The following is a 144,179-nucleotide window of genomic DNA, read 5'->3' on the forward strand; positions in this document are numbered from 1 at the left end:
TCCATCTAAGGAGATATTTTCAAAAAAATATAATAAAAATATAAGCAAAAAAATTATGTTCGGTTTTGTGTATACTGGCAATAATGTTTTCGAGGGAATTTTTGGAGTAGCACAGCACGATTGAAGAGGGAATAACAAGATTAGCTGAATCAAGGAACTGGAAATTGGAGTAAAATATTGCATTTATTGGCTTAAATCTAGGGTGTAAATTGTCTGCCAAATATAAATTAGCTTCTGTAAGCAAGATGTTATACGGAAATATATAAGCAAAGAGAAAAACTGTTGTCTTAAGTTTGGAAGTGACATGCTCTATAGCCATGAGCATTTATTTCTTAAGAAAAAGATAAGCAACAAAAGAAAATCTGTGTGGGCAAGTGGGTAGAGTGACGGACTAGTAATTCTTATACTGTTTTGACACCAGATCGAATCCCATCCGGTCCTGTTCAATTTTTTTTCTTTACAAAACATTGTAGAAAGTGTATAATTTTTGTGTTAATAAGAAACGAAATAATATAATAATGAAAAAACTTTTTGTTTTTCTGATGACGTATTTATTCAGAATTAGCTTACTATTTATTACTAATAGCGATTGTTTTTAGTTTATGGTATGGTATGCTTAACCGTTCCCTCTCCGTTTTTACACAGCTTCAACTCACTGCGAGTGTCTGTGGGTCAGGAACAGGAAAAACCAAACCAGAGCAACCTACAGCTTTACACACAGCGTAAGGAACACAGTCACAGCGATAGCTCGTTGTCATTAAGAAAAAAAACTGTTCTAGTGTTTCTGTGTGTGTGTTTCTTTTTAAAGTATTGACTCTCTCTCTCTCCTTTTGTTTCATATCCACAAGTGCAACAAATGCAAGTCTGTGTGAAAAAAATCAAGAGTGCTTTCTTTAAACAAAACTAAATTTTACAGCTCTCTTTGTGAGGAACGCGAATGCTTCCAAAAGATGCCATGAATATTAACTATAATCGTACCGAATTATACAGTAGCGTGAAAAACTGATAATAAAATGATGTAACATGCATAAGCTTTTTTTCTAGAGTAACCACACATTAAACATAACAAATTAAATTTTTGGGATTACAAATTATCACATTACGTGTCGGTGTAGGCCTATTCGTTTTCACATTCGAGCGACGAAAGAAGAACGTGTGGTGATAGTTATAAAAACCGAATACCAGATTTCAATAAATTCAAGTTACATGGCTCCTACATATTGAAAAAAAATGATTTTTCGATGTCTGTCCATCTATTTGTCTCTCGGTTCGTCACGCTTTTACACGCACTCAAATAGAGGCCATACTGTTCAACGTATCTGCACCGAATTCTAGACATAACGTTTTAATAACATAATATCTTTCGAATTTTATGTCCTTCGACACCTAAAAGTAAGGGTAATTTACTGAAGGATTAAAATTTAAAATAATTCAATTTTCTCAAATAAAAAAAGCTGTGACGATTTTATTTACTTTTGATAAATATATATTTTATTAACAAATCTCCACCACATATGAATAATTTTTCTGAAAAAGTATATATGGTGTAATTCACTGTATGGTATGCGTTCTTTTTGCACAATTTTCTCAACCACATTTCATAAATAAACGTATCATTAATTACCTAACAATATGACAACTCGTTCGAAGGAGTAGCTTAATCTTAGGGTGAGCTTTCCCCCGATGGTTTTCCCATTAACGCCTCAGGCAATTTTGTTCATATTTCGTAAAGAAATATTTCATTAATAAACTAACGTAGAGCATAAATAGTTTATTCCGATAACATACAGAAGAAGTGGTTTTCTCAAGGGTTGATTTTTTTGGACAATTGTCTCAGTAATAACTGAGACAAATTTGTTCTAATTCCAGTAAAAATATTTTCTGTAATAATCTTACAATATGGTATAACTCGCTTGTTCCGAAAAAAACCAAAAGAGATAGTTTACTTTGACAGTGAAATTTTTCCCGACGATTTGCTTAAAAATTACTCGATATACTGTCAAAATTACAGATAGAAGAGTTTACCTTTGGGGGTAAGCTTTTCCCGATGACCTTCCTAAAAACAACTCATGTTTGTTGTTCATATTTTATAAATACGTGTTACATAAATAACCTAGCTATATGGTATAATTCCCTCATCCGGAAAATCTAGAAATGGTATATTACTTTTGACAGTAAGTTTTACCCTGCGATTTTCTCAAGAACGACTCAGGCGATTGTGTTCGTATTTCATAAATAAATGTTTTATGAAAACACTAACAATATAGCATAGCTTGTTTGTACTGAAAAGATCCACAAGGGATAATTTATTCTTGGGGGTGACTTTTTGCATAATTTTCTCAGAAATTACTCAGACGCTTTTGCTTATAGTTCACATACAATTATATCTTTTATAATTCTAATATATGGATCAAGTTATTTCTAACGGAAATATGACCAATGAGTACTTTACTTTTAGGCCTGAAGTTTCTTCTAGCAAAGTTTTCCAAAACATTATTTTATTCGCAATTTCCCAAATAAATGTTTCAATAACAGTTGCAGCCTAACATAAGTCAGTGTAAAAAATTCGAGCGAGAAAGTACAGTGCGTTTACTCCGTACCCTTTCTTAAATATATTTTTAAATGTTACACCTAATCACAATTTTCCGAACAAAATCGAAACTTCTTTTTAAATGTGCCTTGTTGTGGTCAAATGGTTCAAGTGCATTTGTTCTGGATTAGATTTCCAGTGAGAGCTAGTGTATCTTCATCTAAGAGATGTGACATGTCGGTGCAAAGAAGAAAGTGTTTAAATAAGCCTAACCAAGCTAATCAACAAAAGAAATAATACAATGTTACGAAATTATCTTAGAAACGTTGTTAATATTAGGTAGGTTCGACTGGAATGTCCAAACAATTGTCAATTCCAAAGGTCTTTGTTTTCGTCCGGCGGGAGCTCATGTGGTTCGGATTTCACGTTAATCAGTAGGTCCACGTCTCATATAGCCTCGCTGGTGAAAGGGACGATAAACTCAAAATCACAGCACACATCTTTGTTTTCGCCTTTGTTTTAGCTCATAAATGTCTCTGTTCATAAGCTCCTTAGTGGTTAGCGTACGCGCCTTTGGCGTGGAAGACCCGGCTTCGATTCCCGGCGAGAGCTCACGTGGTTCGGAGTCCACGTTAATCAGTAGGCTGACGTCTCATATAACTTCATTGCTGAACGAGACGTTAAACTCAAACTCAATGTCTTTGTTCATAAATGTCTTTGTGTATGGTTTTGCATATACGTGGCATGGACATTAAATTTTGATTTCTACGCCATATGTATCTAATTACATACACACCTATAGAACGAACACAACAAACTTGGAATATCTACATTGTTTGCGTATGGAAAATAATCACGCTCTACTGTACAGGACAGCCGTGTGTAAGGAATTCCATACACATGGCAATCAACGTATTAAGAAATGTAAAATAATACGAATTATTATTATTATTATTATTATTATTATTATTATTATTATTAATAATAATAATAATAATAATAATAATAATAATAATAATAATAATAAACAGAAAACGATACGATCACTTACATAATTTATAAATATAATTTAACATTTAATAAGCATATAACTGCAATGGAATTAAGTTGTTTCTCTCTCTCCTTGAACGCTACAGCCCTTATTGTTCTAAGGCGTAGAAGAGAACTTGTGGCACCCACGATTTGGGGCGGTGTGTGGTCACCACTTGGTATCCCTTTGTTGTTAGTCCTAGCTTTCTAGACGGATGCAGTTATTACCGGTAGAATATACAAGCAAATAGACTTTTGTATTACTATTAAAGTAAATAATTACACTCATTCCTTCAATGTGATACTTGTGGTTGCTTAACCGTATACAGACGGCTGATCCATGGAAAAATCGTTAATAATAATAATAATAATAATAATAATAATAATAATAATAATAATAATAATAATAATAATAATAAATAACAGGAACTCGACAAATATTCTTGCAAATAATAGGAAAAAGTTTGCGTCACACTGTTCACTTTGCTGGACACACCAGTGTGGCGCGTTATACCGATTGTGGCACACTGGAATATAGGGTATGTTTTATTTTCCAACTATTCCAACTGCTTCAATTGAAATGGATCTATAATAATAAGCGAATGAATTTAGTCTTCTTACCCTTCAATTTAGAAATAAGGTTCGCGAGAATTTCATAAAAGAATAATATACTCAGAATTGCATATAGTAGTTTGTTTTATTCGAAATTACATACTTCCTGCAACTGTTTTTTGATTGAAATGATTTGAAATGAAATTTTTAAGTTTTACGTCCCACGATTATGCCGGATAGGCTAAAGGAGACAGTGATGATAAGAAATGAATGAAATGTTGGAATGAAAAAAGTGGAATAAAACGGGAGAACCTCGAGAAAACCCACGCACACAGTGTTTGTCCAGCAGAAGGTTCACTTGGCGCGAGCATAGATCGAACCAAGGACTCCATGCACCAAAGGTGAACGCTCTACCACTGAAACACCGTGGTCTCTAAAATTACTTATGGAACTACCGAGAACTATGCTGTAATATTTGAATGTGCTCCAAGTTTACAATAATTAGTTTAGTTAAATTCATTATTAACAATTAAATAATTGCATTCATTATTAACAGGTAAATGCTGCTGATGCAAAGACTTAAATCTAGCGATACCGCGAGCGTAACGAGCGGGAAAAAAATTAGCATCGGTCTGAAGCCTATAATATAATAAATTAATGATTATATTTTAGTATTAAACAGAGGGATTTGGAAGATGAAAATATTGGTTTTAGTTCCATATGCAATAATTCTATGTGCATCGAAAGTTTTTTTTTTTTTGACTCGTTTTTCTTATAAGGGGGCGCGGTGGCTCAGTGGTAGAGGGTTCACCTCCGATGCTTGGGGTCCCTGGTTCGATCCCAGTTCGCGCCGTGTGAACTTTGTGGTGGACAAACACCGTGCTCGTGGGTTTTCTCGGAGTACTCCCGTTTCCTCCCACTTTCTTCATTCCACCATTTCACTCATTTCTCATTATCACCGTCTCCTTTAGCCTAACCGGCATAATCGTGGGACGTTAAAGTTTCATTTCATTTCATTTCGTATTTCTTATAACTAATACTACCAATAACATCTACTTTGTGGTGTACATCATCGCACAGCAGTGGCGTAGGGAAGGGGGGCCCAGAGGGGCCGGGCCCTCCCAAATAGGTCCGACAATGTACTTTGATGTTTGTAATTTTTTATGTATTTTTATGTTTATATATTTTTGTTTGTAATGTTTCTATATGTACCTATAACAGCACTTTTCCCCCACCCAAACACACATCCTGGCTACGCTACTGTCGCAGAGCAACGATGTTTATCAGACACTATGCATCGAAGAAAGACTTTTATAATGGAAAAGAATTCTGAAGTCACCACCATTTTCTGAACAAGACACAGCATGGTGGACTCACTCACTCTCCTCCTCGTTAGTGGTAGCACAGGAACAATACAAGACTCATAAGTTCGTAACAATTCGCATGCCATTCATATACTTTTACCGCACACAGTCCTATTCTTTACCACATGCTTTGAAACCAGAAACCGGTTCCGGTTCTCCTTCCCAACAACGGGAGAGGGAGTGGGAAAACAAATTACTTTGAAATGTATGTTGTTTCAGAAATCCGCATGTGTTTTTGATCAACACTCGACCGTGTTGGTGGAAAGATTTCAAGATTGCAACGCTTAGCTTTTTACTCCTAAGACATTTTGAAAAACTTTTCAAAAACGCCACAGAGTGCGCGGTCAGTCCGCGATGGCATTGCCCTCTTTAGAGAGCGCCACAAAGTTCGTGTTCCTGGAAAAACTTTAAACAGAGAGATTTTAAAGAGCCCCCTGAGCTGGGGGCCCTGGGCTCCATTGGCTCCGCCCTTAATCCGCTAATGCCTATAGATTATAAATTAAAGGGGACGGGCCGGGTCCGTTCTAAAAATTCCGGCCCGTGCAGACCTCTAGCTCCTGTGTATATGCTATCTGAAAATACAGTAGAGTTTCGCTTATCCGACATAAAACAGGCAGGCAGGACGCCGGATAATATGGATGTGTTAAGGAAAGATCTATAAAAAGTCAAACTATGATATAATTTTACACATTACGCATCTAATTATCATCTTTGCAAGAAACAAATATAATGCATTGACTCAGTGACGTATCCAGCGTAAGGTCCTGGAAGCTGTCCCTTACCAAACCTCAAGCACTTTTTAATAAACTTACTTTTTCCCTTTTGAGGTTTTTTTATTTTTTTTATGTCAGATTACTTTGAGTCAGTGTCCAAACTGTGGACAATGCGTTGGTGTTATAATTCTAACAAGTAACACTTCCCAAGTGTAACACTCCGATTTTGATAAAATTTGGCAGGTAATTACTATACATAAAATAAACAAATAAGTGCTTTTTTATTTTATTTTATTTTATTTTATTTTATTTATTTATTTATTTATTTTGCTGAAAAAAGGTTTTACGGGGCAAAAGCCCTCACCCAAAATTTGACAGTTGACGCTCGAAAGGCAAAAACAAGTGGACCAAAGTCAACGAAATTGTGAACAGATATTGCGGACATAAAATTAGGGAATACGTGTTTTGTATTTTCCTGGAAAAAACGGTTAGGTGGGGCACAGATCCCTCCAAACCTTTGATCATGAAATATCAAAAGTGCTAATAACAGTATGTCAGAAGTGCCTAAATTTACATGAAGAATTGGAACAAAACTTTGTGTTAGGACAATAAGCAAAAAATAAACAAATTCGGCTTTTTTATTTACTGCGAAAAAACGGTTTTAGAGGACAAAAGGTCCCCCCCATGAATTTTGAAATTTGACGCAAGAAAGGCAAGAAAAAATGTACCGAACTGAATAAAATTGTTCACAAATGTTGTAGAGGTAAGATGAGGAAATACGTGCTTCGTATTTTCCTGAAAAGAGAAAAAAACCTTTTGAGTGGACCGAGGCGTTGAGTGTCGGAAGGATTGGACAGAAGCGAATGAAATTGTCTGTAGATATTGGATATGAAAAATAAAGCCTCTCGTGTTTCACAAGTGTCTCCATCAGATTTCTTCAAATTTGGCAGATCAACAACAAGCACAAACAGTATAGCGTATTTTGTAGTATTTCACGAGGCAACTTTAACCCTTACAATGTTTTTCCGCATAAACAAAAACACGTGCCGATTAATTTCCTGTTTGCTGTTGATGTGCCAAAATTGATAGGGACATCTTTAAAACACGAAAGTCCTTATTTTACATACAGTCTATACAATATCTACACACAATTTCCTTTTCTTCGATCCACTCCTTCCTGCATTTTTACGGTAATATTAACTTTTTTTTGGAGGGGCTCTAGGCCCCAACACTGTTTTTTCATACAAATTAAAATGCATTTCATTTATTGTTTTGCAAATTGTCCCTATACGAAGTTTCGTTGCAATTCTCCATACTCTTTAGGAACTTCTGACGTATACATACTTATTTGCACTTTGATATTTCCTAATCAACAGCTTAGAAGGTCCGAGCCCCACTCAATCGCTTTTTTCCAGGAAAATACGAAACACAATTACCTCAATTTACGTCTAGAATATCTGTGCACGATTTCAAAATTTTGGGTGGGGAATTCTGCCCCCTAAAACCAATTTTTCGCAGAAAATAAATCCTTTTTTTTTTTTTTTTTTTTTTTGTTTTGCGTATTGTCCCTACACAAAGTGTCGTTCCAATTCTTCATGTCCTTTAAGCACTTCTGACATACTGTTATTAGCACTTTTGATATTTCACGATCAAAGTTTTGGAGGGGTCTGTGTCCCACCGAAACGTTTATCTTTTTTTCAGGAAAGTACGGAACCCATATTCCCTCATTTTTCGTCTACAATATCTGTGCACAATTTCATTCATTTCGGTTCACTTCTTCTTGCCTTTCGGGCGTCAACTTTTATCATTTTGGATGGGGGATTTTGTCCCCTAAAACAGGCATTCGCTTAGTTTTTGCATATTGTCCATACACAAAGTGTCATCGGAATTCTCCGTCCTTTACACACATCAGACATATTGTTACTAGCACTTTTGATATTTCATGATCAAAGGTTTGGAGGGGTCTGCGTCCCACCTAACCGTTTTTTCCAGGAAAATACAAAACACGTAATCCTTCATTTTACGTCTGCCATATCTGTGAACAATTTCGTACACTTTGGTCCACTTGTTTTTGTCTTTCGGGCGTCAACTTTCAAAATTTTGGGTGAGTGCTTTTGCCTCCGTAAAACAGTTTTTCCGCAGAAAATAAAAAAACATGTATTCGTTTATTTTATGTGTAGTATCTGTCTGTCAAATTTTATCAAAATCGGAGTGTTACACTTGGGAAGTGTTACTTGTAAGAATATACCGTAATGCCATTGATACCAGGTGGAATTAAAGAACACTTTTAAATGGGATTACAATTTCGTTTCCGTTCTGTTTATAACATTACTGTATTAGAACGATACACTCATTGCCATTTGCTATTTTTGTTATGTGATATATGTAGCAAACAGTTTTCCTTACATGTCTCTAGAAAATATTTTTTGATTTCGTGAGGGTTAGAATTAAGTTTGACCGGTTCATAAATGACAAGTAAGAAACGTTTAAGAGAAATACAGAACTGTTGCATTATTATTATTATTATTATTATTATTATTATTATTATTATTATTATTATTATTATTATTATTATTATTATTGATATTTTTGAAACATTAGAATTACGTGCTTACGAGGATTCGTGTCGGGTCCCCTCCAAAAAGAAAAGTTGGATACGTGCCTGCACTGAATGATAGACGTATGAGTCATGGTATAGACGGGGGTGCTAGGCAATCGAAGCATCAAAAACAGACTAAGACCACAACTTGCAGTTCTTCTTGCCGATTGATGCTGCTTTTTACCTGCTATGATATGTTGGATAATAATGTGAAATAAACGAAGGTCAAGACCATGGCGTATTGGTGTTTCATGCACCTAAACCTGTAAAATATTTGTGCCGAAAACATCTTTCACTCACTAGCTAAATTTGAGGGTATGATCGCTCATCTTGCCTTATAAAGTATAGTCTTATAAAGAATATATATAGCATAATAAAAATCTTAAGACCAAATTCAATGATTTTCTATAATTTTCTTTTTTAATAACGGGAAACTTGTTTATGTCATCACGATAAATCACGTTTGATACTAAGATGTCTGTTTCTGACTATATATATTTTTCATACTTTATTGGAGACAATTTTTTTCAAGAAAAGAGGATGATAAAGGAAGCTATACAACACCATAAACTGAAAGCAATCGGTATTACTAATAGTACACTAATTCTAAATAAGTACGTCATCAGAGGGAACAAAAAGTTATTTCCTAATTGTATTGTTTCAGTTTTATTAACATAAAAATTATACACTTTCTACAATGTTTTGTAAAGAAAAAAAATTGAACAGGACCGGATGGGATTCGATCTGGTGTCAAAACAGTATAAGAATTACTAGTCCGTTACTCTACCCACTTGACCACACAGATTTTCTTTTGTTGCCTATCTTTTTCTTAAGAAATAAATGCTCATGGCTATAGAGCATGTCACTTCCAAACTTAAGACAACAGTTTTTCTCTTTGTTTATATATTTCCGTATAACATCTTGATTACAGAAGCTAATTTATATTTGGCAGACAATTTATACCCTAGATTTAAGCCAATAAATGCAATATTTTACTCCAATTTCCAGTTCCTTGTTTCAATTCTGCCCATACAAATTCTGTTATTCCCTGTGCAATCGCGCTCTGCTCTGCAAAAAATCCCTCGAAAACATTATTGCCAGTATACACAAAACCGAACATAATTTTGTTTTTTGCTTATATTTTTATTATTTTATTACATTTTTTGGAAATATCTCCTTAGATGGATTGCTTTCTATTATCTCCACTTACTAATAACTAAATTTTACCCATAAACATATGGAAAATGAAATAATTGCGAAAAATCGTGAGTTACAGTATACGCGCAATATTTTTTGCGCATGGGAGTACATATTTTACATTTTTTAAATAACATTTATTTTTTAACAAAATTTTAAAAATTTTGGCCGTTGGTGGCACCTAAAGATATTGACCAGTCGACTTGCAATTTTTTACACGTTATATGGATCCCATTTCGCAAAAAGAAGTATCATTAAGGGTAAGTTGATTTTTAAAAAATGGAAATTCGATGCACCCTAATCTACAATTACTTGCAGACTACGGCTTCTAGCCCCTCCCATGGAACAGAGACGGGATCGGAACAGCAGCGCCACCGCCACCCAAGCAACCTTATAAATTGGATGGACAAAGGCAATTCTGTACCAATTTTCTGGTGTCCCTCCTATTGTTTGCTTCGGAACATTAGGAGTAACCTAATCCTTTGGCCTATAATTTGCTTCGGGACTACGCCTATCCTTTCGCCTGGCTTAACCCGCTTCGGGGCTCTGACTGGCAATCCTAACTTCAGCCGCTTAGCCTGCTTCAAGGCTTTGTTGGCCATCTAACCTACGCACTGCTTGCTCGGAGCTTTGGGCCCCTAATACCACTCTGCCTAGCCTGCTTCCGGGCTCTGTAGAGATCCTGTCTGCGACCACAAGGTCAAAGATCACCTAAAACTAACCTTTGATATTAGAGAGATTAACTTGGAAAGTATTTTGTAAAAATACTTTTATAGAGAAATTTTATAATAAAATTGGTAGTGGGAGATCGATTCCAGACACTCTTCTTTATTAGCGTTCTACCTACACCTATATAAGACAAAGTTTCAGAATACAATTATCAATTATTATAAAATCAAGATATTTTAGAAGAGTTATATAAGTAGATCTAATAAACTACAAAAGGTCTCTATTGTAAAGAAATTCTTTTCATATTTTTCTTTTCCAAAATCTATATTATAGGAGCTCAATATTGTTCAAACGATTATTAAATATACAAAATAGATGTTAATAATACAACAAAAATTACACTAATAAAGAAGAGGGAACATTATTTAAAATACTAATTATCTCAAAAAGAAATTATACGAAAGAAACAAATAAACCAATCAAAGTATTATCTAACTAGAAAAATAAAAATTTACCAAATAGTATAAAATAGAGGTATCGTCAAATGATAAAAATATACTCCACCACTTTTTATTATAGAGAAAATCGTTCTCCAGATTTCTTTACCTTCATTGTAAATACATACCGAACTAAACAAAAGAATTTCATTAATATATAAAGTAGAGATTTAAAGTGTAATATGAAGAAGGGTACTAAAATCAGATACAATACTTTTCAAGGTACAAAATATGCATATAAAATTTGTATAGAAGAGATAAAAATAAGGATAAACATGTAATAAAAATAAATACACTATTAAGTAAGACGAAACACTATTTAAGTTGTTTATAGTACCAGACAGAACTAAGAAATGCAGTGGAACAGACAGAACTAAGAAATGCAGTGGAACAGACAGAACTAATAAATTAAGCATAAAGAGTTATATAACTTTATGTAGTATGTTATTATATACTTATTTAATTTACGTAATGCAATATGTAATTATGTAATTTATATCAATAACAAAAAGCACAGAATAAACAAAAATTATAGCAATTAATTATTGGCATTATCTTATTAGAGAAAAAAATATCAAATAATTATTAATACCATGCACATTGGAAATTGAAATATAAAAATTACACTGACAAATATACATTATTTTAGATAAAAAAAATCATCGAGAAATTGCATACGAAAAAGAATATTATTTAGAACTAGCGATAAAGTATTATGTAATTAGGAAAAGATAATATCATCAAATGTGAAGTAACGCTGTTGTTAAAACAAAAACGTAATAAAGTAGTAAGTGCAGATATTGTGTAAAATATCGTTTTTAATAAATTCAGTTTTTACAGAATCTTTAATTCTTTAATGCTCCTTAATATTGACTTTGTGCTGAACAAACGAATTATATATATATAGACATACATACAGACAGATAGATAGATAGATTAGAGCAGCCCTGCTACGGCGAGCAGATAGTGGAAACTCTCGTCGCGAACGCTCACAAGCATTCTACGTGCAAATACCGTTGTTCGTACTTCGTGCATCTTCGGGTTTCGTTCTTCGAGGAGCCGAAGTGTTGTCAACCTTGGCGGTAATCACTAGCTTACCAAATAAAAAAAAGTATGTATGGTAACTGATTGCCATTTAGTGTAAAGTGTTTTTTACAATGTGGTAACCGTTAACTATAGACACAAACTTATAACAGCAATCAAATGATAAACTATGTACGTTCCTTTTCTTCTTTTTCTTTCCTTTTGTTAAAGAAGGATGTGGTGGAACCAAACCATCGCTTACATTTATAAAAATTTGCTAGTTTGCCCAATGGAAAACCAGTTTTCAATATATATATATATATATATATATATATATATATATATATATATATATATATATATATATATATATATATATATATATATATATATTACCAAGTTCTTAATCCGAGTGTGGGTTTGTTATATTATGTTGTTTCGATTTTTAGGAAAAGAGATAATCTGTTGATACGAAAAAATACTGTAGCACTTGTTTGTAATTATCTAAGTATTATCTCAAGAAAATTAGCTTATGCATGTATGTGTGTACGAATAGACTTAGCAAGGGGTTGGTTGTGGAGATTAGAAGCCACTATTACACTATCAATAGGAAGAATAGTATTTCTTACTCCATTTTTAAAGTTACTTTGATCGCAAAGAATCAAACAAAATATTAAAAGAGCCAAAGAGATTTTCCATTTTTAAGAGTGACCATTAGTGACTACCATTAGAGAGTGTGTGTGTGTGTTCTTTTTAACAAGGAGTGTCTTTTTAATAATGAAAAATATATTATCCCTGGCTGGTTGATTGCCGGTGGCTTGTTAAAACTGAAAAAGAATGTTAAAAGTGAAGAATCATATCAACGACTGAAGCTACACGCTTGTCTTTCTTCGGTAGTTACTGATTGATTTTGAAAGTCGCAATGTTGTAGGCCTACTGTAACAGCGTGAACTCGGAAGGAAACGTTCCAACTAAATGATACGAACAATTATTCCCAATGTCTTGAACATGAAACGTGGGTTGCACGGATAACGCTTAAAGTGGGCTGGACTGCACTGGAATTTCCATCCGGCAAATTAGTGTTTGGTCGGAACTCATTTCTTCTGTGTAATTGTCTCTTAACAACATTTGAACATTTCTTTTAGATAACTCACTCACTCTATGGCCTATGGAACCCGAAGGTTCAATACCGCGTTTACAAAATATTTCCACTAACTTTTGTCCTTAGCCAACTGGATCTAGTTTCTACTCTGTACTCTTATTTCTGCAAGATTCATCTTAATATTGTCTTCCCATCTACGCCTAGGTCTTCCTAGTGGTCTTCTTCCAATCGGGTTTTCAGTTAAAATTATGAAAGCGTTTCTAATTTCTTCCATTCTGGCTACATGGCCTGCCCGCCTGAGCCTTCTACACTTAATGACCCTAACAATGTTAGGTTAGGTTAGGTGAGCGGTTTAAACTATGCAATTCCTCGTTATGAATTTCCTCCAATCCCCATTTTCATCCCTCTTTGGTCCGAATAATAATAATAATAATAATAATAATAATAATAATAATAATAATAATAATACGCATTATTATTATTATTATTATTATTAGTAGTAGTAGTAGTAGTAGTAGTAGTAGTAGTAGTAGTAGTAGTAGTAGTAACAAAAGTAAAGATTAAGTACATGACGAAACAGCTTTACTAGTGTATAGTAGACAGCGACTAGTGTCACTTATGCTGAGTCTACTATCATCCGTGCTTCCAGTTTTGGCACCTGCATACATAATCCCCTGTGTACGTTAGTTATCTAGTCCCTGTGTACATCTGCTTATAGAGACCAGTATCGAGCACAGTCGTTGTAAAGAGTTAAAAGCGGTAAGATGGCGAAACGACGCTGCCCTACACCTACACTTAAGTTCAACAAGCAGTGGGAGGAGGATTATCTCTTTGTCGAAGAAGACGGTGTAGCCAAATGTTTAGTGTGCTTTAATACATTACATGTATTTAAAAAGTTCAACCTTCAAGGTCATTACAATACTTATCACGTGGAGCAATACGGGGAACTTAAGGGACATCTTCGCAAAGAAGAATTGAAGAAGTTGAAAGAGAATAAGGCCGCATCGGATAAGGAAGACGGGGAGAGAACGTGTGAAGCCTCTGTGCGAGTGAGTTACAAAATTGCGTTGCATATTGCGAGATTGTTGCGCCCTTTCACAGACGGGCACCTAATAAAGGAGTGTATAGTAATATCAGCAGAAGACTTTTGTCCTTCTCGAATACAGCAGTTCGAATCGGTTCCACTTTCCTGACAGACTATTACGCGACGCATAGAACATCTTGCAGATGATGTTTTGAGCCAGCTATCGGAACTTTCGAAAACGTTTATTGCATTTTCTCTGGCGCTCGACGAAAGTATGGATGTTACAGATACTGCGCAGCTTGCTATCTTTATTCGTGGTGTACATAGTGATCTGGAGATTCGAGAGGAACTGTTACACATAGTACTTATGAAGAGCACCACAACGGACGCTGACATTCTTGCGTGTGTTGAAGAAAGTGTCGAAAATACAGGCCTTGCGTGGAATGCACTGTAGCGACCGATGGGGCACCTGCTGTGGTTAGGAAGCAAGCAGGGTTCGTGGCGCGACTAAAACAAAAACTGCAAGAGCTTGGGGTGTGGCATGATATCAGGGAAATTCATTGTATGCTGCATCAGGAACAGTTTTGTGCAAAGAGTGTAACGAGGAACGATGTCATGGACGTTGTAGTTCGTACCACCAAATACCTCAGAAAACATTGACTGAGACATCGCCAATTTAAATCCTTCCTCGAAGACCTAAACAGTGCATACGGAGACATACCTTATTATACTGAGGTGCGCTGGCTGAGCCGTGGGAACTTGTTAAACCAGTTCTTTCAGTTACTAAACGACATTGATATGTTTCTCGATATGATCGATCATTCCGTGCCAGAACTGAAAGACGACCAATTGAGATGCAACCTTGCGTTTTTGGCAGTCATAACTACTCATCTCAATGCTCTTAGCCCTTCATTGCAGGGTCAACATCTGCTAATCACAAATATGTGCGATCGCGTCGAAGCGTTCAAAATGAAGCTATCCCTTTGGGCGCAGCAATTTGAAAACAAGATTTTGGTTCACTTTCCCAGCTTAGGCACCTTAAAAGAATTCGGTAAACTTCTTGACTTGATTCATTACCGCAGTTTGCTGCTTAGCCTTAAGGACGAGTTTGAAACCAGATTTCAGGACATAACATGTTTGGAGATGAGCTTCAGGGTATTTGCCACCCCATTCTCTACAAACATTGAAGATGCTCCTTCTGATGTTCAGTTGGAACTTATAGACATAGTGTGCAACAGGGAATTTAAAGAGAAATTCCATCAGAAAAACAATTTACAAGAGTTCTATAGGAATTTCCCTCGATGTCGATTTCCGCGACTGCATAGAAATGCTGCCAATATTATGTCAATGTTTGGTTCGACGTATGTGTGTGAGCAATTATTTTCAAAAATGCGACTGACGAAATCAAACCAAAGAAGTTCGTTGTCCAACCATCACCTGGAATGTTTGTTACGTCTAAGCTGTGTGCAAACAATATCACCTCGTATGGAGACACTTACGAAGAAATTGTGCGGTACATCTGCCTCAGAGAACAAGGCTTGAAGCAAAAAACTTGTCAGTTACTAGTGTTTATGGTGTATTTTCTTTTTTCTGTGTTTCTAACTTTATACATATTCGGCCTCTTTGTGCGTTTTCGTGTTCTGTTGGTTTGAATTTTGATTTTCTACTGTCAGACATTTGTCTCTTGTGGTGTTAAGATACTTGAGTACGCTTCGGCAAATGTGATTGCATTTTTCGAACTATTGGGAATGTGCAAGAAGTGTTTTTCTTTTGGGACCTTTGTCTACGATCTTGGATTTCTGTGTTAAGTTATAAAAGCTATTACAATGTTTATATTTTGTAGCTACGGAAATCTAATAAGTGTAGATTATTTGGATGATTTATAATTGAATAATATATTTTCGAATAAAATCTACTCAAATAATCTGATTTTCGAATTGTTCCTCATCTTTGTTTCTTTGCCTACATTAGCATCCAGTGGCAATTTACGGCAGAACTCAAGCAGGTATTATGCATATTTCGAACACGATCTTATTATTATTATTATTATTATTATTATTATTATTATTATTATTATTATTATTATTATTATTATTATTATTATTATTATTATTATTATTTTCAACCTTCCGTCGTTCTGCTATCAATCTAGCAACGAAAGGCGTTTACAACTTAGCAAACGTGAAGCGAGTGACAAGTTACAGACCGAGTGCTAATGTAGTACAACGTCACGAATTGTGTAAGCAAACTAAAAAGGTCTGAAACAATTCGTTTCCGATTTTTACGTCTGTAAGCTGACATGTTTAATATTAGTTTATTTCTTTCTTTCTTTCTTGTTCATTTGTTGGGTACTTCAACGCTAACTGTAACCTCTATCATGCGTCTTCCTCGACCAAAAAACGTACCAATTTTATTTCCTGCAGTGTTTTCGCGTCATTGCTTTCGAATATGGGGAGGGGGACATTACACCTGCACATTTCACGCTTGCGTCTGCTCAATGCTTCAACATCGTGCGAATTTCTGACCAGGCTTGGCCGTAGGTTTTTTGCCATCATGTGTGGTTGGCAACACTTATGGGATGCAGTGGAAGGGGCGAAGCTACCAGCACCTGTGCTCACCTGTTCTTGTCTCCGCTCGTGCTCGCTCACGCTTCGGCTCCGGGAGCCAATTCATGGACAGGCCTGGATTAGAGGGTCGTTATATTATAAAGCAAATGCAATGATAAATAAAGGCATGCATTATTTACGAGATTAAATATATCAATAAAAATTGAACGCAAGAGTAATAATTAAAACTAATTAATCACAATGAATTATGTAATCAAAATATATTATATTGTGAAATATTGTAAAAAAATCATATATTTATCAGTCATCTTTATTTTAACAAAATATATATTCTCAAACATTTTTATTGTAGTGTCGTGGGGCATTTAACGAAAGAATCTTAAAAATATCTAAAACACAAGTTCAATCTATAATATTAATCATTTTATTCGTCAGTAAAAGAGCGTCATTTCGGTTGTTAAGTGTGTTAAAAAGAAATTGTATAGACGAGATAAAAATATTATTTAATAATAAAATAAGACATTTGCCTAGAAAAACAAGGATATTAAGTATTATAAAATAATATTTTGTAAGACAAAGTCTTCATATTAAATTAGTAAGTGTGTTTATTACAGAAGAATCTTCATCTATGTTCTCATTTTGAAAAAATCTAAGCATATATTCCATTCAAGAAAAAAAAAATTTAAATTATACGATTTATAATGTATCAGCTAAAATTTTGAAATTGTACACTTAAAATATAACATAAAGAAATGCTTTGATAAATAAAATACAAATCAAAGGATATTAAGAATGCAAATCTATTCAAATGTATTAAACTTACTGTGTAAAAAGACCTTCTTTGTTATCTACACAATGTTTATTGTCAGCAAAAACACTATTGAACAAATACATTTTAAAATTAGACAAAATAGAGTTACTACATATAAATGAACTAACAACGAAACGAGTTGTTATTGAAATTATTAAATATATGAATAAGAAATTTTAGAGAAGATACGAAACTAATATTTTATCGTAAAAATTTCTCTAGGGAAAAATAAACTTATCAAATACTAAGAAATAAATCTGAGTAAAAGGAAGTGCAGGTAAGTATTGAAACAATAACTGTCTCCATTGTAAAAAAGTCATTCTGAATATTTTCTATCTTTGAGAAATGCTTTATTCTAAGCACATATTACATTGAACAATTTTTTAAAAATATGCAAAATAAAGTTCAATGATTAATAGGAAAATTACAGAGCTAAAAAGCAATATTTTAAATTATTACATAAATAAGGAATGGTGTAGAAGAAATAATAATAATTAATTGAATGGTGTTATGCATTAATTGACCAAGCGCCATTTTTCGATTATCGAGATTTTTCTATCAGTAAGTAGGAAGCAATCGAAATCATGTTAAGAAATAGTTTGAAGCGCTACTACTTGTTCAAATGTTCAGGAAAAGCTATTCCACAAAGCGCCAACTACTGGATCGTAATGGGAACATGGTTTATTTCCTTTAATATCTCAGAACCATGTATGGTCAATTGATGCATGACATCGTCCATTTCTAAAGAATTACGTATCTAGAAAAAAATCATTAACACAAAGTAAACTGTACTAGAGGAAACAGGATGTGCTAAACTAGTAAGTCTCTATTAGAGAAACATTCTTTGTATTACCGTTTTCGAAAATCGTTATCTTCAGCATTCACTTCATTGAAAAAAGGGTGGTAAGTTACGTAAATTAATTGCTAAAAATGCATAAAATTGCACTGAAAAACAAAACGTGAATATAATTTAAGAGATTTACTGTATCAGCAAGAAATCGTATAGCAGAGATAACATTAATTAATCATAAATAATGGCTTAACTTGAAAAAGACAAAATTATCTAATATTATACTATAAATATCTAGTAACAGAAATTGTATCTACTAGACTAGTACGTTTCTCTAATATGGAAACAATTTTTATGTTCCTTTTCTTAGAAATTGCACGCATATTGTAAGCAACTGCATACAATGAACCCTAAAAACATAATACGGTACTTCGAAGTATGATATAAAATATACGCTGTTGAATAAAAGCAAATATCTTTTAAGAAATTAAGTCTATCAATAAGAAATAATATACATAACTAGTGATAAAGAATTATGCAATTAGACAAACAGAATTATCAAATATAGCGAAATAAAGGTATTTGAAAGAGTTATTGAAGTACATTAATAAACTAGTAAAGGTCTCTATTGTAAAGAAAGAGCTTTATATGTTTTTCTTTCCTAAAATGTGTATTATAAGAGCATGTTGCATTTACCAATGAATTTTTCATATATAGAATGGATGTTCAAAACAAAAATAAGTGCACTAATAAAGAAGAGAAAACACTATTTAAATTATTTATTTTCTCAAAAAGAAATAATATGATAGAAACAATGAAATTAATCAAAGTATTATTTAACTAGAAACATACAAATTTATCAAATGATATAAAATAAAGTTATTGTCAAGGGAAGGAAATGTTCTTCAGCAATTTCTATTGTAGAGAAAATCGTTCTTGAGATATCTTTATCTTCATTGTAACTACATACTGGAATAAACAAAAGAATTTTTAAAATATATAAAGTAGTGATTCAAAATGTAATATGAAGAAGTGTACTAAAATAAGAGAAAATATTATTTTAGATACTAAGTATACCTATAAAAATATGTATAGATGAGATAAAATAAGAATAAAGATGTAATAAAATAAATACACTAAGTAAAAGAGTAAGAATTGGTATGAGAATAGACAAAACTCAGAAATTAAGCATAAACAAGTATGTAACTTTATGTAATATATCATTATGTAATTATGTATTTGATGTAATGAAATATGTAATTATGTAATTTATATAAATAACAAATTCTTAAATCAATAAGTATTTATATAAATAACAGTAATTCTTATACTGTTTTGACACCAGATCGAATCCCATCCGATCCCATCCAATTTTTTCTTTACAAAACATTGTAAAAAGTGTATAATTTTTATGTTAATAAGAACTTAAACAATATAATAAGGAAATAACTTTTTGTTTCCTCTGATGACGTATTTATTTAGAATTAGTGTACTATTAGTAATAGCGAATGCTTTCAGTTTATGCTGTTGTATAGCTTCTTTTCTCATCCTCTTTTCTTGAAAACAAAAGACAAATCTGTCTCCAATAAAGTATGAAAAATATATATAGACAGAAACAGACATCTTAGTATCAAACGTGATTTAACGTGATGAAATAAACAAGTTTCCCGTTATTAAAAAAAGAAAACTATAGAAAATTATTGAATTTGGTCTTCTTTAGGTTTTCAGCATGCTATATATATTCCTTATAAGACTACACTTTATAAGGCAAGATCTGCGATCATACCCACATTTTTAGCTAGTGAGTGAAAGATGTTTTCGGCACAAATATTTTACAGGTTTAGGTGCATGAAACACCAATAGGCCATGGTCTCGACCTTCGTTTATTTCACATTATTATCCGACATATCATAGCAGGTAAAAAGCAGCATCAATCGGCAAGAAGAACTGCAAGTTGTGGTCTTAGTCTGTTTTTGATGCTTCGATTGCCTAGCACCCCCGTCTATACCATGACTCATACGTCTATCATTCAGTGCAGGCACGTATCCAACTTTTCTTTTTGGAGGGGGCCTACACGAATCCTTGTAAGCACGTAATTCTAATGTTTCAAAAATATCAATAATAATAATAATAATAATAATAATAATAATAATAATAATAATAATAATAATAATAATAATAATAATAATAATAATAATGCAACAGTTCTGTATTTCTCTTAAACGTTTCTTACTTGTCATTTATGAACCGCTCAAACTTAATTCTAACTCTCACGAAATCAAAAAATATTTTCTAGAAACATGTAAGGAAAACTGTCTGCTACGTATATCACATAAAAAAATAGCAAATGGCAATGAGTGTATCGTTCTAATACAGTAATGTTATAAACAGAACGGAAACGAAATTGTAATCCCATTTAAAAGTGTTCTTTAATTCCACCTGGTATCAATGGCATTACGGTATATTCTTACAAGTAACACTTCCCAAGTGCAACACTCCGATTTTGATAAAATTCGACAGGTAGATACTACACATAAAATAAACTAGCACATGTTTTTATTTTCTGTGAAAAAACGGTTTTAGGGGGCAAAAGCCCCACCCAAAATTTTGAAAGTTGACGCCCGAAAGGAAAAAACAAGTAGACCAAAGTGAACGAAATTGTGCACAGATATGGCAGACGTAAAATGAAGGAATACGTGTTTTGTATTTTCCTGGAAAAAACGGTTAGGTGGGGCACAGACCCCTCCAAACCTTTGATCATGAAACATCAAAAGTACTAGTAACAATATGTCAGATGTGTGTAAAGGACATAAAGAATTGCAACGACACTTTGTGTATGAACAATACGCAAAAAATAAACGAACGCGGTTTTTTATTTTCTGCTGAAAAACGGATCTAGGGGGCAAAAACCACTACTCAAAATTTTAAAAGTTGACGCCTGAAAGGCAAGAGGAAGTGAACTGAAATGAATGAAATTGTGCACAGATATTGTAGACATAAAATGAGGGAATATGGGTTTCGTATTTTCCTTAAAAAAAAAAAAAAAAAAAAAAAAAAGCCGTTGAGTGGGGCACGGACCTTCTAAGCTGGTGATTACGAAATATCAAAAGTACAAATAAGTATACGTCAGAAGTTCCTAAAGAGTATGGAGAATTGCAACGTATAGGAACAATTTGCAAAATAATAAATGAAATGTGTTTTAATTTGTACTGAAAAACAGTGTTGGGGCCTAGAGCCCCTCCGAAAAAAAGTAAATATTACCGTAAAAGTGCAGGAAGGAGTGGACCGAAGCAAATAAAATTGTGTGTAGATATTGTATAGACTGTATGTAAAATAAGGAGTTTCGTGTTTTTAAGATGTCCATATCAATTTTGGCACATCAACACCAAACAGGAAATTAATCGGCACGTGTTTTTGTTTATGCGGGAAAACATTGTAAGGGTTAAAGTTGCCTCGTGAAATACTATAAAATACCCTATACTGTTTGTGCTTGTTGTTGATCTGCCAAATTGGAAGAAATCTGATGGAGACACTTGTGAAACACGAGAGGCTTAATTTTCATATCTAATATCTACAGACAATTTCATTCGCTTCGGTCCACTCCTTCTGACACTCAACGCCTTGGTCCACTCAACAGTTTTTTTTTTCTTTTCAGGAAAATACGAAACATATATTCCCTCATCTTACCTCTACAATATTTGAGAACAATTTCATTCACTTCGGTCCATTTCTTCTTGCCTTTTGGGCGTCAAATTTCAAAATTCTGGGTGGGACCTTTTACTCCCTAAAATCGTTTTCTCGCAGGAAATAAAAAAACCGTATTTGTTTATTTTTTGCTTATTGTCCTAACACAAAGTTTTGTTCCAATTCTTCATGTAAATTTAGGCACTTCTGACATACTGTTATTGGCACTTTTGGTATTTCATGATCAAAGGTTTGGAGGAGTCCGTACCCCACCTAACCGTTTTTTTTCCAGGAAAATGCGTAACCCGAATTCCCTCATTTTTCGTCTACAATATCTATGCACAATTTCATTCACTTCGTTTCCCTTTTTCTTGCCTTTCAGGTGTCAACTTTCAAAGTTTCCTGTTGGGACTTTTGCCCCCTAGAACCGTTTTTCCGCAGAAAATAAACAAAAACCGTATTTGTTTATTTATTTTATTTTTATTTATTTATTTATTTATTTATTTATTTTTGCGTATTGTTCATACACAAAGTGTCGTTGCAATTCTTCATGTCCTTTACACACATCTGACATATTGTTACTAGCAATTTTGATATTTCATGATCAAAGGTTTGGAGGGGTCTGCGCCCTAACTAACCGTTTTTTACAAGAAAATACAAAACACGTATTCCCTAATTTTACGTCTGCAATATCTGTGCACAATTTCGTTCACTTTGGTTCACTTGTTTTTGCCTTTCGGGCGTCAACTTTCAAAATTTTGGATGGGGGCTTTTGCCCCCTAAAGCCGTTTTTTCGCAAAAAATAAAAATAAACTTATTTGTTTATTTTATGTGTAGTATCTACCTGCCAAATTTTATGAAAATCCGAGTGTTACACTTGGAAAGTGTTACTTGTTAGATAGAGATGCAAAAAAGCCGGCTTTTTTGAATCGATGTTTTTTTTTTACATAAAAAGCCGGCTTTTTTGGGAAAAAAACGAGAATTTTGGAAATTTTGGCTTTTTTCATTTTCATGATTTTTCTATCTAAATAGCTTTCTTATAGTACATTCTATACTTAGATAAGAATTCCATGACCTAAATGCCATATTTCGCTGTAAAATTCACCATCAAGATGGATGGAGCACATGTTTTACGAATTAAAGCTAACATGAAGAATGTAGTATTTGAGGGCAATTTTAGAGGCTATTTAACTTTATTTTAACTTTTGAGTTATCGATATTTTTTCTTCTCGATATCATTTCAGTTTGTCGTCTGTTTCATTTCTAAGAGCTTAGTACTCTAGCTTCTAACGCAGAAGTTAAACTTACGGTTTTCTATATATCCGTCAAAGCGTACGTTTTTCAATATATCCGTCTAACCGTACTTCCACATTTCTGTTATACTGTAGCTGTGCAACGATTTAGCAATAATTTTCCGGATACAACCTTGAATACTAATTTATACAAATAATCAGTAGCGGATTTAGAAACGTACTTTGGGACGGGTTTCTCTGATTGTTTCATTTTCTAAAATCTCCTAATTTTATTTGGGAGGAGCTTGAAATTTATGAGTACAGGCATAACTAATACTGTATTTCGTTTCGTTTATATATTTAGCGATAATCTTCTGGATACAACCTTGAAGATCATTTTATACTGAGAATCAGTGGCGGATTTAGAAAAGTATTTTGAGAGGGTTTTTTTCTTACTAATGTTTAGTTTTTCTAAACATTCGTAGTTTTTATTTGACGGCAGCTTAAAGTTTATGAGTAAAGGCATAACTAATAGATATTTCGTTTGTTTTAGACATTCCGTAATTTTGGGGAACAGGCTTCAATCCGAAAGACCGCCCCCCCCCTAACCCTCGCAAAACCGTCACTGCTGGTAATTAGTAATAATAACGATTTAAAAACAATAAGAAATGAAGTCAGCCAACTCACAGTACACGCACTATTTCTACTTCACAGATGGAATGAAAAAATACTTTGTCAGAATGGTCGAATGCTGGGTTGAATTCCGGACTTCTCGATAGAAGCGCAAAAGCTCCAGTCAATCATGTTTGTTGTGCAGTTGTATTTATCTTAACTTAAATATATTCCGTAGGTTTTTTTTTTTTTTTTTTTTTTTTTTGTGGTTGTGAGGTGGGAAGAGTTCCATAATGATATGAAGGGTGTGAGCCAAGAACATGGTAACTAAAAAATTTTCAATTGCCGAGTTATGGGGCGTTTACACTTAGTCGATTTGCGTTCGATTCAGTTGAATTGGCGTCACTTTCAACTTAATCGACCGTGTAAACGGGACTTCAACTTAATCGCTTGTTGATTGAAGGCGACTAATCGACTGGCAACTGAATTGAAAGACGTTCTATTTTCTGTGGTTGAAATAATTGAACACATCCATCGATCTGATTCGGCCTAGTTGCTTCGATTTAGTGGCAAATGCAGCGAGTCGATTTAGTCGTGCGACTAAATCGACCAAGTGTAAACGCCTCATTACGCAGCATCAGATAGGCAGCAACGCATACCGCTTCGTTTAATCCCTCATGTATAGACTTATGTGAAAAATCAGCTTTCCGACTTTCAAAATGGATTGTGCAGCAGAAAATTTCTAATTTCTTAAAATAGTAAAATTATGGGTTACCATGTTCTTATCTAACACCCTTCATGTTCAATCCCTCTTGTTAAAAATACAGAAAACTTGAGGACTGAATAAACCGTGATGGTGCTTATATAAAACTGTAGACTTTCAAGAATATACAAAACCAAAAGCTCTAAGTGTGCAGCCTGTAAGTGTATCATATAAATCTAAGTATTTTTCTTATGTTTTATTTTAATTTTATTTTGTTCCAAAAAGAGGGTATGGAATATTTTGAAGTAAAAATACTACATAGAATTTTGCTACTTATTTGAGTATTTTTTTAAAAGAAGTATTTACTTTTAGGGTTGGCTGGTTTACACCAGCTGTTTTTCTTCTTTTTTAAAATAAACAACTGGTTTAAACCGAAAAAAAATAAAAGGTACGAAAAATGCAAATCGTGTGAACTTCATGGTGACGTTTCCATACATCAAACCATCTGCATTAGTTTTATTTCCTTTTCACCTTTTAATCAAGGTGTCCCATGTTGAATTCTCGGTCGAACCACAACCCTTCTTTCATGCGTAAACAAAGTAGCGGTTCGGATGTCACTTTAAGCGAAAGTCTTCTCCTTGATAACCTCGGTATTACGTAAGGATGTTAAGCCTGAACATACGAAACGAAACTAAATTGTATTTTTCTGCATGCCTGAATGTCTGTTGTTTTATAAAGAAGCCAAGATTGCTTAAATATACTGATATAAATTGAAAAAATTTATCGATTGCCTACGTAGCTTCCAACATTAGCTTGGATTGTACTTTCAATGATATGTACGCACTAAATTTGTAATTTAATACCTTAGTTTTAGCGTACTGATTATGATACGTTGACCTTTAAATTTTACATGCAAAGCAAGAACAGGATTTTTTCCGTTATTGTTTTACATTTAGAGTAATGACGGGATTTTCCCGATGGCTAGGGCGGGAGTTTCTCAATTTAAGAAATTTACTGACCGGACTTCTTTAAGCTTATGTGACCTCTTCCAGCATAACCCCGTTGTTGCATAATAACACCAAAGCGAAACAAACTTATTTCTGTCAATATGTAATATAAATACATAAAGCAAAATATCTAAACCCAAAAAAACCTGGTTTAAACCAAAAAAGCCTAGTTTAAACCAGGGGCGTCATTTCAGACTTCGCTTGGGGGGGGGGGCAAGAGCACTTCCGACATACAATTTTCACGTTTTGCAGTAGTATATTAGTAGACAATCGATTAAAGTATATTTATTCCTCAAACTCTTGGGGGGCAATTGCCCCCTCCTGCCCCCCCTAAATGACGCCCCTGGTTTAAACTCCCCCCAAAAAACGGTTTTTTGGCATTTTCAAAAACAACCATGGCTCTTGCCAACCCTGCTTACTTTGGTATAGAGGAGGTTTAAAAAAAAAATCTTATTATATACGTTGGTTAATCCTTTGGAATTCATAATGTAAACATGTTGAGAAGTAAAACTGTTTGAAATATCTTTTCGAAATTCATGGTTTATTTTCGAGGTTTTATATTATTATCGGCATCAACCACTAATTAAATGACTTTTTGTGTTGTAGAGAAGCGAAACAAAATCTGGTTTATCAATTTAAAGCAGAATTTTCAAAAAAAGCCCAAAATTTCCCAAGCAAAAAAGCGAAGCAGAAAAAACCGAGTTTTTTTTTTTTTCAAAAAAGCCGGTTTTTTTTCGAGCCCTTGCATCTCTAGTTAGAATTATAACAACAACGCATTGCCCACAGTTTGGACACGGACTCAAAGTAATCTGATATAAAAGAACCTCAAAAGGAAAAAAGTTAGGTTTACTAACAAGTGCTTGAGGTTTAGAAAGGCACAGCTTGCATGACCTCACGCTGGATACGTCCCTGATTCAATGCATTATATTTGTTTCTTGTAAAACATGATTATTAGATGCGTAATATGTAAAATTATATCATAGTTTGACTTTTAATAGATCTTTCCTTAATACATCCATATTATCCGGCGTTCTGCCTGCCGGATGTTTTATTTCGGATAAGCGAAACTCTACTGTATTTTCAAAGATAGCATATACACAGGAGCTAGAGGTCTGCACGGGCCGGAATTTTTAGAACGGACCCGTCCCGGCCCCTTTAATTTATAATCTATAGGCATTAGTAAATTAAAGGCGGAGCCAGTGGAGCCCAAGCTCAAGGGACCCTTTAAAATCCCTCTGTTTAATACTAAAATATAATCATTAATTTATTATATTATAGGCTTCAGACCGATGCTAATTTTTTTCCCGCTCGTTACGCTCGTGGTATCCCTAGATTTAAGTCTTTCCATTCTGCAGCATCTAACTGTTAATAATGAATGCAATTATTTAATTGTTAATAATGAATTTAACTAAACTAATTATTGTAAACTTGGAGCACATTCAAATATTACAGCATAGTTCTCGGTAGTTCCATAAGCCTATGAGGCTGTGGAAGGCAGCAAAGAAAATTTATGCACTGGAACTATTCTTAACATAGGGCTCCCTTAAAATAGTCGGCTCTAGGTCCCCAAAAGCCTTAATCCGCCCCTGTCTATAAGCAATATTTCACGAAAAGCTGGTATTTTTTAACATAACAAATGTGTTCGTCATCAAGATTTCATAAAGTAGTCCCTTTCTCCTTTAAGTAATTTCAGAGGCCACGGTGTTTCAGTGGTAGAGCGTTCACCTCTGGTGCATGGTGTCCTTGGTTCGGTCTACGGTCGCGCCAAGTGAACCTTCTGCTGGACAAACACTGTGTGCGTAGGTTTTCTCGAGGTTCTCCCGTTTTATCCCACTTTCTTCATTCGACCATCTCATTCATTTCTCATCATCACTGTCTCCATTAACCTAGCCGGCATATACGTGGAACGTAAAACTTAAAGATTTCATTTCAAATAATTTCAATCAAAAAACAGTTGCAGGAAGTATGTATTTTCAAATAAAACAAACTACTATATACAATTCTGAGTATATTATTCTTTTATGAAATTCTCGCGAACCTTATTTCAAAATCGAAGGGTAAGAAGATTAAATTCATTCTCTTATAGATCCATTTCAATTGAAGCAGTTGGAATAGTTGGAAAAAAAAACATACCCTATATTCCAGTGTGCCACAATCGGTATAACGCGGCGCACTGGTGTGTCCAGGAAAGTGAACAGTGTGACGCAAACTTTTTCCTATTATTTGCAATAATATTTGTCGAGTTTCTGTTATTATTATTATTATTATTATTATTATTATTATTATTATTATTATTATTATTATTATTATTATTATTATCAACGATTCTTCCATGGATCAGCTGTCTGTATACGGTTAAGCAACCACAAGTATCATATTGACGGAATGAAAAATGAAAATGAAATTTTTGAGTTTTACGTCCCACGCTTATGCCGGTTAGGATAAAGGAGACGGTGATGATGAGAGATGAATGAAATGGTGGAATGAAGAAAGTGGGAGGAAACGGGAGAACCCCGAGCAAACCCACGCACACGGTGTTTTTCCACCACAAAGTTTACTTGGCGGGAGCAGGGTTTTCTTTTCGGAACAAACGAGTTATACTTATTGTAAGATTACTACAGATAATATTTTTACTGAAATTAGAACAAATTTGTCTCAGTTATTACTGAGAAAATTGTCCCGAAAAAATTCAACCCTTTAGAAAACCACTTCTTCTGTATGTTATCGGAATAAACGATTTATGCTGGATGTTAGTTTATTAATGAAACATTTCTTTACGAGATATGAACAAGATTGCCTGAGGCGTTAATGGTAAAACCATCGGGGCAAAGCTCACCCTAAGAGTAAACTACTCCTTCGAACGAGTTGTCATATTGTTAGGTTATTAATGATACGTTTATTTATGAAATGTGGTTGAGAAAATTGTGCAAAAAGAACACATACCATAAAGTAAATTACAACATATATATGTTTTTTCAGAAAAATTATTCATATACGGTGGAGATTTGTTAATAAAATATATATTTATAAAAGGTAAATAAAATCGTCACAGCTTTCTTTCTTGAGAAAATTGAATTATTTTAAATTTTAATCCTTCAGTAAATTACACTTACTTTTAAGTGTCGAAGGATATAAAATTCGAAAGATAGTATCTTATTAAAACGTTATGTCTAGAATTCGGTCCGGATACGTAGAACAGTATGGCATCTATTTGAGTGCATGCAAAAGCGTGACGAATCGAGAAACGAATAGATGGACAGACATCGAAAAATCATCTTTTTCGATATGTAGGAGCCATTGAAATCATTGAAATCTGGTATTCGGTTTTTATAGCTATCACCACACTTTCTTCTTTCGTCGCTCGAATGTGAAAACGAACAGGCCTACACCGACGTGTAATATGATAATTTGTAATCCCCAAAATTTAATTTGTTATGTTTAACGTGTTGTCAGCTAGAAAAAAAGCTTATGCATGTTACATCATTTTATTGTTAGTTTTTCACGCTACTATACTGTATAATTCGGAAGAACGATACGATTACAGTTAATAATATTTTCGTCGCATTTATTGGAAGCATTCGTGTTCCTCACAAATAGAGCTGCAAAATTTAGTTTTGTTTAAAGAAAGCATTCTTTACTTCTTACACAGACCTATGATTACAAATTGCACTTGTAGATATAAAAGAAGAGGAGAGAGAGACAGAGACAGACAGACAGAGACAGACAGACAGACAGTCAATACTTTAAAAAGAAACACATACACAGAAACACTAGAACAGTATACAACAGTAATTTAACATCAGCTTTTGTTTCCTTCATGACAACGAGCTATCGCTGTGACTGTGGACTGTGTTCGTCATGCTGTGTGTAAGGCTGCAGGTCGCGCATGTTTTTTTTCTGTTCCTGAATCACAGACACACTCGCAGTGAGTTGAAGTTACTTCTGCTCTGTAAAACGGAGAGGGAATAATTTAAGCATACCATACCATAAACTGAAAACAATAGCTATTAGTAATAGTAAAATAACTCAGAATAAATACGTCATCAGAAAAAACAAAAAAATATTTCATTATTATATTGTTTCGGTTCTTATTAACATTAAAAAATATACACTTTCTACAATGTTTTGTAAAGAAAAAATTGGATGAGATCGGATGGGATTCGATCTGGTGTCAAAACAGTATAAAAATTACCAACCCCCCAAGCTAACCACTTGACCAGACAGACTACCTTCTGGTGCCTGTCTTTTTCTTAACAAATACATGCTTATGGCTATAGAGCATGTCACTTCCAAACTTAAGAGAACAGTTTTCTCTTTGTTTCTATATTTCCGTACATCATCTTGGTTACAGGAACTAATTTATATTTGGCAGACAATTTACACCCTAGATTTAAGCCAATAAATGCAATATTTTACTCCACTTTCCAGTTCCTTGTTTCAACTCTGCCCATACAAATTCTGTTATTCCCTGTGCAATCGCGCTCTGCTCTGCAAAAAATCCCTCGAAAACATTATTGCCAGTATACACAAAACCGATCATAATTTTGTTTTTTGCTAATACTTTTATTATTTTATTATATTTTTTGGAAATATCTCCGTAGATGGATTCCTTTCTGTTATCTCCACTTACTAATAATTGAATTTTACCCATAAACATAAGGAAAATGGAATAATTGCGAAAGATTTTGATTTACAGTATACACGCTTTTTTTTGCACATGAGGGTACATTCGAAACTGGAAATATAGAAAAACACACTGATAAATAAAAGCATAGATTATTTGAGATACAAAGTCCATCAAGAAATAGAATAGAAAAAATATTGATTATAATTAGTGATAAAGAATGGTGTAAGTATAAAAAGATAATATTATCAAATGTTCTGAACTAATACTATTCCTGAAAAGAAAGACATAATAAACTAGTACTGTACATATTGTGTAAAATATCGCATTCAATATTTTCAGTTTTTAGAAAAAAATATTGCTTTAATGCGCACTCCATAATCAACAGGTGAATTATATATTACAGCTTCATTATATAATCAAACAAATGCACTCATAAATTAAAGCATACATTATTTAAGTGATTGAATTATTTAACTGGTTGAAGTAATGAATTTTTCATATATAGAATGGATGTTCAAAACAAAAATAAGTGCACTAATAAAGAAGAGAAAACACTATTTAAATTATTTATTTTCTCAAAAAGAAATAATATGATAGAAACAATGAAATTAATCTAAGTATTATCTAACTAGAAACATACAAATTTATCAAATGATATAAAATAAAGTTATTGTCAAGGGAAGGAAATGTTCTTCAGCAATTTCTATTGTAGAGAAAATCGTTCTTGAGATATCTTTATCTTCCTTGTAACTACATACTGGAATAAACAAAAGAATTTTTAAAATATATAAAGTAGTGATTCAAAATGTAATATGAAGAAGTGTACTAAAATAAGAGAAAATATTATTTTAGATACTAAGTATACCTATAAAATATGTATAGATGAGGTAAAATAAGAATAAAGATGTAATAAAATAAATACACTAAGTAAAAGAGTATTTAAGTTATTTATTGTACCAAGAAGAATTGGTATGAGAATAGACAAAACTCAGAAATTAAGCATAAACAAGTATGTAACTTATGTTATATATCATTATGTAATTATGCAATTGATGTAATGAAATATGTAATTATGTAATTTATATAAATAACAAAGGGCACTGAAGAAATAAAAATTATAGCGATGAATTATAAAAATTATCCAAGTATAGAAAGAAAAATATCTAATAAATATGAGCATGTACATTCGAAACTGGAAATATAGAAAAACACTGATAAATAAAAGCATAGATTATTTGAGATACAAAGTCCATCAAGAAATAGAATAGAAAAAAATGATAAAGAATTGTGTAAAATATTTCTTTTTATTTTTTAAAAAGTATTTATCCCAAAGATATACTGCATTGAAAAAATGAATTTTAAAAATATTTAAAACAGAGGTTCAATATATGATATTAAACATTGCATTGGTCAGTAAAAACACGGCATTTCAATTCTTACGTATGTAAAAAATAGGTATAGACGACATAAAAATATTAATAAGTGATGAGAAAATGTTATTTCACTAGAAAAAACAAGGTTATTCACTATTAAAAATAATATTTTGTATTTGAAACTATATATATTAAATTAGTAAGCGTCTCTTTAGAGAAAGATCATAATTTTTATTCTTTTTTGAAAAATCTAAGCATACATTCCAGTGAAGAAAGAAATTTAAAATTATATAATTTATAATATATAATTTAAATTATATCAATTGTACACACAAAATATAACACACAGAAGAGATTTGATAAATAAAATACAGAAGTAAGGATATTAAAGTGTAAGCATATTGAAATACATAAAAAATTATATGTATCTCTTGTGTAAAAAGACATTCGTCATATTTTGTTTTTACACATTTTTAATTGTCAGCTCACACTGCATTGACCCAATACATTTTAAAATTATATAAAAAAGAGGTTCAAAAGATAAATGATTACACTAATAAATAAGCGAATTGTTATTGAAACTACTAAGTATATGAATAAGTAATTTTGTAGAAGAGACGAATATAATATTTAATAAAATCTTCTCTAGGGTAAATAAACTTACAGAACATTAAGAAATAAGTCTGTTGTAAAAGAAAGTGGTTATAAGGAACAAAAAAGTAATTGTCTTAATTGTACGATAATTATTCTTAAAATTTTCTATAGTTTAGAAATGCTGTTTTGAAAGCACACCCTGCATAGAAGAAATTATATTTAAACGGTATATTATAAAGTTCAAAGACTAATATAAAGAGTGCAATGATAATTATTATGACTATTAAATGAATAGGCAATTGTATAGAAGACATAATAGTAATTATTGTAAAGAATTGTGTAACTAGGCAAAATAGAAACATTAATATAAAATTAATGTGTAGTAGAAGAAACTCGATCTGTTAAGCTAGTGTTTCTGTTAGAAAACATTGTTTATATTACCGTCTTAGAAAATCTTTATTTTAAACATACCATGCATAGAGAAATTAGTGGCAAATTAAGTAACATATATGTTATTAATATACAAAATTGCACTGAGAAAAAATTAAACGCTATTTAAGGAATTGATTATCTCTGCATTAAATGGTATGACGGAGATAATAATAATCATAAGGAATTGCTTACCTTGAAGAAGATAAAATTATCTAATCATAGAAAAGAAAGCTGTAGTAAAAGAAATTGTATGCATAAGTTTAGTACGAGCCTCTATTCCGGAGACTATTTTATGCTGCCTTTCTTGAAAATTGCACGCGTCAGCAAGTGCACACAATAAATGCAGAAAACAAAGCAGAGCTTCAAAATATCATGTAAAGATACGCTGTTCATAAAAGCAAACATTTCTTATATATTAAATACATCAATGGGAAATTATAGCCAATAGTAATTAATGATAAAGAATGGTGCAATTAGACAAACATACAATTATCAATTATTGTAAAATCAAGATATTTTAGAAGAGTTATATAAGTAGAAATAATAAACTACAAAATATCTCTATTGTAAAAAAAGTTCTTTTCATATTTTTCTTTTCTAAAATCTATATTGCAACAGCTCAACATTGTTCAAATGAATTTTAAATATACTAATTAGATGTAAATAATAAAACAAAAAGAATTGCACTACTAAAGAAGAGGGAACACTATTTGAATTATTAATTACCTCAAAAGGAAATTCTATGGAAGAAACAAAGAAATCAAACAAAGTGTTATCTAAGTAGAGAAATACAAATTTATCAAATAATATAAAATAGAAGTATTGACAAATGAAGAAAATGTTCTCCCCCACTTTTTATTGTAGATAAAAAAGTTTTCCAGATTTCTTTATCTTCATTGTAAATACATACCGAACTAAACAAAAAAATCATTAATATATAAAGTAGAGATTGAAAATGTAATATGAAGAATGGTACTAAAATAAGATACAATACTTTTTAAGGTACAAAGTACGCATATGAATAATGTATAGAAGAGATAAAAAAGAGTAAAGATATAATATAAAATAAATACACTATTAAGTAAAACGAAGCAGTATTTAAGTTATTTATAGTACCAACAAACAGTGTATGCAGTGGAACAGACAGAACTAATAAATTAAGCATAAAAAATTATATAACTTTATATAGTATGTTATTTTCCAGTTATTTAATTTACGTAATGCAATATGTAATTATGTAATTTATATCAATAGCAAAAAACATAGAAGAAACAAAAATTATAGCAATTAATTATTTTCATTACCTAAGTAAAGAAGGAAAAATATCTAATAAATATTAATACCATGTGTATTGGAAACTGCAAGTATAAAATTACACTGATAATTATACATTATTTTATATAAAAAATTAATCATGAAACTGTATAGTTAAAAGAATATTAATTTAGAATTAGTGATGAAGTATTATGTAATTACGAAAAGATAATATCATCGGATGTTGTGAAGTAACGTTATTGTTAAAACAAAGAAGTAATAAAATAATAAGTGCACATATTGTGTAAAGTATCGGTTTTAATAAATTCAGTTTTACAAAATCTATATTTCTTTAATGCTCCATAAAGCTTTCCTTGTGCTGAACAAATTATATATATAGAAGGAGAAAGAGAGAGAGAGAGAGGAAGACAGAGAAAGGGATAGATTAGAGGGTCGTTGTATTGTAAAAAAAAGCACTGATAAATAAGGGCATGCATTAATTTACGAGACTAAATATATCAACAAAAATTGAACGTAAGGGTAATAATTGAAACTAATTAATAACAATGAACTATGTATTCAAAATATATTGTGAAATATTGTAAAAAATCATATATTTATCAGTCATCTTTATTTTGACAAAATGTTTTTCTCAAAAAATTTTGTTGTTGTGTCGTGGAGCATTTAACAAAAGATTTTTAAAGATATCTAAAACACAAGTTCAATATATAATATTAATCATTTTATTGGTGAATAGAAGAGCGTCATTCAAATTCTTAAGTATGTTAATAAGAAATTGTATAGACGAAGATAAAAATATTTATATATAATAATAATAAGACATTTAGTAAAAAAACAAAGATATGCAGTATTATAAAATAATATTTTGTAAGACAAAGTGGATATATTAAATTAGTGTCTTTATTACAAGTAAATCATAATCTGTTTCCATTTAGAAAGAATCTAAGCATATATTGCATTCAAGAAATAAATTTCAAAATTATATAATTTATATAATTAAAATTTTGAAATTGTACACTTAAAATATAAAGAAACGGTTTGATAATTAAAACACAAAATTAAGGATATTTAGAATATAAATCTATTAAAGTATATTTAAACTTATATGTGTCTATTGTGTAAAAGACATTCCTTATATTTTGTTATCTACAAAATTTTTATTGTCAACACACACCTCATTAAACAAATACATTTTAAAATTAGACATAAAGAGTTACTAATTATAAATGAACTCACTAGCAAAGAAACTAGTTGTTATTGAAATTTTTATATATATGAATAAGAAATTTTAGAGAATATACGAAACTAATATTTTATCATAAAAATTTCTCTAGGGAAAAATAAAGTTATCAAATATTAAGAAATAAATCTGTTGTAAAAGAAAGTGCATGGAAGTATTAAAACAGTAACTATCTCCATTGTAAAAAGTCATTCTGAATATTTTCCTTCTTTGAGAAATGCTTATTCTAACCACATACTACATTGAATATTTTTTAAAAAAATATGCAAAACAAAGTTCAATGATTAGTATGAAAATGGGAGTGGTAAAAAATAAATATTTTAAACTATTACATCAATAAGGAATGGTGTAGAAGAAATAATAATAATTAATATCTCAGAACTGTGTATTGCCGCTAGGTCAGTTGATGCATAACACCGTCCATTTCTAAAAAATATTTATCTAGAAAAAATATAATCATTAACACAAAATAAACTGTACTAAAAGAAACTGAATGTGCTAAACTGATAAGATTTTCTATTAGAAAAACGTTCTTTGTATTACCGTTTTTGAAAATTTTATTTTTCGCATACACTACATTGAAAAATTAGTTGTAAGTTACGTAAGTTAATTCTTAAGAATACTTAAAATTACACTGAAAAACCAAAAGTGAATATCATTTAAGATATTTACTATATCAGCAAGAAATCGTATAGCAGAGATAATACTTATTAATCATAAATAATGTCTTAACTTGAAAAAGATAAAATTATCTATTATGAAATAAAGATCTAGTAACAGAAATTTTATCTATTAGACTAGTATGTGTCCATTATGGAAACTGTTCTTGTGTTTCGTTTCCTAGAAATTTCAAGTATATTGTAAGCAACTGCATACAAGGAACCCTAAAACCATAAAACCGTACTTTGAAATATGATATAAAGTGTACACTGTTGAATAAAAGCAAATATCTTGAAAAAAAAAGCAAGAAAGAAATTAAGTCTATCAATAAAAAATAATATAATTAATAACTAGTGATAAGGAATTATACAATTAGAGGGACAGAATTATCAAATATAGTGAAATAAAGTTATATAAAACAGTTATTTAGGTAAATGTAATAAACTAGTAAAGGTCTCCATTGTAAAGAAAGTTCTTCGCATGCTTTTATTTCCAAAAATCTATATTGTAAGAGTACAATGCATTTATAAAACGAATTTTTAATGTATAAAATAGATGAGCAAATTACAATAAAAATAAGTGCACTATTAAAGACGAGGAAACATTATTTAAATTATTTATTTTCTCAAAAAGAAATTGTATGGTAGAAACAATGAAATTAATGAAAGTATTATCAAACTAGAAAAATACAAAATTATCAAACAATATAAAATAAAGGTATTGTCAAGGAAAGGAAATGTTCTCCAGAAATTCTGTTGTAAAAATTCGTTCCTCAGATATCTTGATCCTAATTGTAAATGCATACTGAAATAAACAAAATAATTTTTGAAATATATAAGGCAGTGATTCAAAACGTAATATGAAGAAGTATACTAAAATAAAAGAAAATATTGTTTATGATACTAAGTAAAGCTATAAAAATTTGTATAGAACAGAAAAATATGAATGAAGATGTAATTAAAATAGGTACATTAATAAGTACTTTAATAAACACATAAGTGTTTATACATAATTACATATGTAAATACATAAAAATGATAAATACATAATTATATAAGTAAAAATAAATACTTTAATAAAAAATAAATACATTAAATAAATACATTTTTAAGTATTAAATGACTAAGAAATTGTGTGGAACGAACACTAGTAATTAATTTTAAAGAATTATGTTATTGAAAAAAGAATCGTTAATATAAAGTAAATCTATGTTTGAAGAAACTGGATGTGCTAAACTAGTAAGTTCTTCTATTAGGAATACATCCCTTATTTTAAAGTTGTAGATAATATAATTGCTAATATTAAACAAATTTGCTCTGACAAGCAAAAACTAAATATTATATGAGATATCGACAATATCAGCAAAAATTGTATGGATGAGATAATTATTCCTCATGAAGAATTTCTTAACTTGAAAGGATAAAATGATCAAATCTAATAAAGCGTAGTATAAAATGTTAAAAAAACTGTATGTATTAAACTTGTTAATGTCTCTATTATGCGTACCATTTTTCATTATATTCACTTACTTAGAAGTTGCACGTGCAACTGCAGTTGCGTACAATAAATACTCAAAACAAAAAGAAAAGCTTAAAAATGTAATATAAAAAGTGCAGTGTTGAATAAAAGCAAGTATTTTTAAGATGTTTAGTCTATTAATAAAAATATATATTATTGATAATTACTGATAAAGAATTGTACAATTAGACAGAAATAAAATTCTTAAATATATTAAAAGAAACCTATTTTAAAAGAATTATGTAGATAGGTTTAATAAGCTAGTAAATGTGTCTATTGTAAAGAAAGTGCCTTTCATAGTTTCTTCTCTAAGATCTATACTGAAAGAGCTGACTGCATTGGTCAAATGAATTTTAGAAATATATAATTGAGTTTCAAGACGGAACAAAAGAAGCGCACTAATAGATAAGAGGGAAAACTGTTTAAGTTATTTATGATCTCAAGAAAAAATCGCATGGAAGAACAGAAAAGAAATTAATCAAAGTATTATCAAACTGGAAAAATACAAAATTATCAAATAATGTGAAATAAAGGTATTATCAAACGAAAGAAATGTTCTCCAGCAATGTTTCTATAGTAGAAGAAAATCGTTCTTCAGATTTCCTTATCTTTATTCTAAATACATACTGTATTAAATAAAAGATTAGAAAATGTAAAATAGAGATTGAAAATGTAATATGAAAAAATAATAAGATCGGAAATATTATTTAATATACAAAGTATACCTAGAAAAATTTATACACAAGAGGTAAAATAAGAATAGAGATGTAATAAAGAGAAATACATTAAGAAGTAAGAGAAAGCAGTATTTAAGTTACTCGTTTTACAAACAAGAAACTGTATGGAACAAACAAACCTAAGAAATTAAGCAAAAGTAAGTATTTAACATTCGGTAATATGTAACTATTTAATTAGGCAATATATGTAATGCAATGTGTAGTTATGTATTTTTTATCAACATCAAAGATTACCAAAAAATAAAAGTTATAGCAATCATAACAAATATGTAAGTAGGGAAAGAAAATATCAAATGAATCCTGAGAGCACATAAAGTGTGAAATAGAAATATTAAAACTTAGCGGATAAAAAGAATACATTACTTTAGATACAATGCACACGAAGAAATTGTTTAGAAGAAAGAATATTAATTAGAATTAGTGATAAAGATTTATGTAATGAGTAAAACATAATATTATCAAATGTTGAGAACTAAAGCTATTGCTAAGAAGGAAGACGTAATAAACTGGTAAGTTTGTATATTGTACAAAATATTGTTCTTAATAATTTCAATTTTTAGAAATTATCATTGCTTTAATGTCTACCTTGTAATGAACAAATGAATTATATATATAATAGAGCATCACTATATAAAACAAATGCGCTGATAAATAAAGGCGTACATTATTTAAGATATTAAATAATATCAACAAAAACGTACGTAAGGTAACAAACAAAACTAATTAATAACAAAGAATTATGCAACTAGAATTATATTAAATTGACAAATATTGTAAAATAATTTACGTATTATATTACTAAGCCTCTTTATTGTGAAAAAACGTTCTTTATAGTTTTCTGTTTAATAATCCTTATTGTAAGGACATAGTGGATTGAAAAAATAAATTTGAGAAATATCTAAAACATATATTCAATATATAATATTAATCATTGTATTGGTCAGTAAAAGCACACGTCACTTCGATTGCTAAGTATGCCAATAGGAAATGATATAGACGTGATAAAAATGTTAATAAATAATGATAAAAGTAATTTAACTAGAAAAATGATTAAGTATTATAACATAATATTTTGTATGAGAAAGTATATACAGGGTGGCCCATAAGTCCTTTACCACCCCTTGTAAAATCCGTGTTCGTGGAAAATAGTGAATAACAACCATGTAGTAATATAGTAGGCCGAGGGGGAAGTCGGATTGTGATGGTGACGAAGATGGCGGGCATCTTGAAATCCGCCATCTTGAATTCAAGTCAAGATTTTTAAATAGGAACATGGTCATGCGGCACATCATTTTAGGCTATACAATTGTGAAATTGGTTTGTTGATATCTTAACGTGTTCAAAAGTAACAGGCATTTCAAATTGCTAATTTTACCGTACTGTTTCTGTTGTTGCAGGTGAATAATTAAGGCCGCTAACGACAGCAGAGAGGAATGAGTTGATCAGGGCATGGGGAGGAAGGAGTGCAAGGGCTGTAACAGCTGAATTCAATGCAAGGCACCCACATCGACATCCTGTGTCCCATGTTACTGTCACCCAACTCTTCCAGAAGTTCATGGATACTGGTTCCATAGCAGATAAACCCAGGTGTGGAAGAACCACGACCGAAACAGATGAAGCCACATCAGTAGCAGTGCTGGCACCATTTGCTACATCACCAAACAGCAGTACCCGTCGTCTGTCCATGTACTGTGGTGTCAGCAGTACATCCATCAGACGTATCTTACAGAAAAGTAAGTGGCATCGGTACAAATTGCAACTTCAACATCATCTATCCGAAGAAAACCCTGATCGTCGTGTGAAATTTTGCGACTGGGCCCTTGCACAGTTGCAATTGGATCACACATTCCACAAACAAATTTTATTTTCCGATTAGGCCAATTTTTGTCACTGGGGAAGTAAATGAGCAAAACTGCCGCTATTGGTCCGCAACAAATCGTTAGCTTGATGACCCTTGAAAAATGTTATGTACAGGCAAATTAATGGTGTGGTGTGGTCTATGGGGCACCAAAGTAATTAGTCTATTCATCATCATTCCTGGTACCCTCACTGCTTAGCGGTATTTGGATACGTAGCGGGATCTCATCCTCCCTTCCATATTGTTCGAGGACGGCACATTTCCACTCTTTTTACAGCAGGATTGTGCCCCTCCGCATTACGGATTACAGGTCCGTACCTATCTGGATGAACAATTTCCTAGACTTTGCCTCGGGCGCCGTGGTCCTATTGAATGGCCAGCACGATCACCAGATCTCACGCCCTTGGATTTTTATCTGCGGGGTCATCTAACGCAAAGGTATATGCCGAAAAGATCCGGGATCTTGAATACCTGGAATAACGCATATTTTCAGCCTGTGTCAATATTTCACCAGAAACTCTTTTGAGGGTCATGGCTAATTGGGTTGCACGACTTACCTTGTGCATAACTCGAGATGGAGGCCACGTAGAGCACGTGCTCCGCCACGTGTGACAGGTAAAATTAGCAATTTGAAATGCCTGTAACTTTTGAACACAGTAAGATATCAACAAACCGATTTCACCATTGTGTTTGCCTATAAATTCTAGCCTAAAATGATGTGCCGTGTGACCATATTCCCATTTAGAAATCTTGACGTTAATTCAAGATGGGGCTTTCAAGATGGCTGTCATCTTGGTCACCATCACAATCCGACTTCCCCTCGGCCTACTATGTTACTAAATGGTTGTTGTTCACTATTTTCCACGAACACGGATTTTCCAAGGGGTGGTATAGGACTTATGGCCAACCCTGTATATATAATTAATAAGTGTCGCTACTAAAGAAAAATCATAATTTATATTCTCTTTTTGAAAAAATCTTAATATACCTTGCATTTAAGGAATAAATTTCAAAATTATGTAATTTATAATAAATAATTTAAAATTAGAAAAATTGTACAATCAAAATATAACAAAAACAAGTTCTTTAAAAATATAATGCATAACCTAGGATAATAAAACTATAAGGATATTAAAAATTCAAAATATATTTTTGTTATTGTGTAAAAATACATTTTTCATACTAAGTTTTTTCACAATTTTAATTTTCAGCACACATTGCATTATACAAATATATTTTAAAGTTATATAAAAAGAATTTCTAAATATATATTAATGCACCAATAAAGAAACGAATTGTTATTCAAATTATTAAATATGTGAGTAAGAAATTTTATAGAATAGAGGAAAATAATATTTAATCATAAAATTTCTCTAGGAGAAATAGAACTTTGAATTATTAGAAAATAAATCTGTTGTAAAGAAAGTGGATATAAGTATAAAACAGCAACTGTCTCTATTGAGCAAAACCTTATGTCAATATTTTCTATCTTTCAGAAATGCTTTACTCTAATCACACACTCCATTGAACAAGTTTTTCTTCTTAAAATATGTAAACTAAAATGTAAAATGAATTTTAAAAAGAAAAATAAGAAATAAAAGAAATATTTATAAGATATTAAATAAATAAAATTGTTATACAAAAATAACAGTAGTTAATTGTAAACAATCATAAAAGTAGAAAAATAGAATCGTTAGTATAAAATAATATTTTACTAGAGGAAACTGAATGCGCTACATTAGTAAGTGCTTCTATTTAAAAAACATTCATTATATTACCGTTTTAGAAAATCTTTATTTTAAGCATACACTGCATTGAAAAATGGTTGGTAAATTACGTTAAATAATTGTCAATATTATGCAAAATTACACTGAAAAACAAAAAGTAAACATTATTGAAGATATTGACTACATCAGCAAGAAATTGTATAGGAAAGATAATAATAATTCATCATAATGAAATGCTTTACTTGAAAAAGATAATTATCTAATATTATAAAATAGAACTGTAGTATAACAAATTGTATCTTTATACTAGTACGTGCCTGTATTTTGGAAATTATTTTTATGATCCCTTTCTTAGAAAGTGCACGTATATTGTAAGTAACTGCATAAAATAAATCCTGAAAACACAAAACAATGTTTCAAAATCTGATATGAAAAGTATACTGTTGAATAAAAGTAAATATTATTTAAATAATTAAGTATATAAGTAAGAAATAATATTAGCGATAATAATGATAAGTTATGCAACTAAACAAAGAAATAATTGTCAAATATTATGAAATAAATTATTTTGAAAGAGTTATGTAAGTAGATGTGATAAGATAGTAACTGTCTCTATTGTAAAATAGTGCTCTTCATATTTTTCTTTTCTAAAATTTATATTATAATGCGTTGGTCAGTTGAATTTTTAATATATAAAATTGACGTTCAAGATAGAATCAAAGAAGAGCATTAGTAAACAAGAGGAAACACTATTTATGTTTTTATTGTCTTATGAAGAAATTGTATGGAAGAAACTAACAAGAAATGATCAAAATATTTTCTAACTAGTAAAATATAAAATTATCAAATAATAAAGGACAATGGTATTGTCAAACAAAGTAAATGTTTCCCAGCAGTGTTTCTATTGTAGAAGAAATCCTTTTTCAGATTTCCTTAACCTTATTGTTACTACGTAGTGCACTAAGAATTTTAGAAATATATAAAGTAAAGATTCAAACTATAATATGAAGAAGTGTAACAAAATAAGAAACGATATTATTTAAGATACAAAGTATATCTAAAAATTTGCAAACAAAAGGTAAACATAAGAATAAAGTTAAAAATAAATACACTAGTAAGTAAGAGAAAACAGTATTTAAATTATTTATCGTATCAACAGAAAGCTATGTAATAAACAAAACTAAGGGATTAAGCCTAAAGAATAATGCTACTTTATGTAATATGTTATTATGTAATTATGTAATTTATGTAGTGCTGTATGTAGTTATGTTATTTGTATAAAAACAAAAGGTACCTGGGAAATTAAAATAATAATTAACGATAAATAATTGCTTCACTTGGAAAAGATAAAATTATCAAATATTATAAAATAAAGCATTGTAAAAGAAATTGTATATATTAAACTAGTTCGTGTCTCTATTATGGAAACAATTTTTCTTAACGTTCCCTTTCTTAGAAATTGTACGTGTATTGTAAGCAACTATATATATTTAATCCTGTAAACATAAAACAGACTTTCAAGATGTGATAAAAAGACTTTTGATTAAAAATAAATATTAATTAAGATATAAATTTATCTATAAATATTAATGACAATTAATGATAAAGAATTATGCAATTAGACAAAGACAAAATTATCAAATATACTAAAAGAAAGATACTTTTAAAGACATGTAAATAGATGTAATAAACTAGTAAATGTCTCTATTTTAAAGAAAGTGCTTTTCATATTTTCTTTTCTAAAATCTATATTTTAAGAGCAAAGTGAATTATTCAATGGAATTTTAAATATATAAAACAAGTGCTGAAGATAAAATGAAAAGAAGTGCACTAATAAATAAGAAGAAGTACTGTTTAAATTATTTATTATCTCAAGAAAATATTGTATGGAAGAAATTAGTAAAAGTATTATCTAACTAGAAAAATATAAAATTACCAAATAATATAAAAAGCTATTGCCAAAGCAACTAAATGTTCTCCAGCAGTGTTTCTATTGTAAAGATAATCATTCTTCAGATTTCCTCGTCTTCATTGTAACTGGACTAAACAAAAGAACTTTAAAAACATATAATGTAGAGATTAAAATGTAATATAAAGAAGTGTACTAAAATAGGAAACAATATTATTAAGTATATAAAGTATACCTATAAAAATTTGCATATCAGAGATAGAATTAAGAATAAAGGTACAATAAAAATAAATACACTAATAAGTAAGAGGAAACTGTATTTAAGTTATTTAATGTACCAAAAATAAATGGTATGGAATAAACAAAATTAAGAAATTAAGCATAACGAATTATGTGACAATGTAATATATAATTATGTAATTATGTAATTTATGTAACGCAATATGTAATTATGTTATTTATATCAAAAACAAAGGATAGAGAAGAAATGAAAATAATAGCAATCAATGATAAGAATTACCTAAGTAGCGAATGAAAAATATTAAATAAATCTTAAGAGCATATGTATGTATTCAAGAGCATATGTGTAGAGCAATACAACTAGGGTTTTTGGTTTTGCACAAAGGTCCCTCTGTTTCCACTGACAAGTCCTTAGTAGTATCTTCAGAAGCAATGCTGTCGTCTTCGCTCTCTCCATCATCTAGTTCATTTTCACTTTCTTCGAGATCGAACACTTCACATTGCGAATCCTGGTTGTCACATGTATTTGTATTTTTTGTGTTTTTCTCCATTGAAGAAGAAGGATTATCACTAACGTCAACGAATTGAAAATCATTCTTCTTTGAACATGTGGAAGACACTGAGCCTAAGAAGAAACCGCTGATAAGTTTTTTTTTTTAACATATTAGCTGAATAAGCACCGACCGCAGAAACTTCTGAACGCAACAGAGATCAACTCAACAATGCTATAGTAAGGGTTTTTACAAATCTGCTTAATGCTACACTGGTACGACATGCGATACATTGCTATAAACAATTGCAAGTTGCAACCCTTGTTTAAGAAGCAATCGCGCCGACACAAAGCTCTACTCCCCTCCCTCTCTTTCTGGAATGAGACAATAGACAATACTACCCAGTCCCGTCCATTATTTAGTCATCTTTTTAGAAAGCACTGCCTTTTTTCCAGCGCAGCACATACAAACACCGGCGTTTCAATAGCACGATTTTGTATGTGTGTGTGTGTTAAACTTTAATTCATTAATCACGACTTTTGGCATCATTATACTACTACAAGTATCTGTCTTAAAATGATTGTTTATTAAAAATAAACAGAGTTAAACAGAGTCCTAGAACCTCTTACATTACAATCGAAAGTAATACCTATTGCTTTTGAAGTACATGATGTCACCTTCATTATTCTACTTCTATTGAGGTGGGCGAGGCCATCCATCGGGTTGAAGGGTCGCCCACCATTAATGTCGTCCCTGGTCAGAATGCTCACAGCTGCCACATTTGCCCACATAATGGTTCTTGGTTGTTATGAGAGTGTTCAGAGCTGCCGTCAAAATGCTCATACATGCCTCCACAATTTATAACAAAAAAAAAGTATTAATCATTGGGAACTCAAAAATCACGGCAAACGCTGTCCTAATAACAGATAAAAAGAGTATTTCTCTCAGCCTACAAAACTACCAGTCGTGCGTGTGAAATTTCAATACAGGCTATACCACAAGTTCAGAGTTGCTGTAAAAATATTCATAACTGCCGTCACAAAATGCACAGCTGCCTTCAAAATATTCATAGATGCCGTGCATGTATTGACAGTTGCAATCAATGCTCAAAGTAGCCGTCAAACTATTGTTAGTCAAACCACAAAACTGCCGTCGACACGTTTATATGTGTAATTAATAAATTCACACTTCCCGACAACATTTTTACAACGGTCACTAATAATAACACTTGCAGTCAAAATGTTCGATCCTGCCATCAAAGTGTTCGCAGCCGCCAGTTGTAAAAAGGTTCACAGTGCCGTAAAATGTTTTACACTTGCCATCAAAAAATTCATAGCTGCGTTCAGTGCTAACAATTGTCAAGAGTGTTCACCGCTGCCTAATTATGATTCAAAGTTGCCAACATAAGGTTCATTGTTTCCCAGATAAGGTCATCGTTGCCGACACAATGGTTCATAGTTGCCGTCATAATGCTCATAGTTGCCGCCAGGCTGCTCACAGTTGCCGTCAAAAGTTTCACACTTGACGACAAAAGGCTTATATCAGTGCTCACAATTTCCGTCAGAACGTTGACACTTGCCGACTTAATGCATTGATTAATTGCCTACTTAGACTTTCACTGTGGTTCATTATAATGCAGTTTTCTGCAGAGAAAAGCATGATTAAGAATGGGAAATAATTCATGTCACGTATCAGAGAAATAAAATACTCAAGTTCAGAGGATAAGACTAAGATATTTCTCAAGCTCACCAACAAAATGGCTTACGTGTTCACATGCATTATTCCATACTTACTTCTACTCTAGTGTCATCTGTAGGACAATACTACAAAATATATGAGACGAATTCTACGAAAAATATATGTGTTCTCCATGTTAGTACTGACGTTACCACTAGTTACACAATCGATTAACAAAATGTTCATTTTTTCGTTAAATTTTTTTTAGAAAATAGTAATACATATTCTACATGATACATTTCGTAAATACACGTTCTAAAACTGTAATGCCTTGTTTAACATTTATTATATTTTACTTTCGCCCTTCGTTGATTTTTCCTAAAAAAAAAAAAAAAAAAAAAAAAATCAAGAGCACTTTGTCATACGAATTTAATCCGAACTACCCGATCTTGATCGAACTTTGCATGGTGATAGACCTTTATTTCCTATACATGTGTGTTGCCGGAAAGTGTTCCGATATGAACAGTTTTAGCTCCGGAGTTATACGTGGTGTATTTAGGAGGGGCTTCCGGGCTTAAGCCTTCCCCCCGAAATTTTATTTACTATATTAAAGTAAATAAAATATCTTGCAGAATTTTCACATTTCCAGGACTAAAGTTAGCAAAGCCCCCTCCAATCTGGATCAAACTTGGCATGGTAGATTTGTTTGTTGGTTAATTTGGAATTGGCATTCCGTATGCATCGAGGCTATATGAGACGCAGACCTACAGCTTAACGTGGGATTCGAACCACATGAGCTCCCATTGGGAATCGAATCTGGGTTTCCGCCGCGTACGCTAACCATATAACCACGGGAAACTTGTCGACATTGCGATAGAACTTGACCTGCTGTACAAACGTATGAAGTATTAGGGTGTTCAGACTTTTGGTTCCCGAGTTATGGAACATCAATTGTGAGGTATTGACTTAGTGAAGTTTTCGTGAAACAAAGATTTGCTGTAAAAAAAAAAAAATCAATGAAGAACGACATTGATCCACAATTGGGGAAACTTACACTTGTCTAAAAAGTCACAGGCTAACAATAAGTTTCAATATTCGAAATTTTTAGGAAAATGTTTCTAAAATAAATAAGTGGCTTGAAGAAAATATGTTGTAAGATTTGGAATCAATGTTGGTAAATTAGCGGCTAAATTGAACAGGAAATATTTACGAAAGTCAACAAACCACACCATAATTGTAAAATTGCAACTAAAAAAGTAAACACATATCAGAAAGCTGCATAAATGTCGAGGCCAAAAGTGTAATATGGGACGCTTCTTGACCAGAGGAAGGCCAGTCAAACCGAGGCAAAGGGAGGCAGGAGAGGATGCAGAGGGAAAGGCCTCAGTGCATTGTCTGTTTGTTACAGTCACATCGTTGGAAAGGTCTTTTCTATCACGTAATCAAGTGAATATGCTGTACGAGCCTTTGTTCTGTTGTTCACAGTACTAAGCCTCGGCTCGATTGTCCTATCCTCTGGTCAATATACAGACAGCCTAACGCTTGTCTAGTTTCTCGAAATTAGTGAGCGCCATGAGCACCAAAATGACTTTTCCTGGAGTACGGCACCACAATGTACTTTATTATGGAAAGCATTGGAATTGTTGAATATTCATGACTGAAATAAAATGTACGCTGTGACTGGTAGTTGAAAAAATTAGTTCATTAATTTAAGTAAATCTTTGGTATAGGTACACACTGCATTTAGAGCTGCAGTTCCATAGCTAATAAGACCTACCATCTGGGTGTCCAGGGTTCCATCCTGATCAGAAGGAAAACTTCTCGCTCTACCCTTGTTCCAATGACTCTTCAGAGTGGGTACCTCGGGCACCCTGGATAAGTAAAGGGGTCGAAGCGTGGTCTTGACATCACTACCACGAGTATTGAAGTCCAGAATTTTACCTTCAAACACAGCCTGTTCCGAAGGAGAAGGAGGCCGACCTTCACTTTAACTTTTTACAGACTTCATTTGCCTAATATTTAATGGGTTAATAATTAACTTTAAATCAATTTTTACAGGTTTACTCTATTTAATAATTGAGACGGACCATGTACAAAGGGCACATAAGTTTATGTGTCGTTTTTACGCAGATTGCATATTCTTCTCCTTCTCACTGTCAGTCTAAGGGTTCAGTGATGCCACTTTCATGTCAATACCTCAAAAATGAGGCTGGTATACTTCCCAAAAAATGAGAAGTGGACAATGTCGTATGCTTTATGATGCCACAGATGATCAAAATAGAAATTTTCAGAGACTAACAAGGGAACATTCCGATTTGGTGAATTCAATTGCTGAAAATGATTTATTGCACTGAATTCAGCACCAAAAGAAACAGAGAAAAAGAGGATGTTTAGTGACAGACCGTATACAGGGTGGAAGATAAGTGAGAGCAAAGTGCGAAGATAGAACGTAGATAATAATGTCTAGAAATGGTATGTTAATTTTGAAACAAGTAGAGGGATTGAGGTCAAATGTTGGATATGAGGAATGCATGTAGAGCTCCACTCAATAGGCGTAATGTGAATCATGGGGAACAGCTGAAAAGCCATGTTAGAATAAGCGCAAGAATAATATATGGAAAAGGGATCATGATGCAAATCGTCTATTGAAATCAAAGTGGCCAATATAGTTTGAGACCTCTACAACAGGAGGCGTCTCACGCTATGTCAATGTAGTAATACTGCCGTAAAGGTGACGTGAATGAGTCCACTTTCCAGCCAACAAGCGTTCCGATCCACCCAATATACTGGTAAAAGTGCAAATATGACCAAGGACAACCTGAAAGAGTTCATGACTGACGTTTTCTGGCCTTCAATAGAGCAGATAAAACTGCTGGTCCTCGCTGATTCATGGAGAACCAATAAAGATGAAGAGTTGGTGCAGAAACCGGATAATGTTGAACTTACCCGACTCATTATCCCTGAGAGTTGCACGTCACTGATACAACCGTTTGATATGTTCTTCTTCCGTCCGTAAGAATTCCCTAAAATATATAACAAGACACCGTTTTTGAATCATCTGACTCCAAAATATGACAACGGGACAACTTCATTAACTTGCAATCATTCACCCACTTCTAGTTTACAGCACCAAGGTTCTAAGCTATGATTAGATATGCTTTCTACAAAACTGGATATTTGCAAACAGCACCTGGAGTATTCATGACACCTACCGACTACTGCTTCGATTTCAATACCAGAGACAGCTGTGATGATCCCGATTGTCCATCTTTATTGTTTTTCAAATGTGCACACTGTTGTCTCCATTTTTGTATCAACTACACAATCATTCTAAAGTTCCATTGGCCACTATTGATTTCAATAGACGATATGCGTCAGAGCCATATGTCACATGACCCCTTTTCCATATATTATTCTTGCGCTAATTCCAACATGACGGCTCTTCAGATGTCCCCCATGATTTACATTTTCTATTCAGTGGAGCTCTACATGCACTCCTCATATCCAACATTTCACCTCAATCCCTCTACTTGTTTCAAAATTAACATGCCATTTCTAGACATTATTATCTACGTTCTATCTTCGCACTTTGCCCTCATGTATCTCCCACCCTGTATACGGTCTGTCACTAAACATCTTCTTTTTCTCTGTTTCTTTTGGTGCTGAATCCAGTGCAAGAAATCACTTTCAGCAATTGAATTCACCAAATCGGAATGTTCCCTTGTAAGATTACTTTTTGGTTTGTGAAAATTTACAGAAAGTAAGTGCTTCCACTTTTTCCAGTCAAAGGGCATAGTTTCTCCCAGAGCGCCCGACACTTTGGTCTGATCAGAAAATTTTACAAAAGGAGATGGTTGGTAATTCAAAGCCTTATCTAACTGCAATAGTGTTGTGGAGGGAAAATCCATTAGGTACGTTTTTAAGTTATGAACGCAGAGCTTTTACTAGACTGGAAGCATTTCCTGAAGTTTTTTTTCGAAGATAAAAAGTCTCAAAAATGAAGGATTTCTTTACTTTAATCAAATATGTTATCACCAAATCATTACACAATGGTGCGTTGTTGTGTTCTAAAACTTATGTTGGACAGTATATGTTTGCTTATTGACGACCTATTCACCAGATGGAAGATTTCCGTAACGTAAAACTACAAAGTGTCCTTGCCCTGAAGTGGATGAATAAAAGTCAATGATGTTGATTTTTTTTTTTTTTTTTTTTTTTTTTTTAAGCAGGACAACGCTGACTTTATCGAGTATAGATTTCACAACCTCCATAAGTTTCAGATGAAATCTTTTAAGTTTGACGTCACACGGTTATGCCGACTAGGCTAAAGGAGACTGTGATGATGAGAAATGAATGAAATGGTGGAATGAATAGTGGGAGGAAACGGGAGAACCCCTAGAAAATCCACGCACACAACGTTTGTCCCCCACAAGGCTCACGTGGCGCGAGCTGGGATCGTACCAAGAACCCCATGCACTACTACAAGTGAACGCTCTACCACTGAGCTACCACAGCCTTCCATAAGTTTGTTTCAATACATTTGAGAAATAAAGATAGTTTCTGAAACTTTAATATGGCTCTCAATTATCCGTTCTGTACAACAGAAGTGTTATGCGTAAAAAGAGAACATTAATATACTGCACATTTGTATGTATTACTCATTAATATACAAGTGGAATACAGTGTTATCGGGAAATTACGTTTTGCAAAGGATGTATCTTCTATGCGGTTTGTTGCCAACTCAGTAACTGTTATTTTATTGACAGCATACAGTATTACCACTTTCTTTTTGCGTTTACTCGAAACATAGTTTTCTCCTATGTGCCCTTTTAATGTAGACCGTCTCAATTGTTATTCTAAATAGCTATTAGTTTTTTTGTTTTTTTTTTTTTTCGCGAAAATTTGACCAAGTCCACGACCTAGCTTGGATGGTTCGTAACTCGGGAACCAAAGATCTGAACAGGAAAATAATTCACATATATACTAAGGAAATTCAGGGTCTACCTCCATACCAAAGGATGAGGGTTCATAACGGGGAGGGAAGGGGTTTGGCTTTAATAAGTTAAATATTATGAGTTGTGTTTTTATAAAGTAGGATCGTTAGTATTAAAAAAATATACACACACTATCACATTGATAGTGTCTGATGAAGCCAAAGTGTTAGTGGGCGAAACTGTAACACGTATGTACTTTATTATGTGAATATATTGTTTTGCTCAGCAAATAGTTTGTTTGTGTTTAAGTAAAACATTGCTGCAGCTTGCACAATAACCAAATAAACTATGTGGAAACCTATGCAGTAATTAGTCCGAACCGTCGTCACAGCTTTCTGTACTTTCAGACCAATGAGAAACGTCAGCATTCATGATATAAGAGGCGCGTGGAAGTAAAGAAGGGCCTGATGCCTGTCAATATTTTTGATAACCCAAATATCACAATACAGCGGTTATATGTGCAGAAAACCCAACCACCCGTGTACCAACCTTGCATTCGCAATACCTGCTACGAATTAGAGGTGAAACACCATTGTGGTATTGAATCCATGCGTTGTATATTTTGGAAGACGTGTAACATGATTGAACGCTCTTTGTGAACAATAGTTCATAAAACCCAATTCACTCAAATGCTTCTCTGTATAAGACTTGCCATGCTTAATTTGATACAATCCATATCGCACAACTCCTGAATGGTCAATCTTGGAAAGTCCATTGAAGTGTCAGCGGACATCTTGTCCCAAGTTCTTTATGCGTTTTTTTTTCCCCAGTTTTCGGATTCTACTAGTATTTGTAAATGATTAGGTTGGTTCACCAAGGTTAGCGTAAGTTCGGCGATGATCTCGTTTTCCATATCACTTGAGATACGAGAAGGTCGAAAAGTATTGCACATAGCACAAATAATTCGAACAAACTCGCCAATCATGGGTATCTGTGTGTTTCGGCATTACCTATCCTAGACCTTTCCATCGTTTGGTTAAGCCGTTGATAGCTTCGATCACTCACCTAATACATGCAATTAGTCGTGACTTATTCGATTAATTGGCGTTATGCTGTTTCTTGCTTTCTAAGAAATGTGACATTCTTGAAATAAGTCTCTCTCGACTCCTCAATATTTTGCACCACAGACACATCTCTACACAACTTCGCACAACGTTACTACAGCACTTTCTGTTCTCCTATAATCATTGCATGGACCTTCTTTCTCTCACAATTGCATACCCCGTGCGATCAAATACGGTTTCGTTTGGTCTTCAGAGGCAACTTTCTGCTACATGACGTTAGTGTAGAAACTACCTGACACTTTTTTTTTTTTTTTTTTTTTTTTTTTACTATGAGCGCAATCGGAGATGATAGGAGAACAATAGAAAGAAATGCAGAGATCTTATTAAACGCTTGCAGGGACATGGGTTTAGAAGTAAATGCAGAGAAAACTAAATACATGGAAATGCGTCGGGACCGGAATACAGCAAATTATGGATGCGTTAAAATATGTTACTAAATAATACTTTTGATAAAGTGGATACTTTCAAATATCTAGGATCAATATTAACAGAGGAAAATCATATTCACGAAGAAATTAAATGTCGACTAAAAGCAGGGAATTCGTGTTACTATTCGGTTCAAAATCTCTTGTCGTCGCGAATTCTGTCGAGGAATTTGAAACTTAAAATATACAAAACGATAATCATGCCTGTAGTTCTGTATGGCTGCGAAACATGGTCACTTACTCTGAGGGAAGAACATAGACTGAAAGTATTTGAGAACAAGATCCTGAGACGAATATTCGGACCCAAGAGGAACGGGAATGGGGAATGGCGGAAACTTCATAACGAGGAACTACATAATTTATATGGTTTACCCAACATTGTTAGGGTCGTCAAGTCTAGGAGGCTTAGATGGGCGGATCATGTAGCTAGAATGGAAGAAAATAGAGACGCTTTCAAAGTCTTGACTGGAAGACCAATCGGAAAACGACCATTAGGAAGACCTAGGCGCAGATGGGAGGATAATATTAAGATGGATCTCGCAGAGATAGGAATACAAAGTAGAAACTGGATGCAATTAGCTAAGGATAGAAGTCAGTGGAGAGCTTTTGTGAACGCGGCATTGAACCTCCGGGTTCCATAGGCCATAGAGTTAGTTAGTTAGTAGTTAGTTTTTAGTTAGAGTATGAGCGCAATCGTGATACACTGTGTTACTTATATATATTATAAAATATACTAAGCCTGTAACAACACATAAGTAAGAAAGTGTATCAACGTTGTGCTCATAGTTTAACAAGCACGAGACATAACGAAAAATCAGCGATTTTTCGCAAAAATCCTCCAACTACTTATGTTTGGGACTCTTAAAATAAATGTAAACATGGATAGCGTGAAACAAATATTTATTGCGTTGTTACGTAGGTATGTTCTACATTTAACACGGGTAGTTAGAATTGTTGTAGTATTCACTTCATTGTTTAGAGATTTTCAGAAGAAAAAAAAACTTATGGGCCCTCATCCTTTGATCAAAATCGGATGAGTTCTATGAGTCATGCACAACACACACTTTAAAAAATCAAAATGAGGGTCGAAATTTTGTATTCTGGATCATCTCAAAGACAGGATAACCATCACAACGACTTCTCTGAGTTCTTCATGTTAAGAGGTCTTATCACTGCGAAATTAAAATACCGCTAATTTTACAGTAATTATGTGATATCATCAAATAGATAAAAGATAATCGAAATGTCGAACAAGATCGCCCTAGAAAATATGATTTTTGCATGAGGTATCGTTATCACGAGTCACCTAGTAGCTTTTCGTTGCAGCCATTTAGAAACGCGAAAATAAATGCCGAGTTTCTAAATGGCTGGAAATTGAAAGCAGATAAGTGAGTCGTGATAACGGTATCTCCTATAAAATAATATTGTCTAGGGAGCTCTTGTTCCATTTTTCGATTATCTTTTATCTACTTGAAGATATCACGTAATTACTGTAAAATTAGCGGTATTTTAATTTCGCCGTGATAGGGCCTCTTAAAGAGAATTCAGAGAAACATGGTGGAATGCAGGCCTAGATTGGCTACCTTCCACCTGCTACCTTCCAATCGTCAGCTCTTCCACCTGCTCAAGACTGAAAAGTGAAAACAATGACGTTCAAGACGAAAGTAAATTTGTATTTAAAATGGAAATGTTAAGGTTTTGAAACGACTATCAAGATTTTACATATTTATAAGCAGTATATATACATATACGTACAGGGTATTTCAAAACAATACCGACAACGTTTGGGAGGTGATCCTGACACCAAGATTAGAAAAAAAAAAGTATAGACCAACATGGGTGCACAAATCCGTCATTTCGGAGTTATAAGCTGCCAAAAACATGAAAAAATTAACTTCACAGGACCATAGCTCCAATGCTATGGGACCTACCATAGTCGGGTAAAGACTTCACTTAAAAACTAATATGTGCGCTACCCAAAAATACATGTTTCAGAATCTTGTGGTACTCTCATAATTATTATAAAGGGAGTTCGGCTATAGGCATATAATTTGAAGTACTCACCGACTTCCTGTATAAAAATTGTTGAGGAAGAACCACAGGATTCTGAAACATGGATATTTGGATAGGGCACATGCTAATTTCTAAGTGAAGTCTTGATCCGACTACAGTAGGTCCCATAGTATGCGAGCTATGGACCTTTAAAGTACATTTTTTCATGTTTTCCGCAGCCTATAATTCCGAAATGATGGATTTTTGCACCCAGATTGGTCTATACTTTTTGTCTTATCTTGGTGCCAGGAATCACCTCGCAAACGTGTAGGTGTTGTTTTGAAAACGTTGTATATATATATATAATTTTAGCATGCACAACGGCCGCGATAGAGTTTGTGAGCGCAGCACTAGCTTGGCAGAATTCAGACAGATGGCGGATTGGCTCGACTGGGCAGGCCATTGCGCAAGTATTCACATACAAAGGGTAGCAATGGTGCAACTTCGCGAGACAAAGACGAATCATCAATCACTGTATTTTGTTTTGCAGTCAGTAACAGTTACAATCGACAGATAGGTCATAGGTGCACTTCACTGTGCATTCATTGTATTTGTACATGTCCCGTCTCATATAGCCTCGCTGCTAAAAAAAAAAAAAAAAAAAAAAAAAAGTTAAACTGAAAATCAACTCAACTCAACATGATCCAATTTCGAAACAAGTTCACAGTTATCACATATTAAAGTACGTATCCATGTTTTCACGGATTCCATATAATATTATAGGTTCTTACATTCAAAAATTTTCTACACAGTATTACCATGTTGTCAAAACTATCAAAAAATAAAACCTGGCCATTTTTTAAAAATGTATTTTATTCATTTCACTTCTTTTTATCATATAGATTTCATGCTGATTTTTTTTCATTTCATTCATTTCTTAATGTTTACCATTACGAAAATCATCTCGTACATTCGTTACTCCGTTATTAGAGAATGTTCAATATGGAACTTGCTCAAACCAAAACATAATAGACCAAAAGTTAGTTTCAAACAAATATTTGCTGTATGTAAATTCATTATATACACTGAAAGGTTATATAAACATAAGCTTTCTTTATTTTTTCTTTAAAAAAATGCAGCTTGATTTATTTAAGTTTGGTCATTACGTCTTGATTACATAAAGCCTAGTAAAATCAAAATTGAGAAACTCAATCAAGATGAAAAAAGATTATGAAAATTTTGCACCGCTTTATAAGGAAAAGAACTAGAAGCTTTTTAATTTGAGCAAGTCTCCGTTTTACACAAGTTCCATACTGCACAAGCTTCCAGGAATAGCGATTTAATTTCAAAATTATGTACACTCACGTCCAAAATTATTGTCGCGTGTCTATAAACATGTTGTTGTAGGGATATAATTTGATAACGAATTCGTCCGGTATTTCTTATAATGTTAATATGTGTATAATCGGCAAAGAAATGTATGTGGCAAATTCCATGTCAAAAGAGCAGTAAATAAGAACAATAAAATGAAAATTAATCTTTCTTGTCCATTTAGCAACATTTTGTTTTACTCATTCTAATTTTCGTATTTATAATTCTTTTCCTATGAAATTTACCACAAACATACATTTCCCGATTATACACATAGTATCAGTATTAAAAGTGCCCTGCAACATCATTATCAAATTATATTCTTACAAGAGGACAGTTATAGATATGCGACAATCATTTTGGACATGAATATACCTTCAATTCATTTTAACATCACACACTAATGATTGTTCAATACAGCAATTCACTAGCAATATTTTATCACTTCATTACAATCTTTATTAATAACAAACATATTCACAAGTACTACTTAAAACAAAAGTTAACGCAATGATTTACAATTCTTAAACACAAGGAGTAGGATGCTGTTTTGCTCCTTATTTGGCTTAGCCACTGAAAGTTCTAATCCATTCTTTCTAATTAGTATATACAAGTTCTTACCAGATTATGATTTGATTCATTAAATAACGTAGCTATATTAAGAAAATATTCTACAACTAAAATTATTCACAAATTACCTACTACCAAGATAACTCAATAACAACAGGCAAATTGGAGTTGGAGGTTAAAACAAGAAATACATGTTCACATATGACGTTATTTGCTTAGACCTTTTTGAGGTACTTTCTCTTAACTCCGAGAGAGAAAAAGTTCTATGTCGGGTAGGCAGTGAAAAATGTACGTTAATACCGTATTTGCGCGAATATAAGCCACACTTTCCCCCTCAGATCATAAATCGTCAATTTCAATGACATGTACACGCATTTTGTAGGTTGAAATTAATATCATTACAAGTTAGGCTTTGTAAAACCATCCAAGACTTAAGAAGAAAATAGCAGAAAAACATATCTTGTTCGCAAAAATTGCCACCTGCACTGGATACCGGTAACATCTTACACTGGCATAAAAAGCAATTGTACATTTAATAGTTTTATTAACAGAAATACGTATCTTTGTTATACAGTATATACAGGGTGTCTCAAAAGTCCCCTGACATAGAGTAACTTTGTTATTATCAGAGTTACAACAAAATGTAAGAGTGGAAACTGTCTCCAAATATGATGTTTTCAATCTAAAATGAAGTTTTTTTTTTTTTTTTTTTTTTTTTTTTTTTATCGGACGAACCGTTTGGGCTGTACACTCTTTATGCGCCCAATGTTAAACGAAAATACAACGCTGCCATTAATAAAGGGGCCAGGGAAAGTAACGGCGGGACAGGAGGTGAATACAGTTTGTTAGATTATAGTGAATGGAGGCATGTTTGAAATGGGGGCTGGTCATCGACACATTAGTGTAAAATACCGTAACTTCATTCACTTATGTTGTGAGTCTAGGTAAATAGCAACGTCTCATTTTCATTTAACATTGGGCGCATAAAGAGTGTACAGCCCAAACGGCTCGTCCGATTTAAAAAACTCCTTCACTTTGGATTGAAAACATCATATTTGGAGACGGTTTTCCCCTCTTACCTTTTGTTGTAACTCTAATAAGTAACAGAGTTACCTTATGTCAGGGGACTTCTGAGACGTCTTGTACAATATATACTGAATATTTATGTACAGTAGCTGATGCTGAAAAAAGAAAAGCAACTTTGTTTTACAAAACTGTGTCAGCTTGTTTGTACCCACCCAAATCAAGCACAATCACCTCCCATCATCTCAGTAACACCAGAGTCTAATTCTTCACCCTCGCTAGACGATCCAGAATGTTACTCAGAGTCACTATCACAAGGAGGGTAATCTTCGTGACTCAACCTTAGTTATGCGGGAGTTAAAGGAGGGGAGGAAGAGAGATGGATCTCAAAGTACTGTCTAATTGAACTTTCTCGTAAATTTGGTACTGCGGCCTATATTCGTGCAAGTACAGTAGTCTTCTTAAAAGACATTAATCCATGGTTATGGTCTTCTTAAACTCTGTACCCACTTTTGTTTCAATTATACAGCCTCTTCAATATTGTTGGATCATTCTTTTGAGAAAATGAACCGCGTGCAATGTTGGAGGTCGTTCCTTTCCTTTCTCTCTCTTTGGGAAAACGAAGCTTGCCAAATCATGCGAGAAGCACATTACAAATTATAGTGGCCACGATGTAGAAAACCAGCGTCATATGTGGACATATACGGGTGCTTTACATCTCAGCAAGGCACAATTTTCCTTACTTATCAAACTGCCTTCGTATATTACCATATTTGCCGGAAAATAAGACGCGCCGCAATATAGGCGCACCATATTTTCTGTAATCAGTTGTGGAAGAAAACATTGTCGCTGCATATTATAAATTCCTTTTTAATACGTGTTTGTTGTTTTATATTTTAACAAACATACACAGTATATGGAGTTATCAATTTTTCACTAAATGTAGAGTAGTATGAGCGTCTCGGAATGCCACGGAAAAGCATACATACTGTGAAATAGTGAATAGAGCAATTATATCCAAAGTGCGTTTAGTAAGTGACTAAAACGTAGGTAAACAAAATGTATACCACAAGGAAGCAAGAAAAACAAAAACGACACGGAATTGGGAATACTTAAAATTGAGAACCAATATCTCTGAATTGGTATATTAGACGCATTATTTATTTATTTATTTTAAACTTGTTCGTAAAGAACAGAGTGTATATAATACTCCGACATATATAGTAAGTGCTGTCTCAAAGCACAAAAAGGATAAGCATCTGTTTCAACTGCATCGAATAAAAGACAGGTCAATATGCTGTTTATCTAAATTACGGGACATTTTTCTAATACCATAATGTATTTTGCTAACAATTCTTTGGAGCATGAAGTAGATCACAAATGAACATCTTAATATGCATATGGCAGAAATATAACAAACACAAATACATACATATATATATATACACATGCTAACAAACCTGCTTATAAATAAATTTCTATGACAAGAAAACAAAAACACTATTACAACTAATATAACCTGCATACTTAGACAAGATTCAATCGAAACTTCATTTTCTATATCTTAGAATTCATTTCTATCGCGTAATTGCATAATAGTACGTGAAATCATAATAACAAGAACATTATATTATTTTTTTACATTTAATTTGTGTGTCGCACAAATTAACTAAGGACCTTAAACTAGCACATCGGAAAGCAAAGGAAAAATACAAGCCCGGAAACAAAAGCTGAGATACACTATACACTTTTATATATACTTATTTACACATTAGGCATTTTTGCCGATTAACGTTACTTTAAACGTACTATGACTTATATATATTATTCCTTTATTATTTCACTCTTCTCTTCTTTTTTTTATCTTTTAAATAAGAGATCAAAGTTCATTTTTCCGTATAAAAATAATAAAAACTGATTTACACAGTTATATCACAGTAAGAAACTTGCCACCAAATTTAGACACTTCACTAGCATTTAGTATGTTTAAAACACACGATCCTGGTAGCCACCATCCATTAGCGATGACGTAGGCTTTGCCTGTCCCATCTGCTGCGGATGTGGACGCATATGTCCTGCTCTTCGCGGCGGAGCTAAATATTCAAACATGCTCTGTGTATGTTGAGCTAACATTTTTGATAAATCACACGGCATAGGATCAGTCCAGAAGAAATCATGGTTCAGTGCGGAGTCGCTGTCATAACGTTTACTAGGGTCAAGGGTCAACAACTTGTCCAAAAGTTCCAATGCAACAGGATCCTTTACATAAGGACGTAATCTATCTTTCACTTTACGCTTCTGGCCTTTTGGAAGATCCATCTTGTTATAAAGTTCCAGATTTTCCACACCCGGCCACACTTCCTCGTTTATAGAACCACAAAGCTGCGATATTAGCGTCAGCTGCTGTTGCTCTGTATTACCCTGTTAATAAACACAAACAATTATTATTACTATTTCTATGGTTTCAGTTTGTAAGTCAAAAATCACACCATTTACAACTAGTAACTATTTCGCATGGATAAAATTATTTATTTCACAAATAAATACTATACCTAGTGCTGGCATATACTTTGTCCCTACTTCTACCAACCTCTACAATGGTTCCCGTTGGTGCTGAGAAGTTGGTAAGCGTAACTCAAGGACATATAACTCAGCACGATAAAGAATACACCAGTTGTGTAGCAGCAGGTACCCTAAAGATGAAGTGGGGAATCCGAACTGCCGCATTCACAGAACCGCATTGCTGTGATTGCGCCATACGCGTGTAACCAGTAAAGATTTGGAGGCTCTTAAAGCCGCTACAAATCACAGGAGGAAATCGTTTATCGCGCCATTAACTGGTACAATATGACGTCCTCTGTCTCTGATGGAGCAGAGATCGATGCTGTTGCCCGAAGAATTCACAGAAATCAGCTCAGAATGCAGAAAATCATGTCAAGGGAAATGAAAAGCCCACTTCGTATCATGTCGTGCAGTATTAAAAACATATGAGAATTGGAGCCTGTAGACGAAACACTAGTCATAGACTAGTTTGTTTGCATTACAAAAGGAGACAACAAGAGCAAAGCGGCAGTTTGAGAGAGACACAAAAATTCGGCACTGCCACATCTTTTTCACATTTTCATTGCAGACCAAAAATTTACCCGTCAAAGCGATAGTGTAGGCACATAGCTTTCAGAAGGAAGCTGACGAAATTCCTAAGGCGGAAAATGGGACATTACTCAATTTCCGTGATACTTGGGTAGAGGGTGTCACATAACTGCATTTCTGCAAAAGGAGGGGGTGTAAAACATGTGCCGTCAACTGTCAAAGCTGTGTGGTGGAGACAGTTGTGAAGGCTTAAGCACAATATACAATATGGGACAAAGGTGCCTAAGTTTAGATGGAGAGACACCATATTGGAGTTAGGGAGAATTAAGATAGTACCGCAACATCATGGCGGCCGTCTTGAAGTCCTCCATCTTGGATTCAGGACTAAAAGATTTAATATGGTGGGTTTATGGACACGTTTTGGGGTGCTTTTCACGACAAACACATGCCTGACGTTATTTCCAACTTACCTCTAATCATTTAATATTTATTACCTTCACACAGAAAAAAATAAGATATTGAAACAACACAAAATGACTACCACTTTAGTGTGTTACTTTAAAATTCGGATTCATTATGTTGATCTGTGTATCCCCCTATGCCTCCGTACATAGGAACCAGTAAGTGGACCGAATGTACGAAGATACTTTTCAGAAAATATATATATAAACACGTAGATATCCTGAGTTTTATTATTATTATTATTATTATCTCACCGAACTATAAGCTACTACTCCTACTCCTGCAGGGTTCCTACTCTAATATTGATCTATAAAATATGAACAACAATGGTCTGAGCCATTTTTGAGAAAACCATGCGGAAAAAAAAATATCATTCTACCAGCAAATTATCCCCTTCAGCTTTTTCCAAGGGAAATCAGCTACTATATCACATGACTACTATGAGATACGTATATACAAAATATTAACAAAATCACCTGAGCTGTTTTGAGAAAACTGTTTGAAAGAAACCTCAGTTCCAAAAGTACATTACCACTTGTGGATGTTTTTTCAGGGGAAATTATTTACTCCATATTGTAGGATTGCTAGTTAAATATTTGTTTATGCAATATAGAGAAACTCCTTGGAGCCGTTAACAAAAAACTGCCATTTTCGATTTTTACTATCCGGCAATCTATCCTTATTTTAAATTACTTACATACATTGTAGTAATGTTCCTTAATAATTCTTTTCCTCAATATTTCGAGTGCGACACTCCGATACTCATCCTCACGGACACACAATGGCTTAAATCATTGTTCACAATACGATCGTCACATTTTATTTTTATTTATTTATTTATTTATTTGGGTGTTTAATCGTAAATATCTAAAAGGTTACGTAAATTATAAAATTACCATTGTTGAGCCAAAAAAAAAGTGACGATCGTGTTGTGAAAATGGACTTAAGACATTGTATGCCCCTGAGAATGAGTGATCGGGGTCACACTTAAAATACTGGGATCCAGTTTGTCCAATTGCTCTCGCGTTACGTCATCATCTTTCCTCTATCATGGAGCTCCTCCGTGGCTAAGCGGTTAGCGAGCGCGCCTTTGGCGTGGGAGACCCGGTTTCGATTCCCGGCGGGAGCTCATGTGATTCGGGTTCCACGTTAATCAGTGGGTCCACGTCTCATATAGCCTCGCTGCTGAAAGGGACGTTAAACTCAAAATCAACTCAACTCAACTCTCCTCTATCATGGCAAAGCAAGTATTTTCGGATCGGACTGTAAGCACATTTTGAACTGTTCATTAATCTTTTCCGTGAGTGTCTATTGAATATTCCTAGTTTAGGAAGAAATACATACACACACTTCTAGCATATGAGGAAGTAAAGCTGTCAAGTGTATTAACCAAGTGGAATTTTCAACTTCTTTATGCTTTACAAAAAAAAAAAAAAAAAAAAAAAAAAAAAAAAAAAATGCCTCATTAACAAAGCGCAAAAGTAATTGGTGCAAGATTTCGGTCCATTTTAAATTTTCAACTTGTTTCAACTTTGTGTTGCACCCTACGTACCAAAAACCCAAAACGGATGCACACAAGTGTTCTAACGCCAAAAATGTGAACGCAGTAAACAAGAAAACGAGTGTTACTAAAATTCCATTTCTACCTTATATTAAAAAAAAACCTTTATATTTGATCGATGGACATACACTCATGTCTATAGTTAAGGGATTTCTGAGAAATACCAAACATGTGGAATGGCGTGCAGGTTCACAGATGTATAAGATAGATCCAGCGTGGCCAATACGATGATGAAGCACTGTAACACTGGACACGAGCATTGGTATACACTTATCCTGTCTGATCTCTTCTACCGGGGTCACACATGTTGCGGTAATGGTACAATAACCTCTCAGTGCGAGGTATGATCATCATAAGTGAGTATACAGGTTGTATGGAAGTTCTCATGTAAATCGGCCCGTCCAGTACTTCTGTGATAACGAATCCATTTCATGATAAGAAATGTTCGCAAGTCGACATTAGTCCGTGGTGGTGGAAATGGAGATGCCATCCTGCGGCTAGGAGCTTCCAGGCATGCTCAATAATACTTGAAGTTCAGAAAGAGAGAGAGAGATGGACAACTCTGGCGCGTGATATCTTATTGTTTTGAATATGCCTATACTAGGTAGGCTTAAATATCATCCATCAGACGAAAGCCAGGCTGTATCAACCAAGAAGAAGTCTCTCATACTGTTGCTGGACGGCATACTCATAAATCATGAAAATAACAATAACCAGATGGAATACATGCAGTAGTGTTCGTGCCCTTGGCATAATTTATATTATAGCGTGTCTTCTGGGCACGCCAGACGAACAGACGCCAGAAACAGTTTGAAGCTAATACAGAAATTATCCACGAAGAGTACACTACCCCAAATTTTAAAGCCCAAGCACAGTAGGCAAACACCATGTCAAATTAGTCTGGTGGAATTTCGCAGATAGCTCTGCATACAGAGCAATCTTGTATAGTCGGTGATACAGTTTGTTGAGAGATATCGGTGCCAGAGGCTGCTGCGAAATATCTCACTGACTATGCAAAATGCTATAATGGTCGCGTGTCTTTGGGCATTTAGAACCATACAACGATGAGTAATGGGTATGTGGGCAACTTTTTCCATATTACTGTCGAATGTTTACTTTCACATGGAATCGTTTCCAGAGCTGCAAAATGGCGTCACTGGCGATTTTACTCCCCTCTACACCACCTACTACAGACTTTGGCCGGTTTCAAATCTAACGACTATACAACAAGCGTAATGTCATTCAGATGGCTCTTAATGTTGTTCTATCCTGTGTGTATTGGCGTGCTGTAAGATATGCGCCCGATACGCAATGTCCGAAACAGAATAATCTGGATCGTAGCTGACCTGGGTGACACGTTACGTTCAGTGGTAACAGAGCACATTATGGTACCATAGTGGATTTCGCAAATCCAGGCTTAAGTGTATTATCCGGTACTAAATATAATTGCATATCCAACATAATGCATTTACTTAATGACTACACAATCGAGAAGAACAATTGAACTATTCGGGTGAACAGAATTAGTACCACTTACTTAATTTTTCGCCTCTATGTTTTTTTGAAAAATATAGACTGACTATAAAATCCGTGCTAATTGCCCAAATAAAAATGTTGAGTAAGGAGCCTAGATTTTAATTCAAAACTGATGGCAAATAGGCCCACGCGCATTCTTCTAACGATTATTTGAACCACTTCCACAGTGAATACTAGGTAGCCCGATTTTAACTAAGCAGTGTTTGGCACATAGCCCACATTTTGACATTAAACTGAAATTTTCCGTTTTTAGCACTTAGCACGGATTTCGTTTTCAGTCTACAAACGTCCGTTATAAATTCCCAATCAACTCGAAGCATCGCAATTTTCTACACTGTGCAAGTTCCTTACAATGACCGTTCTATAAGATCAAGTGGCGCAAAGCTTACGTCAATCACTACGGCTCGCTAACCTTGGAAGTTTATTATTTTTTAATACCCCACAAGCTTCATTACTGTACCTAGGTATTCTAATTACAATTGCAGACCATCAACTCTTGCCTACCGTCACTAATGTGCCCAATTCACAAATCTAAATAATATATATGAATCGGTATTTGTTAAAACAATATCTATTACTTTTACTTCTTTTAAGGAATGTGTATTGATAGGGTTGTCATTTACTGAAAAAAATAACGAGATTTTCTTTTTCATAAACGTTGTTTTAATTCTAAATAACAACCGTATCCATACAGATTTCAGAAAGGAAAAAACACTAACGTTGTTTTAACAAATATCGATTCATATAAACAAACTCTTCGATATCATTTATTATTATTATTATTATTATTAAAAATAATTTCAATTTTGCCGTAAGTCTAATTCTTTTACGACACTTTGAATACATCTTCCTACACTGCTATACATTAGAACTGTTAACTACCTGCATTATAGGACTTCTTGTCCACATTTCTGCCATAATACAACCAGCACCCCACAGATCTACAGGTGGACCATAATTTCTATCACCTAGCAACAGTTCTGGAGGCCGATACCATAGTGTTACAACGCGATTTGTATACCTGAAAAACATATTTAAAAAACAACAAGTAAGTAGACAATAAGTCGTTAATAACGAAATTACACTTATTTCTTTACTATTCACTAAGATACTCTAACTACTTTGAAATAATATGCTAATGAAATTGACCGAAACAGAATATAACTGCATCGAAAATTTTAATTTAACGTCCCACGGTTATGTCCTTTGGGCTAATGGGGACGGATGATTAAATGAAAATAGCTAATTACGGAAGAATACGTGGAATGGACACGCTGCTTGCCAACACAAACTCATATAACCTGAGATTGAGTAGCCCCTAACACAAGAGAGAAGCGCTCTACCACAGACTCACCGAGCTCCCGAGCTTATGAATAGTGTTACTGTGTTCTTGTAGGTTTGGCATGACGTAATCAGGCCCCAACTGAAAACAAAGCATCATTACTGCAATATACCTTCCACGTTTCTAGTGTCCCTGTTAGCTATGTTCAGCGTAAGTAATTTAAAAATTTAAAAAAAAAAAAATCTGATCATCCCATTATGATGTTACCACCGATACATCATCATCTCTATCTCTGCTGAGAAATGCAGCCACTAAAGGGAAGGCTACCAACTTTATATTCTCCCACTTTTTGTTTTTCTTCATTTGTCTCTTTTCACTTGTTTGTGAGAAGTTTTTTAGCACATTTGTGTGGTATGTTGTCTGTCTTCGAGCTACTTGACAGAAAAACATTAATTAGCATGAAAAAGAAGGAGACAACGGAGATGACAAAGACTTTTGATTAAGACCAATTTAAAACTTTTGATTACTCAGCCATCGGTATATCAATTCAAGAAACGAAGCGAGTTGATTGCTAAATTTAATATTTTATATATATTTCTTTAAGGGTTATTCAATATCGGACTTCCGAAGATAAAACGGATTAAACTTATTGACCGTGCATATGGCGACAACCTCTAGCCACGACTTCCTTCAGTTTTAATTAAAATGGAGAAAGTCTGAGAGAGAGAGAGAGATAGGAAAGACAAGGGAAAGGTAAAGGAAGTAGAAGGACGAGGAGGAGAATGGAAGGAAGAAAGAAGGATAGGAAGGTCTTCTGATGAAACTATATTAAATCGGAGATCGTAAAAGACAAGAGTAAAATGTTACCGAAAAGTGATATTGGATAGTCAATGGTGAAGACAGAAGAAGACGAAAGAGGGAAGGAAAGAAGAAATAGAGACGAAAAATACGGGATAATTATCGAAATATACTAAAGCAGCTTAAAGTGGTACAGAAGATTCTTTATATTCCCGTTCTATTACTTGAGAATCGAGTTTGAACTGTTCATGGTAAGACACACGTTAATTCTTGGCTGAGATGTTTTATTACTCCCGACCTGGCACCACCACACTATCGTTTTGTTTCCATCTCTGACACGTGATTTTCACAGTCCTATTTTCATAGAATTTAACACCATTCAGGGAGTTTTGCAGACTTACTTGACCAGAAATCACAGAAGTTCTACAGCGACGGGATTATGGTGCTGCAAAAATGATAAGAGGGTCATCGAACAAAATGGACCATATGTGGTTTCATAATGTTATTTTTAAAACACGATAAGTGTCCTCAAATTTAAATTTCAAAAACTCTACTTTTTAGACAACCCGATATTTAAACTTCTCACTGCTGACATTCTCATAGCACGACGAAGCGGAAAAATCAGTACAACATGCTTCTTACTAACCCTGAAAGATAGCAGAGCATGATGGAAGTTCAAAACCACGTTGAAAACTCATATTCTAAGCCACAAAAGGCAGCTTTCTAACGTATAACCATAGTTGTAAACGTGACGGCGGGCGTAATAATAGCACCGAATTCTGAGGCTGTCACTGTAATGGCTGCAACAGTAAAAAGAATAGGAGATTTTCCAAACTCATTTTGGCTCTATAGGGGGCGCCGCGGCTCAGTGGTAGAGCGTTCACCTCCGGTGCTTGGGGTCCCTGGTTCGATCCCAGCTCGCACCGTGTGGACTTCGTGGTAGACAAACACCGTGCTCGTGGGTTTTCTCGGGGTTCTCCCGTTTCCTCCCACTTTCTTCATTCCACCATTTCATTCATTTCTCATCATCACCGTCTCCTTTAGCCTAACCTGCATAACTGTGGGACGTAAAACTGAAAGATTTCATTTCATTTTGGCCCTACAGGAAAGAACTGCTAATTTCTTTCTTCGTCTGTCTAGGTCTTGCCTGCATATTATATTATGAAATGTGAATTCGGATGTTCTCAGCCATTTACGATCTTTAAATTAAAAAAAAAAAAAAAAAAAAACGTAAATAGCATGCACAATTTTGGCAAATTATGATGGTCGTACGAGTTGGCACTGTGAAGATGTATTTATCCACTGTACCGTTCAGAGCTTTAGTACCTGATTCAAAAACGTAAATTATCTACCCATTTCTATATTTATTCTGGTTCGATCCTAGTCCATGTGGAGTTTGTGGCGTCCCAACATCGTGAGAGTGGGTTTTGTCGGAATTATCCCGCTTCCTTCCACATTCTCATTTCACCAACTGATTCACAATCATTTACTTCCACATAGATCATCCTTAAACCTAAAAGGCATAATCGTAAAATGTAAGAGCAGGAACTTCATTTCATTCTGATTTCTCAAGTCTATAAGGTTATAAACGAACAAAACGAATACAGAGAAGTTTCTATATTTCGTTATGACGTCTTCCGCTAACCTCTTTCTCTTCACGTACAATTTTTCTGTTTTGATATCGTCCATCAATTGTAGCCTCCTTCCTCCCTCCCTCTCTTTCCTGCCACCATACCATCCAGCTCGTCCCTCATAATACAGTTCCTTCTTAGCCAATGTCCCAACCAGTTTCTCTTCCTCTTCTCTAAAATTATTCTTTCCCCCCCACCATTTCTAATATCCTCTCAATCATTCGTTTTACGCTCGACGCAACTAGTTCTCTCCATTCTTCTCCACACCCACATTTCGAAAGCTCCCAGTCGTTTTGCATCACTTTCTGTCACTTTCGTTCAATCCATGTTCCTGTGTCATGCAGTACAATACTCCACACAAAGCGTTTTATGAGTTTTTCTCAAGTCTTTATTGAAAGTCCCACAAAATAATCTTTCCTTCCCCCTAAGGGCTTCTTTCGCAATTCCTACTCAGCTTTACAATCTTATTAATAGTTTTTTCTTCTTTTTTTAAATTTTGAAAAATTCAGAACAGTATGACGTTCCGTTATCGTCAATGGTATTCAACAGACATATACTACCAAGCACTCATTTCCAAAAAAAAAAAATCATTTTTTCTTTTTTATAACTCAAGAAGTTTCAGTACTATAATGTTATGTTGGTATCAATAGTTTACTATGAAACATACCAATTCTTCCTTTTTCATCCTTAACTTGATTTTTTTTAAGTATATACCGTATGCGACCGATGAAGCTGGAGTTTAAACTTAAATGAAATTTTCGCAGAAAAAAAAAGGAAAAAGACTGCCTAACTGCTATTTAAAACAGAAACATATGGAAAAAACGTCTTATTAAACGTTCATTTCAAGCACAAGAAAGTAAATCATGAGATATTGATTACCTATATTGTAAATACAATGTGAACTTATAACAAAGATTTCTCCTTAAGAAATCCCTAATAAGGAAACTTCGTTTTAAAGAAAATGTCAAATATACCATGATGTAATAGTACCGTCAATGGCCCTGAGAAAATTAATTCCGGCTAACTTAATAGTGTACAAGCAATAACTTCTGAAGTGAATTTTGCTGGACTTGTTACCTACATTATACAATAAAGAAAATTACGTTACATTACCTGTTGGCTTGACCATTCTTGTTCGCACTGAATGCTCTCGCTAAACCAAAATCTGCAAGCTTCAAGATCCCATTTTTTGTGATAAGCACATTTGCAGCCTTCATATCCCTATGAAGGATCTGAAATAAACAAATATACTCTGTACTTTCAACCAATACGCAGACTGCGAAATAACACCAACATTTGGCTGGTGACTCCTTATACAAAAATCTAATAAACATGTCTCCTTTTAGGGCTATACGGGACCGAGAATGTGGTTCTTTATCTCTCTGTAACTTCGTTTCATAAACTGGGTTCTATAATTTTGTGTAAATAAAGGTCTATGTTTATGGGAAAGAAAAGAAATACATAGGAAAACTTGTTCTTTACTTGAAATTTTCCCAACATCTTTATGAATTAAGAGCAGGTAGATACTTGTCTCCCTTATGTTTTGGTTCTCTTGGTTATTAATAGTCAAGGTCAAAGTTAACCTCATTTTTCTACATTATTTAAACAATACCGAAATTTTACTTCCTGAACTTGAAAGGTCATTGAAATCTCTATGGTATAAAGTCTGAATCCTTTTCTGGCACTAATTTTCAACCTCTTTAAGGAGACACGCTTTAATCAAAGTGACATGATAAAAAACAGTTCAAGTTAATTGTTAACTATGTTCCAAAATCTATTTCAAACAGTTCAATGGTGTGGATTTGTACAACAAACAAACATAAAACAAACATTGAGCTTTACATAAGAATGAAGTCGTCCTATCTTATTAATGTCACTATATTCACTATATCAGCATTTCTCAAACTTTTTTCAAGTGAGAAGCTCAAACGTTCATAATTATTTCATGCTTGGAGTATATGTTAATACCAGTATATTTATATTTTTTAAAATGGTATTAATTACAATTTCCTTAAGTTTATTGGAGTATCAACAGTCGAAAATAGATATTAGTCTTTTACAAACAACAGAAGGCTATCAGTAATATTATACAATAAAACGTCTATAAATGTTACTACAACTTTCCTGATCTTTACCGTATTCAACTGTATAATCTATATCTATTTAACGGAGGTGGTAGCTCAGTGGTGGAGCGCTCATCTCTGATGTGTGTGGTTCCTGGTTCGATCCCAGCTCCCCTAAGTGAGCTTTGTGGTGGACAAACACAGTGTGGGGGGGATTTTTAGGAGTTCTCCCTTTCCTCCCACTTTCATCATTTCACCATTATCATCCATCTCATGATCACAGTCTCCCTTAGTCTTGGTGCATAATAGTGTGACGTAAAACTAAAATATAACTATTTACGTTTTTCAACTGTAGTGTGTGATACATGATTCATTTCAATTTTACTTTTTTTTACCATTTCAGACTAATGTTCACTCTAAGAGGACCACAAGCGCAGACCTCGAAGACCAGTTAAGAGCAACGGACCGCAGTTTGAGAAATACTACTCCATAGGCTATATTTAAAAAAATGTGTTTAGTCTTCCACAGGTTCAATATTTTAACTATTAACTTTAGTTTTGATAATTAAAACCAAAAGGTTTGCTATTGAATTATAAACTTCAATTTAAACAAAGGTTTGTTAACAATTACGTTTTTTAAATTATATTATTATTATTATTATTATTATTATTACAAAGGGTTAACAAATAGTATAGTGATTATGGAATTATCCCCTCACGGGATACCAATTCTACTACCCTATCCACAGCTCAAGTGGCACGATAGAGAAAGGGAAAATGACTTACAGAGCGAATGCGACCTCCAGTTCCATTGTTTTCTACAAGAAGTGCTGTTGCTTGGCAATTGAATGCTTGGCTGCTTGGAACGTAATGCGATGATCCGCGCTGCTTTTACCCACCTTTTTTTATTCGAAAGTTTATTTTAACGTTTAGTTTTATCTTTAGGGTTTAATTCCACTTGAATAATTATTTACCTGAAGATTGGGTGTTTGCATGCCGGATTATGATTTGCTCGTTATTTTTGGTTTAGTTCAGCTTATTATTTGTTTTTATTTATTACCATTTAATGTCTTCTTTAAATGTAGTCTTCGAGGAGTGAAATTATGAACATATTTTAGAGTCGTCTGCTATCTTAAAAGGTTTTTATCACTTAAATGACAATTTTTTTCTTCCTTCCTGGCGAGTTTGTGACAAATATAATTCTTGATTATTTCGGCTAGGTACCTTAATCACAAATACATAACATTTTTTTTAAAGGCTCTTTGGAGAGAAGTGATCAATGAAGATTTTAAATTTGCTCTGCAAAAATTGTCGAAATCAAGATAAGGTTGTTCGATGAAACTAAAGGTTAGATATGCAGTGTGTTTCTAACCACTATTCTTTTAACTGTATTGTATAAATTATAGTTATTTACTAATGGTAGATCTCCCTCGTAGCTATATATGATTAACGTACGCGCTTTAGGCCCGGGAGACCCGGGTCAGATTTCCCGCCGACAGTTCGGAAGCCACTTTGAACTGTAGATCCACGTCTTACACAGCTTCGCTGCTGAAAGGAACGCTAAATTCTAGTCAATCCAATCCAATTCACAATGGTACCCATAATTTACTTAAATTTACTTGGTGACAAGTTGATTTTTTTCTATAACAATAAAATCTAAGTATAAATCTTCCCTTTCTCTGTTACTTTTCGAAGAATGTAAAACTTTCTCTTGTAAAAGGTTACGGTTTTAAATGCTAAGAAAGATCTGATATGTTTTCATTCCTCCCCCTCCCCTAATGTGTTCACTGATCCTGGTCGATATAGGACTTATACATAACTGATTTATGTATTTGAAGTATATTTCGTCGCTGCGCCTCAAAAAACCGCTATGTGCAGAAATGACAACTTTTCAGGAGAAGCAAACACAACCGCTGTTTATTTGAAGCGCACAAGGCGAAACGGCAGCCACTGACCAAGTGAAAAAGGAATGTGTGTTTAATATACTTCACAATATTTATAAAAAATTATTTTTTTTTTCTTACATTTTCTTGTTCGAGAAAATACTCCATGTGTTGTTTCCTTTTACATAGCGGATTAAAAGTATCAGATCTTATCTCGTTTTACCCAGTGATATACATATATTTTCCTTATTAAAAAAAAAAAAAAAAAAAAAAAAAAAAAAAAAAAAAAACCACTTAGGATACACATATTGGAATATAAGGGAGATGCAATACAACTTTCTTCTCATAATGTAGTATATAACTAATTTTCAACAAAAATGTAACAAGACCGCTTTAAGATGCATAGCGACGATTTCAATTATAAACTCACACATAATAAATTGAAAACAGAAACGGTAATTTAAAAACAAAAGAGAGAAAATATAAACAACGATGTAAGTTTTGAGATGTAAGGTATAAAGATTCTTTATGCATACATTTTGAGAAACTCAAACGTTCAGTCGTCTTCCCTCGAAACAAAACAATACCCTGCCGCACAACTCATCTGTCAATGTGCTCTTCAACACTGCCTTATATCCAAAACCTCAAAAAGCAAGCTATTTCCTTATATATAGATGGTGTGTATTTTATTGAAAACAAGAAACTTCTTTAAAAAAATAAATAAATAAAAATAAACTCACTTGAACTTAACGTCTTTTTTTGTTAAATTTTCACGACTGTAAAGTTAAGTTCATACCCATCCTTCTTTTTCTTAGAAGTTTGATGATAATGTTTAAATTTTCGGAGTCTAAAATCAAGTAAAGAAGGAAAGTCTCAGACCTGTACAACCACACACAAATGACAAAATCCCTGGTTTGATCCCCATCAAAGTAAGTTTGTGGTGGACAACATTGTGTCCGTGGGTTTCCTCGGGGTATTCCTGTTGCCTCCCACATCTCATTCCACCAATTCTCCATCATCATTCACTTGCCTTAAGCATCCGTCTCCTCTAGCCTAATGAACATAGTCGTGGGACGTTAAACTAAAAGATCTCATTTCATTTACAAGTGACAAATTAATATATTCCCAATGCAGAAAACTATCAACTACCCAACCATCTTCTTTGTGCGAAACAGCGTGACAATCTTATGCAAACACACTATATCTTTAGTAAGGTGTACAGTCTTATTAAACAAGAAATCCAGCTCTATTTGAAAAGGCCTGTGCTTGATGATGTAATTGAGTCAAAGAAACGTACGGGTACTGGAATGTAACCATTAATGAAAAGGTGGGTGGTGAAGTTTCTTGCACAAGACCAGACAATCGGCAGCAAATATTATCTGAATAACTTAAGAGGTGTTTTCTTTTCTATTTTTTCTAATTGCTAACACAAATCTAATGAAAAATACAGGTATATAAGAAAACAATCTATTCTTTCGTAAACGAGTATCTAGCGTAAGTTTTACATACCTTATTGCTGTGTATATAATAAAGGCCATTCAAAAGCTGTTGCATTACTTTCTTTATTTCTCCTAAGCTGAACTTAACATTAACATTTGACAACAAGCCAGCTAGGTCGTGCTCACAAAAATCAAATACTAGGTAAAAAGTGGATCGAAACCTGTTGAACTGGGATGCTAGAAGGAGAAAAAAATAATGATAAAAATTACTTTTCATTGTATTCATTGCACTACATTCACAATCAATGTAAGACTCAAAATTATAAGATTACTGCAATAGAAAAACATCCCATAGACGCACATAGAAAAATCTTTTAATGATCACAATAATACCGGTAACAATTATGCAATTCAGTAACAGTTGTTGAGCACAAGTAAGCCTTGACAAACCATTAACTTATGTACACATTTCTTTGTTGCTCCGTTTAGTCAATTTTGAATTAGAGAATTAATCTCTGAGCAAATTCCTACCAAAATAACGTAGTATTTAGGTTACAGAAGAAAATTAACAATTATTTACTTAAAAAGATTTATACGCCTATTCAGGCAATTCAATCTACTTTGTTTTAGTGTGCACCAAAACTCTCAATCATTTCTCTCTCACAAATTATGATAGCAAGAAGCAAAAATAATTTTTATACGAATAAAGTGTCTACTAAAGAAGTATCAATTATAATAGTTAACAATTATATCAGCCTAGGTATGTAAAAAGTATTGGGTCATCCTGAGAGTTTCTACAGTCTCGGCCCATATCATTACAAATAACGACTTCGTCCAACGTAACACGAAATCATTTAAAAGGGCTATTCATTTAATTTCCAGTGTTTTTCTATATTAAAAAAAACAAAAAGGCTCGAAATCCCTACCGCAGATACATGTGGCAACACCTCATGATGGCGTCACAGCGATATTGTTCACCTAAGCCCAAGCATTGAGACGTGATTGCCTGTGATGTGTTGTGTGATCGTTATCAGAGACTGAAAACAAGAGCGAATCTTTGTTAAAATTTTATTTTCAAACTGGAAAAAGCAGCTACAGAGACGTACAAAATCTATTTCAATGAGTCGCGGAACGACCTTTCACTAGTTTGTACGTTATCAAGCTGAAAGAATGTTCGTGGAATACGAACTCTGTCGTAGTCTCCAGTCTATGAGTGGGAATGGAGGGAGAGTAATTCCGCAGTTTAGTGCACTTGTGAGATGTGATCGGCGACTCACTGTTCATGACATTACGGGGAAGTTTTCCATTGCTGCATGTACCCCAATTATGCAAGACGACGAGGGAATGCGGCATGGATTGGCGTAATGCGTGCAGAGAATTTTTACAAAGGAACAGTACACTCGTGTCACCATCAGTAGGTCACTGGACGAAACAGCATCCAGCGATCCAACATTCCTCGCCAGTATCATCACAAAGGGTAAATAAATCATGGATTTATCGGTACGATCCTGCAAGTAATGTCCTCACAAGGGAAGTCACCTGGATCCCCGGGACCCAAAAAGGTCAGACAAAGCCAACTACGTGTGAAAGTGCTTTTGATTTTTTCCTTGGCATGTTCAAGATCGTTCATCACGACTTTTTCTCACGCGGTCAAACTGTCAATAAGAAGGACTACACAGCTGTGTTACAACGGTGACATGATTCCGTTCGTCATAATCGGCCGAATACGTGACATCCGAACAGTTGCATTTGTACAATGACAATGCTCTGTATTACTCTTCAGAAAGTTTCAGGTTTCTTCGCTAAAAACATTATCGTCGCATACCCGCCGTATCTATTTCTGGAGTCAGTGTACTTCTGGAAGGCAGTTTTCACGTTTCTGTGTCGAAAGCAATGGAGGGGTCGAAGGCCGAGAGAAATTAGAATCAGAAGGTTAAAGGTCAGGCGAATAGGAAGAGTGATAGAGAATTATCAGTGCCTAAATGGTGTAATTTCTGCATAGTCATTCATGTAACGTGCGGTATAGCATTGTCGTATAAAATGATTGGACCAATTCGACTGACACATGCTGGCCGTTATACTATCAATTTTTGATACTGGCTAAATTTCTGGAGCAACAGCTCTCAGGGGTGGCCAGACTGCCACTCATAAGTTCGAGGTGATGTGTGGTTAGCACATCGGCTCCCCTCGCCGTTAGTGTCGACTTTCTAGACAGGATTCCGTTACTTCTTTCTTTCAAGTAGGTCCCCACTTGTTCTGACGACGCTGGATGGACGCCAACGCCATCTGCTGAGGACAAACGGTCATCTACATTTCCTCCAACCTACATCCGGCACAATTTGACTTCGTTGATTTCACGAGAAGCGGTATTCCAATGCGCCTATACGGTGTTGGCTTCAATATTTGATACATAATATCCGATTCATTGCTACAAGACACTACCGTGTTGCCAAAAATTCTGTCGGAAAAAGCTGTAGTAAAACAAGCCAGAAGCCAACTATCTTTTTGGATGGAGATCAAACTTTGGCATATATCTCGGAGGTTCCTCTGCATTAAGGCACTGAACTTTTCGTTTCTTGTAATTGTAGAGGATCCATTTTCCATTGTATGTGATCAGTCTATCAAAACGTGATCACTGCTGTTCCCTAACAGAAAAGAATAGCCTGTCTCCAAACGAGTCAGCGTCTGATTCTCAGTAAAATCATGTGGAAATCAAGTATCGAGCTTTTATTATTATTATTCCTATTGCCCGCAAATCCACGCACAAAGTATCTTGTGAGAAAACATGTCTCGTTAACTCCATATAGGTTTTCTTTGGATTTTCCTCAACCAAACATCTAAACTCATTGTCAATTGTAGTAGAGGGCCTTTCCCTGCAAAGGGCGTCTTCGAGCCTCGTGTTGCCAATTTGAATTTTGCAAACTATTCTTGCAGTGATCTTGTTTTCAGCGAACCATTTCCAAATTCCTTTGTCAATACTTTGAGCTATCTTGAGTTGCACTTCTCCCGAATTTGAACTCATGCTAATAGGCAAAACAGCTACTTGCTCATTTCCATTTTAAAGAGCTGAAAAGTGAAATATCTATTAATTATAAACAATGGTATATATTGAGTAAAGAGTGAGCCTACGATTTGCTGAGAATCAGCAGAAGTCATATATATATTTAAGGCACAAAAATTGGTTCTGAAATGAGTAAAAACTTTGAGGATGGCCCAATATTAATAATACAGAGTAAATTTTAAATAGTTTTTCGTAAAACATATATTATACAAAATGTGATCAAAAAATATGGTGAATGATTTTTTTTTTAGCAGCAACTACTGGCGCTACAACCATTTGATGTAATTTGTCCGATAGCCTGATCCGCTGAGACAGGTAGTGTCAAGTTAGAACACGTTCTGACTTGTCAGTCAGCGTTCAGAGCCGCTAGAGTGAGGTTGTGTTTACCATGTATGTCGCGCATCATGGATTTCGAACAACGCGTGAACATTAAGTGGTGTTTCAAGTTGCAAATAAGCGCCAAAGTAACTCATGAAATGTAGAAACTGGTGTATGGCGATAATGCTGTAACTCTGAAGATTGTTTACAAATGGTATGAGCGATTTAAAAGCGGAAATGAGTCGGTAGAAGACAAGCAAGGTTTGAAACGTCCATCAATCTCAAAAACAGACGAAAACGTGCAAAATGTGGCACAAATGATTTGTTCAAACAGGCAAATGACTATTCGAGAGCTTTCCAAAGAACTTAGCATCTCGTACGGGTCTGTTGAAAGCATTTTAACCGTCGATTTGCAAATGATGACAGTGGGTGCGAAATTCGATTTCCGACTTTTGACTGACGAACAGATTTTTGGTCGATAAAAATATTGGTGTTTGTTCAAATCCACAGTATTCTCCGGGTATGGCACCATGTAACTTCTTGCTCTTCTCCCAAATTAAAACCGCACTTAAAGGAGAACGTTTTGACACCATTCCTAACATTGAGAAGGCCACTACAGAGCAACTGAACGCCCTTCCAAAAATGCTTCTAGTCATGAATTCAACGTTGTGATAAGTGCATTGCTAGCCAAGGACAGTACTTTGAAGGCGATTAAATCAAATTCCACGGAAGCTTATTAGTTTGTTTCTAATAAAATTATCCACCGTATTTTTGATCACACCTCGTACATTGTTGATAAACTGTAAACTACTAGGTAAAGATCTAAACTGTAATGCAATATGCATTAACTATAACTTTGAGTTGGTGTATCTGTATTGTATGATATAAACAAAGCGATAAATCATATATACGTATTACAGAAACAAAAGTTCTATAGCTACAGAGAAGAAGATGACTATAAGGAATATCTTAAAAACTTGTATGAACTTCAAACAAGTACAACTCTGTACCAATAGGATAGTTGAATTCTTTCCAAAATTCGTCGAACGGTATCATATTCATACTGTTAACAGTAGGTACCATGCACTGTTTCACCCAGTACTCTGAAACTTCTTGCTCCAATCCTAGAGAAACTGTCTTGTGGGTGGCGCTTTATTGCTTTTTACTCAGCCACTGAACAATAGAACTTTTTTTTTTTTTTCACCAGCACAATGATATAATAAGCATTTTCAAGAAAATAAACAACCATCCTGTTGTGACACAATATTCCAACAATAATAACGCAAATGCAGCTGTTCAACTTTCATCCATATTCTTCACTACTACAAATATTGAGCCTCTACTTATTTAACACCTTTAGATTTATACAACCTTAACTGAGTCTTTATTTCATTTTTAGTAAGTCTATATGTAACAGGTGCTGAAAACGAAAACTGACGTATGGTTCAAATACTGATATCAGACGCAATATTATGGTTTAGTATAAGGTACAATAAGGTCCAAATTTCTGATATTAGGTTCAATAAGGTTCAGAAGTGCTGATAAGAGGTTCAATATCAAGGTTCAGTAAGGTTCAAAAGTGTTGCTGTGAGGCTCAAAGTTCAATTACCTCCAAAAATTCTGATACTAGGTTCAAATCTGATTTCTTGCTGTTTTTACAATAGCTTAAGGATATTCAAGCTTCGGGCAAGGATTCGTGATTTCAAACTAAGCTATTGCTTTGCTTACTAATTTATTCCCAGGATTGTACGCTGAAAACACTGAGGATTACTGATAATTTAAATTTTCACCAAGAACTTCAAAACTGAAAAACAAATCAATTTATTTGATGTGGTTGGATCTTTCAGATTAACGTACTAAATATATCAAACATAATCTTACCAAACATAAAATGTGAATACTCACTATTCTTCAAGTTCTTTTATTGCACTCTATTTATTTTTTTACACTAGATTTCTCAAGTTCCATGAGGCAACACGAACATTTTCACTGACGAATATTTACTCAAGTTCTGTCACTCAATAAGCTACAACTTTCCACACAAATATACGACAGAAATACCAAGAAAATCACTTTTTCAACTTTGCACTTAATGTTGAAACTGGCCTGCTCTCCCAAATTCAGTTGACCTGCAAGAAATCTTGCCAACCCATTCTTACCTGGTAGAATGTGCGGAAAGCCATCCCTAGCTCAAATAGAGCAAGTAATCAGACATTTTATTATAACATGCTTTCGTGCTTGTACTTGTAGGAAAACAAAAAACGTCACTTGTTTTCCTTGTTGATGACTTTACAAAATCATTTAAAGCACACATTCAATAACCATATTTAAGCCACACTGATTTAGTAGCGGAAATCTTACTCTGAAGCACAGAACCATAAGTCTGATACCAAACCATGGCATTTGAGCTCCATTTTATTTTAAGTTTAGCGTATCTTAGCTTCACCTAGACGCGATGCCATAGTTTTATGAGGGGTTAAATTAAAAATAAAATCTGACCAAACCAACTTACATTAATAACCTGTATGACAGTTTCGGCATATGTTACTGCCGTCATCAAACACATAATTAAGGTACAATCTAAGGCTACAGCTTATAGGTCTTAGAAAATGAGAAGAAGTCACTTCTGACAAACAATACGATTCTTCCTCGCATTTTTAGTTATATATTTTTATTTAGGTACAGACCTCAACTTTTAACCAGGCAGACACTTGTGTTATCTTGCCCTCATATCTTACATTACACTGCATGTTTGTCTTTTTGTCCTCTTTCTTTTATATCTGATCTAATACCTTCTTCCCTCATGAACTCGGTGTTTCATAAGGACGCAAAATACATAAATCCCTTGTTCCACAATCATTAATAATTAGTTCAATTCATTAATCTCATATTTCTCTCTCTCCTTTCTCTTGTTATCCACTGTGTTTCTGTCCACTTCTTTACAACCAATTTGTTCTTTTCCTTCTATGTGGAATATAAATGGCATGTACTTTTACCGGGTATCGAATCCAAGATTTGAGCTCTTGTCAGTAATACACTGGTGCCTACTATACACCAGTCTGAGTTGAAAATCTCATTCTATTTTCCCACCGTTAGCTGTGAAATAGCTCTTGTCCCACTCTCCTCTTTACCCTCTGAAACTTGAAAGATGCATTCTTCGTGACAACCTAACTGAAATAGTTGAAAAAGAAAACTGAAATGTAAAACAAAGGAAAACATTATCAAAACTAAATAAAAATTTTAATAAGTCAGTAACCTCTCTGCAGCCCTCTGTACGAATTACTGTTCGATGCAGGGTTCATAAATGGAACGTACTTAGTTCGCCAATATGGATCATATCTACTTTGATTCCAATACGTACCGTCGCAGAATTCATCCGAACCTAGGATGATAGAGATTCATTACTACATAAACAGTATCATCAGTCTTGTAATATTTGGAACTAGGAGGGTTAGGATTTTTAGGGATAGTTTTCGCAGGATAAAAGGAAAGGAAAGGGTGGTAAAATAAGGCGGCAAAAGGGTATAAAGGGTATTATTTCCTTCAACGATTTTGACAACTGCTTAATGTAATTACGCAATCTCTATTAAATATAGAGATGAATAGACTAGTTGTCACCACAGGAAGGTAACCAATAGAGGTACTTCTGAATATTAAGCATCTCTTAAGTCGATGAATGTTTCAATTTGGAGATACAACTTCTTTGGAGATGCTAAATCTTCTTTTCACGTTCGCAGAGACCTGTAGCGGGAAACTTCATATTCAATCGCAATGTCGACGCTGGAATTGCAAATTCGGATCCTTCTGAAGATTACCTATAACCTTTTCTTTGGCAAAGACATTCACCTTTGCCTCAAGGAAACAAATGGCCCACTTTCCTCTTTCTAAACGTTGTTGTTCAACATTTCTAGTTGCAGCCGCTGAGCCGTAGATACAAAACAGTTCTGCCTGCAAATCTCTGGCTGAAAAAATGTTGATGCGCGTTGGACAATGCACCTGATCCAGAGAAAGCACGAACTGCTTGATTTTGTCAAAATTCCTGCACAATAAACAACATTCTCAATCTACGATGACCAGAAAATTTGGATTAAAAAAAAAAAAAACACTAATAGAAGAGCAGAAAAGGGGACTGGTGATATGTTAAGGGGAGAAAACGAGTAAAGAGCCCAAATTACCTCTATTCTCAATTGGAAGTAACATTTGACTCATCGAATACTTTCAGAGATCTCGATTTCCGTTCAGAAGAAAAAGGGTGCACCTAAAAATCCTATCCCTAGTTATCAAACTATATTGAATATCTCATACACATACACACACACACTCACACACGTTACTAATTTACACATAATTTATTTAAAATTACACACGTTGAAATTATAATCCAAAATATTCTAGGGTAGTTACAATACTAATCTGTTGATTTTACAGTACGCATTGATTTGTATATATATAGTTTCAAATTAATAAGTCATTATTTCAATGTTCATAATGCAAATCAAAACGTAAGTAGAGTGGACAAAGACAGATAGGTAGGTAGGTAGACAGAACAAAATATTCACAGATTTATTTTGTTTGTTTTGTTTTAAGCGCAATAATGCAAAGAGCATGTAGGCGACTAAATGGAGATTTTCAGTAATTTATTTTGATTTCTTTACTATATATATATATATATATATATATATATATATATATATATATACAGCATATGAAATAAACAAATAAATAAATAAATAGGCATACAATCTTCCTTCTTATATTACGCAATATTAACTAAGTTAACAGGTTTTGAATAGTATTTTAAGCCACTGCTACTAAGAACATCCTCGCGTTATGTTTCTGGAGAAATGACGTAAAAACTGTTTTACAATCGATCAAAAGTTGAAGGGGCAATCTGCATATAATCTTACAGCAAATCGGGAGAAGGCAAATAGATGGATGCCGATGTAGTTAATAAAGAACCAAATAACGAGTTAGGTGAACACAGATACAAATACTGTAGGATTTAGATTTCTGGGTTTTCGGCATCTATGGCCATTTAGCCCGTCACGTATGAGGGACGACGTCCCTCAGCGAGCACACTATCCGGGAAAAGGGAAGGAAGAAAGGAAGCGGCCTGGGGCCTATATGTTAGGTATTATCCCAGCATATGTCTGGTGTGAATGAGAAAAACCCAGGAAAACCTCATTCAGGATGGCTGGCCTAAGAAAGTTTTTTTTTTTTTTTTTTTTTTTTTTTTTTTTTTTTTTTTGACCGAAAACCAGAGCCCGCTCGCGCCGAAGTCGAGAGCGTTGGCGACTACGCTACGCGGGGCCATACAAATATTGTACTGTTCCATTAAGTAGCACTTTGCTACAGCTGAAGAGGAAAAAAAAGGATTACAGACTTGTGCGAATGTCAGACAAGAAAGTTGTAGATTGAAGAAGTTCGCACAAAATTTCGCAGCAATTCAGTCCTATTTGTTGGTAAAGACCATTTTAATGTAATTATGGTAAATTCAATGAAAACTTTAAGAATACATGGTTACATTTTTTGAAAACTTACAGATAAAATCTATTAATTATCAAAGCAAAACTAACGTTTAAGGAACTGCGTAGGCAACAAGTATTTAGGTCATTTGTGTGCACAGAAACAGCGTTTAAAATGTGATTCACACTATGCAATTGTCCAAGCTTAATTAGTAGTTGAGTAAGTTGGACTGAGATTTAGCATCATTTTCAGCATTAAGTCTATACAAGACATGGATCTACACTTAACGTAGGATCCGAAACACATGGATTCATACCTGGAATCGAATCCTGATCTCCCGTACCCAAGACACGTATGCTAATCATATAACCACTAGGGAGCTGCAAAGCTAGCTTGTATTGACCACTTAGCAAAGGTTCGTGTGTGTTTTTGCCAGGGTGGAAAAAAATCATGATTTTTTTAATAAAAATCATTTTTGTTGATTTTTTTGATTTAAATCGATTTTTTTGATTTAAATCAAATCTTTCTCCTCGTATAATACAAGTCGCGAACTGGAGAAAAAACATTAGGAATTAATATTAAATGACAATTATGCCATTTAAGTGAAAGTATTTTGGTTTAATTTCGAATTAATTCTCAATCGTTAACCTATTTCAATCCGAAACAATATTTCTTAAGCATTAAGGAAAAAACGTACAGCAACGTTTATCAACATGACACTTTTCTTTTCACGAAAGTTCCTGATATTTGGCAGGAGTATATTTTTTAAAACATCGAAACTACCCAGCGGCACGAAATACATCTAAAGTACATAAATTTCGCCCAAAATTAACTGTTTAACTCTATGGACTATGGAACCCGGAGGTTCATTGCCGCGTTCACGGAAACTCTCCACTGACTTCTATCCTTAGCCAACTGGATCTAGTTTCCACTTTGTATTCCTATTTCTGCGAGATTCATCTTAATATTGTCCTCCCATCAGCGCCTAGATCTTCCTAATGGCCGTTTTCCGATTGTCTTTCAGTTAAGAATTTGAAAGTGTTCCTATTTTCTTCCATCCTGGCTACATGACCTGCCCACCTGAGTCTCCTAGACTTGATGACCCTAGCAATGTTTGGTAAACCGTAAAAATTAAGTAGTTCCTCGTTATGAAGTTTCCCCCATTCCCGCTCCTCTTGGGTCTGAATATTCGTCTCAGGATCTTGTTCTCAAATACTTTCAGTCTACGTTCTTCCCTCATAGTAAGCGACCATGTTTCGCAACCATACAGAAGCAGGGTGTCTACCAGTCAGGGAATTTGCAGGGTCGGCAAAATGTCAGGGAATTTCATTGTGTATCAGGGAAAAATCTTTCCCAGGCTGTGAGGGGTGAAGAAATGCCACTAAAATAGTCATAAATTATAGATAAATGAATTGGTTCATTTGTACGTTTGTAGAATATTGTATAAGCATATAAACAATGGTGAAAACTTACAGTTCACTTTAAATATAAGTTAGGGGCGCGGTGGCTCACTGGTAGAGCGTTCACCTCCGGTGCTTGGGTTCCCTGGTTCGATCCCAGCTTGAACCGTGTGAACTTTGTGGTGGACAAACACCATGGTCGTGGGCTTTCTCGGGGTTCTTCTGTTTCCTCCCACTTCCATCATTTCATTCATTACTCATCATCACCGTCTCCTTTAGCCTATCCGGCATAACCGTGGGACGTAAAACTGAAAGATTTCATTTTCATGATTTAAATATAAGTTACTTTTCATGAGTTACTAAGAAAAAAAGAATGACAGAGTCAGGGAAAATTATAATTTTGTCAGGGAAAGTCATGGAATTTGATTATGCTTGCTTGCTAGACACCCTGAGAACAACAAGCATATATGTTTTAATCTTCAAATTCCTGGACAGAATTCGTGACAAGAGATTTTGAACTGAATAATAGCACGAATTCCCTGCTTTTAGTCGACATTTAATTTCTTCGTAGATATCGCTTTCGTCTGTTAATATTGATCCTAGATATTTGAAAGAATCCACTTTATCAAAAGTATTATTCGATATTTTAACGCATCCAAAATTTGCCGTATTACGATCCCGAGGAACTTCGTTCTATGTATTTAGTACATAAATTTCGCCTAAAGTTTTATATATTTATTTATTTTTTGTTTCGGAAAGGGGATCGGGCCCCTCTAAATACGCCCCTATTATCTGGAAACAAACAAATAGACGTGGACATAAAAGAATTTTTGTCTTAAATGTCGATGGTGATTTCTCCGTTGGAATAGTTAACGATTTAAAAACCCTATGTTACGAAAACAAGAAAGCAGGATTCTCCCGTTACCCGTTCAAAACGGGAATTTTCCTAATCATCCTCTGCATGATACTCGTTTTCATACTGTGTTGTACATACATTTGAGTCTCATTGTATTATGATTATTATCTTCCATAATCGAAATAACAGAACAGAAACGGGATTTTACTTATTTTCACTTTAAATTAATTTATTTCGAAATTTGATTTAAATCAACGATTTTTATTAAAAAAATCAAGTGATTTAAATCTTGATTAAAATCGTGATTTAAATCAGACTGATTTAAATCAATCCACCCTGGTTTTTGCACTTGCCTTTTTTTATGCGCATACGCAACGTCGGCAACATTGGTAAAAGTATTCGTTTCTATGGCATATTTTTGCACGCGCATTATAAATCTGTACAGAGTTAGTAGTGAGGCGTCACGAAAATAAGAAATGAAATGAAATCTTTGAGTTTTACCTCTCACGGTAATACAGGGTGCGCTAAGGGAGACGGTGATGATTGGAAATTACTGAGATGGTGGAATGAAGAAAGTGGGAGGAAACAAGAAAACCCACGCACACGGTGTCTGTCCACCACAAAGCTCACTTGGCGCGAACTGGGATCGAACCAGGGACTCCATACACCAGAGGTGACGAAAATAAGAATGTAGAAGGCACTAGGATGCTATTTAAAAAAATGACTGAACTCGATAATTAAGTAAATAAGTAACATATATATTTTAACTTCTCCCTGAACATGTTCTACATCTATTAAGTCGTTGGTATCTTTTCTCCTTTTAGTTCCGTAATAATCTCTATTTCACGTGAAGAAATCCGCAACCGTGAAAGCATCCAAAGCTGGCAAATTTCAAAGACCTAGTTTAACACATAGGTCGTTCACAATTGTGTAATATTTCCACAGTATCCATGCTAGGCAAAGCCAGAAGTCATCTACACTTTACACTTCTGACGTGGACGTGGAAAACATTGCGTTTTTATTTATTTATCTTATGTTTCTTTTTCGCGGAAAATTCTGACAGTACTTTTACCCTGATATCTCAAAAGAACTGAAAAATGTTTGAAGAAATATTTTAAGAGATATTTTACGTATACAGTGAAACCTCTCTAAAGCGGACAGCCGTGGAGAATCAATAATTGTCCGCTATAGAGAGGTGTCCGTCTTAGAGAGGTTTTGATATTTTCTTACATAAATTAGTAAAGAAGGTAATATGCAATTAGTAACAATATTTTTGGATGAATCATGTATTCACGAATATTACCAAAATGTTACTGTATCTGTGTTGTCCTCTGCTGTTCAATACTCTATGTTCGAGGCACAAGATGGAAATAAGATGTTATAGTTCTCTGCACTTTACACTTACGTTTTCAGTATGTCGCTTTAATTTGTGAGTTAACTGCAGTCTAGTGGTGTCTTTTTTGTGACAATATGCGTACCCGCGAGCAAAAACTACCGAACTTGTCTTCTGCTTGGTTAGAGATTCCAGCAGGACAGTAGAATAACGTGTTATTCCAAACGGCGGGCAACTGTCAATCACTTTTGTGTCTAAAACAGCTTGGGTGGGAGTGGAATGCAAACAAAGGACATGAGAGTGTTGTTAAACAGAGACTCTTCGTCTGGATTGTTGTGTAGACAGTTGAGGAGACAAAATGTCACAATTGTTTCTTGGTGACACATGAATGAATTACTAAAAATGTATTTTTACAATACTTTTCAACTTATTTATAGAGAAAGTGTCCGTAATATGGAGTAAATAATACCTATAAAGGACAGAAAAGACTGTCCGTGTCCGTATTAGAGAGTGTCCGCTTTAGAGAGGTTTGCCAATATGTTTTATCCTATTATATTGTTTGGGGATTACAAAATATGTCCGTTACGGGAGGTGTCCGCTTTATAGAGGTGTCCGTTAGTAGAGGTTTCACTATATTAATTTTTGGATTTAAATTTTAAATATGTATATTAGTGGAAATTCCCATTATCGTCTGAGCAACGGAAATTGAGAAGTGTTATTGGCAAACGAAGAAAGTGAATGAGGTGCAGCGATAATTGAGACGTTGTAGACTCGAGTGTGATTCACCAGCACAAACATGCCTATCATCAATTAGAAGAATCCGTAAAAAGCTTGGGAAAGACTCAACAGTAGACGGGCTTCCAAAGAAATCCTGGTGAAGGCTGTGTTCCCGAAACTAGTATCAGTAAAACTAGCAAAATTTGCATTTTGCGGGGTGATGTAAAGCGGAAGCAACACAATCCAAGATTCTTGCAACTCTTTTGAAAGAGATGGCGATCAAGATATGCGTGTGGAATTTTGTGAACTTTTGACATGTGTCCTGCTGAACTGGTAACCAATGTTGCTTTTCCATTTACCTTAGGGTGCCTTACTAGTGTGGAGCCTAAACGGCTGGTGAGTAAAAAAACTGAACTATTTTTAAGATTGAAAACTACCTATTTCCAGCAACTTTTCTCTCTTTCCAATTTTTCGTATTTCCACTCATAACACTTGTCCTCTGGCCCCTGTGTTAAAAAAAAAAAGCCCCGATCCAAAAATGAGTGAAGTTGTGCCCCCTAGAACTGCAACAGAACATTTTCGATTTTTTCTATTTATTTTATTTATGGTAGTAACTTTCAAGGCCTGAAGACCACAAAATTCAGGTTACAGGTGAAATGAGAAACTGAATTTTTTAATGAATACGCCTTGAGCATCCTAGTAGTTAGTTTTAATTACTTTTTATTTTTTTTAAACGTTCGAGTAACGGTTCGGAGGGAGATACGGTGATCGCTAAACGTGGAAAGGGAAAAATGGAATTCAAGATTTCAAAAATCTACAAATATCATAGTCTCTACACGCTGAGAAAGAGATTTCTGAATATTTATTCGTCCGTCTTGACATGTTCTTGTACACATGCCTAGCGGCCATACCGTTCGACGTATTCGAACATATATATATATTTAAACTTAAGATCCTCATTCTTTCCTTCCGAATTTTCTTCTTAACCCTTAAAATCATACCAGTTTGCTGAAGGATAAAAATAACGTATGATTTTCCTAAATGACAGCTCTAATGATTTTGTATATATTTAAAAGACTAGTGTCTAACAATTTTCTCAACAACGTCTGAGGGAATTTTGTTCATATTTTGTAACTATGCATCAATAAACCTATAATATGGCTGACCAATGGATGAATGAACTGAATGACATGTATTTTTAAACATAGTTAGTACCAACATCGAACTAGGCGTTCAGCACACTTGTGGCTTTGTGTACGCACTTTGGCACGGCGGACCCAAGTCCAATTCTCGGCGGGAGCTGATGTGGTTCCGATCCCACGTTAAGTTATAGATTCAAGTCTCATATAGCCTTGCTGCTGGAAGGGTCGCCAATCTCATCAAACAAAACCTTCAAAGTGGGTCTTTGTTATAGTATTTTCATTACAGTGCGTAGTAAGGGGCACCGGAAATTCAAATTTATGCCAAAATCAGAGTATTTCACGTCGCTACAATGGATCATTATTATTCCTTTTTCTTATTTACACTTCATAGAATATTTGTCATTGTTTCTAACATACTTTCTCCCATAAATCACACAATACCAGTGAGGAAACAAAAAACTTACAAAGGAAAATCAGCCACGATATGTCCAACAACAAACTTAGAAAAGAAGAGGAAATTATACGAAAAAGCGATATTTATCACTTGGGTTGAGCTGGGTTCTCACCATTCTATTTCGATTGAAATATGCATCCTAAAGTAAGGTGGAGAGGGGGAGAGTCACATTCAACTTTCAAATATTTCTCACAAAACTGTTTCCCCCGTGCCAGAAACGGGCGATCAGCTGGTCTTCTAATAAAGTTATGTTCTTTAATTAAATGTTAAAAAATAGTACTGTATGTAACAACGATAAGTGTTCCTTAGTTTTGCCTCTCCTCAGGAAATGAGGAATAAAATATATTCTATTACCTTAGGACCAGTGTAATTTTCCATTAAATGGAGCAATAATTATGTGCGGTAAATCATTTTCTGAGACTAATATGAAACTGTTACAAGCATGGTATTTATTCCAATTATAACTTAAGGTGAAAATCACCGTAGGAAATCGAACCCAGAACCACGCGCACAAAAAACACAAGCGATAGCCACTGGACTAGGAGAAAGGACTGCAAACCGCACGTGCTCGTATTAAGAAAAAAACGGAATAAGGTACATACACGAATCCAAGACGCAATCCCATATCTAAACTTCAAAAGTTATGTCAATTTCTTGTATTCAATTTTAAAACTCATCCTGGATATTCAGTGAAGCAACTCAGAATTTAACAGTACAAATTAAATCATGCGAGTTTACTTGCTCAAACATTTAAATGTCAATATTAAAAAGATAACAAAGGTACTATCTTACAAGTGTGACGTCACAGACATGTCGTGTGCATTCCGGGAAATGAGCGGCGGCACACACTTTAGTCAACCCCATTACTGTATCGGTTTTGCATGCGTTTTCAAGACTCACCCCCATTTTATACCTGAAATTTTGCCAAAAAGTGCTTCTTAGATTTGAGTATATATGGTAAAAATTCATACAATACACCGACTCACCACATGCAGTGAAAGAAAGTAAGTAAAAAGAGGACAGCAAAGTTTCCAGAAGATACACTCTTATCGAACTCGATGGACCGCAACAGAAATGCTCACCAGCTCCTATTAAAACAGTGATTAGTTAAATACAGAAGTCAGGAACGGCTCAAATATCTTACTCGTTCCTACGATTATGATGATGATGATTTGTTCATTTACCTTCTTCTTACCTTAACTTCACTAACCCCACCTCAACATGAAATTACGTCAAGTTCACATTACATACATTAATGATACTAGTTCCACAAATAAATTTTACTAGTATTGTAAGCAATTCTCAACATGTACCCCGAGATTAAACTTAAAAGACATGACCGTATTTTTTAATCTTTCATTTTCGTTTAAACACAGATACAGATTATCGTTAAAATTTCTTGTAAAAGACTGTTGAATTTAAAAATGTGTTATTTTGGCTCCATTTATTCCGTTTCTTTCTTTCTCTCTCCTAATATAACGTACACAGTCTTCTTCTTAACTTCTTATGATGACAGTTATTATGAACGAAAATATGTTAATTTAAAATTTATTTCCACAATTTTAAAGCAGACTCCGGCTACACACAGTTTTTAAATTACATATACAGAAGTAATGTTGTTGATTCATATGAAAGTTAAACACCGTGTGCGTGGGTTTTCTCGGGGTTCTCCCGTTTCCTCCCACTTTCTTCATTCCACCATTTCATTAATCTCTCATCTTCACCGTCTCCTTTAGCCTAACCGGCATAACCGTGGGACGTAAAACTCAAAAATTTCATTTCATTTCATTTCATATGAAAGTTTGCATGGTATTTACAAATAGTTTTGTATTTGGGTATACGAATAAATAAATTTATTGAATGTATCAAGTTGTTCAGCAGCGAGGCTATATGAGACTTGTATCTACAACATAATATGCGGTCCGAACCACATGAGATCCCGATGTCAATCGAACCCAGGTCTCCCACGCAAAGAGACGCATACACTATCCACACAGCCACGAGGGAGTTATTGAGTAACATTAAGAGGTCCCATCACGGCGAAATTAAAATACCCCTAATTTTACAGTAATTATATGGTATCTTCAAATAGATAAAAAAGATAATCGAGAAGTGGAACAAGAGCTCGCTAGACAATATTATTTTACCGTTATCACGACTCACTTATCTACTTTCAATTTCCAACCATTTAGAAAATCGACATTTATTTTCGCGTTTTTAAATTATTTCAAACGGAAAGGTACTAGGTGACTCATGATAACAGTACCTCATGCAAAATAATATAGTCTAGCGTGCTATTGTTCCAAATTTCGATTATCTTTTATCTATTTAAAGATATCACATAATTACTGTAAAATTAGGGGTATTTTAATTTCGCTGTGATGAGGTCTCTTTGAAAAAAATATCAGAGTAATTGTGTGAAAGATCAAATATTTAAGTGTGCAACTTTTCGTTACTGATAATATCGATCTACTTGAATATATTGTGTTAGTAGAAGAAATATTTTTGCATAACATTTCTATACTACATCTATTGATGTTATGAGTTTATGCATGCTTTATATTGACTGGAGATGACCAAACTGGAGTTTAGCGTTCCTTTCAGCAGTGAGGTTATATGAAGTATGGACTTACAAACTTGGGATCCGAAGAACGTGAGCTCCCACCGGGAACCGAACCCGGGTCTCCAGCAGCACGTACGCTAACCATATCTATGGCCTTAAGCCCGACATGTATGAGGGTTGACGTCCCTCAGCGAGCACACTATCCGGGAAGTGGAGAAGGGTGGATTTGGCCTAGGGTCTGTAAGTTAGGTACCATCTCGGCATTTGTCTGGTGTGAATGAGACAAACACCACAAACCTCACTCAGGATGACTGGCCTGAGAAAGCTCTTTCGACCGAGAGCCTCCACTGGGAACTGAACCGCCGAACGCTCGCACCAAAGCCAAGAGCGTTAGCGACTACGCTAAGCGGGGCCACTACTTACTTTAAGAAAATGCCGCTAAGGAACATAGAGGAATTCTCATTAAAAATTTCAACAATTAAATGACAAACTTGTAACAAAGTCAGTCCAAGTTAACATTTATAATCATGTGTCACTTTACTTCCTTAAATTGTTAACTAAGAATAATGTCGCAAAGGTAGTATGATGACATACAAATACGTACAAATATAAGAACAGGTAATCATCCACTTAATTTGGAAACAAGTACAGAAAAAAAAAAAAAAAAAAAAAAAAACAACTACTACTACTACTACTAAAGAGTTGACCCTAAATATACCACATTGCACTGAAAACAGAGCAAAATAATTGACTAATAAAAAGTAGAAAACTCAGTGACAAAAGGGGAAACGGGTCAAACCTTTTAAATCAAACATTATAAAGATTTGCTCTCATCAGCTGTCTGAAGATCCTAGTAAAGCTGTGATTGTAGGAGCAAGCGGATTTTTTTTTTCTTTCTTCATGAATGGAGATTTTCATCGCCTTACCCTTTACCAATTTCACTAACTCTGTGGTATATGGAACTCCGAAGGTTCAACGCCGCGTTTACAAAACCTCTGCGCTGACTTCTGTCTTTAACCAGCTGGATTCAGTTTCTACTTTATGTTCCTATTTCTGCTAGATACATCTTAATATTGTCCTCCCATCTGCATCTAGGTCTCTCTAATGATCTTTTTCCGACTGGGTTTCTAGTTAAAATTTTGAAACCATTCCTGTTTTCTTCTATTCTGGCTGCATGGCCTGCCCACACATACTGGCCTTAACACAGTTACGTAAACGGTATAAATCATACAATTCCTCGCTATGAAGTTTCCGTTATTTTCAATTCCCGTCCCTTTTAGGTCCGAATATTCATCTCATAATATTTTTTTTTTTTTTTTTTCAAATTCTTTCAGTCTGCGAAGGTCCGACATAGTAACCGATCATGTTTTGCAATCACAGAGCACTCAGGCATAATTATCGTTTTATATATTTTAAGTTTGTAATTCTTCGACAGAATTCGCGAAGACAAAAGTTTGGAGTGAATAATAACACAAATCCTTGCTTTTAACAATTTCACAATGTTCCACAAAAATCGAAGACTATTTACGAAATTTTCGCGAAACGCTTCTACTTAAATGGGGGAAGGCGTTGACAGATTCGAACACACTATATTCAGAAGCACGTTGAGAGATTCTGGGAAAGCTTCCGAACACACTATATTCAACAACAACAACATAAAACAGATATTTCTGTACAAAAGTTACCGCAGAATGCATATTTAGTTGAGGAAAGGATAAATTCACCTCTTTATTCTTCACTGGGTTGAACTTCATTCATTAGAAATTCCTGCAAAGCCTCGAAAGAAATGTGCTCCATATTGCTCCAAGATTATTATTTATTTATTTTAAAGAAATATAGTGGAACACACTTTTTTTAAATTATAGGTAGCGTAAATTGACCCTTTCATTTCTTGCAGACTTTAATTCCAAGTAGTGACAATGATTAGGAAATCTCAGGAAAAATATACACCATATTACATTAAAATCCAATAATTTTGGTGAAAGTTATGGAGGAAAATTATCGTATTATTTAAATAAAGAAACTTTCAACCTTTGATAAAATTATCCTACTTCACCCGTTTATTACTGATCAATATCAACCGCAGCCAATAGCGATGATCGGAATGCCATAAAAATATACAAAGTTTTATCAAAAAAGAATAATATTTACGTAGATTTGTCTTGCATGTATATCCACAGATGCAACAAGAGGTGGATTTTAACCATTTCTTCTTGATGGATTGCAACCATAAACAATAGGATTCCTTCGAAAGATTGCAAAAAGATATACCAAGTTTCACTAAAATCGGTTAAGTTTTACGAGAGATATCACGAAAAAGAAGGACGGAGACACTTTGTTGTTTGTCCACTTATAAAGTTTATTTCAACATGTTTCCCAAGGTGTAATCAATAAGCACGCGCCTATTTCGCATGCAAGTACCATGATCCATCTCGCAAAAGAACGAAAATAACCCCCTTGGAAAACTGCATAATAGGAAAATTATTCACGTACATTTAACTTTTACAACCCATGATCTATTTGAGATAGAGCAAGTTTCAACGGTTGTATCCCGTTGAGAAGACTTTTTGAGGCGAGTAAGAAAATGAATCGTATAAACAGCTAGTTGAAAGGTTGTTTCAATACTTTTAATGAGTTGAGTGGAGTTGCCGGGCTCTCGCTGGCACGAAAACAGATTAATATTTTTGATTTCTGCCAAGTAGTGACAAATAGGTTAAGAAAATCTACAGACATAAAAGACACCTGGAGCTTCTTGCTTTTTACCATTTCAATTACAGATGTAACTGGCTGCCACATATACCCATAGCTATAATTTAATAAACAAGATTTCGGGCGAGAGAGGGATACTCAAGTTAATAGCATCCTCGAATACTACATTAGATCATTCTTTTTTAAAAAAGGAAAAAAATCATCCCACAAAATACCCAACTAAATAGCTGACTCAATATGGTTTAACAAAGTCGAAAGTTTATTGCCTACTACTAAAGATTACAATCTCTTAACAGAAGAAAGAAAAAAGAGAGAAAGAGGTAGGAACGGCAATTTAAATTTAAATCGTTCCTCTTACGATTTTTCATTATTGACATGACATACGAAACCCACTATTTAAATACTGTAGTTTTGACAAAATAATTTAAAAGTTTGACCTATTTCCCTTTGTTCCTGAACAAGTATGCAGTTATTACTGTACTAGTGCCATCAAATATTAATACTAGTACAGGAATGCTAAATGCATTATACAGCAAAAAATCGTTATATCACGAGCATCTAAAAATTAAATTCCGCTGCGCTACAATTTACAACGATATACGTCCTGTCAAACGACATATGTTTAGCGTGATGGTGCATGGTTACCGCAACAATATTAGCGCTTTTCATTGCCTCACGACAGTCAATGCCGAAAATGTTGCGTTCTCATCAGGAAACGTATCCGGAGCATGCGCACTAACTGGTTCGGTTGGTTGGTTGTTTAAAGAAAGAAAAATACCTTAAGGTTCACGTCTCACGACTACACCTTGTAGGCTACAAAAGCCAATGATTGTGAAAGAGTTGGTGAAATGAAGAATATAAGAGGGAACGGGTAAACCCCGAGAAAACCCACGGACACGATGCTGTCCACCATAAGCATATATGGCCTCGGAAGGAACAGGCACATCTTGAAGTAGAGGTAATCGCTCTACGACTAAGGCATCGTTCCTCCTTGGTCACTTGGAGTTTAATGTTCCTTTCAGCACCGAGGCAATATGAGAAATGGACCTACAGGTTAGCGTAGAATTCGAAGAATATGACCTCCTATCACGAAACTAACCTGGGTTTCCCAGACCGAAGATACAAACGCTATCCATACACCATACAGCTAGAAGGGACCGTTCAGCTACAAGGGAAAACATATTAACCGGCATTCCAAAAAGAAATAAAGGAAAGGTTTTTACTGAGATAAGTTCGATTTTCAATATCTCATAGAACTCCAAACATTTTAAACGTATAGTTATACATTTACGTATCCACTTATTGTGGTCAGTCTTCCAACACGTACGGAAAAAATACACGAGTAAATTTTCACGTGTTTTCACTTCGTTGTAAATTTAAGACTTCGAAACACAGCATTTATGCATTTTTTTTCGAAAGACACTGCACTGCAAGCACAACTTCACTACTAAAATACTACTTGGATGCACTGGTAAGAGGCGTTATGTGATCTAGTCGTGAAGAACACACACACTTCGCATTCAGGTCACTGAAATTGCACTTAACAATTAAGAACATAATGATATAAACTGAAAACACAACTCACACTACTCTCAACGTAAAAGTTCTACATACGGCGTTGGCACAATTTCATATTCACAAGAACATACACGCACTCACTATATTTTACAAAAATCTAATCCGATAATACACTCTGTTCCTTGTAGACACTCGAAACACAACGTCACTACTTCTGCTGCAATAGAAAGACCGCATTAATTTTATTTACCTTTCGTTCTGCAAATTTCGATCAAGTTCACTACATTTTCGTGTTTCAGCAGCTGGAGTATACGAATTTCTCTCAGAGCGGTGATGGGGAACTGGAAAATACAAAGAGATTAATAGTTTATTTTGTGTTAAAATAAAAGAATTTGCTACATTATTATGGTGAAAATGCCTAAGATGGTCAACAGTAGTTACACAAAATATTCCTAATTTATTACGTGTGGTCAATTCCTAATAATAACGTACTGGCCCACCTTTACAATTCAAGGAGTAATAGAACCCAAAGGAGATAAAACAAAATTTAAGATTTCGGAAAAAAAATAGAAAAAATACAGTAAGTTTTTTATTTACCATGTACCATATACAGAGAGGATGAGCTATAAATATTGATACCCTCAGGAGCTTTTAAGCTACAGAGTCCCCCACGTCTATCATTAACATAGTTACCAACATTTTTTTGTACATTATCTAATATCTGTATACCTCTTCTTTAAAACAGCATACATTCATATTTAATACTAATTTATATATATATATATATATATATATATATATATATATACCGTGTTACAAAAATGTGTCACAATAGTTTGGGAACAGGTTTCCCATATCAAAGTAAGAAAAAAGTTTATCTGGACCTGTGCTCAAACGTGGATAGTTTCGGAGTTATAGGGGGCCGAAAACGTGAAACAAATGATACAGAATGCTTCAGTATTTGCACACCAATTTTTAGAGAGGTAGGTGGAGAGTGATCAACCGCTCCCAAACAGCCTCTCTAAAAATGATTGTGCAAGTACCGTAGGTTCTGAGAGATGGATATTTGGATAGCTCACATACTAGTTCCTCAGTGATGTCTTCACCCGACTACGATCGGTCCTATAGTAGTGCAACTGAACCTTTAAAGTTCATTTTTTCACGTTTTCGGCACACTGTAAATACGAAACTATGCATTTCAGACCACAGGTCCATGTCATATGAACTTTTTCTTTTTTTTTCCTATTTTGATGTGAAGAATCTATTCCCAAAATATTATGAAAAATTTGTGTGTAAGCAAAACGTCTAATTGGTGAATTGTCGCTTTATGAATTCCAGTTGGAGCATAATGCAGCAAAGGGGCTACTGGAAATATTAGAGACAGAGTACTATAAATCATGTTCCAGCAAAAAGATTGTTCTTAAAGTTTAAATCTGAAAATCAGGATTTGGAAGATAAGGCACCAACCACTGACAGACCTTTCATTCGTGCCCTCTTCGCAAAACAGTTTAGGCAAATCCATGTATCAGCACTCGGCAACTGCCAGCAGAACTCGCTACTTTACATTCAAGAATTGTACGTCATCTCTTTCTAGGAAAAGAAAAGAAGTTGCCGAGTTGTACCGTATGATCTGATTCCAGCACAAGTGAAGCGACGTGTGGATATGTGTTGTTCGCTGCTACAAAAACCTTATGATAATCGTTGTTACAGTCAAATCGTGACGTCAGATGAAAAATGGGTTTTCTACTGCGATTCAAACATGAAAATTCAGTGGTTAGACCCTGGTTAGCTACAAGAACCGGTAGCTAAACGTGGAAGGTTTGCGTACAAGATGGTGCTGTGTGAATGGTGGAACTATGGAGGAGTGGTCTAACATGAATTTGTTTTAAATGGTCGTGAAATCACAGCTGGGCTCTACTCTGAACAACTCCAGTGATCTAGCGCTGCTTTGTCACAGAATCATCCGAACTTTGGCCAAACCTTGCAACGGATTTTACAGCGTTCCACCAGACGTGGGATAATCAACCCTTTCAAAAATACATGAACTTGATAGTGTGGAACTTTTACTTCACCCACTTTATAGTCCCCATCTCGTTCCAGTGATTATGGCTGAGTTCCGGCGTGGTAGGACTTTCTGAAATCAAGGAAAGGTGGAATTCCAGGTCCATAAGTTCTTTTCCTCTATAAAAGGCTGATATCATGCCGGAATTCAAAGTTTGGCTCACCACTGGCTACTACTATTTGAACACAATGGAATTAATTTTGAAAGTAGATGAGCTTAGCCTTTTTAGGTATTTTTCAATAAAATATACCACAAAGAAAATCAATATTTATGACTCATCCTCTGAATTTATTCGACTATAAGCTGACTCATAGAAACTCAAAAAAGAAAATATGAAAAAAAACTGAAATTTATAATAAAGCATACAAAGCATAATGTATATATTTTCTTGCTACATGATAAAATGTTGCTAAATGCTAATAAATTCTGAAAAATTAATATGCGTTTACTGTAAACAAATTTATATTTCTTGCTGTGAATATCTAAAATATCTGTCTGCTAAATCCAAACATGAACAATATAAAATTTGCATTTCTTACTTGATAAAAGCAAAAACCCACTAACTCAGCAACACTGAGTCTATGTGATAGCAAAAAACTTATTTCTAGCGGCTTCTGGTGATATTCTTTGGATATTGCCTGCTTTACCGACCGTGTTAACGATACCGATCCTAAGCCGAGTAGCATTCGGGTATTTGAAAAAATATCCACGCGCTAGGAATGGCAACATATTAAGAACGAAGGAAAGTCAATCCGCACGAACATCATGCAAGAAAACAGTTGTTTTCGTATAGGCGTATCATGCAGCAGTTGTTCCCAGTACTCCTCAACAAGATTTTTTTAAGGTAATGTAACGTTCTCGCGAGACAGGTAGTATTGTAGATGAGTTTAGAAGCAGCAGACTATCAACAATTCCTAGGTAGCAAATTGTCCCACGACTCTCAAAGATATGTGGTATAACATAATCAAAGCCATGAGTGACATCGCAGCTAACACAGAGAAAAAGGTGCAATAAAACACGTGTCACCGAGTAAGTTTGTAACTTGAAGTTAATGGAGGGTATCTTTGAATACCTTTATAATGGTAATGTAAGGCTTTCATAGTTAAAATGGAAGTGAACTGTATCTTATGAAAGTGTTATAAAATGCTGCTAATCACTACTTTCTTTGAAATTGCACTGAATAATCTGAATCGCACTGTTGCTAGTCTCAATAATTTCAATTCAGAGTTCAGGAACTTCTCAATCGCACTGTATAACCATTCCTCGCAAATTGTTACTGGAATTTATACCTGGAGAACTTTTATTAAAACTGAAAGATAGCAAACGAAGTTCCAGCACTAAGAGATTGCTTATGGCATTACTAGAAACAGCATGGAACTTAAATCCGATGACAAACGAATATCAGTATTATTAATACTCCTTCAAAATGAACCAACAGCATCGTAAATGAAAGAATAATGTTGATTATTTTCCTTGAAAATTGTTATTAACAAAAATTGACGGAAACCAAACTGCCCAATTAAATGTAATCTGACTACCTGCTATAATATATTAGTTAATATACTGACAACCTGCTATAATTAGTTACTAGCTCTACCCAAAAAAGCGGTATCCCCTCCCCCTTTCTTTTACTTTGGAAACACACACTTTTTAACGTATTTGCTCAACGTAACCTATATATATATGAATTTTTATCATAAAATTTAAACGTACTGAAATTCTTAGAAATTTTCTGAATACGTAATGGAACGTGTAATGTATTATAGGTGCCTGTCGCGTTAGACATTCTTTTGTTAACTATAAGCAGTGCTATTTCCTGGAGGCAGGAGGTACCGGCATGTTTGTTTTTGAAGTTAAAAAAATGCGAATTTGTTATTATTTTTTTTTTCAAATTTAATCGATTTGAAGGTTGTAGGAACAGTATATTATGTACACTCATGTCCAAAATTACTGTTGCATGTCTATAAATATGTTTTGTAGGAATATAATTTCATAACGAATCCGCCTGATATTTCTTATAATGTTAGTATGTGTATAATTGGCAAAGACACATATGTGGTAAATTTCATGTCAAAAGAGAAGTAAATAAGAACAATAAAACGAAAATAAAACTTTCTTGTCCATTTAACAACATTTTGTTTTATTCATTCTAATTGTCGTATTTATAATTCTTTTCATATGAAATTTACACACAAATATACATTTCTCGATTATGCACATAGTATCAGTATTAAAAGTACCCTGCAAAATCATTATCAAATTATATTCTTACAAGAAGACAATTATAGATATGCGACAATCATTTTGGACATGAGATTACACTTAAAAGGTAAGACTATCAATAGTTTGGAGCACCTATTAACTTCTTCAACTTGTTTCAATTTTAACCTTTGCCACAGTCGCTCTTAAAATTCTACTTCAATGAAAGAAAAGCAGTTCGCGATTTCTGTCACTACCTTCAGAAATATTAAGATCCGGACAAACTATTTCTTACAATTTTGATCACGAAGTTTATTGTCTTTGAACAAATGTGAGAAGGATTATCGGGAAGGTTCTAGATTACTGGTCCCCCATGTAGATTAGTAGCTGGGTAGGTTTCTTTCTGTACTAAAGTTTATACATTTAACTTATACAGTACTGCCGAGCGAGCGTTAGCGAGTGAAGGCGGGTTAGAGCTCCGCAGGGCACGTTGTTTTCTGTCTTTATTACTGCTCAATGGGAAGGGGGACCAGTAATCTAGAACCTTGCCGGATTATCTCAAAGTTGGAATATTTATATTACAAATTTGAGATCACTTGAACGCGTATGTTTAAAAATAATTCCCGTGGATTCAGCGTTCTCGAAATGAAATGATACCTTTCAGTTTAACGTCCCACTCTTATGCCCTTTAAGCTAAGGGAGACAGAAGATTAAGACAAGTGAATGATGATGGAAGAATTGGAGTGAAACTGTGGGAGGAAACAGAAGTACCCCGAGAAAACCCACGGAACGACGTTGTCCACAACAAACTTACTTGGCCGCAGATCAAACCAGGGAGTCCATGCACTAGAGGTAAGCGCTCTACCACTGTGCCAGTGTGCCCTCCACAGCGGTCTCAAATTAGAATAAAATTTGCAACCATAAATGTATCCAAGCATGGTCACTTTAACTATTGGCATAACTGGTACCTCAAAGATCTCAACTTTGACGTTATTTTTATCATGAAAACACGGACGGACAATTTTTTTTAAAGTTCCACTGTATTCAGTATCATTAAATTGATATAAAAAGGACATTTAAAAATTAATCCAAGCATGGACACTTTCTACTAGGGGCATGATTATTAGCTTTTTATGAAACATTTGCTTTAGGTTTCGCGTTGTTTGATATAGGAATATACGGGATTAGAAGTGTGTAACACTTACGCCTTCTTTCTCATTTTCCATCAACACTTTCTTCAAGGCAACAACTTTTTTTGTCTTCTTCTCCCGTGCTTTAAACACTTCTCTGTAACAAGAATACAGAAAATACAATATATTAAAAATGTGAGTTTTACATCTCATTATAAAGCAAATATCTTATTAGTTCAATTACTTCATCAAGGAAACCTTATATTACAAATAGTATGAGCCCTTTCCCCTACTAAGAGTGTATATGTCTCCTTTGGTGATTCTTGCATGTTTAAAGGACAATATATTACAAATGGAGGGAAATATTGACCTGTAAGAACAGTCAAGTTCTCTTTCAACCGCCTCGTACTCAATGTCATATTTGAGTGGAATATTTTAATGTTTTAGCTTGAAATAAAAATTTCAACCCGTTAAAGACAATTCACATTTATGTAACTAAATCTGGTTCGGGTAAGAACAGAGAGCATGCTTTTCAAAATGGACACACAAGTAAATTATTATTACCCTCTCCAACACAAACAATGAATTTCTACTGACTGCTTCTAATATGTTACACTTCTACATTTATATCGATTTACAGTTCATTCTTAAGGAAAATACGGTCCAGAGAAACCACACTTTCAAGGACAAGATCCTAAGTTTCTCTTAACATAACCACTCAATAAGCATAGCTATACTTTTAACAAATACAGAATAATTATCATGGTGTGCGTCAATCAACAGGCGTGAAAATCCGAAACCTTTATACGAAGAATTACCGTTATACATACCACTAGAAAATAACAAACACCTCGCACAAGTACGTATCAATTACCTCGCACTTACCAGCATGCAACTTCTCGCAGGAGAAAGCTGACAATGTCTTAGGCGGCAGACGCAAGTAGGAACTGACTGACTCCCGGGATAAGGAGTCAACTTCTACAAGGTGCCAACGACCTCCTCGTAGAACGGATCAGCGGGTAGAGGTCAGGGAACCTTGTCCTTAAGAGAGGAAACTGTTCTATAAGGCGGATGAACCACAAGGTAGTCAACGGCATGGAAATGTGGACTGAAAATGGAAATTCTACCACATTTTTATTAGAGGGACCGAGAAGGAGACTGGAACGTAACAACTTTACGACGTGCGGGCAAATTTGAAAATTAGGTTTTAATTGAACAAAAGGTGAAATAATATCGGGAAGCTACACAATATTATATTCAGCTGGAGTTAAGGTCAAGAATGGTGTCGCGATAACTATGAGAAATGCAAAGCCAGTTGATAATATTGTAATATAAGTGTACATGTCAACAACTGACCATGATGATAATGTAGTAGAATATATGACGAGATTACTGACATACTGCATCATGAGAAAAGAGGCCAGGTCAACGCCATAGTAATGGTAAACTTACTAATACCGTGGTGGGAGAAGAATCTAAGAATAAAGCAGTGGGATCACTTGGACTAGGTAGAAGAAACGCACAGAGCCAAATAATGATCGACTTCTGTACGCGCAGGATTTACCGGTGACAAATACAAGGTTTAAAACAGAAAAACAACGCTGTACACGCAGAAAAGTCCATGAAATAAAAAAAAAAACTACTAAATCGATTATATTCTCGTCAAGCAACGTTTCCAGAATAGCGTACGGGACGTTAAGACACTACAAGGAGCGGACTTTGATTCGGACCACAATATCCTAGTAACGGAGATGCAAACTTGGTTAAAGTCAATAAAGAAAAATGAGAGAGAAATTGAAAACTGAATTTAAAACGACTAAAAAGCATAGATATTAATGTGAAAATGACATAGAAGAATAATTCTGTCAAATAAACGACTGGGTAAGCAGCGTGTAAGAAAACTGGGGAAAAGTTAAGCAGATTCTTGAGTTGAGTTGAGTTGATTTTGAGTTTAACGTCCCGTTCAGCAGCGAGGCTATATGAGACGTGGACCTACTGATTAAGGTGGAATCCAAACCACATGAGCTCCCACCGAGAATCGAACCCGATCTCCCACGCAAAAGGCGCGTATGCTAACCGCTTAGCCCCGAAGGAGCTCTTTAAGCAGATTTTGTTAGATGTACTCAACTACAGAGAAAACCATGGGTAACTGAAGAGATGCTGAAATAGATCGAGCAACGCAGAAGGGTGAAAACCACGGACATCTAAAAATACAATAGGCTCAATAATGAATTGAAAAGAGAAACTGAGAAAGCAAAAGAGAAGCGTATTGAAGTACTATGTGAAGAAAGAATGTAACTTGAACTCCTTAGCAAATATGATTTATCAGAAAGCACGGGAATTCGGTGGAAGAACTAACAGGATTATACGCGAGTTTGAAATCAAAGATCAACGTAGCCACTGACCAGAGAATCCTTAAGATTTGGGAAGTACATAAAAGATCTATATGATCAGAAGAACCGCCCAAGAGATATCGTAATCGAAGCAGAAGAAATGGATGAAGACGACAAAAGACCCAGTATACTGAAGAGTGAAGTAGTACAAGCCACCATTGTCATGAAAAGGAAGAAAGCCACTGGAGACGACGAAATACCAACAGATTTGCTCAAGAGATTAAAAGACACTGCAGTGACGTACTTATTTAATAAGCATCCATCAAAACCTACTACTATAAACCTAACTACCAGAAAATACTATTGCACTGGCTATTATACAAATTCCAACGAATGGGTCAGTATTACTTAGTAACCTCCTTTAAGATGCACATGTACGAATTGATCAAAGTTCAATCAGATAATTAAATACTTCTGTAGTATCACCCTTAGTACTTACCCAAAGGTTCCTTGGCCAATTTTGGCCAGCTTTTCGTATTTAGAAACTTCATCACAATATGGGAAATCATACTCTTCAATGTATTTTTCCTTTTCCTTAGTGTTCATCTCAAAAGTCCAGTTATGCACTGAGAGTCAGAAGTAAAATTCTAGTTTTCTGAAAGTAAATGAAAAAAATAGTTGTATGTATTAAAAAAAAAAAAAGTTTTAAAAGATATGATTCAATGCAGAAAAAAAGTACCGAAGCACTTATAAAAGAATTAACTGAATTAAATATGAAGATAAGCACTTAACATTAAAAAGTTATCTTTTAGGTGTACTGAATAAAATCGTGACACTTAAAGATTTACTTTTATAATTTACACTTTTTTAGTGTACGCTTATGACCAAGAGTGTTTGCCGACTGCATGAAATTTATTGAAAATAAACTAGTAGTAACATGTAAATTTTTTTGTATTCCTAAGGCAGTATCTTATTAAGTATTCTTCCTTTTGGAAGGTCCTGGGATTAATGAGGTTTTCATTATTATTATTATTATTATTTCAGATTTGGGCCTGGAAATGTTTCTTCCACGTTTCTCGATCTTCATCTTCCTCTTTTAACTCCCAATATTTTCTTCTATTTCCCAAATCATCGATCACTTTGTTCTTCTTCCTATTCCTTGCTTTGCTTCTATGGCGACATGAAGAAGAAAATTTCTTCGCAAGATGTCTCCAATCCAATTCGCTTTCCAACGAAGACTGCTGGCTAGAAGCGTCCTCTTCTCTCTAATCCGCTTTAAAACATCTTCATATGTTACTCTTTCTGTCCATTTTGTCTTCTCCATCTTCCTCCAACACCACATTTCCAAGCTTTCTAAATATTTCTTCTCTAACTTCCGTAATGTCCAAGTCTCTGAACCGTAAAGTCCAATGCTCCACATGACACCTGACGAACTTCTTCCTTAGTCCAGAATTAAGCCAAGGCAGTATCTTACATATAAAAATGAATGCTTGTGTGTTTGTCGGGTATACAAATCCACACCTTCGACTTATTACACTTTAAAGTAATTTTAATGAAGATACCGTGGGTTATATACAACTTTTGGTTGGTATTCTGAGGAGGAGAAATGATTAAAAATTTACGTAAACAATATCATATCTCACCAATTCCTCATGTTCGGAAGATGGAGCTCAGTACGTAAACTTATTTCCAAAAACAAGCCGACATACAAATATGACGGGATGAAATGTAAAAATAAACTATTTTCGGGGTCGCTAAGCTGATTGGCGACAGTCCCATGACACTTGAGGAAACGTTAACTGAAAAACGTGCTTGTCTGCTTAACTGGGATTTGACAGAGGCAATGCCGAATGTGTTGCTTGACGTTATTTAACATGCCCAGTTCCTTATTTTATGACATGGGCAGCGCGGAAGATGTTGCGCATGTGAGTTAGACCAGAACTGACAGAGCAATTGCCAAAGGCGTTGCTCTTCTTTAGTTTATTTTACTCAGTTCTTTATTTTAATATATTCTGCACAAATACTATTTTTCATGTGCTACGCCGGTTATTTCAGCTAGTTATACATTATTTCGTGTACTTTATCGAGTATCCATTATCAAGAACTATACAGGCTCAAAATATACTCAGCATCATTGTCCTTTACATACTTAATGTTCCACCTTCAATGGAAATCCTCACTTTTTTAAATGTAAAGAACACTAACCTAGTAATGTTTTAATAGATTACTGTGTTTTGGGGGGAGAGAGGGCTATTTATTTATTTATTGAAGATTTCCCTTGAAATCGAAGCTTTAAGCATGTGAAGATCATAATGCTAACTATGATCTAAGGCTCTACAGTTCTTGATAATCGATACTAGATAAAGTACCTGAAATACTCGTACTTAGTGGTCACCTAGTACAACAGGTGGATATAGTGAGTTAAATTTATGTCACATTTAAGGTGATTATTTTTATGAGATTCTATCCTACTGCATGTCCCTCGCTATGACCAATTATATTTTATAGAATACACGACTCCGTTCGTTCACCTGTTTGCATTTTAAATCTTGATAATTTTTCTTTATTTGAGTTGAATATGCCCTTATGCATCAAATAATGCAACAATAAGCGGGTAAAGAAAGAAAGAAAGAAACTGGAGCAGCAAAATGGAACAGTTACTGTATAACAAACTAAAACTGCTCCCCTACACCGTGCTCGTGGGTTTTCTCTGAGTTCTCCCGTTTCCTCCCACTTTCTTTATTTCACCATTTCATTCATTTCTCATTATCACCGTCTCCTTTATCCTAACCGGCATAACCGTGGGACGTTAAACTTAAATATTTCATCTCATTTTTAAAACTGCTCCCATCTTTGCACAAAATTTGCTAGCACGTTCTGTAAATTTCACCCAGATTCTACAATAAAAACTACTGTTTGCTGGTGCATTGTTAACCGAAAATAATAAAAATGGAATGCTACGTTGCTTTCAACAATAAGTAAAGCAGTAACTTTTTCCACCACCATATGTAATAACCGGATATATATATATTAATTTTAAATTTTCATTGCTAACAGGATGCAAACCAGACAGTGAATTAATAAAATAAACATTGCTTACTTAGTTAAAAGAGTCACTTTTCTGGAGCAAAACGAACTAGTGATGCAAATGTCATAGATGCACAGATATCAACGATGCAGATGTACATCTACGTTATGTTATGATGTAGATGTACAAATATTTATATATAGAGGCTAGCAAAATTTGGTATTCTTTTAAATGCAAATTCTTGAATCAACATATTACACAAAATACAGCTCAGCAAGTACGTATAAAACTGCAGATTAAGAATAAGAGGCCCACATTATACAAATTTTATACATCAAATTTTCTCGCTTTAAATACTATAATACATCCTAATATGATATTTATTTGGGGCATGCACGATGAATCACGTACGGATTTGCTGAACGCCAGACAAAATTATCTATAATCTGATTTCCGGAAACTAATGTCATGTTTCGTCGCAACACGGTCTTTTACTAGGGCACAAAAGCCCATGTTTTTTGGAAACAACGGCATATATATATATATATATATATATATGCCAAACAGTCTCTACATAGGTCACTTTTTTTTTCTTTTTCCCTCGCCGAACATCTCCTAACTGCAATTTAATCTTGTCTCAAATGCCAATTAAAATGCAACTCTATAGCTTTTATTTATGAGGTGAACTCGCTGAGAGGTCGTTCGCCATTATGGTATGCATTTAAATCAACATTATCTACGTTCTTACTCCTAGACGATTTCAAGGTTTGTACTTTCTATAAAATGTTTCTCTTGTAATGCTGATTTAAACATGTAATAAATGAAATATGGAAATGTAACTTTTGCTTTGTTACACTAATAAACATAAAAGTTGAATGCGTTGTTTACATTAGTGATCAAGCGAACTTTTAAGTGCTCTATCTACGTTGATTTATCGCCTGTTTATTTCAAGAGTGACGTAACTCAAAAACCGCCCTTATTGACTTACGGGCAGAAAATGAAAGCTAATCTTGATGCCTATCTCTGTTAAAAGTTTCACAGATGTGCTTCCAAGACTGGGCGTTAGAGAGCATTTGTGTCGTTCTTGCGCCAAGCAGTTTTCAATGCGTTTCAAAAAATGAAATTTTTGAGTTTTACGTCCCACGTTTATGCCGACTAGGTCAAAGGAGACTGTGATGATGAGCAATGAATGAAATGGTGGAATGAAAAAAGCGGGAAGAAACGGCAGAACCCCGAGTAAACCCACGCACACGGTGTTTGTCCATCACAAAGTTCACTTGGCAGGAGCAGGGTTTGAACCCGGGACTCAAGGAGTTTCAAAACTGTCAAATGCTTTTCCTGTAAAGTCAGGAATTTCGAGTTATGTTACTCTTTAAATAAACAGGCGATATGTCACATGCTGGTCCCCAACATACATAACTTCCTTAAACATTGCTCTTCCTTCATGAATTAACAGATTTTATATCGGTGAAATTTCCAAACAGTAGAACCCTGAAAGTGAAGTTACAGGTACACTCCTCTGGTTTCACACAAAGCGAACATGAAAGAGTAAGCATAAATAGTGACTGTATTTTATAAAAGTACTAGGGCTTACAGTACTATGCACACACCTAACATCCATAAGGTGTCAGCTTCCAAGAGGCCCACCAGCTTCGCCCCGAATTGAACAGGAATAGATGCAATTATTACTTGTAGTGACAACCAAGCACAGGTAGATAATAGTTTTTCGCACAATTACGGTTTTTATGGCATATCAGTTTCCATGTATATGATCATTCTGTACACCATTACTTGAACATGTGCCAAGAGAATATTTCAGATGTATTCCAGACGGCGGCCTCGGATAACACCCATATGAACCTGTTTTTAACGTTATATTACTACTTCTCTCTTCTTTCTTTATTATACCTTATCTACAATTACCCCTGTTTCGTTTCAGGTCTTCACTATTCACTGTTAATCACACATATTTCTTATTTTCATCGCCACTTCGTCCTTCCTCACATCCGTACGCATCCATACAGTATTACTGAGCAAAATTAGTACCCTCGAAACTGTTAGGTGTTATAAACCGCACACTATTCAGAGATTACTAAAACAATCAATCTTTCCCTTCCCAGTGCGATGGAGGATATAGGCTCGAAACTACTACTAAAAATTCGTGCATGATATCTTTTCTTGTAATGTATTTGGATAGATAGTCTGACAAATATCCATTAAAGTGTTCCACCTTCTTCCCTTGCGTAGGGATGTAATTACGAACTATCTCTACATTGAGTCAATCGACTGAGTATGCACTTTATCAGGGCCGTTTGGGGGTGCAGTCCCCCATCAAAGACATGTTGCTAGGACATTACAAGTTATAAAACGTATACGAAAATACTACATTCCGCATACGAAGCATTCAATAGGTGAATCTTAAATTCTTAAAAAACGATTTTTTTTCAGCATCACATGCACTCTTACTACCTTAGAAAGTTTTTGTTACAGGAGCACCATTAATAGATGCAAATTAACTTCACGAGGGTTGAACATAAATACAGTGTGTGGACGATTGGCACAAGAACTGCAGTGGATTAACACAAACAAACTTGCGGCCACGAAAAAACACTAATCATATCTAACCAAGTCAGGGCAAGAACGCAGCAGAGGAGCCCACACGGCAGCGAGAGAGCGCGTCCGTGATGTTGGGTATATGCATGAGGATTGTGGTAAACACTTCATATGGCATAAAACTCATGGATTGTGTGTCGCAAAGCTCTGCGACACTTGCATTATCAATATGCAAACTGCCTTTACATAGCACATTTTTCTCGAATCCTATTGATAAATGAAATACAAAACTTCTTCCGTGTACTTTCAACATTTATGCTCCCTAACATGGGTTTATCACCGAACATTTTGCCCCATATCACCATATGTATCTTCGATGCAATCACCTCTTACTAGTCTCTGCTCTTCATCTATGTATCTCACTCCATTACAGATGCATACACATCCTACCTTAGTTATTAACATAGCGGGTTTGAAACACTGTCATATTGTGCTCTACTGCCTGTTCATTTCATACCGATATAGCACCAATTCGCAAACTCATACAATCTAGATTTTAATTTCGTTCTTTTCGATTATTAATCAACCTACAGTGGCGACCATTAACTTTTTCTTACTCTCATGCTGACATTTTGTCTGATGCTGTACATTTTCCCGTATGTCTTGCATTTCGGGGCCGCCATCTGCGGCAGTTAACCCTTAAAAATTTATTTAGAGCAAGAAACGGACGTACAAGAACATTAGAAAACGATACTCCTAATCTACACTATGCCTATGATTACTCCTGAGAAAAAGAGTCTCCAAGCTGTACTTGGTAATGACTAGAGGCTAGCATTGCACCTAATGCTGTACACAGCCAGGCGAAAGTGAAGTGCTTGCACGGGGGTGTGACTGTACGCTACTTTTGCTACAGTTACAAAGTAGTAAACAACATATTGTGTAACTTCAAAATTAGGGTGACCAGACGTACTGATTTTCGCAGTACAGTACTTTTTTTTTTTAAGAGCTGTCCTGCGTGTTCCGAAAACGCACAGAAAATCGAAAAATGTCCATGTTTTTTTTTAAAATGTTCTCAATTAACTTATTTGCAATATTTTAATGCTTCGTTCTTTATTCACATCACTTTGAATCACAGACATCCTTTTCCTGAATGATGAACCATTGTGTTTTATAACATTCCTTAAAAGATTAGGAAAGGAGAACAATCAACAAAATACTGTTCTACAGTACATTGTTTTTTACTGAGAAGGTCTTGTTGAGATATTGGTAAGGCAGTGAAGATAAGAGGAAGAAGTTCTCTCATTGCGGTCTAACTTTTCCTTCATTCCTTTTCCTTAAAATAATCCCCTACTCCAAAAATCGATTTTAAAAAAATCTTAGTCGAACACTAAGTTTCACTGTACGTTCAAAAAAATAAACCACTCTGTCATTCATTAAAGCATCTGGAGTTGCGTTGAATTCCTGCAAATACTTTCGTTCAGTGCTCTTCTTTTTAACAGAAATGAATGATTAACTTACGGTTAACGTTAAATGAAATAAGGCCAACGCAGTAAACTATCATATATTATATTTGCGTCCTACTTTCTGCTTTTCAGAATCTGGTCAGTCTATTCAAAATACACGCTCCTGCTGCGCATAGATAAGTAGGGCCGCTTTAAAAGGGTAAAGTAGGGTAGGATCGGGTAAGGTTAGGAAAGTGACCCATTTTGTCATAATTAAATTACTATAAATTTTTCGTGTCTATATAGGACACCTGCTGGAGCCGACATTGTAAAGTTTAACACGAACTGTTCAACACTGTTTCTATGCTCATATAAAACTTAAATTTAGTCTACCTACAGAAATATGACCCTTAAACATTACGTTCCCCTAATGAATTAACAGATCTTCGTTGCACAAGTTAATAAAAATGTCCCTATATTAAATTTCGCAATTCAATCGTTTAAATGGTGCATAAGTTTACAGGCATATTATAAGCCCGTATAGTCGGTATTCAGGATCCAAGGAAATAAGGGTACGTAATACAGTGCGTGATTAGTGAAAGAACTATAACTCATTAAGAAATGTTTGGAACTCATTAACAAGTTCCGTTAAGGCCAATCGTGACAACTGAAAATTTGTAAAATTTACCGGTAAGAATTGATGAGTGTGGTTGCTGTAGAGTACGATAGAATAAAAAAGTGAAGAAATTAAGTGTTCACTTATGAATATCGGTGATAGTGAAGACGGATATATTTTACTATGGCGGAAGGTTACACTATTGTGGAGACAGTACACTGAACAAATGGTGAATATCTGTGTGGGCTGTGATACAACAGTGTTGTGTGCAATTCAATACCAACAACGAGGAAAATTTGCTCAAATTGTGCGAAAGATACGATGTCCAAAGTATAGGAAAGATGTTAAAACTTGATCTGATTCGTTTTTTAGCTCTGCGCCCCTTTCAGCAGTGAGTCTAAATGAGACGTGGACCTACAGTTTAAACGTGGGATCCGAACCACATGAACTCCTAGCAGAAGTGAACCCGTGTTTCCCAACCCAAGAGATGCTAAGATAAAGAAAATCAACATTATTTTGGTAAAAGTTGCAACAAAGGGAACATTTTTCAAACGTGCTTATTGTTACTGCAAAAGTGCTGTATTTAGTCCATAAGAAAGACAAGTAGCGAACTGCTATGTGAAGGAAGTGTACAACGTGATCATAGAAGTGTCGTAAAGCTGTGCCACACGCAAGGAATGCTTTTATGACATATGAAGTGTCTGTCTAGTATCCCTGCTTATGCGAGAATTCACCCAAATTCACACTCACTGACGCGCCCGCTCCCTAAGAACGCAACCCCTTACTTAAACTCGGGCCCCCAACTGCGTTCCTGCCCTGACTTGGTTAGATAAGATCCGTGCTTTTTAATGGAAACCAAGCATAAGTTAGTTCGTGTTTTATAGTCGGCCATCCTAAAGTCAATCTGCACCCAGTAATGCAACACCTTACAAACTCTGAAAGTCAGTAAGGGAGCATTTGTTAACAGAAAATAATATTGTATGAATGTAAGTCAGCACTCCAAAATAGAAAAGTACCGTAAACAAACCGTAACGCAGGTTTACCTAACTCCTCAGCCAACATGCCAATGCATTCTGCAGGCAGTTTCTAATTTTTCATCTGCTACTTCTGTCCATTACTTCGCGGGACTTAACGGAATATATTTCCCCCTTAATTTTACATGTTCTAAGGGAGAGAGAGTATAGAAAAATAGAAGTTATTATGATATTATTTCTACGGAGATATGTTGCATCTCTCTAAAACTTTTCTGCGTTTTCTTAACTTGTCTGAACAAAATATCACTAATGATTTTGCGTAAATGATCGACAGAAAAACAATATCTCAACACGTAAATAAAAATTAGTGCGATTGGATGCTAACTTTAATATTTTATTCTAATTCATGTTAGTTCCCTAAGAGTTAAACAATTTATCAACTTCCTACAAAAGAAAAGGGATATAGTATACATGAAGCTGCATCAGTTCCCGAAGGAGCAGGACGCTCATACTTTTAGGGATTATTCATTGAGTATGTACGAACTTACAAAGGGGGTAACAAAGTGACTTTTATTTACTTATCGACTGATACGAAAATAAAAAGAACGTACCTGTACTTTATATCTGCATGTGTAGTGCCCTTGTACTTTATGACTATGTGTGTGTGTGGGGGGGGGGAATTTAACGCATATCGCATGTCTTGTGCACATGGATACTTCTTACTATAGCACTACGTAGAAAATTTATGGTATTTCATGTAGAAGTGGTAATAGATCACAGAAGAAACGCAGATCAGGGGTTTTCATGTATCCTATTACCATTGCGCATATATGAAACAAACCTGCACAAGGTGGTGGTTAAACTTCTTGTATTATGCATACATCTCTTCTCACATACGCTTCAAGTAACAAGTTCAAATTGTAAAGTAAAACAATAAACGGCCTATGCTTAGCAGAAGGGGTCCAGCTCTTTTCTCTTAAAAAATGTTACAATTTTAGTAATTTCTGTTTACATTCGGTTAGTTTATGGTAGGATTGGTTAGTTTAAGTTAGGTTAGGCTAGTTTAGGTTACGTTAGGTTAGTTTAGCTTATGTTATATTAGTGTAGGAGTCCCGCATAATTTTCCAAAAAATGATAGAATTTCGCTTGTTTCTACTAATATTACGTTAGTTTAGGTTAATTCAGGTTAACTTAGGTTAGTTTAGGTTAGCTTACGTTAGTTTAGGTTAGATTTGGTTATGTTATGTTACGTCTAAGTACTTGCATCACTCATTTCTCCTGTAAATTTTGTGTTTTTTACGTGCTTCTGGACCCCTTGTACTAAACATACCCCCAATAAACATCACACACTGTCGACCGATTTTAAATCAGCAACTTGTTTTGAAAAGTTCTATTAAACATTTAGAGAACTTACGATTAACTCGGAAACTTTCTTACCAATTATGTACACAAACCTTATACTGATGATTTTGTTTATTTATTTTCCTCCTCCAACACTCACAACTTTGGTTTATGAGCTTTGTTCCCCTGTAACTATTGTCATGTAAATTTCCAAAACAGCACCAATGTTGGGTCAATCCCTTCTATTGTAATTGTTCTCAGTAATACGTAACTAACTTAACTTCATTGTTTACAATGAACGCAAAAGTTTTAATATTAATCTTTATACATTACAAATAATAATCGAAGAAACGACAGTCAGCCTGTACTCCCGCTATTAAAACTTTTGTTCCATATTCCAAATGTCATAATTTATTTTACCCTTCTTTACTGGAACGTGCGAGCAATGCATAATTTCATTTGAGAAAATAATAATAGCAAGAACTTCTGCAGCAATATACACTTACTAACTACTCCTCAAACAAACACTTCTCTATTTCTTGCCTATGCTTCGTAATCCACCACTGAGTAACATATCAAAACATGTTAAAACAGTGTTGCTCAGTGTTCTCTGCTCGAAAGCGTTGCCAGTCTATTCAACAGACAATCAAATGAATACTAAATGTGCTAAAATTCACATTACCAAACTACCAAAATGTAGAATGACTGGCGATTGAAAAACTGTTGATCTAGTGAAAATACTAAAAATATATTATTCTTAACCTAAAAATATACGATTCTTAAGATCAATATTTACACGTACAGATTAAGCTTAGACGTACCACTCGAAATAATTCTTTAAGAAATTATAATTCTTTAACTAACTTCTCTCTTAATGTCCTCCCAAAAATTTGCGCAGGGCGACACGACAATGCTTTACTTACATACATGAAACTTAAGGGAACCACCAGAAGTATTCATTGAAAAATTACAATTCCTTCATGACTTGCTTATAAATAAAGTGTACGGTCATATGCCATAAGTATTATAGTACAAACGACAAAAAAAAAAAAAAAAAAAAAAAAGCTAAGTGGGAACCAAAAAAGCACGAACCCTATCTAAAGGAGTCAGGGTACTGATTAGTGATTGCTGTAGATGATCTCAATGTTGTGCCTCTGGGACCCTACCCATGCACCCAGAGGCGGATCCAGGGAAGGCGAACGGGGTAATCGCCCCCTCCATAAGAGGAAACTTTCTTATTTTATATATATAAATCAGAGATGTGCGTCTACGCGTAAAAAACGATAGTTTACGTTTACGTGTCAACTATGCGTAGACAATGTAAACAACGTAGACTATGTAGAATATGTCAACAACACGTAATTTAATATAACATCGTGGACAATAAAGGAGCTTTATTTTGTCGTTACCTTGCGCAATTACGTACAAAATAAAATGCCTAGACCAACGAATAGTAACTTTCGAATACTAGTTTCGTCTTGATGAAGGAAAATGAAAAATATTATGCATTTTGTAAAATATGCAAGAAAAAATTGGCAAATACAGCATATTCAAGACTGAAAGCTCACAGGTGAGAATTAGTTTTGTAAATTTCATTATAAAAGCAGTGCTCGAAGTAGAAAATCTAAGGAAGTGGTATGTGCAGAGCAGAGTAATCATACAGATTAGATAATTCCCTCTACTTTTTATATGTTACTCGTTTCCCTAATCTTTCGCTGCACGCATATTTGCGGATCCTAAACGTTTCAGATATCCTCTGATCTGATTGGTCGATACAGATACGATATCACAAGACATGATCTACATATAGCACAAAGTAAACAGCAAATGGTGTCGGCTCTGGTAGCCGAGTGGGCTAGAGCAACGTGCTAGAAAATAAAATGTTTTTTGCGTGGGTTCAAATCCTGCCTACGCACAGTTCTTTTACTACTTTTAAAAAATTTTATAACACATCTTTCGTTAAAATAAGATTAAAAATAATATTCAAAACGTGATTTAACGATCATTTTTTAAAACTTTCATTAAACTTCATTCATTAAAATAAGTTTGCCCTTGTACTATATAGATCCACAGCAATTGTAGTAGTAGTTCGTTCCCTTGTACTATATAGATCCACAGCTAATGTAGTAGTTGTAGTAGTAGTAGTAGTAGGAACGGGTTAGAAGCCCGGCAGAGGTTGTTTGGGTTCTGTTCTCGACATCAAATTGGCAAGAATGCTGAAACGTTTGGGATCGGCAAAAATGCTCGCTGCACCGAAGCGAAACAACTGAATGAGGAAATATGAACAAACGAGCAACGAAATTGTTCCTTACATTTAATAGTGGTTGTCTACATAGTCTACACGGGAAAAGGTGTAATGTAGATTACGTATAGATTACAGTAGACAATCGCGTAGACGTAAAATTATAGACTGATATAAATAAAAACTGATATAAATATAAAAACTGATATAAATAAAACCCATCCCAAAGTTTGGAACTCTTAAAAGTAGAAGTATGAGAACAGACCGCCCCCCCCTTAGAAGTCGGTCCTGGATACGCCCCTGGGTGCATGGAACCAAATTCTCTAGATTTTGGCAGTGGTACCTTGGCCCACCCCCTATTATGAAAAGGACCACGCGTATTAATAATGGAAACTGCCAAAACTAAAAAATTACTATAATAGCAAATAACCAGGAAATGTACCTCTGTAAGTTTTGATGGTACATCTCGTTCCTTTTTATAGGTAAAAAAATTGCCAAATTCATACTTCGGAGGGATTTGAGCTAGTTTATCCTCTTCGATGAGGTCTTAAAACCTTATATGATTATATGGAAGTGTACAGAATTTACTCCCTTTTATAAGGCATAGGTATATTGGTGCACCCATTTGAAAATTTGGGAGGGGGACCTAGGACCACCCCTTAAATTTGGGAACTGTCAAAAGACAATAATTTGTAAATATGTCAGGCTTTATTACATTATATGGTTATATGGTCGAATATGGGGTTCATTCCCTGTATAAAATTTGAGTACCTTGCTGACACCTTCTTAAAATTTGGAAGGTGTACATTTTCCCACCCCCTCAATTTGGGAATTTCTAAAACGCACAATTGGTAAATGTTTTGTAGATCCTTAATATGTACAATTGCCAGTTTGGGTAGTTCATCTTGTTCCTTTCCATGAGTATAAAATTGACAAATATTTGTACGGCCACATGCTTGTCACGAGGTCGGTTAGTGACCTTATTTTCCCTCTTATATTATTCTATGGATGTGTATAGAGATCTGTTTCCTTTCATATGAGATGGGTTCATTGGTGTTGCCCTCTTAATTTTTGGGAAGCTTCATTGTTTTACACCTCAAATTTGGTGAATTTTCCGTAGGACTCATTTAATTTGGGTAGTACCGGTACTAATTAATCATTTTTATGGTTAAATAATTCCCAAATATTAGTATGGTTACGAGTTCGCTACGTAATCGGGTCTTGATCTATTTTTCTTTTTTGATGAGGCTTTATTACCTTATATTGTTAAATGTTTGAGTATAGGGTCCACTTTCTTTTATAAGACATTGATGTTTCGCACTTAAATTTAGCGAGGGGTACATTGGCCCACCCTTAAATTTGGGAACTGTGAAAGAAACAATTATTGGTAAATGTTTCTAGGACACTAATATACAATACTGTCAGTTAGGGTGGTAATTCTCGTTCCCTTTCACGGGTATAACTTTGCCAAAAATATGAATATGGAAGGTTTTTTCACCTTATATATTGTTTTTAAAAAGGTTTTGTTACCTTATATAATTATAGTGGATTAGTACAAGATTTTTATTCCATTTTGTAAGACATTGTACATTGATGTAACACTCTTAAATATTTTGTGAGAAGTACCTAGGACATCCCTTAAATTTGGAAAATGTCAATAACTATAATTGGTGAATGTTCCTTAGAAGCTATGGTAAATTACGGTGGATCAGTTTATTTTTCTTCGTGGGTATACACTTGGCCAAAATTTTAATTTTGAAGGTTTTTTATCTCCCTTTGTTTAGGATTTATCACGTTATATGGTTATATGCGTGAGCATAGGTGGCCATTTCATTTTACAAAATATTGGCACACCTGTAAGTTTTGGAGTAGTACCTGGGATCACCTCTAAAATTTGGAAATTTCCAAAGAAAAAACAATAAATGGTAAATGTTCTCCAGGACTTACTGTACACTTGGGTGGTTCATATCGTCTTCTTCCATTGGTATAAATTGCTAAAAATTTAGAATTCGGCGATTTTGACCTCCTCCCTTATAGGTCTCTATTATCTTAAACGATTATATTTGTTGGTATAGGAATCCTATCTTTTCTTTGACGTGGGTACCATGATGTCCTTTTCTAATTTTGTTTTGGTAAAAGTACAGCGAACCACAAACGTATCTCTTTCTAAGTACTCTAATTCCATTACTTGGGGTCCACGACATTTGCAGTGGTGAGAAAGCCTAGACACATGCACCGACTTACACGTAACATTCTTCGGCACTGGCAGCAGTTGGTAGCCCTGATCCAGGTGTTTATGTGGTGTCACGTCAGAAGGGCCCGGACAAAAGGGCGAGGACAGAAAGGCCCTAGTCAAAACGGCCCCGCGTCAAAAGGTCCCCGGTCAAAGGGCCGGAGTCAAAACGGCCCCACGACAAAAGGGCCTGTGTCAAAAGGGCCCCGGTCATAAGGGCTCGAGTCAAAAGGGCCCCGGTCAAAAGGCCCCCGTTATAAGGGCCCGAGTCAAAAGGGCCCTGCGTCAAAAGGTGCCGGGTCAAAAGGGTCCCCGGCAAAAGGGCGCGAGTCAAAAAGACCCTGCGTCAAAAGGGCCAGAGTCAAAAGGACCCCGTGATAAAAGGGCCCCACGTCAAAAAAGCCTGAGATATAGCCTGAAAGCATGAGAAATATAAAAATGCTTATTAGATTAAAAGTATTCAGTGGACACTACCTGATTTGTGTTGAAAGAACGTACATGTGGACCTGTATACAGTGTTAGTCAAATCTATTACAACAGCCCAGTTACAATTCATGTGAACAGAGAAAATTGTTGCAGGTAGGTATTGATTAGTGCCGTGTGGTGGTGCGGGTGAACGGGGAAACGGCCCTGGCTGCCGAAGTAAGGTGGCGCAAAATTCGGGAGTAAGAAATAAAAGGAAAGAAGGAAAGAAAAAGGAAGAGGAAAAATTACTTGGAATATTTTAGATCAACAGCAGATAGTGTTACTCATGATAAAAAAATCTATGTACACCCAACCACAAAAGTATCTCCCCTAAGTGCTCTAATTCCATAACTTGGGGTCCAGGTAATTTGCAGTTGTCAGAACGCCTAGACAGATGCAACCCAATTTACACGTAACTTTTCTCGGCACTGACAGCAGTTGGTAGCACTGAGTCCAGTCTTTATGCAAGTAAAATTGTGAGTTGATGACGCACAAAATATTTCCCAATTCCGAGATGAACCTCTCTGGTTCAGAGCGTGTTGTCCAATGAACATCATATGTTAATCTCAATATTGTTGTGTATGTAATGTATTGTTTCACTATATACTGTATATTCACAGAAATAAAAACACTGATCACACATGAATCAGAAAATGCTTGAAAGTAGACGAAAATATCAAATCTAGAACAACTACTGGAAATAAGTTAGTAAATGATTGCCTTCATTGAGAGACCCTCTCCAATTCTCCTCATTCGAACATCTTTCTCTTTCAGGAGGAGAGAAAATCTTGCTTGTCACACTGAGTATGTATTGAAATTGAAATTGAAACATTTGAAAAAGTTAGAACCTGACCAGGATTTGAACGCGGGTCCTTCGAATATAAGTTAAATGCGCTAAACACTTACCTACCTCGTCACTTCATCTTCCGCCTAAACTATTAGCTAGTTAAAAGCATTGCATGTAAGACTATACACAATATACTCGCACTAATACTCGTATAAGAAGACGTTCCTTATGAGAGTCACAATGACTTATTCAAGGTTTCCTTCTTTAACTCAGAAACAAATGATATTGACCTTCGTCAATGAGGAAAATATAGCTAAGCGTTCTTCAAGATGAGGCTACCTCATCGTTTTAACTGGTCCCAATTTACATTACTGCAATTCTTCCTCACCGTAACTTCTAATTTCTAAAGAAGAAAAGCCGGCAGACATTATTTTCGCATTCTTTGAATTGCATCAACACGTGTAGAAATAGTATGTGCTATGTTTATAACATAGCTACTAGTTTATTTTCTTATCTTTGTATCAAGTGTGAAAGCAGAGAACTGCCATTTCAGTGACCCGGGTTCGAATCCCAGCGTGACATTTATTTTTTCTTTATTCGAAAGTATTGTTTACGTAATTGATATTGTAATTATGTTATTATTATTATTATTATTATTATTATTATTATTATTATTATTATTATTATTATTATTATTATTATTATTCGTATAATTGTATGAATTTCGATGGCAACTGTCGCCGAATATTAGAAAGTGAATATGGGAGAACTATGAAATAAAGTAAAGAGATGAGCGTAATTTTATCATAAAATTATATGGCAAACGAATTTTGTCTTATTGCAAACGGTTATCGTCGAATATACACGATTAAAGGAGCACTTTGTTGGTCAAATTAATGGAAGTTGCTAGACAAGTATTAGCCACCGGCAGAAAAAATACAGAGTAACTGCAAGTCGAGTACCTACTATTGTACAGGAGTATGCTCAAAGACCTTTAGAGAACTATTTTCGTGGCTTGGCTCACAATTTTAATTTGCAATCCACGTAAGAAGTTTGAGACAAATGTCAATCGGATTTGTCATTTAAGCAAAAATGATAATAATCATATGTCCAATATAAGTTGGAAGAATTTGGAAACAGATGAAAGTAGCCAGAATTTTTCAATGTAAGATCACATACTTTATATATCTGCGACTTGGGACTAAAAGGGCTAATGTCAACACGAAGTAGTTTGGAGTATATATACTATTCATATTAACAATTGCTTTTCTTGCAAAAGAAAATATCCATTTATAGGCGCTAAAATTTGACAAACATCTCATTTTTCGCCAAAAAGTGACATTGGCAATTTTAGACCCAACTCACATACAAACACACACACACACACACACACACACACATATATATATATATATATATATATATATATATATATATATATATATATATATATATATAATTTAGTCGAAAAGATATGAAGATTTTTCTTTGTAAGGATTCATGTTAAGTAAGTACTTTTCAAATATAATAAATGTAATATGTTTATCTCAAAAATACTTTTTGTTAGTAATGTTTGCCTTTTGTTTTTCACTCTTTTTATCTTATTGTAAGGCTTTATGCAACATTGGTGCTTCTAAAATATAATGATCATAAAGTAATGTTAATGCAAGTCAAGTTGTTCAAAAAATATACTCTAATGCAAAAAAATTATATACGTATAAAATCTGATCAGATGCAACAGAAAATAAAAACAAATGTTATTTGTTTGTAATGTTCGTCATTTTTCATTCAGCCGTTCTTAAAACCTTATTATAAGGCTTCGTGTTAGGTTAGCACCGTTAACATATAATAAGAATAATGTAATGTTCACCGAAGTCAAGTTGTTAATATTATATATATATATATATATATATATATATATATATATATATATATATATAGGGTGTCCGCGGTGAGGAAAGTCAAAGATTTTGGGAGGTGATAGGGGAGGTCATTCTAAGCAAAAGTGCTTATGTGAACATAGGATCTATTCCCCCTCGTTCCGGGGATAGGGTGGGGGTAACTTTTTTGTCTCTTACACTTGCTGATTTTCGTTTGAAACGTTCTAACACACTATGTAGTTGAGATTATGTTACTTATTATATCTCGTTTGAAAGCTAATGAAACAGGCTTGGAAATTGCATACAAGAGGGAAGTAACGGAGGAAAATTTTTCGAATTTCCCTATAAAAATCACTTTTTAAACAATTTTGCATTGTTCTTGAGTGAAAACACTGTCGCTATAGGAACAGTATCTGATTACGCGAAAATGATATTGTATACCAAAGATCCAGGTGAGGTGTCAAATTTTTAGCTTGATTAGGAGCCGTAAAAAATCATTCTTCCTAACTCCTTACTTTAATAACCTAATAATGTTCGAACTTTCCATAGATGAAAATGCTTACAAATATTAATACACGAATGCTTTTGTGCAAAATTGGAGATGCAATACTATTCCTTTACATACGAGAGATCTACATTTCTATGCGGGAATACTAATTACAGATTTGAACAACAGATGGCAGTGAAACTTGAATTAAGTTTCGGTACAACAAACTGCACCAGAATGTCCATTGCAATAATTACTTTTAATACATAAATAATAGTTACTTCTAACGCAAACAGATACAGACGTAACCCTACTAGTGCCAATCTTCAAGGTAATTATTTTGCGTGTGCAGCAAATGTTCAATCGTATCACCATCCTTCTCAATGCACTTTGTATTGCGCGTCAGTACATGCAGTGTTGCCCGACAGATGTCTTCTCGGCGCTCTTTGTCGGCGTTGAATGCCTCTAGAATAGGACATAACATTGGCAACGGAAATGAGAATAACAGTGGCAACGTTTCTGTTGGGTTTACGTGAGACAAGCAAAATATCTGTATGCATTAGAATTATTTTTGATTTCGACAACCCTGTCGCAATGCACATTCTCAGGTAGTATGTTGCACGAAAAACTTAATTCAAGTTTCACTGCCATCTGTTGTTCAGAACTGTAATTAGTGTTCCTGCACAGAAATGTAGATATTTTGGTATGTTAGGGAATAGTATTGTATCTCCAATTTACATAAAACATTCGTTTATTAATATTGGTAACCATTGTCATCTATGGAAAGTTCGAACACTGTCATGTAATTAGAGTAAGGAGTCAAGAAGAATTCCTTTTCTTACGTCTTCTAATGAAGCTAAAAACTTGACACCTAACCTTGATCTTTGGTATACAGTATCAGTTTTGCCTAATCAGATACTGTTCTTATAGCGACAGCCTTTTCACCCAAGAACACTGCAAAATTGTTCAAAAACGGAATTTTATAGGGAAATTCGACAAAAATTTCCCTCCGTTACTTCCCTTCTGTATGCAATACTGGGACATTTTGTATACCATCAGCAAGCCTGTTTCATTAGCTTTCAAACGAGGTATAATATGAATCACAACCCCAACTACGGGGTGTGCTGGAATGTTTCAAACGAAAATCGGCAAGCGCAAGAGACAAAAAGTTACCCCCACCCTATCTCCGGAACGAGGGGGAAGAGACCCTATGTTCACATAAGCGTTTTTGCTTAGAGTGATCACCCCTATCACCTCCCAAAATCTTTGACTTTCCTCACCGGACATCTTATATATATATAATTTGATGAGATTTAATGGAGAAAATATATATAATAGTTTTTAGTAAGGATTTTTTGGTTATAATATATTTCTTGTTTCACTATTTTTTATTTGATTCCATGTCAATAAGGCCCAGACAAAGAAGGACGTGTACAAAAGGGGTCGTCCTCAAAGCAATATCGTATAACAGTGGCTCCCAATCATGTTTACCTTGCACCCTCTTCGCAAGCCCTAATACTTCACACATTTCTTACAGCTCTTTGGCTATACGTACTTTTTTCTGATGTTTTACCTGATTTCAGATGCACCATTGAATTTTCAATTCGATAATAATAATAATAATAATAATAATAATAATAATAATAATCTTAATATATTCATGTTTCCTCTTTGTAGTCCAATATTATTATTTACCAGCTATATTCCTAATTAAACTACAGTTCGTATTAAAAAAAATATTTTATATTTCTACTTTTAACATCTCTCTTATATCATTCGTAATATTTTTAATTAAGATTGTAGTTTATTTCTGTCAGTAGCTTCTGCACTTCTGTTCTTGGAAATAACATCCCATCAATGTGGGTTTTCATCGCTCCAATAGTGATAACTTTTTCGGTTCATCAGACCATATAAGGTAAATATCGCTTCATCAAAGAACACCGGAGAGAGGGGCACGGTGATTCAGTGGTAGAACGCTTAGCTCTGGTGTGTAGGACTACTGATTCGATTCCCGATCATGTAAGTTTGTGGTGGACAATATTGGATCCGTAAGTTTTCCCAGGGTACCCTCGTTTCCTTTTGATTTCACCCGTTCTTTCTTCATCATTCACTTGCTTTAATCGTCGTCATCCTAAACGACATAATGTGGGACGTTAAACTGAAAGTCTGAAAGTTACCAGAGAATACCATGTCATTTACAACAATATTGCTGTCATCGATATTTCATATCATTACTTCGCAAAATTCAATGCGGTGATCAAAGTCGTCTTCCGTTATTTCATGCACTAAACGCATTCTCCTAGATTTTAAACTTATACCGCCTTATGCAAAGTCGTTTTGACGTATGATTAGCGTCATACTAAAGGTTTGACGACTGCAAAATCATATGTTAATCGAACTCCTTAGTAGGGTACTAACCATGCTTCAGAATGACTTTACATAAGGCCCATAGCATACAAAAATTCATTGCACTGAACTCTGGGAAACACCTAGCTTGTTAGCAACTCTGGTTATTAATGAATGCGGAATTTCCACAAAAGATTGTAAATTCAAAGAAACTGCCAAATTGCTACATTCAGCCTTCCTGGTCGCATACGGTGTCTTTCTGCAAAGCATTGAATGGTCTCTTAGGCAGTTGACTTCCAAATTGGGTTACGTTCGGAAAATGTAGCATTAAATAACTGTTGTACCTCTGCATATGATCCCTTCCTATCCTATAACCGGTGTCACGTCAGAAGGGCCAGAACAAAAGGGCGAGGACAGAAAGACCGTAGTCAAAAGGGCCCCAGTCATAAGGGCCTGAGTCAAATGGACCCTGGTCAGAAGGGCCCCGGTCAAAAGGGCCCCTTGGCATAAAGGCCCCACGTCAAGAAATCTGAGATATAGCCTGCAAAACTTCAGAAGTATAAAAATACTTACTAGATGGAAAATATTACGTGGACATACCTGTTTATTTGTGTTGAAAGAACATACATGTGGAAAAAATATAGGGTTAGTAAAAACGTTATGACAGACCAGTAATAACGATACGCGTGGAGGAAAAATAAATATTGCAGATGGTTATTGATGCGAAAATTACTTTGAACGTTGAACTTTGTACCTATTTTTAGTAAGTCTCTTCTATGCTTTAGGTAAACTACTTTGAATAAATATTCATAATAATTGCAATTTTGCATATTTGTAACTTAAATTTAACGTGGTGTTTTAGTGATTACACAAATTACAATTATGAGCATACTTTATGGAGATGCTCTCACATAGGGTACCCGAGCACCTTTATAAACTATGAAAAACTGATTTTTCAAGTTTTTTGTGAGAAAAATACTGTGAACTGAGAAACCATAACCTTTTCCATATTGTACAGGGATATTTTCCTGCGAATAGAAGTTTCTTTTGGAATGCGTTCAGAAATTAACACTTGCAAGAATACGGTCTTAGTACAAGTATATTTTAGGCACACACTAATTTCCCCCCACCTCGAACTGTTTCAATTTTCTCACTGACAAACACTACCATTTTATATCATAAAGTTTAGATCCACCGTTATTCTAACAGAGTGGTGCTTGAGCGATTGACTAGAAATTCAAACTCCGCTTAGTGACAATTTCACAGTCTTGTTTTATTACAAGTGTAAACTCTTTAGTCAGTACAGAAGAAGCCGTGGATCATGTTGAGTTGATGACGATGGATTTGGGTTAGTCAGAATAGCTCACAGTGGATGAAAGTGGTTCATGGTGGGTGGTGGGTCACGGTGAGTGGTGCGTCAGAGTGGGTCACCGTGGGTTGTGGGTCATGGTGGTAGTGGGTCGTGGGTCAGAGTGGGTCACGGTGGGTCAGTGGGTCGTGGGTCAAGTTTTCATTGACCCACGCCAACTCTGGTGGCACTACCCCTCGTGCATCTTTGATTTTCACTCCTGTTTTGATTTCAGGCTTTCTGGCAGTGGAACCATTTCTACCCAGGCCCTTTCGACTCAAGCCCTTTTTCGAGGGATCTTTTGACGCGGAGCCCTTTTGACCTGAGGCGCTTTTGACTCAGGCTCTTTTGTAGCGGGGCCCTTTTAGCCCGGGCCCTTTTGACGCTGGGCTGTTTTGACCGGGGCCATTTTGTCGCGGTGCCCTTTGGACCCGGGCCCTTTTGACGCGGTGCCGTTTGACCGGGGCCCTTTTACGCGGGACCGTTTTGACTCGGGCCTTTCTGTGCTCGCCCTTTTGTCCGGGCCCTTCTGACATGGAATCGTTTATGCACGTACAATTGTAAAGTACGTGAGTAGTAAAACATTTCTCCATTCTATGATGAATCTGTAGTAGGAGTGTTCCGTAGTTTGGACCAAAACTTTTTTATCCCAGGGAATAGTTATACAGGTATATAGGAGCTTAAGTTACTTTTTGTATCCTTAGAGGGTCCTTTTTACTTTTTGTAGACCGATAGTGACCTGATTCGACACATAATTCACATGGATTTTCATTAAATAAGCAAGATTCACTTTTTTGTTATCCCTTACAAGCGTGGGTTTGCTTTTTATTCCTTCTCAGAAAGCCCTGTTCAATTTTATTAATCATTAGAAAGCCCTGTTCATTTTTAGGAGTCCATAGAAAGCCCTGTTATTTTTTTACAGTCCATAGAAGGCTCTGTTCATTCTTTAACAGTCAATATAAACCACTGTTCATTTTTTATTACGCATTAGAAAGCTTTGTTTATATTTTATTAAGCATTAGGAAGCACTGTTTGTTTTTTATTTACCTTATGACGCGTGTAGGATGTTTCCGCTGGCGCCATTATTGTCTGGGTACCGTCGCGACTTTTTTCCTTTATAGACTTCCGCCTTCGCTTTGTATAACCGCCCGCCAGGCCCCGCTGCGCCACCCGCTAATTCAATTTCCCGGCTCTTGTATACTTTAACTCACGTAAGAAGAGAAATAAAATTTTAGTTACCTTTGTTGGTGGTGGTGGTGCCAAAACAGGTACCGTTTTGCATTTTCGCCGATCCCAAGAGGTTCGTCCAATACATGGCTGTAGAAGCACTCGTATTGGCCACGTACGGATGACGTCACAAATATTCAAGTTCAATGTGCCACTATGCGTGTTGCTTTCGTTTTTCTGTTTTTTTTTTGTGTGTGTGTGTGTGTTTATAAACAGAGAGGAGATTATCAATATTATTACTTGTGAAAAACATTGCATTATAATTCTTGGTTTATGTTTACTTTTTACGCAGTTCAAATAAATTATCCTTAAATAAGTCTTCGTCCAAATAAAAGTGTTATAAAACGCACTTCACATGAATGTTATTATTGACTACAATTTTAACGTTTTTATTAAATCACAGGGATAATATTAGCTGATGGTACTCACAACGAATATACTGTTTTTTTTTTTTTTTAGAAATCATGCACTTTCTTATGCAACACCTCCTTTTGATTTCAAATTTACGTACAGAACTTGGGTTCCACTTAATTGATGATGTAAAATTAAAAACGTATTGGCCTTGTTACTTTTATCGTGTGCAAAAATGTTTCTCAGATTAACTTTACATTACACGCTCCATTTCGTCTTTATTTGCATTCAAAAGTAGGTCTGGTTTCGAAGTATTTTTCTGCAAATAACGTTGTAGTGTCGTTATTGATAAGCTATGCTCGGTTCAATTGAACGAGAAACGCCCACCAAACTGAACTCGATGGCCATTATTAGCTAGCATTCTTTATGAGCCATATAAGGATACCAACTGGAACATACAATACGAATTGCATTATATTTTGATTTAGTTTAGCATCACTTCCAACACCAAGGTTATAATGAGACATGGACCTACTGCTTCACGTGGAATCTGAACCACATGGGATTACGCCGGGAATAGAATCCGGATCTCTTTGGGCTAAAGACGCATGTTTACGATATAGTCACGATATAGTTCCAGACAATGCAAAGTTATCCCTGCCTTTCTTTAGAATTAATATACCAGGGGCAACTTTACATCGCCTTAAACTTTAAACCAGTGGTTCCCAAGGGTGAGCCCTCTGAAGAGGATTTGAAGATCGAGCGAGGGTTCACAAGCTGACTACAGAAATAAACTATAAAATTGTCAAAAAAACTTAACAGATGTTACGTGTTTGATATTTTGTCTTTCTTGTACACCCATTCGAGACTTTTAAATAATTATACATTTAATAAATATAATCAGATTAAAACAAGGCGAGTGGTTGAGGTTTGGAGACCCGTTCAGAAGCAAAACTATATGAGACTTGAAGCTACAGCTTAACGTAAAATTCTAACTACATAAGTTCTCGCCCGAAAACAAACTCAGGCCCGCACCGAAGACAACTAGCGTTGTTGTTTATAAGTTTGTAAGACTATACTTACATGGTTCAGTGTATAGACAAGCTAGTTCCTAAGAAATTCTCTTTCGTTTCTAAATTACTACATATAGCTTCCTAATGGGTAAGTAGATAGCGTACACACCTTTGGCGCAGTAGACTCGCGTTAGACTCCCCGCAGAAGCTCATGAGGCTCCTGCTAAAGGGAACGCTAAATTCAATTTGAAAAATTAAATCTAAATTACCATATCTTTCCTGTATATTTGCCAGTTTTTGGAATGCGATTTCAAAATCTGCAGTATATGCAACATACGATTGCCTGCAGTGTTTTAAACCTAGTGTTTTCAGATCTGTTATCCTTGCTCTTAACTTCAGTCCATGTGCTACTCAGGTGTCTTTTTTCTTAGATCCCCTACACTTCCCAGTGGATTATGAAGCAAATCCTTTTTGAAAGCATTCGTAGCAGAATGAAAATGCGCTGATGGAATAGGCCCATTTAAACATTACGAGTTTCGTATCGAGATAATTTAAAAAGTTAACTCCTGCAGTTCGTACGTGCATTGGACGTGGAGACATATTTTCTAACAGATGTTATTGTCGTGTCTTTATTGATAATGGTTTCTTGATGCAATTATATCATCAAATGTGTAAAATACAGGTCAATCTGTGTTGACTGGTCTGTACAAGCTAGTTTTCAATCAAATCCGCACAAGGCAGGGCGAAGCAGGAAGCAAAAGTGCGAGGTTATAAAGTGTAAGAGATAATGATTAAAGCAGTGGTTCCCAACCGTTTACCTGGCGCTTCCTTCTTAAAACCTGTATACTTCTCGCTAACCTGTCTCCCACTCATTGACCATATGTGCTTTTTGTCTGATTTCAGATTCAGCATTGAAATCTCAAGTCTTCAATAATAATAATAATAATAACGATAATGCAATCATAACCATATTTACATCTTCAGTTTCCTCGTAGCTATATGATTAGCATAGACGTCTTCGGCGCAAGAGACTTGAGTTTGATTTTCGGCGAGAACTTATGTAGTTAGGATTTTACGATAAGCTGTAGTTTAACGTCTCATATAGCTTTGTTGCTGAACGGGGCTCCAAACTTCAAACTACTCGCCTTCCTTTCATCTGTTTATATTTATTAAGTGATTTATTACTTAAAGTTTCGAATGGGAGTATAAGAAAGACAAAATATCAAACACGTAACATCTGTTAAGTTTTTTTGACAATTTTATAGTTTATTCCTGTAGTCAGTTTGTGATCTCTTGCTTGATCTTCAAGTCCTCTTCAGGAGGCTGACCTTTGGGAACCACTGGTTTAAAGTTTAAGGCGATGTAAAATTGACCCTGGTATATTAATTCTAAAGAAAAGCATGCTTAACTTTACATTGTCCGGCACTATATCGTGACTATATCGTTAACGTACGCGTCTTTAGCACAGGAGATCCAGATTCGATTCCCGGCGTAATCACATGAGGTTCGGATTCCACGTGAAGCAGTAGGGCCATTTCTAATTATAACCTTGGAGTTGAAAGCGATGCTAAACTCCAACGAAATATAATGCAATTCAAATAGTATGTTCCAGTTGGTATCCTTCTATGGTTCATAAAGAATGCTAGCTAATAATGGCCATCGAGTTCAGTTTGGTGGGCATTTCTCGTGAAATTAATCGAGCATAGCTTATCAATAATGACAACACAACGTTATTTGCCGAAAAGTACTTCGAAACCAGACCTACTTTCGGATGCAAATAAAGACGAAATGGAGCGGGTAATGTAAAGTTAATCTGAGAAACATTTTTGTACATGGTTAAACTAAATGGCCAATACGTTTTCAATTTTACATCATCAATTGAATGGAACCCAAGTTCTGTACGTAAATTTGAAATCAAAAGGAGATGTTGCATAACAAAGTGCATAATTTCTGCAAAAGACAGTGTATTCATTGTGAGCACCATCAGCTCACATTGTCTCTGTAATTTAATAAAAACGTTAAAATTGTAGTCAATAATAACATTCATGTGAAGTGCGTTTTATAACACTTTTACTTGGACGAAGACTTTTTTAAGGATAATTTATTTGTACCGCGTAAGAAGTGAACATAAATCAAGAATTATAATGCAATGTGTTTCACAAGTAATAATATTGATAATCTCCTCTCTGTTTTTAAACACGCACACACACACAAAACAGAGAAACGAAAGCAATACGCATAGTAGCAGGTTGAACTTGAATCTTTGTGACCTCATCCGTACGTGGCGAATAAAAGTGCTATTTCAGCCATGTACTGGACCAACCTCTTGGTGTCGGCGAAAATGCTTCCGTTTTCCGCAGTCGCTTGCTTTTAATTCTTTTTCTTCTTTTAATTTCAGCCGTCATTATAAGTATACGTGGAGAAAGTTAGATTTGATAATCAAATTATATGTCCTTTCAGAATATCAGTGAGTTTTTTAATAATTTAAAAAATAGGCAAAATATCATGTGTTTATTAATTGCATAATGTTAATTGATACTCTATTTTTGCGGACAAGAAATATGCGTCTGTATAGAAAAGACATACTTTTAAGTGTTATGTACCTTATACGATTACTCTTTTGATAATTGTACAAGTTGTAGAAATAAACTACAGGAATGTAATTTCTAAAAAAATATTCTAAACTAAAAAATTGTAATTTTAAAACAATTGTATATAATAAAGAATTAAAAAATTGTAAATATATATATAATAAAAATAAAAATGTAAATATATAAAATAAAAAATATAAAAAATTGAAAATATATATATCATAAAAAATAAAAAAGTATTTGAATATAAGGATATATATACACACATTGTTCTATAGGTATTTACATAAGTTTGTTCGTAATTGATTTGCAGAAAAAAATATTTAAGCTTTGAAATATTCTATATACAATATACAAAAAACTAATTAAAATATGTGAAAAATCTATTTGCATTATATAATATGCTATTTACAAAATGAGGCTGACATTTAAGGGTGCGAATGATTTTTACTACGTAATTATTGGTGATTTGGTAGGCGATGAAAACTTTGGGAGAAGTTGTTAATGTAACTTAACCGGGAATAAATACAGCTGTTAGCATGTTTAAGGGCAAGATGTAGGATTATCATAATGTTTCCTTCCCCATTCACTCAATGAAATATTTGCATTTTTATCGTAACTTCTTTAAAGCTGTATTTTCATTGAATATTATTTACATATTTACAAAGCATTCACACACTCACTCGTACGTTCTTTACGAAAAATGAACACGACTAAAACTTTACCCGCAATAACCATATGTTAATGTCCACTAGTCCGTCTCACTGTCATCGTTCAGTCGTCGTCTTTTGTTAAGTACTTTTTGGTGTGTCTTTGTCTCAGGTGTTTAGACAATGATAAACTCTTTCTTACAGGTAATCCTCCCTGCAATGTTTAACATTTTTTTTTCAATTTTTCCACGGACTAAATCGTAAAAATTGCCGAAATTTATTTCCTGTAACGCGCGATTATCTAAAATGATTGTCCTGATTTTATATACATACTCTACTTTACCCGTCCGAATTTATTTCATCCGATATCTATAATTTTTTGGCCCGAATCCTATAAACGCGCTAATTTCCCACACTTCCGGAACTTCGTCTGTTAACTCTCCCAGGTAGGAACCGAACGGGAGCTTAAGTTTTTCATTGCGTTGCTGTACATACATAATACTGTCGGTGTCGCAATAAGGAACGTCTTTCGGTCGTGCAGTCGTAAACAGATCCTAAAGCTTTAGTCGCGCCCACGATGTAATGAAGGCAGGAAGTACAACGTTTGAAAACTTTATTCTCGTTTTATTCGGTTTATTCTCGTTTTCAACGTTTGTATATGTGACAACAGCATGTTTTTCCCCGATGACTAGCACGTTATGTACTTCGTACTGCGGTGCCCATAAGTAGCAGTAAAGCTTTTCCTGCGTGTCAACAACCACCGATTGTGACCAATCCGTTCATTGTCCCCATTTCCCGTAGAGCGAATTGAGAAATAGCTTGGTTATGTATCTCAAAACAGGGTTCGTTCCAAAATTTTCTTCATCTAACTGTATGCCTCCGTGGGCATAATAATCTGCAATATATTTCTTCTTATCTCCTTTGGTTTTACAATAAGCAGGAAAACGAGAGGCTTCCTGCTTTATTTTCAGGAAGGAATTCACATAGTCGTGGAAAAGACTATCCGAATTTCCCTCCTCAGAACCGAGTAGCTCGAATTCCTAGATCACATTAATTTCCAGAGTTTTATATCCAGCCTTTAGTGCTCTGTGCAGCTCAGGGGTACAATATGTTAAGGCACGTTCGGCATCAAAATGTCTGCAATTATTGACATTTTCCACCTTCTTACACATGCGACATAAACCAAACATAACTCAAATGTTACATGTATATGGCAGCACCGGAAAAAAGAGACCTTTCGGGGGCAAGGTAGTGTATTTAACCAGCCCATAGATACCTTCCACTTCTGGAAAGTCTGTCCCTTATGGATTTTAGGCTTAATTACGGGCATCGCCTTACGAGCCATCACATACGGATATAACGATGTTTCATCCAGATATTGAATCATTTCGTCATCGCTACATTCGTACAATGCATTGAACCATTCAGTACGAAAACCAAGAAGACCTTCTTTAGGTGCAAGATGATCGAGAAGGTCCTTACACTGAGTTTTGATAAACTATTGTAATTTTTGTCATTTTTCACCATGCTGTCCCATTCATATTCTCACATCTCAACAGTATTGAGATTTAACTTATTTAGGAATGCGGTTTTCGTGATCCTATTTTCATACCGTTCCTGCATTGATGTAGCATGACTAGAGGAACTGTCAAGTAGTTGATCCCGAAGCGTTGCAGAACATTTCGGTCAGCCATGGAAGTAAAACCCATTAAATTCGTATGCAGTTTTTTGTCAGGTTATCAAATCCTTCGACCATATATTTAACAAAAGATCGTTCCCGTACATTCCCAGATTGTTGGATTCTTTTTCCTTCGGTACGTTCCACATACCTCACATTGCTTCTAAGCTGTGCCGGTCTCAGTGATCGAACCCGGGAGAAGGAAAGCTGGAATCGTTTCTTCAAGTAAGTATGTTCACCGATACGTTAGTATAGCCAAACTTGCAATAGTGGACGAAGACATAAAACATTGGATCCCGTGAGTTTTTTCCTCGATAAAGTTTGAAGACTTGTTGACCGTTTCAGCGAGGATTTTAACATCGTTGCGGCACTACATTACCATCTCCTTGTGCAGATCATACTGCTCTCCACTCAGAGCACGTTCTTGGTGCCAGGTGGTGTCGATAGGAAGAACTCATACTGTCCGGATCAAAAAGCATAAGATCCGAAATCTTACCTACATAATTTTAGTTTTCTTCCGTGTTGAACACATATGGGAAATATCCCTTTCGTAAATTACCCTAAAGTTTTGGGTAATTTAGACAGCTTAATACCCATATAGAGGTTAGTATCCCTGAAAATAATTTTATTACCAAGCCGCATTTCAATAATCTTTTGACCCAGCATAATAAGTGTGGAGGTAGGCAATGTTTCTCTATTAGATTCCTACAACTGAACTTGACATCGTAATTAGAACCATTGTGCGAAAGCACAAAGATTTTTTGAAACTTTGGATGGGACATTAATACGAAATTAATGGACTCATCGATTGTTGAAAAGTCAAACTAGCGTTTTCTTTGTTCATTTCCACAAACAAAGCATTAATCATCCAGCTTGTATGCTTGCAAGCATGACATATATTCATGCAAACCACATAGTTAACACAGTGTTCTTGTTGCTCACACTCATTCTTACGAAGTGACATCGTTCCCAGATCAAAATCGATATATAGAAATCTATCAATGTGGATAAGGGATGAAAATAACAACTATGGTCAGCGTCTACGTGCTTATCACAAGACTTACACAAACGCTCACCACATTGATAGTCAGATTTTGTACGACGTAAATTGTACATTTTAGCACATTAGGGACAAAACCGCTTTGTTTCACATAAACTCTTGCCACGTCCAATTACATGCTTATGATTCGTAAAGCATTCAGCTGAAGGAAACAATCTATGATAATATGTACACTTCCGCTTAATATCATCAACACATACCTCACGGTACATCTCGCACGAACTACAATTATCCGCACATTTATGATATTGTGCATAATTATATCCCTGTAAACAATGCCTACAATATCGTTCACACCCAACAGAGAGGAGATACACGTAATTCATTCGTAATGACCCTTCTCGTAGACAATGAGGATTTGTTTTTCTGCTTTTACTCCCGGATATATTACATGGTGCTACCGGTTCATGGTGTTTCGTTCGTATACGACGATTTGGTACTTTAGTGCCAGGTATTGCTGAAATTTTTTCACATCTTCAATTGTGCACCCGCACTGCTCTTGGATGTGTATATCCGCATCAGTGGCTATTTTTCCCGCTTTAGGTCGTTGTGGGTGATTTTTTTACCGATATAGTTGCTTATAACTGTGTTCGGCCCTTGCTATCCCAAGGATGATGCTCTAGGGAAGGCGGTATACGTCCTTGTTCAGCGGAATGGTACTTAGCTCGTGATGAATAGAGAGATCAACGTATTTACTAGTGCTACGTGTTCGATCTCTTCCCTAAACATCACTGAATCCCCGAAAAGGAAGTGCTCTTTACTATTAAGCACGTATCAATTGCTCTGAAGAAGGCCTCCGAGTTCAATTCTTTTTTTGGACGCCACGTCATGTATATTGGCTTGTTCAGCGTCGAGGCAGAGCTCTCGATAACCATACCAACATACATGTTATCGTCAACGTAATTTAACGCATGCTCTTTTACATAGTGAAAGTTTCTGCAGATAAACAACCGGGTCTTCGATTCCAATGGTGCGCACGCGTTTTATTGTAATTGCCTTTCCACGCAAGCGAAAGTAAGGATAATGTTTGGTTTTACTATCGATGATGCGAAAATAATCATTCGTTCCAACACTATACATTATATTTCCTGGTGCAGAACTAGGACCTAGCAAATTTACAGGCTCACTCATGAGCTCGACAGAGAAATCTACAGTTAAGCCTGAAGTCTTCCTGCAGATAACAACTCTTTAAATTTTTCACGCGCCAATTCCCGCATATTATCCTGACGGAAGAAGCCAACATGACATAAATCAACAATATCCTTTGCGGATTTGGAACTTGTCAAAATAAAAATTAGGTCATTACCAAAACGCGCCAATAATGCCCGCAGTAACGTAACATAACTATCATTAGTTACTCGCATCACTAACGCGTGACACTGCGTCACCACCTCCCAGGTTTAGAAAACTTATCCGGCATCTTCGTATCCCCGCTTTTCCAACATTTCCAACATAGCTTTAATCGTGTTGGTACCTTCACTCACTTGAACAGGTGCCATCGTTGAATCTATTTTAAGCAATCAATTAATTAGTTGTTTCACCTTATTATCAAATATAGTATTTAATAAATTACACAAATTTATATCGGTACAAACACTGCACGCTCGGATATATTAATTTACTTTATGCTGTGTAAATTTAAATTGTGCAAAATGCTTTCAACTCTAAATTTGTGAATTTCCTACAAGACAATGATTACACCACGTAGGATCTTTCTTCGTAGGATCGAATTTATATTTTTTCAAACTATTTATTTGTTTCTGTTAATTATTCCACGGTAAAATTTTGCAAGAACACACTTAGACACGTCCGCACGCTTCTAGTTCTTCCTCTGAACTGAGCACAATACAATTTTGAAGTTGACTATATACAATAGGTTTCCAAGAATCCTCTAGCTAAGAATCACTGGAGCGCTGATATTACGATGTTATCTTCTCGAATGATTATGACAAAATGATTTCTGCTCAACCTATTAGGTCTATTTATACATTATCCAGATTATAATCTTGTACTCAAATGGTTCACGTCTTTATTTTCCTGTTCAACGAATACGGAGCTCCCTTAGACAAGACGGCACGGAAAATTGCTTCCTGTATAATGAGGGATTGACAATTCCATACTTCTTATATACAAGTAAAGAAGCACAAATTTTATTCGAAATTTCCCGAAGCTTGACGAAGTTCTTCGAAGGTAAGGTTAGGAATAATTCTTCTTGAAGTTTGATAACTAGACTTTTATGATTTATTAAGTATTTTCCCGAAGATGCATTAGTAAGTTTATTGGCAAATCCACCAGCACTTTCCGATAACTAAAAGACAACGCCCCGTAATAAATTGATGATCACAAGACGGAGAGTACAATCAGGAACGTCTTTACTCTATCGCTGCTTCTTCTATAGTGAATTGCCACGGCTTGCTACGCGTAATTTATACTTTCGGAAAATGTAATCTCGTACCCAGACGCATTAAACTAAAATCTCGTATCCAAATACACTTAGGGTTTAAAATCTCGCACTCAAACACATTAAGATGTTGGCACCTTGAGTTCAAATGCTTTAAAAAGTGTGTTATTTATAATAAGTGGACTTCCTAAATATTATGACGTGCAACTCAAAGTAAATTGCACTAATCACATACTAATTTCCTGAAATGAAGTTCGGAACACATAAAACGAACTGAATAACCAGCAACAAAAGTATAAAGAAACAAAATAAACAAAAAACAAACATTTAAGAAAAAAATTAGCAGAACTAAACCAGAAAAAGACTATATCAAAACTTCATTTTAAAGGAGTAATGTAAAAATAGATTTTAACTATTTAATTAATGAGATTCATAAAACAAAAGAATAATATAGAATAGCATACGGTTAGAATGAAAAAGTTATTAGTTACAAATCATAGTTCAAAGAAAAAATAGCAATCAGCAAAAGAACATACCGCAGCAGAAAAATTATTGAATAACAATAGTGTACAAAAATTAGCAAATATCAGAAGAAGTTAATTAAATCATATAGTAAAATATGGGAAAGTTAGGTTAGAAAAACCACAATTAGTTGACAAGATAAAATAGCTAAAAAGAAAAAGTTAAAACAGTACATTTGAAAAATAAGAATGAAATGTATCACGAAACAAAAGTAATATACACAATAAATATTTAAATGATGATAAATTAATACACTTTTTATTATACAATATATAAATTTTGTTTTAATGTAAGTGTATTTTTTGTAATTGTTATTGTATGAATTATTGTGTTACTAAATGTTATGAATTATGAATTATTGTTCATTAGTAATGAAAGTTTTTGTTCAGTAGACATGTTAGTTTTATTTTCTACTATAACAGTCACTTATTTTCTAACTGTAAAATTAAACACTTTAAAGTGTAACTCTTCAAGTGTTCGTTTAGCTACATTAAACAATTGCAATGCAAAAAAGTGTAAATTAAAAATTTAAAAAATAAAGTGTGTTTCTTATTACTTTGCTATACCCAAAATATCAGAGAAATTATTTATATGATCAACATTAAACGCAAAATAAAATTTTAAAAAATGTTAAAGCAAAATGTAATTAAAATTTAAATGCTGCAAAACGAAAATGTAATTTTACATCTACTGTTTTAATTATTTGCATCTTTGTGCAATGTTAAATTCTAATTCTTAAAATATTCGTTTATTAAGATTGTGTACTTAGTATGAACACATGTAATGTTAATCTACAATTCTTGAAATGTAACTTTGCAATTCTCTTTGAGTTCTTTTCACTATGTTAAACTCAAAATTATTTGTAAGTTTGTGTCAGTATAAGAAAGTCTTTAATCATTGAAGTGTGTTTCTTTATACTATGGTTTCAGTAAGTTAAACCCTTTAGTTATTTAATCTTTGTTATATTCACAATAAACTATTTGTTTACTTTAAATTTTATTTGTGTAATTTTGCAATCTTTAAAAGAAAAAAATTAGTACTAACTTTAAAAATCTATCAAATACAATTTATATAAATAATATGAACACTCACCGCTACTGGTTAGATAAAAATAAGTGTAACAGTACACGGTGTATCAGTTTGCGACGCAACACAACACTTGTATCCTGCTGTCAACACTGAATCAATAAAAACATTTATTAGTATACATAAAAATCAATTTAAGTTCTAACAAAATATATTTACGATTTCATTGCATATTTTCCGAACTTTACTTTGATTTAATTTTGATGTATTGTGTTTTGTAAGTTCACACTAAGCTATTTATTAATATCATAATCACTTTTATCAAATCTCAGTTTTAAGAACAACTATTTATCCACGAGTGTTTTTTAATTTAACAAGCTTTTTAATACGTTCACACGTTTTAGTGTTTTCAAATCATTCTTCATGAGATCACAACTTTTAGTATTTTTGGAATATAATTCCTCTGAGTTTTAACGAAATAACCCAAAAGCAGAGCTTGCACAAGCGAATCAGTAAAAAATTCAAAAAGACCCGTCAAAATAAAGTTGCAAAAGCAAATGATCCAATTTAAAATAATTAATATAATCACAATCAAATTTATAAGAACGAGTATGCTTAGCATACGAACCAATTAAGAAATTATTACGAGAGAATAAATAACATTGCTAAGCAAATGAAAGAAAGCTTCAAAGATATACATTATGAAACAGGTTTCCTATGAAAAATGTAATGTAATTAATATTGGTTGCATACTTACAGGATAACTGCAGATGTTTATCCTAATTTCTTCAAAGTCCAATCGTCTTTGAGCTAGTCTGCTGGCCGACCCAAAAAAACAATATACATTCTTTCAGCGACATATTTTTTTTAAATTTTATTCATTCACAACCATTTTTAACACTGAGTGTTATTATAAATAACACCAAAGATTAAATAAGCTAATGTTTCACAGAAACCGAGCACATAAATAATTAACATCGAGCTTTTTAATATTTCGGAAATTTCTACCAGTTCACAGAAAGTCTTCGAATAATTATGAGGGAAATAATTTTAATGAAAACGAAAGAATAAAAGATACGAACAAACACATATACTGACGTAAACAAACGAATTATTTATACATTGCAACAAGTTGCTCTATTTGACTAATTTATTTATTTACTAGATGGCAACTATTTTTAACATCAAGTGTTATTATAAATAAAACGAATTACATATGGGTTTCCACTGTAAATGTTCTTACCAGCTTCTATAAAAATTTTAAATATTTTCACAATCGACAATTTTTCTGAAAATATTTCAACAGGAATCGAATTATTTACAAGTTTTCAATATTTACTATTTTCGGAACACTTTAGCAACGACTTTTATTAATATTTCGGAACTTTTTATCAGATCACACAGTGTTCGAATAATTATGAGGGACATAATTTTAATGAAAATGAAAGAATAAAAAGATACTTCCACAAAGGATAACCTAAAACCTAACACAGTTTGTATTAGAACTATAGAATATCTTATACGTATAGAGTATGTATATATTTTTACTGTAGAATATTTTATATTCGTACACTTTGTATATATACATTTACTATAGATTGTTTATACGCATACACTATGCAAATATTTATACCATAAATATAGTTAATACCTTTGTATAAACAGAAAAACGCTATCATGAAAAGCTAAAGTGATAACATCCACTCGAAATCCAAACGAAGTTTTCTTCGCTCAAATATTTTATAGTGGGACGTATAATGCAACTAGCACCGTCATAAAACTATTCTAAACATGTTGTATGACAATACTAAACGTCCTATGCTTGAGACGAAATATTCTCCCCTCCAATAATATTAGTACCTCCAATTTCAAATAGTATTCATTAATACGTAATGTCATCATGAAACCAATTTAAATAATGCACCCGGACCCCGAAATCTAGAAATAATTATCTGTTATCCCAAGCAAACCGAAACTAGAATTTCTAATTTCAGTTTCAATACAAAATAATAGTGTATCCTTAGTTTTTGCGCTCCATAAAAATCACCTGGCATGTTATTAATTTAAAAATTTCAGCTTAGCTAATCACAAGAAATAATGTCTCTAAATAAATAAGCGTAGTACCGTTCTGTAATACCTAAAACAAACTCTATTCGATTTTAACACAGGGGAAGGGAGAGTCACCATAAACATTAAATTTATGTAATCGTATACACAGTCTATATACCCAAGTAATCAGCTAAAAAGAGTTCAAATGTATTAAGTAATAATCAACACCTGTAGAGTGTTATTTTAAGAGCTAGATTCAACAAAAATAAATAAGTTATAGTTATCAATGTGATCCATATAAATACATAATCTAATTTTCTGTAGTTTAAAAACCAATAAAACATAGACAGCAAAACTAGTATGGCCATCAAAAACCTATATTATAATACCTAATAATATATTCTGCAATCATTTTAACATTTAAAAAAACTAAATTTCATTTATTTCGTCTCCGAATTAATAAAAAAACTTAACAAGTATAGACTTATGCAACAAGTTGCAACTTTCGCCGATAGAGGAGTCTGATGGTATTGGTAACGCTTTCACGCTTAAAAGGTAGATGACACTAAGAGGGGTGTATGCACCACTAGAAAATAAACAGTTCTGTGCACCAAGTGTCGCCATAGCGTAAATGGGAAGGTGCCGGGAGTTAAAATACGAAGGTAACAAGTTCGCGTCCGGAGCTATGTCACCCACATTTTATTTTCATATAATTTAATGTTAGGATCGTCACCACCACCAACAACAATAGTAATAAAGGGGAAATGAAAAATATTTTTATACGAGGAAACATAATTCAAGGTATCCATTCAGATGATATGTCACTATGAAGCAACCCATATTATCCAGTGGAATAAAAATGATAAACAAGCTAAGCTTGTAGAAATATACATTTCCGGCTAACATACGTGTAAGTGTGATGAAATATTCATAAAGTAAAATTAACTTTTAATATTTTTTTAAAAATTCTTCAATGCATAATTGTTCAATCTCTATACTTTTCATAAAATTACAATAACAAATTCATATATTCACCCAATTAATCATTATTTATTAAATTCAATAATGGTCTGAATCAAAATATTCAACCGCTCTAAAATCATAAGTTTCAATTGCAGTATCACAATATTTCTTCGGGTTTGGTTCACGCTGCAAATTCTAACACGTTATAAAAGATTGGCAACATCAATGAACCAGCGGGCAACCACAAACCACCAGGAAAATAGTCGGCAGCGGAGTAGAGGATAAAGCAGCAAAGAATAAATGAAAAGGCATGTATTAAGTTTCTCTTCTTACGTGGGTTAAAGTATAGAAGAGCCTGCAAATTGCATTAGCGCGTGGCGCAGCGTGACCTGGCGGGCGGTTATACAAAGCGAAGGCGGAAGTCTATAAAGGAAACAAGTCAAGACGGTAGCCAGACAGTAAAGGCGCCAGCGGAAATATCATACACGCGTCATAAGGTAAATAAAAAACAAACAGTGCTTCCTAATGCTTAATAAAATATAAACAGAGCTTTCTAATGCGTAATAAAAAATGAACAGTAGTTTCTATTGACTGTTAAAGAATGAAGAGAGCTTTCTATGGACTGTTAAAAAAATAACAGGGCTTTCTATGGACTGCTAAAAATGAACAGGGTTTTCTAATTATTAATAAAAGTGAACAGGGCTTTCTGAGAAGGAATAAAAAGCAAACCCACGCTTGTAAGGAGTAACAAAAAAGTGAATCTTGCTTTTCAAATGAAAATCTATGTGAATTATGTGTAGAATCAGGTCACTATCGGTCTACAAAAAGTAAAAAGGCCCCTCTAAGGATACAAAAAGTAACTTAAACTCCTATATACCTGTATAACTATTCCCGGGGATAAAAAAAGTTGGTCCAAACTAAGGAACACTCTACTATCTCTATGGTTCTAATCGTGTTTTCCAAAGAGCACCATACATTAATCTCAATCTTGCTGTGTATGTAATGTATTATTTCTTTATACTGTATAACATATGTTCAGAGATACAAAAATACTGACCACACATGAGTCTGTAAATGATTAACTTCTTCACGGGTACGGCATCTAATGATCCCATATATTTATTGGGAAAACAATCCGCTTTTTTTCACGAAGAACAGTGCGAACTGAAGTAAAAATATTATTCTGAAGCAATTGTTTTTACTTACCTTCAGTTCACACTCTTCTTCGTGAAAAAAACCGGATTATTTTCCCGATAAATATGTGGTATCACTTGATACGATATCCGTGAAGAGGTTAAAATTAGCTGAAAATATCAAATCTAGAATAACTGTTAAAAATAATTTTCTAAATGATTGCCTCCATTGAGGGACCTTTTCCAATTCTCCTCATTGCAGCATCCTTTTCTGTCTGGAGGACAGAAGATCTTGCTTATCACACTGAGTATGTATTAAAATTGAATTTGAAACATTTGAAAAAGTTTGAACCTGGCTGGGATTTGAACCTGGATCCGCCGAATAGAAGTTCAATATGCTGACCACTTACCGAGTAACTTCATCTTTCATCTAAACTATTAGCTAGTTAAATTCGTTACATATAAGAGTATACAAAATACTAATGCTCATATAAGGAGACGTTCCCTATGAGTGTCACAATGACTTACTCGAGATTTCCTTCTTTAACTCACTTGTCAGAAACAAGTTATATAGACATTCGTCAATGAGGAAAATATCACGAAACGTTCTTCAAGTTGAAGTTATCACATCGTTTTTAACGGCTCCCTTATTTACATTACTACTATTCGTCCTCATCGTAAAATCTAATTTCCATAGAATAGAAGACGGCACCACATACGCCGGTCCCAAGAGTTTCAGTATTCGTGTGTTACCCTATATTATTTTCGCACGCTACACTAGCCAGCTGTTTGAAGTTGGTAATGTAAAATGTACAGAAAAATTTGAGCATGAGAACAGAACCTAACCTACCTCTGCGGGACTTCTAACCCGTTTCTACTACTACTACTACTACTATTATTATTATTATTATTATTATTATTATTATTATTATTATTATTATTATTATTATTGTTGTTGTTGTTGTTGTTGTTGTTGTTATCCTCAGACCTGGGGTATCATATGTGATACCTTGGGATTTGCGTCTTGTTTTCAAACGTTCTCAACGATGAAAGTTGTGCCTGTGGTATCAACAACTATACTGTTTGTTTTGTGCGGCGTGCGCTTTGTGATCGCAAATTGTTCTGTTTGTTTTGTGCTGTTGTGAGCCCTGCAAGAGGCATAAGAATGGCAGGAAAATCTGGGCGAACACATGTGAGGAGTTCTCGAGCTAAGTGTTACTTATATCATTAATTGTAGTTTATATTATTGAATAATATTTACGATGTTATAAGAAGTGCTATGTGTTTTTTATGAAATGTCATATAAGTTATTACATCATAATAGTAACAAATAGTGAAGGTATAGAATATGATACCTTAGGTCACAACCGATACAAATGTAGTTAGATGATGGTGTTTTGTAGTTACGAATGTAGTTACAGAATCCAAATGAGTATTTCAGTAGATATTTCGGGGATTACTTTTTTGAAGACGTAGTGAAGTATACGGTCATGCGAAGTGTCCGGGATTTTGGTAAATCTTTCAATATAGCACGACAGATGATCAAAACTGTAATTGATTGTTCTATTGCAAAGACCCTATTGGGACTACCAAGAACGAGAATGTTATGGGACAGAAGAATAAGATACCGCTTGTGTTAGACAATATTAGCAGAGACAAGTTTCTCCAGCTCAGAAAAAATCTCGAAGTTGTGGACGATGATTCAGTTACACCTCACCAACGTAAAGAGGACAGGATCTGGTAAAAACGCCCAGTGGTGTCCCAAATTGCGAGTACGTGTAGACAAAACACAAGATCTAAGTAGGTTTCGATTGACTAACAAATTATTCCTTTTAATGATAATGTACCTATGAAACAATACATAAGAGGAAAGAATAATCCAGTAGGACAAAAAGTATTTGTCGTCTGTTTACAGAATGGTTTGCCCTTCGATCTGTATTTGGATGAAGGAAAAGAAGTAATATTGGTTCCAATATTTTACAAAATCCAGAGACACTTGATGTTGGTAGGCGTGTAGTTCTTAAAATGTGTTACAGTTTACCAGATAACACAACTATACACCGACAGATACTTTACATCATCCATTTATTGAACATGTTAATTGACAGAAATATTCTCGCAACAGGAACAATAATGAAATCTCGCATTCCAAAATATGTGGATTTGAAAACCGACTCGCAACTAAAATCCGGGGGTAGAGGCACTTACGATCAGGTGGTTCGAAACGATGATCAGGTAGTAGTAGTAAAATGATTCGACAATAGATCTGTGCTCTTTGCTTCTTCGAATATTGGACTGAATCATGTAGATGAATGTCGCAGTTGGTGTAAAAAGAAGAAAGAGTATGTGCAGGTTCCAAGACCAGCAAATGTCAGAAAGTACAACCTTCATATGGGCGGTGTTGATATGTTAGATCGTGTGATTTCAAGTATCGCATCAAATCAAGGACAAAAAATGGACTGTAAGATGTATTTTTCACTTCGTCGGTTTTGTGGATTGAATACTGTGAAGAGGCTAAATGTCAAGAAAAGATATTCTTGATTACTATGAGTTTAAGTTATCAATTGCACAAGATCTGATATTTGATACGGATTCTTCAGCTGAAGCAAGTTCAACAGAGAATTCCAGTATGAAGAAAATGTCGGAAGGAAACGAAAACCAGGGGAAATTCTTCCTGTGCCTCCTAAGAAAGCAAGAACACGCATGCTGAACATATACCAGAATATAATCCCGAAACACAGGCCAGTAAGTCAAAATGCAAGATGGAAAATTGCAGGGGGTTAACATTTATACGATGGAAGAAATTGCTTTGCTGTATTTCACAAAATGGAAAACAACATACGAAGATAACTTGAAATTATAATTAAGACAACAGTTAAAAATATTCAGTGTAACTTTTTAGAAATAAGAAAACTGTTTACTTTTCTGGATCTATTACTGGAGTACTATTACAATAAATATATATTGTAATATTTAACATGTTTATTTTATGCATTTAGAATGTAATCGAAATTCAAATATTGTACAGACATGTAATCATAACTTTGTTTCTTACCATTTTCACTTTATTTGCATAACTGCTAATCTAAATTGGAGGCAAGGAATTCATGTATTTGCTTGGTTAAGACCTAAGGTATCAAATAAGATACCTTACTGTGTGACGCGCCCACAATGTTGATACACCAAATGACCACATTTTCTTACTTTTTGGTCACGAATGACCAATTTAATTACAGTCGTGTAAGTTTTCCCTGCTATCACAGACT

General features: G+C 34.5%; 1 protein-coding gene across 3 annotated transcripts; it reads right to left on the minus strand.

Moving 5' to 3' along the window:
* Positions 1 to 55,391: 55,391 nt before the first annotated feature.
* Positions 55,392 to 113,107, minus strand: Cdk9 (Cyclin-dependent kinase 9). Of its 3 annotated transcripts, none has more exons than XM_081744137.1 (8): positions 112,968 to 113,107; positions 103,007 to 103,162; positions 100,250 to 100,331; positions 95,034 to 95,124; positions 73,317 to 73,483; positions 68,976 to 69,094; positions 65,034 to 65,172; positions 55,392 to 59,923 (listed from the first exon to the last, which is right to left on the minus strand). In XM_081744137.1, the coding sequence occupies exons 2-8, from the start codon at positions 103,111 to 103,113 to the stop codon at positions 59,489 to 59,491; spliced, it is 1,140 nt and encodes a 379-aa protein (XP_081600263.1). In that variant the 5' UTR covers positions 103,114 to 103,162; positions 112,968 to 113,107; the 3' UTR covers positions 55,392 to 59,488. The 3 variants fall into 3 exon arrangements, with proteins under 3 accessions (XP_081600263.1, XP_081600265.1, XP_081600264.1); XM_081744139.1 differs by having other exon boundaries at positions 112,882 to 113,069; XM_081744138.1 differs by having other exon boundaries at positions 112,575 to 113,068.
* Positions 113,108 to 144,179: the final 31,072 nt, after the last annotated feature.

This window comes from Thermobia domestica, chromosome 17 (assembly GCF_964235325.1).
Source record: "Thermobia domestica chromosome 17, izTheDome1.hap1.1, whole genome shotgun sequence".
In the NCBI taxonomy this organism is placed as follows: domain Eukaryota; kingdom Metazoa; phylum Arthropoda; class Insecta; order Zygentoma; family Lepismatidae; genus Thermobia; species Thermobia domestica.

Bases quoted from the DNA above. Each gene is read 5' to 3' on its own strand.
- Cdk9 (XM_081744137.1), bottom strand. From the start codon at position 103,113: ATGAACACTAAGGAAAAGGAAAAATACATTGAAGAGTATGATTTCCCA. The intron at 73,484-95,033 runs GTAAATAAAATT...TTCTCCTTCTAG, and splicing joins CGAAATTTGCAGAACGAAAG to CATCCCAGTTCAACAGGTTT. The intron at 59,924-65,033 runs GTAGTTAACAGT...GTTTATTAACAG, and splicing joins CAAGAAGTCCTATAATGCAG to GGTAATACAGAGCAACAGCA.